General features: G+C 37.4%; 10 protein-coding genes and 1 pseudogene across 12 annotated transcripts; 5 read left to right on the forward strand and 6 right to left on the reverse strand.

Moving 5' to 3' along the window:
* Positions 1 to 1,804: 1,804 nt before the first annotated feature.
* Positions 1,805 to 11,181, forward strand: LOC121425123 (aqualysin-1-like). Of its 2 annotated transcripts, none has more exons than XM_041621109.1 (9): positions 1,805 to 1,901; positions 2,227 to 2,368; positions 3,279 to 3,422; positions 4,126 to 4,252; positions 4,730 to 4,839; positions 6,411 to 6,558; positions 8,178 to 8,365; positions 9,153 to 9,324; positions 10,183 to 11,181. In XM_041621109.1, the coding sequence occupies exons 1-9, from the start codon at positions 1,846 to 1,848 to the stop codon at positions 10,323 to 10,325; spliced, it is 1,230 nt and encodes a 409-aa protein (XP_041477043.1). In that variant the 5' UTR covers positions 1,805 to 1,845; the 3' UTR covers positions 10,326 to 11,181. The 2 variants fall into 2 exon arrangements, with proteins under 2 accessions (XP_041477043.1, XP_041477042.1); XM_041621108.1 differs by lacking the exon at positions 1,805 to 1,901 and adding an exon at positions 2,006 to 2,112.
* A 732-nt stretch (positions 11,182 to 11,913) lies between these two features.
* On the forward strand, positions 11,914 to 14,255 carry LOC121425402 (5-hydroxytryptamine receptor 1D-like). Its single transcript, XM_041621446.1, has 2 exons — positions 11,914 to 12,399; positions 13,223 to 14,255. The coding sequence occupies exons 1-2, from the start codon at positions 12,240 to 12,242 to the stop codon at positions 14,245 to 14,247; spliced, it is 1,185 nt and encodes a 394-aa protein (XP_041477380.1). The 5' UTR covers positions 11,914 to 12,239; the 3' UTR covers positions 14,248 to 14,255.
* A 4,229-nt stretch (positions 14,256 to 18,484) lies between these two features.
* LOC121425037 (5-hydroxytryptamine receptor 1F-like) lies at positions 18,485 to 22,886 on the forward strand. Its single transcript, XM_041620978.1, has 2 exons — positions 18,485 to 20,314; positions 21,016 to 22,886. The coding sequence occupies exons 1-2, from the start codon at positions 20,134 to 20,136 to the stop codon at positions 22,065 to 22,067; spliced, it is 1,233 nt and encodes a 410-aa protein (XP_041476912.1). The 5' UTR covers positions 18,485 to 20,133; the 3' UTR covers positions 22,068 to 22,886.
* LOC121425039 (aqualysin-1-like) lies at positions 22,363 to 30,359 on the reverse strand. Its single transcript, XM_041620981.1, has 9 exons — positions 30,096 to 30,359; positions 28,038 to 28,184; positions 27,636 to 27,779; positions 26,965 to 27,088; positions 26,490 to 26,599; positions 25,777 to 25,924; positions 24,797 to 24,981; positions 24,227 to 24,398; positions 22,363 to 23,689 (listed from the first exon to the last, which is right to left on the reverse strand). Exons 2-9 carry the CDS (start codon positions 28,161 to 28,163, stop codon positions 23,544 to 23,546), a joined length of 1,155 nt encoding a protein of 384 aa, XP_041476915.1. The 5' UTR covers positions 28,164 to 28,184; positions 30,096 to 30,359; the 3' UTR covers positions 22,363 to 23,543.
* Positions 30,360 to 31,442: 1,083 nt separating this feature from the next.
* LOC121425038 (aqualysin-1-like) lies at positions 31,443 to 37,847 on the reverse strand. Its single transcript, XM_041620979.1, has 8 exons — positions 37,216 to 37,847; positions 36,864 to 37,007; positions 36,047 to 36,170; positions 35,478 to 35,587; positions 34,737 to 34,884; positions 33,375 to 33,559; positions 32,708 to 32,879; positions 31,443 to 32,168 (listed from the first exon to the last, which is right to left on the reverse strand). The coding sequence occupies exons 1-8, from the start codon at positions 37,351 to 37,353 to the stop codon at positions 32,023 to 32,025; spliced, it is 1,167 nt and encodes a 388-aa protein (XP_041476913.1). The 5' UTR covers positions 37,354 to 37,847; the 3' UTR covers positions 31,443 to 32,022.
* A 1,862-nt stretch (positions 37,848 to 39,709) lies between these two features.
* Positions 39,710 to 49,053, reverse strand: LOC121425023. Its single transcript, XM_041620956.1, has 3 exons — positions 48,651 to 49,053; positions 41,178 to 43,624; positions 39,710 to 40,746 (listed from the first exon to the last, which is right to left on the reverse strand). The coding sequence occupies exons 1-3, from the start codon at positions 48,733 to 48,735 to the stop codon at positions 40,462 to 40,464; spliced, it is 2,817 nt and encodes a 938-aa protein (XP_041476890.1). The 5' UTR covers positions 48,736 to 49,053; the 3' UTR covers positions 39,710 to 40,461.
* A 4,829-nt stretch (positions 49,054 to 53,882) lies between these two features.
* Positions 53,883 to 64,102, reverse strand: LOC121425024. 2 transcript variants are annotated; one of them, XM_041620958.1, is made up of 4 exons: positions 63,743 to 64,102; positions 56,349 to 57,056; positions 54,607 to 54,698; positions 53,883 to 54,183 (listed from the first exon to the last, which is right to left on the reverse strand). In XM_041620958.1, exons 1-4 carry the CDS (start codon positions 63,822 to 63,824, stop codon positions 53,899 to 53,901), a joined length of 1,167 nt encoding a protein of 388 aa, XP_041476892.1. In that variant the 5' UTR covers positions 63,825 to 64,102; the 3' UTR covers positions 53,883 to 53,898. The 2 variants fall into 2 exon arrangements, with proteins under 2 accessions (XP_041476892.1, XP_041476891.1); XM_041620957.1 differs by having other exon boundaries at positions 54,607 to 57,056.
* A 3,280-nt stretch (positions 64,103 to 67,382) lies between these two features.
* On the forward strand, positions 67,383 to 71,582 carry LOC121425298 (annotated as a pseudogene).
* Positions 71,583 to 83,026: 11,444 nt separating this feature from the next.
* Positions 83,027 to 83,803, reverse strand: LOC121425299 (uncharacterized protein K02A2.6-like). Its single transcript, XM_041621324.1, has one exon. The coding sequence runs from the start codon at positions 83,801 to 83,803 to the stop codon at positions 83,027 to 83,029; it is 777 nt and encodes a 258-aa protein (XP_041477258.1).
* Positions 83,804 to 89,643: 5,840 nt separating this feature from the next.
* LOC121425301 (uncharacterized protein K02A2.6-like) lies at positions 89,644 to 90,411 on the reverse strand. Its single transcript, XM_041621325.1, has one exon. It carries the CDS (start codon positions 90,409 to 90,411, stop codon positions 89,644 to 89,646), a length of 768 nt encoding a protein of 255 aa, XP_041477259.1.
* Positions 90,412 to 98,216: 7,805 nt separating this feature from the next.
* LOC121425302 (periostin-like) lies at positions 98,217 to 107,498 on the forward strand. The gene is made up of 5 exons (XM_041621327.1): positions 98,217 to 98,372; positions 99,043 to 99,363; positions 100,549 to 100,744; positions 106,255 to 106,491; positions 107,186 to 107,498. Exons 1-5 carry the CDS (start codon positions 98,217 to 98,219, stop codon positions 107,305 to 107,307), a joined length of 1,032 nt encoding a protein of 343 aa, XP_041477261.1. The 3' UTR covers positions 107,308 to 107,498.
* The last annotated feature ends 16,479 nt before the right edge of the window (positions 107,499 to 123,977 follow it).

The raw sequence follows: 123,977 nt of genomic DNA on the forward strand, positions 1-123,977 counted from the left end.
AGGAAATGTGACAAGCTGAATATCAGAGGACGGTGAAGGATATTTCCTATGTTCGTTTGATAACATAATCACCACCAGTTTTTTTATTCTAGCAGTAGGAGGAAGTGCAACAGTGAGTGAGGAGTGAGGGTGAGTTTGAGGGTGCGTGTGTGTGTATGTATGTGTACATTAAAAAAAAGAGAGAAAGGGAGGGGGAGGGGCATTAATAGCGTACCTACGGGGGGGCAGACTGCCCCCCTCTCACGAGTAACAACCCATGCAAGGGACGTATCCCTGCCCCCTGACGAGTCACAACTGATCCCTAACGAGCCACAAGTGGTCCACTCCTATGAACTTGAAAACTTTTGTATTTTTCATTTTTTTGCTTGTAATTTTTTTTTCTGGTACGAAATCCTTTATTTGTGGTTGAAGACCTTTTTTTTCATTTTGCTTGTTAATTTTTTTTTTGGCGGACGAATCCCCCCTTGGAAAACTCTAAGTACGCCACTGAGGAGGGGGATGGAGCGGATGGTTTACACAAAGCTTAAAACACTTCCGTTGCCCTAGTATTAAAGAGAATGACAGTTGATAATGGAATGATTGATGGCGATAAAAGCAACTAATTTTAATCATTTCTTTCCTTGTGCTTGTGAAAATCGATTTCGTTAGTCTACGGTGGATATTTTATGACAATCATATCAACAAACATCGAATCAATTCATTTAAAGTTCAGCACATTAATCATGGTGATGTCCCACTCAATAATATTCGTCGTATGTAGTATGTAATCAACGGGCAAGCCCATCGCGACAAATAGCTGTTTTGATTAAATAGATAAGAGTGGACTAAGCTTACCGCTGAAAACTTCCACAAACTCGGATCCAAGGTAAGAAAGTTATGCCATTTTAGATTCCTCTTCAGTGCAAATGCAAATGAGTGAACGGTTGACATCATTAATGACGTTTCTTACTCATAATTATTTCATTTATATAATATTCTATGAAATAAATATTCCTCATTGCATTGTGGAACAAGTTTGATTCACCCATGAGTATGTACAATTGCCATCGTTACAGCCCATCGGGATTCAACAAGAGCTTATGTGTGGTCGAATCTGCCTCCCCCCAAAATATTATATTGTTTATTATTTGATTTAATGGCAAGAATTAGAACTCCTAAAATCACCCTTCCACTGATTGGTGTAAAGGTCTGTGAATCGATTATTAGAACAGAATACGTCCCCCTACGGCCGTACACAGGATGGGGGGGGGGCAGCTCCCCCATCCCCCGCAGAAATATTGAAAACTTTCATTTTTCTGAAAATATTCCCCAAATTCATCAAAAGTATGTACAAAATTTCCCTTTTACAAAATGCAAAAGTGTCCTCATGAGAAGCTCGGTCGCTTCCCTTTCTTGCTTTCGAGTTTTGTTGTTGTTATTATTTACGCGTCCTGCACCCCCAGCTAAAAATTCTGTGAACGGCCATGGTTCTCCCCCATAATTGAACTTATTGTTTTAATGAATACATCTGTAAACATAAGGAAAGAATATTAACAATATTAGTGTCAGTAATTCCATTTGAGCGGAATTGCATTTTGGTGCCAGTCGGAAAGGAGATATGTCTTTAAATTAGTCACTATTAAACAAAATATTTAGTAGTTGAATGATTTCCTTCAATCATAAGACTTACAGGAATCCGATGACTGTAAAACAAAAAGATTTTACACATATATTATGATCATTTTATTTTTCATTTACTGTTTGTTCTAGCAATTTAGGTTGATAAAAATTGTAATCTTCTCTGATAATTCGAGAGAGCGATGGACCAGATGTTGAACTTTGTTCTGCTCTCACAGTCCACATGACATGTATAAAGACGTTGATATATGTTATAATATCACAATACGGAGATCTTCTGAAAGGTAAGACTACCATCATCAGCTCACTCATTTTTTCTGTTTTGCTTTCTAATAGCTAGATATTATGTCGAATTCATAAGAAATTAAAACGTGAATAACTTAATCTGGTACAACTGTTTAACATGTTTAAGGGTATTCATCGAGTTCAAGGTTCTATTTTGTTTGGAAGTAGTAAAGTATTATTGAGACACCTTACTCCTGGGACATGCTGTTGGTATGAAACAAAGTTATGTTATTATGATGATTTTATTATTGATGCAGGAAAAAATCCACTTTTCATATTGGCTTATATCCCTTATAGATATGATTTTATTTTATTTTTAATCAGTCGATATTCCAGATATTCCATGATGCAATCATTCTGCGTTCTTACCGTCTTGCTGTCGGCGCTCATGCCATGTCTATCGGCCTGGGCACCACTCTACCGTACCACCGACAAAGCACCAAACAGCTACATTATCGTGCTAAAGGTGACGTTTCAAACATTCCCATAGCTCTACGTTTAACATAGGAATTTAATAATGCAATTTTAGTGATCAGATTAAAAATAGTTTTGGCTTAATACTGTTAATGTTGACGCGATAAGATAAGCAACCATCGAACAGAAATGGCACTGTATCTGCCTAAGGTGAACCTTAAATCGTTCGTCATCCATTGACTTTAAGCAATGTTGGTGTTGTTAATTGGTTGATAATATTATAGTCTCCGTTGCATCAACTTACTCTGAATGATGAACTTATTTGCACTGTGTAGCATTATGGTCCAATCAAGTTCAATAGATACCACAACATCAAGATAATGGCATATTTTCGGGAAGTTCGAATTTCGTACCACAACGAAAAAGATATATTTATTTAATTTTTCCAATAACAGAGAGATGTTTAGTTAAATAAACTATAATGCTATTTCAGTATTCTTTTTCTTTTCAACATCCCCTGATATTCATCACTCATTCATCATTTTTCTTTATTAATTTGTTTTTTTCTTGTCCCCCTCTCCTTCTCCTTTTGCTCCTCCTCCTTCATCATCATCATCATCATCATCATCATCACCACCACCACCACCACCATCATCATCATTATCATATAATTATTATTTCATTTCATTTCATTTCATTTATTGGTTTCTGCAATACTTTTTCATGAACATATTAACAAAGAAAATACAATAATAATATACATATAACTGACAAGCAAAACATACAAAAAAATAATAATAATGCATTTTCTATTAAAACATCGATTATTAGAAGGTTGCAGGGGTTGCCACTATAAGCTGAGCTTGACTGCGTGGCAACCCCCTATCCTTCTTCTACCTCCTTCTTCTTCTTCATCTTCTATTATTTATTCTTCCTCTTTTAATATTTAATCCACTTTGTAGGATGGAATTGACGTAGATGAAATAGCCTCCTCTTTTGTTACCACGGCAACTGCATCCGGCCAAACTTTTGATGTTACCCACAAATATAGATCCATCTTAAATGGATTCTCTGTGACTCTGCGTAACGAGGAACTCCTATCATTGGTAACTAAATTCAAATGTAGTCATTAGATTTATTTAAGCATTGGCTAGGTTCACCTATAGATTTTATTAGAATTTCTCCCGTTTTACCAAATGAACGGCGCATTATAACTTCAAGACAAAGATTGGAAAATGTGAAATGTAAATTTTCTATTAAAAATGTTGTATTTTGTATATGAATCATAGTTATGTAGCATTTTGTCTATGAATCATATGTAGTATTTCCCATATTATTATTTTTGTTGCAAGAATTCTTATCAATCCTCCAAGTAGTCCCTCAAAAAATGTAATCTTCGCTCAGTGATTGTATTGTGGCATTTATTATGTATTAATGTTATATGTCAGGTGTGTGGTTGAGTATGTACCAAAGGCACACTTCACTTTCTCAAAGTATAGAATTATCTTGCATCCACTGGTGCATGAAGGGGGGGGGGGGGTGGTGCGGGTTTGGGTCACTCGCCCACCAAAAAAGAGTTCCGCGTCTAAGCATAAAAAGGAGAAGTAAAGGAAGAGAGGTGACATAAAAGACTATTTCTGAATGTTATTTCAAAAGCTTTCATTTTCATTTAAAACAAGTAAAGACTTTTGCTGTCTTATGGCATTTTGGTTGTTTTTTGTTTTTGTTGTTTAGTTGTTCCATACGCCATGCTCTACCCATACAAATTTTACTTTAACTCAATGCTCAACTGCTGGTATTTTTCGTTAGATTCGCTCGCACGAATCTGTTCGATATGTGGAGGAAGATGGCATGGCGTACATTGACGAGGCAACTTGGGGCTTGGATCGAATCGATCAGCGGAATTTACCTTTGGACGATTCTTACATCCCTTTTGGTAAGAAAGTCGAGATAATTTTTATAAGGATATGATTTCATATTTGATAAATATTTAAAACTAGAATTTTCAGAGCAATTGCATAACATGAATAGGCTCGTATTGTTCGGAATAAAATTATTTATCTATTAAATGGCAGCAAGTGACATATTAACACAAATTGAGTTTTAATGAGCTTATATTTGATATCTTGTTCTTTGTAAATGTTCAGAAAAAAAAAAACCTGTTTTGATTTACGGTTGGTCATCGGATCATACTTATGCGTCTAAAAAAATGACAGAAACATAATTTGTGTGTTTTACAGGAAAATGTTCATTTTATTGGCTTCCTTTTATCAAAGTGTGGTAGTGTCGTAATGCCCATCCCCCACAGGTTGATGTTTAAGCATCATGAAAATTATATTTTTGCTATACTTTCTTTATTACAAAATAAATTCTTGTAGAAGTGTAAGATTGATGTTGTCTTTTGTCCCTATAGCAAATGGAGAAGGAGCTCATGTATACATTATAGATACCGGACTCATGACCAGTCACACCGAGTTTGAGGATAGGGGGACGTTTGCTTATGACGCAACAAATAGAGAGATCGTACGTACATGATTGATAAATGAATCTAATCAATTTTATTCGTCTTACTTTATCTCATTTTATCTTATTTTAACCTATAATGGAACATAGAATTTTAGAAATAAACATAAATCTCGTGTATCTTATCAATATACTACGTTCTGAGTAACAATATCTAACCACATTGAATATTTTCAGATAAAAATGATATGATACACGTACATGTGGATCGTAGTTATGAAATTTATTTCGGTTATCAAACTAGCAAACAAGCCTATCAGAAGGTTTTTACAAACTTTTGTGATTATGGCTAGATTAGGTGAAGCATCTGCTCTCTTCTCACGCTTTGAGATATCGGCAAACTGTACAAGAGGAATGCCACTTAAATCGTTCATTATTCGAAATCTGTCTAAGCTGATTAAGTTGAAACAAGTACATAACATGTATAATAATACTGTAACAAGTGTTTATGTAAGAATTTTTTTTTTCATTGTTCTTTATACTGACATGTGCATGCAACTATAAATGATACTCATTTCGTTTCATAGTAACACACCCTAATTTATATTGGTATCTCTTTACTCTGTGATAACTTGCTCTTTTATTGAAATTGCAAAAATTCTTTGTTGAAGTGAAAATAAACTAACAAAATTCAAGTTTATTTTCCTTTCAACATACAAATTTTCATTTCAATAACAAAAGAGCAAAGTATTACACAGTAACAAGATGCCAACACGAATTAATATCCGAGGCCCTATGCATATGTTGGTGTGCTGACTCAAGATCGACTAAAGCTATTTTCATTGACATATCATCGGTTAGCTTAGAGTCGGTTATGCTTCGGTCAAAACAACGAAACCGACACCAAACCGACCGATGGTATGTCATTGAAGATAACGCAATAGTTTCAATCCATGTGGAATCGGTTAGTTGAATTGACTGCAATATAAGTGACAGGAGAGAGCCTAAAAACTTAAAGGACAGTCCACCCCAACAAAAACTTGATTTGAATAAAAGGAGAAAAATTCAACAAGCATAACACTAAAAAATTCATCAAAATCGGATGTAAAATAAGAAAGTTTCGCTTATTTTCAACAAAAAAGTTATATGAACGAGCCAGTTACATCCGAATGAGAGAGTTGATGACATCACTCACTCACTTTTTCTTTTGTATTTTGTTATATGAAATATGATTTTTTTTTATTTTCTCGTCATTGTCATGTGAAATGAAGTTTCATTCCTCCCTGAACACGTGGAATTCCATTATTTTAACATTTTGTGCTTCAGGTAAGGAGGTCCTAATCGTCAAATTCGTAAAAATTGAAATATTGTCTTATTCAAACAATAAAAAACAAAAGAAATAGTGAATGAGTGACATCATCGACTCTCTCATTTGGAAGTAACTGGCTTGTTCATGTAACTATTTTGTTGAAAATAAGCGTAACTTTGAAATTTCATAACTTTCTTATTTTACATCCGATTTTTATGAAATTTTCAGCATTGTGCTTGTCCGATTTTTCTCTATTGATTCATATCAACATTTTTCTGAGGTGGACTTGACCTTTAATGGAATGAATGGTTGTGTGTTGCAGGGCACTGGGACGGACTGTAATGGCCATGGGACGCACTGCGCTGGGACAGCAGCAGGAAAAGACTACGGTGTGGCACCAAAGGCCATGGTTTATGGTGTCAGGGTTCTTGGATGCCAGGGATCTGGAGCTTGGTCTGGAATAATTGATGGTGAGCTTGTATACAAATGATACACAACATCGAGGGTACTATAAGGAATTACATAAACGTGATATATATTTGGATCAGTTCTAACTCTCCCTACGCATTACCGAGGGCGTTTTGACTGCCACGGTTTTAAAAGTACTAAGCCTGTGCAAGTATTCGACTTCCCGATCAAAATTATGTGTATTATACATGTTTTATAGATTTTTATATTTTTGTTTGATAAACCGCCTTCACCTAAAGGCATAACCGCTCAATAGTCATTTATAGTGACTGGTCACGTGATAGACTTCAGTAAATCATTTGATTAGGATCCACGTCACCTTTTTTTTTAAATTAAAATCCAAGTAGAGGTTTGTGGCTCACGCGTGATCCCGCATGATCCAATTGCCTGACGACACATGTGAAAGCCCGGGGTTCTGTTCCCTGATCATCCTTCCAATGCATTTATTATAATCCTACACTGCTCCCATGCTCTTTTCTTTGAAATGAAATGAACTTTGTGCAGGCATTGTTGATACCAACATATGCACGTGTTTGTTTGGTGGCTGTCCCTTTTAATGCACTCGAGCTTGACTTCGCCCGTAGGCAAATGTTGGAGAGCGCCATCTGAAAATAAAGACCGAATACATTAACTTGATTTGGATCAAAAGTGATTTTTGAAGGACACCGTGTACTGTGTTTAAACAAATTACAGAATACATATAATTTCATCAATCTTTATGCTTATCCATCTGAGCTTGGTGGTAAAGCCCTTGTCTGCATTGACTCGACTGAGTAATGACTCAAATGTATTCATAAAACATGATAATGTATGCATGACGCAGCAACGCCCATGGCTCATCGCATACGACATTGAACGTCTTTGTGTTCCTTTTTGGAGGCCCCCAGTATCAGTGCTTAGATCTGGAATTCATCTGCAATCATTGAGCCACAATGCGTCGAATTCACTTCTCAGACATATTACTTGTTGCTTTGTCAGGTAATTCTCAAGCATGTCTCCCAGTTCTGGGGCCCATTTCATACAGAGTTACAGCTTGTAACTGCCATTATGGCAACTACCATGGCAACAGGGCTCAGCAGCCTATAAAAATCAAGGTTACCATGGTAGTTGCCATAATTGCAGAGTTACAACAGTTGCAACTCTTTATGAAACGGGCCCCAGATGTGAGTGGGTTTTCTTTTCCTTACATTTGCAATGTCATTAATGTCACGTGTACAAATTGAGTCAACTAGATTATTATCCTTTGACTGGAGTAAGCCATCTTTAAAGCGGATCTTCTTAAAAAAGCAGGCCTGGAATCGCATATTCCCAGAAATACGCATAAAATATATGCCCCTTAAAAATTATAACAGGGGTATATATTGAGTAATTATACATAAAATCATATGAAAAGCTTCTCAGGTCTATGGGAGGATTTCCCTCCCTCGAACTTACCGTACGCCAGTACACCACCATTACCCCTCTCCAAGAGCATCATCGCAAAGATCACCACCACCATCATCATTACTACTACTTAAAGTCGTCATTCTTTTAAGGGATTTCTACTCGAAACACTGTTTGGCTTGTAACGCATCAATCTCTGGAATTATCCCCTTCTTTCTCCGCTTTTTGGTCTGCATAGGAATGGATTGGGTAGCGAGTAATGGCAACCGACCTGCTGTAGCATCGATGTCTCTCAGCGGTCCTGCGGATGGGACTGCTGTTGATGAAGCCGTAGCCAATATGGTGGCCGCAGGTGTTACTTTGACCGTCTCAGCTGGCAACAACAACTATGATGCATGTCAACGCATGCCAACTAGAGCACCGGAGGTAAAGTAATTCTTGATTTGCTATGACATTATAATAAAGCAAGAAAATGAATACACGATCTTGCCGATGGCTCCACAAATAAATATTTCAATATGGGCCTCGAATTCGGCAAAGTGAACATGTCCATCTTGTACTTGTTTGACCATATTCTTCTCATTGAAGAGGTCTGTCGCACAAACGACACCTTGTTATATTGGTCGGACCATGGTTGTAGTAAGTCCATGGTCTGACAGACTCGGTTTGATTTGTTGCAAATTTAAGAGAGGTCGTATAAAACTGGAAATGAAAGGAAGCATTTTACAATTTTGTTTTCGAAAAGCAAACACATTAACTGTCAAAATTTCCCCTATGCCTGTCTCACATAATTATGGCGCAACCATGCAGTTGTCTGCCTAATTTAGAGGCCTTTGTCTCTGAGGCATTCACTCAATTACGCTAATAAAATCACAATCCACACCGTGTCCAGGCGCCATCGAGCAACGATAGAACTACGTAATTTTGTAAGATCAACTTTCAGAGTCTTCTACAGGTACCGATGCCATTGAATTGGAGGTGATAGGAATCAAGGAAGCAAGATCTTGGTTTATTCTCGAAGATCCTTTAATATGAGTGGCAGGCAGCTAAATTGACAAGCATATCCAAATTATGGGCATGGTAAAAGAGTTAAGATGTATATGTTCTATACTGGTTTAATCTCCCGTTTTTGCCTTCCAGGATCACAATCATTGCCAGGAGATTAATCTCTAAATAAAATAATTCACATTTCCGTTTATATTGGTTCCTACAGGCGATCACAGTTGGGGCCACCGAGAAAGACGACGCGAGGGCGTCGTTTTCCAACTACGGCGGATGCGTCAATATCTTTGCCCCTGGACGATCCGTCGTTAGTGCGGGCATCGGTTCAGATACCGAGTACACCTCCAAGAGTGGAACCAGTATGTCAACGCCTCATGTAGCAGGTGAGCCGTTGATATATCCTTTAAGTATTTAACTTAATTTTTTTTTTGCATTATAGAGGCTCGAGGAGCGCATGACTTCATTGCCATGTACTTATATAAAATGAAATGAATGAGATCTCAGGTGTTGTTGTCAAAATAACGTGAGACTGTGTTACCGACGTGATGGCATGTTACATATCACCACTGGCTTTTGATAGCGCTATCCATCTCGAGCATGTCGAGTGGCGATGACGACTGAATGGGCCCGTTTGATCAGCCTTCTGTTAAGTATTTAATGGGAAGGACGCATTGTCGAATTGAAAGAACGTAAATATATGCTAGGTCCTATTGACATTCACAATTTATAATGAAATTTAATGTTGTAATCAATGACAGTATAATTAAGTGCATGAAAGCCTCTAATAAGTGATTCAATCGAAGATCAAGATCCCATGGAAATTTATTTTTACATAGTTTGCTGTAAGAATGAACCCAGTCTAGACTGTAAAATTTTCGTAATTGATGTTACATAATTCAAAGAGAATGGAATTACCTTTTGTTTTATTAAATTTCTAATAATCCCCCAAGACGTAAATGATGGCAAATAATATATTTTACAAAGATGTTTATGAAACACTTCCGTCCACTACCGCAAGATTATTATATCAACATTCAAGAAGTGGCACAGGATTTTTAAACCAGTTTACGGCCGACTTTCTATATCTGAATTGATCAATCAAAGTGAGATGCCAGGCGCAGAGTTGCCTATACCACTTGGGTTAAAACGACGGCCCTGACTTTGGCATGTTCGGAGCGAGGGTTACACCCCAAAAAATAGATAATTTCAAACGAAATGATGTGATTTATCTCAACCATCAGGTGCAGCTGCCTTGTATCTTGGCGAGAACCCATCCCTGACACCGCTCCAAATCCGCAGCGTACTATCCAATGGAGCAACTAAAGACTGTGTATCTGACCCGATGGGCTCACCCAATCTACTCCTCTACGTGCCAAACCAGTAAAAAAGTGAACGTTGCTATGCGCATACTACGAAAATTTTTAACCCTAAATGAAACAGTTGTACCAACCTATTGAAATTAATTTTGCACCCTAAGTGGCAAAAGGTGCAAAAATGCACGTTTTTTAAATCATTATTTGCATCAAGAAATGCTCGTTTCCAACCTGAAAGGTGCAAATTGAAACCTTTTAAGGTGCATAATACTTGACAAAAAAATTTCAAATTTGAACCTTAATTACATGGTTCATTTCTGCACCCTATAGGGTGCTTAATAAAGCTAATAGCACCCTTAAATGTGCACAAATGAGCATAATTGCACTCATTAACACCCCTTGGGGTTACTGCTTTTGTACCAACACCTCGGGTTCAAATTTGAGAACCCATATTTCTGAGTGTGTGTTTGGGGGGTGAGGAAGAGGTAACTGATGTCGGTGGAGAGGGGTAAAGGTCCATTGTTACAAGGAAAGTTCAATAAACAGATTTAACATGTTTTATTGAGTTTGATTCTTACTGAGGTTGGATATTAATTTGTTTGGATGATGAAACATTTAACTGGGCATAAGATTGATAGGTCCTTCAAGTTTTATTCTATAGATCAATGTAAAGTTCAAAATAGGGTTTGATGAGTACCTTTAGCAGAAAGAAAAAGATGTTGGGATTTCCGAAGAAAGGACTTGTGCTAAATAAATTGATTTTGAACATGAGAATGTCAAGTATTAGAAATGTTATTGCAAATTAAGCCTAGATGCATAATTATGTTATTAAAAAAAGATACAAGTGCAATGAATTTTTCCTGTGCAATACATGATGGAAAATTAACATATAAAGTAAAATCTTTATCAATAAATTCATATAAATCAATATACCGTGGTGTATAGAAAATATTGTGGTTATTGTTATTTTCATGAATGTAAATTGTTTGTACTGAAGCTGATATCCAGCTCTGATACACGTGTCTATGTCGAACGCAGTTAATTTGCAACTTGAGGTCACGAACCAAAATGAAAACGACAAAGAATGGGGGGGGGGGGGGGTGGAGGAGAGTTTGTTTAAAAAGAATGTCACATCGAGACGTGTTAGCCCGTGTATGCCGACGTACTTTTCATATGACAACCAAAATATGGCGAACAGTCTTCACCCCATTTTCTTGGCATCAATTTTCTATTTTTTTTAACAACACAAAAGACGGATTCTTTATTTGAATAAATACATTTCTTATGTTTATCAAAGACAATTCTTGATTTCAAGAAATGTAATAAAAGAAAGCGATGTTATAGCCTACGTAAATCGGCATGGCTGGTTGAAATCTTTGGGTATGTCAGCTCTTTAAAAAGGGGAGTAGGCATGCGGAATTCTGTGGAATGAAAAGAAAATGGAAAATGGCATTTTGATAGATAAAAGAAGATTTGCTTCATCACCCCCAGAGCTTGTCCTTCAACTAAAATCCATCAATAACGCTCGTGATCAATGCTGTAATGCCATAATACTGAATCCCACTCTTTACCTAGTTTGTAAACCACTCACTTGACACGCCATATTATAATCCTACCCTTATTTCTCACAAATTATTAGCTTGATTAGTGCGTCAAGATCAGGGTTTTCAGTTACTAAAAACTAGAATAACCTCTTATAAATCCCGGACGTATCACCGGGAAGGTGTTATAGCAATCTCCTTTCGATAAGGGGAGTGTCCTGTATTATGATCATGTGATTGGTATTACAGGTGTATGGACATCAGGGCCCCGTAACACAAAGGTTAGAGATTAATCGGTAATTTGGGAGAACATTTCTGATTGGTCAGTCTACCGAACAAAATGCTTAGAATTTCCATGGTGTGACGAGTAGCCGTGAAAAAGTGGCAGAAGCGACCCGAACCAAGCTGTTTTAATTTCCATGAACTGATAACCCACCGCGGGCCATGGGAGCCTATGCTATCAACTTCACTAGAAGTGACATCGACGACCTTGATCCCCAACATGCCAGAGATGGAACGGTCTTCGAAGACTATGGCTTCGATATCAAACAGAGAATAGGAATCTCAGTGGTTTACAGTCTAATTGCAATAACGGGAATGGCAGGTATGGAAAAACCTTAGTTTCCTCTTATTCACATATTATTCTATTCGGTTTTATTTCCGTCGTATATAGACCGACAGTACATGTATATCTAAATTAAAAAAAAATAGGGTGATCAAATAAGAATTACCGGTTTTGAGGAGGAAGAGAGGGAGAGAGAGAGAGAGGGTGCATGGGGGAGGGGGTTGGGAGAGGGGCAGACGGATAGAGAGGAAGATAGGGTGATAGAAGAAAAAGACAGAGGGATAGAGAGAGAGGGAGAGAGAGAGAGAGAGAGAGAGGGAGGGGGAGTGAGTATCTACCTATGTCCTCCGCAGAGGCATGACTTGAATGACGCAAAAGTGATACGTCTGACAGAAAAGTTGCGGGTATAACTATTAGTAGCTAATCAGATGCTAGTCAAGAATCCTTTAGACCAAAACTGTCCCCTTCACCAATCTCGAAAGGAGGTTATCAATGGTTTTCACTTATTAGGGCTATAGGTCTAGTAATTTGAAATTATTATTGGTAGCGGGTGTGGGTATATTGTCTTTCCACCATTGCCATCCATATATCGAGAGACCAAAGTACATAATTCCTATTTTAAACGTCTCACTTCCTTAGGAACAGATCAATTGGTGATTCGTCACGACAGAATTTTATCCGCAGTATAATACTTTGAACCATATATATAATTGGCTGTCTCTCGAAAAGAAACCTAGAGACAATGATCTCATATTTATATTAGCGTTTAACTGGGGTATTTATTCGTTCGTGTATCATAATGTAAGTAAATGCAATCAATTCTGTATACTACCATCCATCCTTCTCATATTTCAATCCACAGGAAATGCCTGTGTCTTCATGGCAGTTCTTCTTTCAAGGAAGCTCCACACGCTAACAAACATCCTCGTGGTAAATCTAAGTATCACAGATTTCCTGGCATGCTGCAGTATTCTTGTCCAAAGTGTAGTTCTTGTGACATCAGACAAGTTCCTCAAGGTAGTTCCTACTCAGCTTTGCGTCCTAGCCGGTGCAGTCAACTTCGTGAGTGTGTCCAACAGTCTCATGACGCTTACGCTGATAGCCTTTATGCGTTGGTATGTCATTACCCGCAGCATCAGAGGCCAAAGAGGACTCCATACTCCTGGAAAGGTAGCAACGTTAATAATAATCACTTGGATATTCTCGTTGGTCTCCATGATACTGCCACCGGCACTTGGGCTAGGAACTTTAGGGTACAGCGCCGCCTACCATCAATGCTTGACGATCGACGAAAACAAACTCGTGGCGTACCTTAGTATGTTGCAGAGCGGCGGATGCTTCACCTTTGTTGCCATTGCTCTTTCTTTTTACTTCGCCATATATCTGTTCGTTCGAAAGAATACCAGGGCGTTTTCGTTAAGGCTTAGCAAAACTGAAGAAATCCAGAACGTACAGGAATCAAGAACAAATATAGAGCTAGATGAAGTGAAAGATTGCCATGAACAAAGCCTGAAACAAAGCGAACAACGTTGTCAAATGGATGCCCTCTTTCGGGATCGGGAGTGGAGGATCACGAAGAACCTTCTTGTTGTATTCTGCATATTCTTAATTTGTTTCATTCCATTCGCCGTAACCCTTGCAATACCAGGAGGAAGCCTCTCCAATGTCTACACAACGGCGTTGTTGTATTTAAACGCTTGTATCAACCCTGTTGTGTACTGTCTGAAACATGACCAATTCAAGGAGGTACTGAGGCCCATGTTACGGTGCAGGTGGTCAAAGATTCCACAACCTACCAAGCTTCTAAGACTCTGTTTCCATCGGTCAGATCGCGTTTTGCAGTCTCCCAACACCACTTCCACTAGTGCACTGATTAAAAGAATGTGAAATAGAAATACTTTTATTATCTGCTCCCTGACTCCAAATCATAACAATCCCTGCACGACTCGTGCAGAAATGTATTTTTTTCAAATTTTTTACGAGTGCACTCATAAATAGAATGTAACATAGAAAAATATGCACTTTTTGTTGTTATCTGCAACAGATCTTCGAATCATCAGTAACGCTCCCTGCACGACTAAGCTATAATCCCTTTTCCGCTCCCATTTTTTTTTGGGGGGGTGGGGGTCAAGTAGGACTTGTAGTACTGCGAAAGTTTGTTTTTTTAGTAGATATTTATTTCCCAATAGTAATCGTACTAAACATTCTGAAACTAGATTCAACCTTGAATTAATCAAGCAGACCAAAGGGAGTATAACCGTCAGAATTTCCATCTTCAGTTTATTTTGTAAATAAAAGTTGAAAATAAGGAGTGACAGCCTGTGTCTCGTTAAAATCAAGTTGTGTCTAGGGCCTACTCGTGTGTCGTGTATTAAGTCTTGCAAATTTCGCGAGACGCCAAAGAGAGAAGTCATGAAATTCGCGACAAGTGTACGAAACGTCAGAGAGAGAGAAGGGGGGGGGGGTTATAAGGGCACTTACGGTTAATATAATGTTACTTAAGACGTTATTGTATATAAATAAAATAATATTGAACTTAATACCCATTTACTTTGAATTTTGAAATTTACCAACTAAAGTGATAGACGACTTTTTATTGTCAAGTAGCGGATGCAGGGGGGGTTATGATCCTTTGCTTTGTTTTCTATTTTTGCTTGTCAGATTTGCGTGATGGAAAACTTCAAAACATTGTCGAATCATTGTTCGATGTTTGTTGTTGATGGCCTCTTTTCTCTTTCTTTCTTTGCTTATTCGGATATTTGGGGAGGAAAACGCCTTATTTTCTTCCTAGGCCCCCTACATGAAACACAGCCCTTTAACTTGATCCTGGATTCACCGCTACGGGTTGATTTATTTACCATCAGAGCCAGGCTTTTAAATAATTAGTCTGCATTTATAACACTGACAGTAGAGCAAGGTCAACCCTTAATAATTGCCGGTAGAAATTTTAACGGATTGATGTAATGGTAAAAATGGGATGGAAAAATTTGATACACTGTAAAAAAAACACACAAAACCCCCAAAACAAAATACAGAGTTGATTTAATGCACCAGCCCGGTATCTATACATGTCCACACCAGAGAAGTATTAACACGATTAAACACACCAGTTTGGTTTTGGTCTAATACCAGAAAGGTGTTTATACAACACCAATTAGTATTAAAACAGCATTGGTTTGATTCCAAACTGGTGTTGTTTCAATACTTCTCTGGTGTGGACATAATTATATAGATTTTGGCTGGTGGTAAATCAACACCGGAGTTTTGGCAGTGTAAGATATATACGAGATTTTGCATAAGTCATAAACGAGGCAGTATCTTTATTTTCAACAATAACAAAAATAACAAAAGTTAACTATGACGTGAAGCCAAATATAATTATACGCACACGAACACACCCATATATATATATATGTAGACGTAAAGTAAATGACTCAAACAGTACACGTTGTGCGAAGGGCCCTCTTCCTTTATATATATATATATATATATAAGAAGTGTAGGAGGAGGAAATGAAGAAAAAATAATTACAATGACCTTGGAAACTTCTATTTCTATGGAGAGTTATGGAGAGTTAAAAAGAATTCCGTCAGCAGCAAATACCACACAACTCATCATCGTCCTCCTCATACTTCTACTACTGGCAGTAGAAGTAATATTACTATTAGTTCTACTACTACTACTACTACTACTACTACTACTACTACTACTACTACTACTACTACTACTCTACTACTACTACTACTACTACTACTACTACTACTAATACTACTACTACTACTACTACTACTACCATCACTACACTACTATAGTGGTTACCGTTTACCACTCTCAGAGGCCAGCGCACACCTTACTATTGGTCCACGATCCGATTTTGGAAAAATTGTATATTTTTTTTACTTCAGATAATGTGAATCTTTTTATTTGAGGTTCAAATTAGTTGCAAGATTACTAATATATATTTGTTTATTATTTCAAGCCTTTATTTTGGAGCAAAGGACAAATGAGTTTCAAATCGCAGCCAATCGTATGATTGCTATAACGTCATTATGACTAGATACTATATTCGCTTTTAATATGGATGATAGTCACATATTTGGTCATAGATATTCGTAAGAAGATTTAAAATACTTCAAAATAAGATATGTCACGGTTAAATATCGTAATAAAATTATATTAGATTTTAATCCACAATCGGGCCTCAATGCCACTATTCACACTAAAATAAAACCAAATCGTTTGTGTTTAAAAACAGCCGAGCTTTGGAGCATTTGAATATAAAAACAAATCGTTCTTAAATCTGATTAACGAATAAATCGATTTTAAATTTTAAAGACTAAATCAAAATCTTAAAGGTTTAACTTTAATAATGATATTAATGGTGGCTACTTATATAGCGCACAGGTCTAACTTTCGGTGCTCATGGCGTTTCACGAAGTTTAATGTACTCATAAACGATAATTGACATGAAGTTGAACAAGAAAAATAGAATAGAAATTTTGATTTTCCAGTATAAAACACACTATTAAACTGTTAAATATCAAATGTTCGTTGGATACTAAATACACCCAGTCTAGATTTGCATCTAATCCATTGAATTTAGAGTGTATAGTAGTACTGCAAGTACCGCCACCAACCTACTACTATTTTGCCACTAGTACATTTGATTACTTTGTTATTCGATTTGTATTCTGAACAAGCTGAATAGCGCATTAAAAAAATAACCGTCTAGAGTGCAAAGGATATATAATTAACGTGACTCATTGAGGTTGCTTGAGAAGTATGCCAACAAAAGTTAGATTCGAAAGTATCCGATTCGGTACTTACGTACACTTTTTAAAATCATTTTATTGCATTTAATGTAAGAAAAGAAAGGGAGGGAGAGAGAAAAAAAAAAGATGTGGAACTTGTTAGCGGTGTAAAGCATATTAGCCATTCGACATGACTGAAGTTTCTTTTTATATTATATCTGAAAAGGCTCAGAGGTGACCCTCGGAAAGAGCGGTGCGAATCGTCATCACTAGCTTTTGTTAAAGGCGGCATTCCCACCATTTTCAAGTCACAGGATGGTCAAGGTTTTGTGACAGAACATGTGCTTCCTATCTTTTATTTTCTTCTACACTCTTGGGCAACATACTGTCCACTCAGCAACTGGTTAAAAAAATTATCCAATTCTGGGTAGATTTCAACCAATGCTGTGTAGTTTTCACCCAAAGCACGTATTATTGAATTAAAACTACCCAGAGTTTGATAAAAAATTAACCAATTGTTGTGTGGACATAATGTTGACCAACATTTTAAAGAATGTACTGGTAATCGTAGAACCCTGTATCTGTATGATTTTCTATCATGTCAAATTGTTTAACGAAATAAAACAAAAATAATTTAGGCTGTACTTATGGAATGGTGTGAACCAAGATCACAGGGGCACATTAACGATATGTGATGATCGGCCTGTCTAGGCCTTCTATACGAATTGTTTTGAAAGCAGTCCTGACAAATCCATGTATTGATTTCTGATCCAAATATATGAAAAATCATTCATAAGCTTGATTATTCACCACTGAACTGTATAAACATTAAATCCCAAATAAAATGATAATGGTCAAGCGGTCTTAGATATTGATGTATATTGACCTGATTAATGATGTTATCAAGTCGAAAGACAACAGAATGGTTACAATTGGAATTTTCATTAATTTTAAAAAGGCTTTTGATGCGATAGATCATACTATTTTGTTCAAGAAATTAGAACACTATGTGTTAGAAGGTATGCCCCTTCAATGGTTTATGGATTACTTATCTGATAGATTTCAATCTGTAACTTATAATGGGGCACTCTCTGAGTACAATAAATTGCGGCGTACCTCAGGGGTCTGTTCTTGGACCAACTCTGTTTCTTTTGTATATTAATGATTTACCAAGGTCAAGTAACTATTTCACCTTTAGATTGTTTGCTGATGATTCCAATTTGTTTCATACATTTCAAGCTGGAAAATTTGAGATAGATCTGGAAGAAGTGACCCTTGAATTAAAGAAAGTTCTAAATTGGTGTAATGTCAATAAAGTTACTATGAATTTGTCAAAGACAAATTATATGCTAATTAGAGGGAAGAGACAGCAAATTAAGGTAAGAGGGAAAATTCATCTCATGGACACAGAGGTGCATGAAGTAGATGTTACAACATTTATTGGAGTAGACATTGATAAACATTTGACATGGAAAAATCATATTGCAAAAATTAAATTATGCATACGCAAGAAGGTTGGTATTCTCTATCGACTGAGACACTTCGTACCACGAAGTATTTTGATTCTGCTGTATAAGACATTCATACAGCCCCACATCACATATGGTATTGAAGTCTGGGGTGGAGCTAGAAAAATGATCTAGATTCTATATTATTAATTCAAATAATGGCAGTGCGTGCGATAACATTCAGTACATATATGACAAGATCAGCACCATTATTCAGGGTTCTTAAGATACTTGACATTTACCAACTGTATAGATTATCTATCTGTAGTTTCATGTACGATCTAATTAATACAAATTTGCCACATTCACTGCTACAATATTGTTCACTGATTCAACATAGATATAATACAAGGCAAAAGGAAGACGAGAATCTGTGTATACCAAAGGTTAGGACAAGCTTGGGAAAGGAGTGTTTATCTTATGTAGGCACAACTTCTTGGAATGAGCTACCAACCAAAATCAGAAAGAAACCATCAAGATCAAGTTTTCGTAAAGCTATTGTCGAACATCTGTTGGAATAATGAATTTTGATACCATCTATATGGTAGTTTTGTAAACATCTAGATATCTTTCATATGTAAATGTATGTAAATACTAATTTAGTTAAATTGTTAGGTAGTCATTGCTAGAATGTATTAGTAGACTCACGATTTTCATTCTTAATAACATGTTTCTATCTATCTAGACTAGAAGGGGCCAGACTTGACTAGCATTCATGCTATTTTCTGGTTCCTATTCTTGCTTTTTTATGTATCCATAAATTATTGTCTGTAAACTTGTAAATTGGTATTATCATTGCATTGGATAATAAATAAATTCATTCATTCATTCATTGATCGTGGAACCGTATCCCCCAAGCTGTTTTCACAGGGGTCATTTATCGCAGCAGTTCCCTAGAAAAGGATTAGAAATATTTGTATTTATTCCATAGTCGAAAACTAAAATCATGAAAACACTGTTATTTCGAACTATTTGCAAGTACTCCTTCCCACTCATTTTGCTATATAAAAATTTATTGTAACAAAAACTCGTGACGCACGCTATGAACCAATAACAATCTGGTACCACAAGGCCATTTGAAACAATATAGGGCTTTGAATTATGACATGGAAAACTGAACACCGCCGAAATGATTTTGAACTTTAGGTGGATAGAATGAAAGGGCGTATATGCCTGGCTAATTCATAACTTGGCCTGTTGTCGAATTAGCCACGAATTCACTTTATCGTTGGCGATACGTTGTAATTGATAACACGAGAGTCCACTCTTCACTTAATAATACATTATCCTAATGGCTTTGTGGAATTAGCGATCTCGGTAGCTCAACTTAAGGGCAATGTCGGATTTAAGCGACATTACTCAACAAATTTACTGGATCCATGACTAGGTGATGGGGGCAAATAGCTCGTCTTGGTTGTCTGATGTCGATCGGAAATGAGATCTTCTTCATCACACCAACACTAACATGACTGATGGACAATTCGCAGTTTTTCCTATTTGGAAACATGCTTTGAATGAATGCGGACATTTTGCAATTTACCGTCATGGTTGCTAACAGCACTGACCTGAATACCTGGTATACTGCCAGTCAGGAATGGACTCATGAAACAGGAAGTGAGGGGTACGCCTTTGATTTCAAACAGAGGATAGGCGTTTCTGTTATTTACTCTTTCATTGTTTTATTAGGTGTCACAGGTACGTATCGATATATGGTGTGTGTGTGTGAGTATGTGTGTGTATTATACACACACACACACATATATGTATATATATATATATATATATATATATATATATATACATATATATATATATATATATATATATATATATACATATATATATATACAAACACACATGAATTTGGAAAATGGAGTGTAGCTCTAGGGAACTCTGATGCTAAGCTAACCACTATTCTCTATCCTCATTTCTTCCACAACATATAAAAGAGTTGGCAAATTGACTTAACAATGTTGTTTTTTTGTGGACAGAAATCAATAAAAAATTATCTAATCTTTATTCGATAATAGGAAAGTTTATCATTCCTCGATGAAAATAAATGACCTCTCAAAAACTTAAATTTGATTACTTTAGTGGATGCGTGACGTGATATGCTTTTTTATTTGGATATCGGCCTTTTTATGCTTATCGCAGTTTACAAAAATAATCGTAATTTAGACATATTCGTTTTAAAGAATATTTGTTTGGTACGTTTGCATGATTCTATTTGTCTTTATATTCGAATGCAATATTTTTCAGCAGACTTGACGTATAAAGGATGTAGTTTAAAAAACATTGCCCTCAAGGCTGAATATATTTAAATGAAGAGTGTATTTGTTATTAAAAAATTAGTTTGGCATTCACGACGAGAACAATCTTCTTGACTTTTGAAACAGGGAATGCTTGCGTCATATTGGCTGTACTGTTCTCAAGAAAGCTCCACACCCCTACCAACATCCTTGTGGTAAATCTCAGTGTAACCGACTTCATTACCTGTTGGTCTCTTCTCATCCAAATTATCGTTCTCTTGAACTCAGACCATGTCCTCAGGTTGGTTCCGCGTCCTCTGTGCCTTCTGGCTAGCGGAGTCACCTTCGTAGGAACTGCCTGTAGTCTGATGACGCTGACACTGATTGCCTTCATGCGTTGGTACGTCATAACCCGCAGCATCAGAGGTCATACAGGACTCAACACTACTAGGAAGGTTGCAGCAATGATAGTTTTTGTGTGGACTACCTCGTTGATCGTATCATTGCTTCCACCCGGTCTGGGAATAGGAACCTTGGGTTATAGTATCACCTATAAGCAATGTTGTACCGTAGATGATAATCATCTCGTCAAATACTACAGCATGATGCAAGGCTGCGGGTCCTTCATCCTTGTGATGCTTGCAGTGTACTTTTACACTTCTATATTCTTATTCGTTCGCAAGAATGACAGGAAGTTTACTCAAAGGTTTAGTCATGGGAACATCTCATGTGATGTCAATGAATTAAACTCTGACTTAAAAGAAGAGTCTAAGACAGAGGGGGATACACATCTTCCCACTCGCAGTCTTTCCTATATAGGGGGAAACGGGCATCATCAACAAGATCAAAGCGAGGCAGAGCGTCGAATGGTGGAGCAATTTAGGAAGCGGGAGATAACGTTGACAAAGAACTTATTTGTGGTGTTCTTCATTTTCGTGGTGTGTTTAGTTCCTTTCTCCATAAGCCTTGCCATTCCTGGTGGAAGCATCGTCAATATCTACTTCGCTGTCGTGGTATATTGTAACTCCTGTGTCAATCCCTTGATATACTGCCTAAAACACGACCAGTTCAAAGAGGTTTTAAGGCCATTGTTGAGATGCAGGTGGTCAAAAATTCCGCAGCCCACGCAAATCATCAGGCACCTGTTTCATTCAGATCAACATTCAGAAATTAGCAACATTTATTCTTTATCACGATGAAAATAGTCGCAAACAATCATCCATCTTTCACGCACGTACATAAACATGACTTTCTTTACCAGGCTAATATTGATTTCTGACTTGAAATCCTAAAAGTTTCGATGAAAGGTTTGTCAAGTTGATCTTCAAGATTTTCTTTTTTGATGGGACAAAATTTTAATGTTACATTATATTGGACTTAAATGATCGTTAAAACAGGAATATATGTTTGGTATAAAATCCATTAGTAAAGAAAAAAACGTACTCAGCATATTGCACACGTGGAAGTAGATATAAAAACATTATAAATGTAGACTGTAGTTGATAAAAGAGTTTTTATTATCCCATCTCAAAAATACCATAGTTAACTCTAACAAATAGGAGGAAGAAAGAGATTTTATGTAAATCTGTTAGGTTTCAATTAAGAAATATATGTCGCATACGAAAGTACATAACAGTAGATGCATGTCATCATGCGGTACGTAGTCATGTACTATGTCGGATCGATTATAATGCACTCCTTACAGAAGTTCCCCCAAATGCACGTAAGGCGACTACAGAGTCTGCAAAACTGGGCAGCACGTATTTCACAAAGCTGACCGTAGACATGATACTATTCCATTAGTAAGGGCATTACACTGGCTACCAGTTAAACAAAGAATATTATTTAAGATTCTTTTGTATGTATATAAATCATTTCATGATCATGTACCAAAGTATATCAAGGGGGCACTTCAGGTTCATAATCCTAAACGACAAGGTTTGCGGTCAGGTGGAGATCATCTTCGACTAACCTATCAGACAACCCGGAGTAAGGCTGGTGAACTTAGTTTTACTGTTGCTGCGGCAAAAGAATGGAACAAGCTTCCCATGACATTAAGATCTGAAACTTCTCTTCATATTTAAGAAACAGTTGAAAACGTATTTGTATCCAGGATAGATGTAGCTTTTTAAGTATTGTAAATTGATCTACAGTGTAAACGCTATGATATAGTGTACTATGAATAGCGTTCCTAAATGCCTTATTATTATTAATGTGAAATTGTAGGCATAGTGTATTATCGCATATTCATAAAATTTAGTTGAAACTGCAGAAATTATTCAATAAAATATCTAATATGGCACATAAGGCAAAGTATAAAACAAAGTAGCACAAAAACTTTCTTTTATGGTTGATTTCTAGCTGTATCTGCGTCTTGTTTCAAATTCTACACAAACTATATATACTCATTACTTAGCTAATCATCTGAATGTAAAAAAAACATGTTGAATGTGACTATCATAAAGGAATGTTTATTTTCAAAGAAACTGCATGGAATAAGATGGAAGTCTCTAGTTTTATTATGCAATGCATATAAAATGTATATTAATTAGTTGATTTCTATTAATAGAATGATAATTATATATTCTTTTTAGCTTTGTGATATATAAAAAGGGTTTTCGTCTGTAAATGTTAACGTGGTGTGCTCATGCACAATTTATAAATTAGTATGAAAATCAGGATTCATTGGGGACATAGAGAAGAAGATTTTCCGAATCGTGCAATTCGGTGACTTTGTCTCTGCTAGCTGTTTCTAGGATGACGTCACGAACTTCATTTGGTGATAGGTCAGGATTCAAGCCAAGATGGACCGCAACAACACCTGCCAAAATGAGAAGTTCAACCCATATGAATTGGTGTTAGTACTAAAGTGATAGTGGAAAGTAAGACAAATCTGGCTCTTTCTGTAGCCTTTCCATGGAAGAGGGTAGTCGACAAATGCCAGTGACAGCCATCTCTGTCTTCTTTTTGACGTACGCAATTCTTGATATAAAAAATCTTTTATCGGTATAGGCAACAGACCTGATAGCTTTTCAAATTATAGGAAAGCATACAAATATAGGTAAAACCACTGAAATGAGGTAGAATTCAATTTTTCGTGAACATGTGAATAAAACAGAGTCTAATTCTACTTGGTAGCGGAGGTGATTTATTTCCCCCTAAAAAGTAAGGATGCTTGTAAGCAAGCTACCAGGGAACGGAATTAGGCTTGAGACCCACCCTGTCGGACCTTTTGTAGTGAGGACAAATGTCATACCAAATGACATCAGCGCACCAAGTGAGAATGAAACCCGGGCCAACGGATTGCTGAGCAAGGAAAGGGTGATTAATACAAAAGTTAAGATTTTAAATCACGAACCTGCTACATGAGGGCATGCCATGCTGGTTCCGCTCAGCGATCGATATCCGTCATCAGATCGGTAGTCTGCACTCAGAATGCGATGCCCGGGAGCAAAGATATCCACGCATGCGCCCCAGTTTGAAAAGTAGACCCTGGCATCGTCATCTTGGATCGCACCGACTGTGATTGCCTTTAGAATTGAAACAAAATATGATAATTACTTTTATGTCATTATAAGATTAATCAGGAAATCTAGCAATATAGATTTGTAATATTCCCCCTGAATGAGTCGTTAATAAGTACTATTCCTCTACAATCTACTCTTCCTTGAACGAACATATATGGAGTAAGATAAATGACCTATGTTTTTATCCTTTTAAGGACGCTTCCTTTTTTACACCCTCTTAGCACCATAGTTTATCATCTGCCTCGTATTATATTGCCAGAATGAATAATCGGCAAATCATTTAGGATGGTTCTCTTGATCTTGAGGAATCATATCAGTTGATTTTAGAGGTCTAGGCAACTTATAAAGAAAAATTTGTTCTTAGACATGGACGAAACATGGAGAGGGTCTTTTAACAATACCTCAGGTGCTCTGGCGGGAGAAGCGCGGCATGCATCGTAGTCGCTATTACCAGCCGCTACCACCACCGTTACACCTGCCCTGTGGAGGTTTCCCAATGACTCGTCTACAGAACGAAGTCCACCGCCTCCAAGAGACATGCTAGCAACGGCTGGACGAATACCATTGACGGCAACCCAGTCCATACCTAAAGGGACGATGTAAAAAAATGAGTCACTGACTTGGAAAATAGGGAAAGAGCGAGACATCGAGAGGAAGCAAACTGAACTTGACGAGATTGTATGAAAACTTGTAAAGAATAATCAATGACTATTTTAGACTCGACATACATGTCGATCCGTCATAGAGCTTTCGTTTTACACGACGGATGTTTCTACAAACCATATAATTGACGATAACCATATGCACATCTGAGAAATCGTCGGATCCTCCCGTTTTACAACTGTTTTCGGGATGAATTGGCGCGACGCGGCGTTTTGCTGAAAGCGACGACGATATAATAAAGAGATTTTGGTCACGTGATACTTTTTCAATGCGTCTATGCGAGTAAGTCTTCGTCCTAAAACTCTTCACATCCCCCCCCCCCCAGTGTATCATCCGAAACAGAATAGTCTTTGGAGCTGGAAAGACGTGCAATTGATTCAAAGTGACGCGAACATCTCCGTAGGCCTAACTTGAAGGACATGTAGTAATCAACTTGAAGAGGGGAAATATTGGACTTCTGGGTAATTATGCACTGTATTTGAAATACTGACCATCGATTATGGCAGACCACGAGCCGTATCCATAACATCCAAGAACCCGCACGGCGTATACTTTGGCGGCCTTGGCAACCCCGTATCGTTTGCCTGCGATTGTACCTGCACAATGAGTGCCATGTCCCTGGCAGTCACCTTCGTTCCCCTGCCGATCAAGAATATAAGTTGTCGGTATGAATAGAGAAAGCATCCTATATTTTTGGGGTAAATTACCCAATACTCACCGTCAATGACCGCTGACCATGACCCAGACCCATAACAACCTAGAACCCGTACGGCGTAGACTTTAGCAGCTTTGGCAACACCGTACCGCTTTCCTGCGATCGTGCCGGCACAGTGGGTCCCATGACCTTGACAGTCACCATCATTTCCCTGTCGTTTATGGAAGAGGGGATATTTTCGGTTATGACCTTTAGACAAACTCACCATCGATTACAGATGATGATGAACCGGACCCGTAACACCCAAGAACTCTGACGGCATACACCTTCGCACCCTTGGCCACACCGTATCTTTTACCCGCTATGGTCCCCGCACAGTGAGTCCCGTGACCTTGGCAATCTCCATCATTACCCTATTATAGAATAGTCATGATATCCATTGACGTAATTTATATCTACGTAATTTCAGCAACACGTTCGGACATACTGAATAACAATCCTGGAATTTTAAATAAAAAAAAAAACGATTGCCGATCTTTAGTATCGAAGGTGTGCAGCAGCATCTTGACCATAAATCATGGTATTATCCATGTAGTTTGAAAAGGTTGAAGATCTATGTGAATTATCCCCCCTCGTCGTTTTAGATAATAGTTCACCTCAAGGAAACGGACTTACTGTTTATTATATCAGTTTCTGAAATGTATTTTTTCTGGAACATATTTTTTTCTAGAATCTTTATCAACTCTTCAGATGTCTATGATATATAAGGTACTTACGATAGCATAGTTCATTGCGTCATAGACGAACTCAGCTCTGCCCTCAAAGTCCTCATGTGTTGTTCTGATGCCAGTGTCAAGGACGTATACATTCACACCGCTGCCATTACCTGCACGGTTATAATTATGGAGAAGTCAGTCAATTGAAATGAAGCTCTAAAAGATAACAGCCATTTTGTTCATGTTAATGAAGAAGACAATATGTAATTATTTCTTACAATTTATATTTTGTACTGATTATTTTCAGTCTTATGAAGAAATACACAAATTTTAAACTCATTTGTCAACCAAAGTACAACATAGCACATTAAGTAATTAAATGTCAAACTTGATTTTCTTAAATATTCAACAACAGCAATGACAACATCAACAGCTACCCATCACAGACTGGTAAAATAAGAAAACCTGCAGACATCAAGGTAATTTTGAATCATTTCAAAACGGCAATGAAAGATTGAATAGGTGTATCTATTACCGACTGGAGTATAACTATCATCGAGAGGAAGATCTCTTTGGTTGATCCTGTCAAGTCCCCAGATCTCTGTAGTGTGTGCTAGGCCATCTTCTTCCACGTACTTCACAGAGGGGTGGGCTCGCACCTGTGTTGGTTGGTGTGTGCGTGTATGTATGTGTGTGTGTGGGGGGTGTGTTAGTGGATTTGGTGAGCGTATATGTGTGTAAGTACGGTTTTGTACGTGGCAAGAAAGATACAGGTAAGTGTGTGTGTGTGGGGGGGGGGGGGGTGGGTGAATGCAAGGTTGGTCGAGTGTTTGGGGTGTGTGGAGGGAGAAACAGACAGCTTGTGTGAGAGATAAGAGCTTCGATGTAAGCAAAGTCGTAATTCTTTTTTTTTGCTTCATACCTCGCTTCCTCTCATTAATTGTTTGCATCTTGGCAAGAAAAGAGGTGTGTGGGTTGAATTCAATGCAAAAAATGATTTCAAAATCTCATGTGCCATTTTTACAGATAAAAATATATGAATATTACAATCTTCATTATCATAATTATTATTATTATTGAAATGCTACCCGTTGAGAGGGTTGAAAGTGCAACATGACTTGCTTCATTCCGCCAATATGCAAGCTTTCGGCCAAAATGATTAAGTTTAAGTTTTAATGATGAAAAACATAACAAAAAAACTCTTACCACTGCTAAGGCCTCCTTTGATAAAGATATTGCAAATCCATTGAGGACCCTGTTGTACTCTTTCAGAGGGTTGTTGAATGTTATACTTTTCAGCCGTGATTCGTCATGAAGAGATTGTAGAACGTTTGGAAGCACTGCATTCCTCTGCCAGATGAAAGACAATTTTACAAATTTATCAAATCAGATTTACACAATTTTAAATGATAATCGTGCTTTTATACATTTCATTTTTTCGGGAAAAAGTCACCCAGATACTGTAACATATTCTCAATAAGGTATATGATTGCTCTAATATCCAAACGACACAAAAAGAGACTATCCTAATCTAATAACCCTATCTAATAATCTAATATTATGCTTTTCGTCGACTTATCGGAAATACTATAATTCCCCAGTACTCACCTTCAGGACTACGATGTACTGCTCCTTAATGGCTTCTCGTGTTTTGAATAGAGGAGCTCGACGAGCCGCCACAATCGCACCAGATAGCAAGATGGAGAATGAGAGGATGGAGACAATGCACCGCATTTTTTAGGTTATCGGGTAAATCTATATAATAATAATAATATAGGGTATTTATATTGCGCACATATCCACCTTGTTAGGTGCTCAAGGCGCTCCTATATTACCCGGCTAAGCTATAGGCGTTCATAGCGCACACAGTTTTTTGAGGGATTACTTCCTACCGGTACCCATTTACCACACCTGGGTTGAGTGCAGCACATTGTGGATCAGTTTCTTACTGAAGGAAATTACGCCATGGCGGGATTCGAACCCACGACCCTCTGTTTCAAAGTCCGAAGACTAATCCACTGGGCCACAACGCTCCACGATTAATATTAATAGTATTAATGAATAAAATTTTATTAACGTTAGTAACTAAGAGCACTAAAAATTATAAAAATTCATGATTCAGGTAAATAGTCCTATTGTCATGATTGTAGCTCGCTCAAGACTCGTCGAGTAGACATGGATTCTTCCTTATAGATTATCGATCAGGTATCTGTGTACAGGTTGTTGGATGGTCTTCCCCAATTGCTTAATAATAACAAAAACCACCAACAACAATAATACTACCAATGAAAATAATGATAATAACGATGATGATGATAATTATAACATTGATGATGAAAATGATATTAATAATAATAAATAGATTTATACAGCGCTTTTTGCCCGAGAACATAAAACACTGCTTTTATTTGTTTTTGTCATGAGCTATTGAATTACAAAACTCGATAATTTTTTTTTATATATCATTTATTGATTTGTTATCCTGCTTTAAACATCAAAATAATATTCTATCGATAGAGTTATATCTATTATATTTTGGCCAATATTCGGATTCTTAACTATTTAAAATCTTTTGAATCGAAGAAATTCAGGTTGAATATAATATACAATAAATTTTTGAGGAAATATAACGGGTGGACTTGTCTGTTGATAAAATGATAATTGGTTTAAAAAACTTAATGATAGCAATCATTACCAATTCGTATGCTTATGTTTGTATATTTATACTGATTCCTCAATCCAGGGGGTAGGAGGTGACTACCATGACTGTCATGATTTCACAAAAATGAACGTGAGTGGGAGAGGAGAAGTAACCAGGAAGAAAATCAAAAGTGGCGTCTATTTCCAGTGACTATAATTTTTCAAAGTTGAGAAAAAAATTTAACCAATGTGATTTTCGCTATATTTTCATTGTGACTTTATATGAATAAAAAACTAAGGCGTGTAAGTCTCAATAATCTCTCTTGTATAATATTTCTGACTGAAGTTTTTTGTTTTTTTTTGTCATTGAGGAAAACGATACAGACTTTTGGATGAACTAAATCTAAATGGGGCGTTTGCCCTTCATCGTGCGAAGGTTCAAAGTCCGAATGCGATAGTTGTCATTTATTACTTAAACAAAATGATTAGGTCTAATTATCCTTCGGTTCTATTTGATCTCACCAAGCTTATAAAACAAGCTTTTGAACGGCAATACTGCACATTTCATAATATAATATTCATTTCTATTTAATAATAAGTAACAATGTAAGTTTTATGATTTGGCCACGAGTATAGCAATGCATGCAAATCTAGGTGAATCCTCTTTATTTTCTAGTACTCATTCAGTAAGTCCAAAGAAATAATTCTATTTATAGGTTCAAGAAAAATCCCCAGCTTTCTCACATTTATCTTAAAGCATTAACTCCTAGACTAAATAAACTTAATCAACATTGATCTTTAGGCAGGCACAGCAGGTGTTGATGAAAATAGATGGGAATAACTGTGAGGTTCTCTATTTAGTCTGCACATATAATAACTAAAATGTATGGGACAATTCAACACAATAATGGAACTCTTGTGGCGAAATAACAATTGCCTCCTGCACTGAATATTGCAATATCATGTTAAGCTATTGTCGCCTTTACTTTATACAGTGAACGGTTAGAGAAAAATCGTAATACTTACATTTTGTATATGAAACAAGACTGAGTCAGAAACACCGGGTCGTGGGTTCCGCTGCCTTTAAGAATAGCCGAACTCCTTCAACATGTTAAATAACTAGCTGATAACCATACTAACTTCGTGTCTCTCCCCCTATAAAGCGATTAGGCTAAGACTTATCAATAATTTACACCAGTGGTCGAAGATCAATAAGATTAATGGGCTAAAGTTATCGGTATTTGTTCGACCTGCAACGCACTGCCCAATTAATTATCTTCAAAACTAAAGTTTAATATGATATCTTAGTTGATGACCGTATTACTTGATTTGCATTTATATCATTATGTCGAGTGAGAACATGCCGCAAACGTTACGTTACCACGGTAACAATTTTATTTTCCAAACCCCTTGTTTGTTACCAATTTTTATGATCTCATCTTAACTTACATCATGTACATTGTTACTAAAATGGCATCCTGCTAGCCTATTTGGAGAGTCAACATTACAATCAGGCCTTGATATATACTCAGCCTTTTTCTCCATGACTTGTGAAAATATAAGATAAAGCATTGTCGCATGGAAGAGAGTTAACATTCTTGTTCCTGACTATAATGATAATAAGAAAAGAGTGACACTGCCAATTGGAGTCGCTAAATTTATATTCTTGCTTTTTCCCTTCAAATTTAGATAAAGATGAACCATTTATTTATATAATGAAGAGATGGTGGATGTTTTCAGATCATTACACACGTTATCTCACATCTGTCTATATTTCATGAAATGCAAACCGTTTGCTTCATGCGAGGAACATCGGGCCAAATAAAATATGATGTAGAGTGACAATCCTGTCCAATCAATAAATGAATCGCAAAATTGTATGAAATAGAAATAGAAGAAAGTAAAATAATCTTGGAGCATTCATCATTTTCATTTGATTTTTTTTATTGACGATGTTTGAAAATACATTGAACTGGGACCAATCTCAAATACGTATATGTTGCAACAGAGCCTTTACACGTTGATATGTTCAAAGTAGTTATCTGGATTAAAAATGAATGGAAACGGTTTTAATGTGAATAAATGTTTCTCATTGTCAATATGTTTGGTTTGTATCTATCATCTGGAATGAAGATGAGTAGAAACAACATTTAGTATCTTTATATTAATCAAAATAGATGGACATCTAGCCTACCTCCTTCTCCCATTTATTCCCCTCATTCCTTCGCCTTTCTTTTCACCCCCCACACGTGAACACACACACCCACTTACTCAATTAGTCACACTTTCTCTCCGAATCTTGTCTCTATATTTTCGCGATAGAGACAGCCAAAAATGGACATTTATTTTGAAGGCATGAACAATTTCTGTTAACGGTGATATCCTACTGTATGTTTATTGGTAAAATCCCATTCACATTTTGCATTTATGATTATTGATTTCCAAAATGTTAAGAATAATAATTTTACAAAGCGATTACTGATGTGGCCTTCTTGAATGTTTTTTGTTTCTGATTTCTTTCTAACCGTCCTTTCCAGGGCATTTCCAGCAACTTTATTCTGTCTTGTATGCTGCGATATCTGCACAGGTTCTTCTGGTGGCTTTTCGATTTTGTGAGATCACAGACAAGCAGCTCCCTCATAATGTCGTGTTTTAAAAAAATGTAATTTATAAAAGATATATATATGCGTGGTTTCATTTGCGTAGTAGGTATATCTTCCTACACATCATTTCATACCAGCTTCTATAATTGTTGGTATTCATAAAGTTCCATTAAAAACTTACTGTTTCAATGAATTTTATATTCCATGGGATTCCATGATATATTATGGAGCTGCTTGCATATGACATCAGAAATTAGAACAAATAAATAAAAACTCTCTCATTCTTTGATGGATTTTAATTAAACCTTCGCAAATATTTTTTTTCTCTATTTTCTGCTCTTATTGATACTTTAAGATTCACTAGGAACGTAGAGAAGGAGATTTTCCGAATCGTGTAACTTCGTGACTTTATCTCTGCTAGCTGATCCAAGGATGACGTCACGAAGGTTATCTGGGGTCAAGTTTGGGTTCAAACCAAGATGTATTGCAGCAACACCTGACAAAAGAAAAAAAGAATATCCATATTAAGACTTTATGAGTTAGAATAATTTAATATTTACAATGGTTTTGGCATTTTCCTCAACATCCTATGTTTAACATACATTGAACCCTTCAATTAAATCAAATTAGATTAATTCCATCAATTAAAGCGCTAAAGCTGTCCATAGAGAAAAGTGCAAATAAGATGAATTTCACCAAGTAATGCGATACGAACTGATATTTCTAGGGCGACTTTTAATTTGATTATAAAATCTTACAATGAAATAAATCACATTCTTTTTTTTTTTATTTTAGATGAAAAATAACAATATAATCGTTATACTATATATTCGTGTTAAGCATCCTGCCTTTTTTTGTCGGGGGAGGGGGGGGGCGAAACGGCCCTCTTCCATTTGCTACTGTACAAAATTGAGAGAGAGAGAGACAAAGAAAGATAGACAGTTGACTTTTAATCACAAGCACATGAAGCAGAGTCTCCTCCCAACTCCCGGTTACACCAAGGTTGCCATTATGTGAATGGAGATGAATACGAACCAGCTACATGAGGACATGCCATACTGGTTCCACTCATCAAACGATATCCGTCATCAGATCGATAGTCTGCACTCAGAATGCGATGCCCGGGAGCAAAGATATCCACGCATGCGCCCCAGTTTGAAAAGTAGACTCTGGCATCGTCATCCTGGATAGCACCAACGGTTATGGCCTAGGGAAGAACCAGAAAAATTAGTTATTGAAACATTCATTATCATGCAATTCTTGAGTTTAGTGAGGGTGTGCGTGAGTAAGGTTGTGTGCGCGGATCGTCAACATACACTCTTTTCACATGTAAGACATGGCTGTATTTAAAAAAAAGTACACACGTTGGTATCATTAATGCATGAAGCATTTTCATTTATTTGATGCAAAATAAAAGAGCAATGTAGATAAAATCGCCTTGGTCAAGGGAATCGAATTTCGGATTTTCATGGCACAAAATACTTCACAATTCTTTGCAGACAAACGATCATATCTTGAGAAGAATAATGTATATAGCAAAAGTTTGCTTTTAGTTTGCTCCTTTTAATGAGCTTATTAGCTGGTTACCTGAAGATTTCACTTGGCAAGCAAATAAGCAACGAACACGATGACGCGAATGGTGTAGCAAACAAACAAACAAACAAACAATGGAGAGTGATAAAGCGGAGAACAACATAAGTACCTCTGGAGCCCTCGCAGGAGAAAATGCGCACGAATCCATATCTTCATTCATAGCTGCTACCACTGCGGTGACGCCCTGTCTGTGAAGATTTCTTAACGACTCGTCCACCGATCTGGATCCTATACCACCAAGTGACATACTCACTATGGCAGGGCGTACACCATTGCTGGCGACCCAATCCATACCTAAGCATCGGAGGAGATAGGAATGGGTTAATGAAAGATCTTACAAAACAACTGGAATGTAATGATATGATGATGTTTCGTATACCAAATGTGGAATCACTTTAAACACGGTAAACTATTATTCAGCTTCAGGATTCTTGCCAAATATTTATCTGATACTTTGTCGGGACTGAATAAATATGAATCTTATATATAGATCCGGGGGGGGGGGGCACTTCCATTGACGAGTGGATACCGTGCGCGACCACGGGGTCTTGAAAAGCATCCTAAACACGTATTTTCCATATTCTGAAAATGCATCCCTTAAGAAGTATTGGCATGTGAAACCCTACCCTTAACAAGTATTGGAAGGTATTCCCAGAACTGAGCCCCTAAACAAGAACAGCGATGTATTTTCCATATTCTGAAAATGCACCCCTTAACAAGTATTGGAAACAAAACGATACTCTTAGCAAGTATTCCCGGACACCATTATTTTGGTTTAGTATGGCCCCACCTTTCACACTGGCGCAAATCGGACTCTAAACACGTAGTGTTGGGGCATCCTTTATAAAACATTTAGATTTTGTGTTATCATCCCCGCATATTTGACCCTAAACACATATATTTTCCGAACGAAATAGATACCTTTTTCAATATTTTTGACACCCTTATCACGTTACGTACGTAACGTGCCCTATCTTGAAAAAGACATCCTTTTTACGTGTTTCTTGGGGGTCGCTCGTGGTATCCACTCGTCAATGTAAGTGCCCCCAGGACAGATCAATTCTGCCAAAAGAACCAGATTTTTTTATTCAGTAAATAGAGCAACAACAAAAAATAAATAACAGAATCGTCGACCAAAATCGAAAAAAAGTGTAATAACAACTATGTGTATTTTATACAGAGTGGGTGGTCTTCGGAAGGATAAAGAAATTAATTTGCATTTATAATTGGGATAGTGAATTGAATAACATTGTTTTCAGGGGGTGATTGTGAGGTGTTTTAAAGTTCTAGTACATTTTTAAACGTGATAAAGAATTTAAGCATGATAGTTGCTTGCAAACGTGACTGACTAAAGATGGCAGTGACTAAACATAAGTAAGTACTCTCAAATTAAGACTTTGTTTTGACCTTTCATCTTGGATTCTACCTATAACATAAAAAGTGAGTCGAGTAGTGATTCTAAATGACTGACCATCGATTATAGCAGACCAGGAACCCCAATTATAGCAACCTAGGACTCGTACAGCATATACTCTAGCAGCTTTGGCAACTCCGTATCTTCTACCAGCTATTGTACCAGCACAGTGTGTCCCATGCCCTTGGCAGTCCCCATCATTACCCTGCCAAAATAAAATGTGGAGTTATCATTTTCTGTACTTCTGAGATGACACCTCCGACAAAAAATAGGTGAAGAAAAACGAAACAAAAATCGTTACTGTCTCAGTGATTTGCATTCAGCCGGTGACTGAGTGAAAAAAAAGGATTGACATTGAGAATCTTGTTGTTCGTTCCATTATGTTGGTATTTTGCTTTTGTATGACATCATTTTAGTTGGACTGTTCCATTTAGCCAGGTTGTACTCCCTTGGATCCAGCTGAAAAAAATGTCACCGGTCTCATCTTTACGATTGTCAATGCGAGATATCTACACACTCTAAGAATGAATATTGGGTCTGTAACCATTCTGGTTTAAAAAAAAATGACCCGGATTATTACGGCGAGGGAGTGGCACCAACAGACACTAGGCTATGACCAGCTGATAAGATATGCCATTTGCTCCAAATAAAGTAGCACACGGCCTGCGCTGGCGCCATTTAGTGAGACGTTTAACCGCATCACCAGGACAGTAAAAATCACTTTAGGCCATCGCCCTTATTACTTTAGTAATCAAGTAAAAAAAAACATATGACTTAAAAACAGGGAATATCACTTACGATAGCATAGTTCATTGCATCATAGACGAACTCAGCTCTGCCCTCAAAGTCCTCATGTGTTGTTCTGATTCCAGTATCAAGGACGTATACATTGACACCGCTGCCATTACCTGAAAAAGATTGGTTGATTCAATAATTTTAAGCTATGGGAAACATTTGCTTTTATCTGAGGTGTCAAAATATTATACTATGGTCAATCAGCACGACCAGCGTTTACCAAGACCCATGAGGCTCCATTATTTTGCCCATGAATAGAATTAACGTCAATTGTCTCCCTGCATAGATCATTCAGATGTACCCATAGGTGTAACAGACGAATATACTGCGGCCTCAACATTTAATAAAGTATAACTGACGCCTGAATTTAAATTACACATGCTGGATGCATTTGTGCAAGGTATTAAAATTTGGTTTAACAAGTGGTGGATTGCAGATGGTATGGCGACTTTTGTTGTCAAAATCGTTCGGAAAGTGAAAAGGAAGAAAGAATGTGTTTGGCTTTAAAAAGCAATGTTATTATTTCGTGTTAAATAGTTTTTCAAGGGTGGAAAACATGAAATCAATCGCACCGATAGGCGTGAAGCTGTCATCTAAAGGAAGGTCTCTTTGATTAATCCTATCAAGACCCCACGTCTCCGAGCCATAGGCGACGCCATCTTCCTCTACGTACTTCACAGATGGATGGCCCCGAACCTGAATAAAAAGGAAAGAAGAAGATGATGATGATGAAGAAGAAGAAGGAGGAGGAGAAGAAGAAGGAGGAGGAGGTGGTGGAGGAGTAGTAGTAGTGGTAGTAGTATAGAAGAAGAAGAAGAAGAAGAAGAAGTAGGAGGAGGAGGAGGAGAAGGAAGAAGAGTGTCAAGTTGGGAAATGGAACAAAAATATTTCAACTAATGTATCAATTTCCTTGTACCAAACACATAGACTAAAACGTGTATTTTTGTAACATAGAGCTTAACAGAGAGGGGGAGATGTAGAAGAGGGAGGGAGAGAGATAGTGAGAGAGAGAGAGGGGGGGGGGTAGGTAGGGGAGTAAGAGATGGAGAGAGTGGTGTATATTTCCATATAAGTTTCATGGATGAAAAAAAATGATAAACTGAAGTTGAAGATACTTCGGCGGTTCCGATTTAATAATAATAATGATAATAATTGGCATTTATATGGCGCTTTATCAATATAATATGGCGCTTTATCAATATAATATAGCGCTTTATCAATCTACGACTGCTCAAAGCGCTTCACAATTATTATGATTTAACACAGAGTGAACTAAATGATCAGTGCTATCTAATGTTTGTCAAAATTTATTCATTGAGTGATTCTTTCACTATTGATTCACTATCTAATTACTTTGAAAGAATGATAGTAAAAAAAGAGATAACTTACTACAGCTAATGCTTCTTTAGAAAGTGAGATGGCGAATCCGTTTAGAACCCTGTTGTATTCTTTAATTGGATTGTTCACAGTAATAACTTTCTGGTTGAATTCTTCATGAAGGGATTGAAGAACGGCTGGGAGTGGCGAGTTTTTCTGTTAAAGATAAAAAAAAACAACCAACAATCCAATGAAATACGATACTATTTCAAATAAACTGATTTACGTTACTTGTATTAAATAAACATTCATGATAACGAACTGCAATAATGACACCCACTTTAGAGAGACTTTAAGACGAAGCTCATAGTACATGTACTGTATATTCATAATCATGACCACTTTATGTTCCACGTTCATTTACCTGTAGGACCACGATATATTGCTCTTTGATGGCTTCTTGTGTTTTTAGTAAAGGAGCTTGACGAGCCGCCACAAGCGTACCAGACAGCAAGATGAAGACTGAAAGATTTGAGATGATACTCCGTTTCGATGACGTCATAATGAATGTTGTGCTATTCCCTTCTCCCTTTCCAACTTATTGTCGTAGACTTTTTTACGACGCGCGGGTTGCGAGATAGCAACAAGTCCAAATTATTTACCTCTTAGTAGATGAAAATGTTGTTAACCTCTCTTTACTTGTAACCATGACGGGTTGTTAGTTTTAAAATCTTATTCAACGCAATTATACTATTCCATAGGCGGATGCAGAACGTCGTAAAGGCGGTCAATAAGACTCACATTTTTGGAATCAGCACAAATTTCCCCCCAGATAAACTTGGCAAACCTTCCCCACCAAAAACTTTGAATAAAGCCCTCTATCTCCTATACTATACAAATTGTTTTTGGATCAATTATCACTCAAGGCGCAAGTCATGAAATACAATTACAATTGGCATTCATATTAACGTTGGAAAGGTTCATATGCATATAAAAAACACGTTTCAAGGTCCAAATCAAAGTTCAGTCATTGTTTATAAAACAGAACTCGGCATGCAATATACAGTGCGTATCAAAAAAAGTTTACACATTGAAAAAGCCCTGGGAATTAAAAAATATACAACATGTGGGTAATTTTTTCACATATATTCTTGGGTTTGGGTCTCATCTATCCAATGAAAGTAAAAGGTTTGACAGAATGTTACACTTGAGTGAGCACTGTCCATTTTTGTAAAGGTCACAGAAATCTGTTTGTGCAGAAATGCTCGTTTTCACGCTGAGTCAAGGGGAAAGGGCGAAATCAAACTTACCCTGAGAAACATTTATCATACATTTCCTTTGCACTTTTAGTCCATTGATATAAAAAGGATACATTCAAGCATTTTGTAACATTTTGCCACCCAAATTGAAATTTCAACATTTAGTAAGCACAACCTTATACCCTTTTTGTGCCAGCTGGATCTGAGGACATATCTGAATCTGAACAAAAGTATATATCAGACATCTCCAGCATTTTTTCACTAAGTTTTTGTCATTAAAACAGGGTTTACATTTCATTTTACATTTGATACTCGTTTCTCCACACTTTTCCCAAACTTGACAATGATTAACAAATGAAAATACAGCTTAAAGTGATTGGTTAACATTGGTTTGACTTTTAAAAAATCTGAGCTTGAAGGTCACACTTGTCACCTGTGTCTGTGATATGTTACAAAAATGAAGCCCAGAAAAAATTGCGTTAGGAAATTATTATTTAGTGCTCCAAAAATTGAAATATAAAGTGACCGGAAACACCATCTTAATTTCGTCCCATACACTGATGTGTACTATTTAGGTGTCTATAAGACGCCTATTAACAAAATCGGGATTTGCCTTGTAGTTTTAGCTTTTCATTCTCAATAATGGTTGTTTTCAGGGTTTATTAGTTCTAATACATGCACTTGCACACATGTTTCATCTTGGTTTGAGAATTTTTTAAATCGGCTGCTCACAAAGTTAAACAATACCTTTAAGCCTTTTCATGTAAATCACAGCTCAGTGTAAAGCAAATATCGTCAAGATGGCCTCGGTGTGTGAGGGAGTGGGGTGGGCGCAATACGCTCTAAGAAGTGTTTTGGGCAAGGAAACAATTTAAAAGAGGTAAGAGATATCTTCATACCAATGTTACTAGCAAAATTCCATGTGTTCTTCATGATTAAGGTCTACTTTTATTCGCATAACTATTTCAAATTTCGGCGCAAACCATTTTCACTAACTTTTCAAAAGTTAGTGATGCTCACTCAATGCAGAAATATTTTTCGACAGTTATATCGCCATTTGCTTAAATGGATCTATACCAATGTTAAAATGTGGACAAATCTTCAGGATATTACAAATGTATAACTCTACAGGATTTTTTTTCTAAGTGTAAACTTTTTTGATACGCACTGTAGATGGGAAATACGTAGACTTTTTTTCTTATTGAAATACAAAAGTAATTGACGGCTAGTTTACAAGTTATTTAAATTGCTTTTATACAAGAATCTTGATTGGAAAATAAATTTTGCTATTGTAAGATATCTAAGCGACTTTTAAATGGAATTTTAAGGAAAATTAATCAATTTTGGTTATAGGACAAGTCCACCCCAACAAAAAGTTGATTTGAAGAAAAGGAAAAAATCCAACAAGCATAGAACTGAAAATTTCATCAAAATCTGATGTAAAATAAGAATTACAGCTCTGACATTAAAGTTTTGATTAATTTCACAAACTGGTCGGTATGCAAATTAGCAGAGTGATGATGCACCACTCACTATTTGTTTAGTATTATAATTAGATTTTCTCGTCATTGTCATGTGAAACAAAATTTTATTCCTTCCAGAACATGTGGAATTACCATTATTTTAATATCCGATACACACACACATAGATGATAAATGATTTTCAAAACGCTTTTCAGACACAGATTATTTATGCTTATATTTTATTAATTATCCATATTATGGTAATAACATCAATTGCCCAAATTCAGAAAGAGAGGCAGACTGTGGAACTAAGATTTAGCAATTTATATCATTATCATGATTATCGACAGTAACATCGTGTCACAAAAGACTTTTGTGATTTTTATTTATTCTTCTCGTTTAGTATAACAAATCTCATCAACAATCTTTTTGGTTGTCATTCTTTCATTCACAAGTCATGTTAAATTCATGCAAATCGTCAGTTTACTTCAGAAAATTCTAATATTTTTTTGCACATAAACACATCTTACACAAAGAAACATATAGGTAATGTTCAAAAACAAGATGGAGAGATATAATATTATTTATGCACCACCATCAAAAACACATTTTGACTTTTTGGCTGCTACATTCATGTAAGATGTGTCTCTGCTAAGTGTATTATCCATACTCAAGCTACCAATATTTTGTTTCACTAGTGTCAACAGCCGTGGATCGTTAACATGGTTAATGCTGTGATATAGCTTTCCAAGCCCGGTCTCGAGGATAATTATAATGCTGTCTTGTCTTTTAAAATTGCCTCAGTCGTCTAGTGCTTTTCCTTGGCCACGGTAGGCCTTGGTCTTTGGTATGGGAGCTCGGACGAGACTTTCGTTCCTTTTAATGTTTCAAGACCAAGGGAAACCATTTTTGCTTACAAATCTTTTCAAAGTTCTCTGAGAGTGCATTCAGAGCATCGATTCGCTACCTGAGGTTTTCCCCTTTGAGTTTTTCAACGTCACCATTTCCGACGATGTCGATCTTGACTTGGAGGAAGTCATCGAGGAGAGCCTACCAAAGCAGGGACAAGATTCCTTCCAGAGTATCAGGACACGCTTGTTGCAGATGAAAGCAATAAAGATGTAGACTCCTTGGAGAGAGTTGAGGATGATGAAGATATACCAGAGAGCTGTGACACCGGCGAAGGCAGCTATAAAACCGATTACCCAGGTGAAGCCAAGCAAAGTTGACATCTGTGAAAAGTTCAGGGAGAGAAATAAGGAGAGACACATATTAAGATCAACACTAATTTGGACGGAGCCTACCTTTCGATAAGGTTGAAGTTGACTAAAATATCCGGGCTATTAATTTCAAAACAGATACGATTTTGCATGGTATATTCCCTTTATACTGTTCTGGTTCCGTGGTCATTCGAAGACAATGGTAGTGATATAGAAAATTAATCAGAACACTGCCATTTTAACTACGCATATGTTTATTTGCATGAAATGAGAGTGAAGGATAAAAACATGGCAATATTACTTGCACATATCCCCTATGAACCCTACCTATGCCAATGACATTCTTCAACTCAAACCCCCTTTATAGCAAATCCTTGCCAAATGTTTTCATGTAAAATAATCCCAGGTTTATCAAATTTCAGGTTATCTAAAAAAGCTCTCACCTTCACATAAATCAGAAGATCGGACGACAACTTGGATTCTTTGTTCTTGTGCTTGTTAACTGGACTAATTCTCATCTGATGTAGACCAACAACTACCATGACAAATAGAATAATATTGATGACAAGAAAACAAGCGACGGGGATTCCAAAGACATACAGATTGGCCAAACCATCACCGATCCAACAAGTCAGTGTACTGTAGGTGAGGGAGAAATGTTGAAAGGTTGTGCCAGTAAAGTAGATTCCAAGACAAGGTCCAACCACAAAGATTGGGCACACCCAAACAAAAACGAGGAACCTTGATAGCACCGAGGCGCCCTCATCAGTGCGACCAAACTTTGCTGCGATTCCGAAACGACGTTGCAAATCAAAGGCAAGAGCCGTCATATGTGAGAAGACCGAAACCCACGTGTAATGACCCACGATTGCAAAAGAGATGCAGACAGGAGAATTCAATGTCGCTAGTCCACCAAATAAGATGATAAGTTGGGCGACTATGAGAGTTACACAAAGACTTACGATCAGAAAGTTGGAGGTTGCATTCCGAAGAAGATTAAACTTGAGATATGAAAGGACAGTTAGGAAAAGGGCAATTACGGACAAAGTAATACCGATGGTACTTAAAATTGATTGAGCTGAAGAAAAATCCAGAAATCCAGAAGAATAAGTGTTCCTTTGCAATACGTAAGAGCAAACGAAAATCGTGTCATTTCCAACTTCAAGATAGTCATTCGATGTCAATGTTCTGTTGTGAGGCAAATACAGGTAAGATCCATTGCCTAAGTCATCAAAAAGTGTTACGTTCTGTGATACCAAAGTACATGTTTCAGGTGGTACCTTACACACTTGTAAATATTCTCGCTTTGAGTTCGTCTGCCATGATGTAATGTTATATTCAATGGAATAGATGGAATCGCGAAAGCTATATGTCATTTCTCCAACTAAAAACATCTGCCTTGTCCCGTTATCATGTGATTTTACGAAGTCATCATGTACAACGACTTTACGACAAATTTCTTTTAGGTTGCTGCATCCAATAGAAGTTATTAAAGTCATGTCACTACAAGTGACATTTTCGAAGAGGTTTTTATGGTTTTTGGAAAAAATGAAACCGTCAAAGTTTCGTTGAGAATCACCATTATTAACTCGTAGATATCCCCACATGTCCAAGTGTTGAGTGCATACCGATAGAGATCCATTAATGTGTGTTTCGGCTTGGAATCTACTGACCGAAATATTACCAGAAGACATGTAGCTGCTATCGAATAAAGATATTATGCTTTCGTGTAGGTGCACATAAGAGTTGCAGTGTGAATTATCCATAATTTCAAATGTGCACCCCACTTCAATAAGGACAGGAACTCCTTCCTCGAACAAGCAACTCAAGTTTGAAGGAAGCCTTTGGCAAGAGCTGTTTATGAGGCTATATCCCACTGGACACGAAAGATTTATACAAGCCTGATGATATTGGTCATAGATTTGATCATCTCCACAGGAAATACCGGGTTGTTGCTCGTGATGAGGTAGGGCAATAACAGATGAGAAATCGAACAGAACAGAAATCGGAAAGCTCGGATAAGGAAAGATAGGTGGAATTAATGCCGAGGTCCTAGTTAGCGGTGGACAATCCATGTTAACCAAATCTTGATATATTATTTGAAGCGTTTGATTTAATATTAAGGCATTATGGCAAAAGTAACAATGTGGGTTATTATAAAGGCTTACAACACCTTTGTAGGACTCACATGCCTCAGCTAATTGAACCATCGTATCATTGTCTTTGTCGACGTCGCATGATATGATATTTACATTATAACAACTTCTTCCAGCTGTTGATGAAAAGGGAGTCTCAAAGTTCCAGTCGCAATGTTCCATTATTCCAGTGATTTGATCGTTATTGAAATTACTTCGTGACGTATTTGAATACTCTGCAGTTGGACATATTGCGTCTATTCCCCATGGTGTAACACGGCTTACGTCATTCTTGAAGTTGCAAAGAGCACAATATATATTTTTAAATGTGATGCTGTTCATGTATACTACAGGTATGAATGTAAGTGAGTCTTCGCCCATCGCCTGACCTTCACATTTTGCTCTAGTCTCTTCATCATTCCATCGTTCATCACACTTGCTCACCATCAGATACTGATCTTCAAATTGTGGATTTCCCGCTGGTGTCACGCATGAGAACCGACTAGGATTAATGCCTTTGGTCGCCTCGGAGAAGTCATCATCAGCAAGATCTTTCTCACATTGATTAAAGAAGTTGATGCAACAGTCATTGAAGTAAAAGCAGTAAGGATCACAATGGCACTCTCCACCGAAGTTGTACGGGGTAGTAGAACAATCCGAGTCGCTGTAGCATGGTAACGAAAACTGGCATACAGGAATCGTCCATCCATTTACGGTGTAGTTAACATAACTTTCAGCATCCAGAAATGCAGAGCCTGCAATCATAGAAAAAAATATATAATGACATCTACTAAACGGGCATTCGTATGGTGGCCCTGAAGGGACATCGCATATATATATTCACGACGAAATTGGCGACGAAATTCACGATGTCGAGAATTTCGTCGCCAATTTCGTCGTGAAAATTCTAATTGCCGACGAAATTGGCGACGTCGTGAATTTCGTCGTGAATATTCGCGATTTGATCTATATGCGATGTCCCTTCAGGGCCACCATACATTCGCGGGTATCAAGTGGTTCTCGCTATATAAATCTAATATAATACTAAGTGGAATGGTAAATTTCAATGTATGCGCAAAGGCCAACGTCAATTCAGGTCCTAAGTTTTATTGCCTAGATTTCCGTAACTTTATCAGACCATGTTTACATGAGCTTCTACAAATGTTAAGTAAGTTTTTCAAGATGGCCGCTTTGGCGACTATCTTGGATTTGAACTGAAGATGACCCTATATAATAGTATTGCAAAATTAATAACATAAATGGAATTGACATACCAAGGTATTATTCTTGATTCTTGGACAAAGGGATCAAAAATTAATTTCTCAAGATGACGTCTGGCGGCCATGTTGATTTTGATTTGGAGATGACCTTATATTGCGAAAATGATAAAAGAAATTTATTCTTCACACCCCAAAACTCATAAAAAATTCGTGTTACTCATTATTCTAAGGCAAGGAGTTCGTAAAATAAGTTTTTAATGTGGCATCTGGCGGCCATTTCAGATTTAGCAAAATTTCCCAAAGTTGCTGTTTGGGCAACCAAGTTGAATTTGTTAAGGGACTACATAAGTACATGAATCAAGAAAACAAAAATCACAGAGAAGATCATTTCTAAGTTGATGTAATGAGCCTATGGGACTGTCAAGTCGACTTTATAGTCAAGAGCTGCATGTCTCTATGCATTTGAGCACTGAATATTACTGTCAGTGCCATTTCACCTTTAAAGGACAAGTCCACCCCAACAAAAACTTAATTTGAATAAAAAGAGAAAAATTTAACAAGCATAACACTGAAAATTTCATCAAAATTGGATGTAAAATAAGAAAGTTATGACATTTCAAAGTTTCGCTTCATTTCACAAAAACAGTTATATGAAGGAGCCAGCTATATCCAAATGAGAGAGTCGATGATGTCATTCACTCATTATTTCTTTTGTTTTTTATTGTTTGAAATATGAAATATTTTGATTTTCTCGTCATCGCCATGTGAAATGAAGTTTCATTCCTCCCTGAACACGTGGAATTCCATTATCTTAACATTTTGTGCTTCAGGCAAGGAGGTCCCAATCGTCAAAGTCGTAAAAATTGAAATATTGTATAATTCAAACAATAAAAAACAAAAGAAATAGTTAGTGACATCATCAACTCTCTCATTTCGATGTAACTGGCTTGTTCATATATCTATTTTGTTAAAAATAAGCGAAACTTTGAAATGTCATAACTTTCTTATTTTACATCCGATTTTGATGAAATCTTCAGCATTGTGCTTGTCTGATTTTTCTTTACTGATTCAAATAAACATTTTTCTGAGGTGGACTTGACCTTTAAATAAAAAAATCGTAATCTAGATATCAAGAAAATAAACCACCTTTTATACGTAAAAACCTGTTCAATACCCCCCCCCCCGACTCAGTGTGATTTCACGTAAGGTCTTCTGTCGAAACCCGTTAATCATAGTTATTCGCAAAGGGGTACCCCAGGCTAAAATTAATTAGATCTGAACAAATAGAGTAAAATGCAACAAGCAAAGCGCTGAAAATTTCATCAAAATTTGATCACAAATAACGAAGTTATTGAAGTTTGCGGAAATTTGGCGGTATGTTGTGAAAAGAGTTATTATGAACGTCGCATGAATATTCATTAGGTGGGTTGATGCAATCACATGTATCATGTGTCCAGTTTCCGTTTTCTTTTGGTCGTACGTCAAATCCTTTCCTTTATCTATCTTTATACACTAATGTGTGTGATACGTCTTTCTTATCATAAAAATAAGTTGCAGCAATGAATGTCTAAAGCATTAGATATGATGTACATACAACTTTTTTAATTCTTAGAGGACAAAGCTTGAATAAACATAATTTCATACAATGAAATACAAAAGAACAAGTGTAGATGTGGCATCATAAATTTGCTTGTCGAATATCAGTAAGGACGTGACTGTAATACCAAATATAATGCAAATACTTAAAGGTATTGTTTACATTTGTGAGCAGCCGATTTAAAAAATTCTCAAACCAAGATGAAACATGTGTACAAGTGCATGTATTAGAACTAATAAACCCTGAAAACAACCATTATTGAGAATGAAAAGCTAAAACTACAAGGCAAACCCCGATTTTGTAAATAGGTGTCTTATAGACGCCTAAATAGTACACATAAGTGTATGGGATGAAATTAAGATGGGGTTTCCGGTCACTTTATATTTCAATTTTTGAAGCACTAAATAATTATTTTCGAACGCAATTTTTTCTGGGCTTCATTTTTGTAACATATCACAGACACAGGTGACAAGTGTGACCTTCTAGCTCAGATTTTTTAAAAGTCAAACCAATGTTAACCAATCACTTTAATGCAAATACGCAAATACTCAGTTTGTCTCGTTCCAATTTTGATCAAATTTTCAGTGTTTTGTCCGTCCCATATTTTTTTCATCTGTTCAAATCAAATTGTTGTCAGCCTGTAGTACCCCTTTAAGCAAAATACTCAACTGACAAGCGGTTAGTATGCATAAAAATTGTCTTTTTTAAATAGCTTAAAGACCTTCCATTTGTTAATTTCACTTTTGCCTCCGGGTCGTTCATTGTCACATTAACACGTGCTTTAAGCGGACGATGTCCTCTTTTAGCATTATCTTATCAACTATATCCTTTATAGGTTATGTTCTTTCCATAACGATGATTTTTTTTTCGAGGGGGTGGGCAATGAATCCCCTATTATGAGTCTATGAGAACACGTAGCCGTAATATTTCGTTTACATGTTTTGTTTTTTTGTTTTCAGGAGATGAACATCCCCGTGACTTTGGAAGTGTAATAGTGCAACACAAGTGAAGAGGAATTTTTAGGGAAGAAAACCAAAAAGTATGTAAAAAAAAGGAACGAAAGATCTTGGTAATGGTACGTATGAGACAAAATTGTACCTCACGATTCCCTAATTCAAGGGAAAACATGTCACGAACACATAACTATAGTATATGGATAATGTACATGATATATGGCCATGAAGAGTGTTCTCCCAAAATAATCTGGTGCCATTTTATGTGATATGTGTTTATGCTTGGATAATCAGTAGTTGTCTTTACTGTGATGCAAAGTTCGATTTGTTTGCGCCAAAATCATGGCTGCAATGATGCCAAGGATATAATAACAATTTTTCTCTTTGCTGGGCATTTATGAGATGTGATTTGTTATTTTACCCACATAGTATGTTCTCCCTGTCGTTAAATTGAGAAAAATGGCGTCACGTTTAGGATACCCCCTTCTATCAGTATACTATGTGTTGCCCCTTCATCACTCGTCAGTTTTTTTTTTTGTTATGTAGGATATAGTTTCTTCATTACTTCATCGCAGTGTTATAAGGCATTAGAGCATCATATCTTTCGTTTACATCGATAGGAACCTCTCGTGGAAGATGCTGAATTTTCATTCAATATCATTGTTCCCTTCAGTCGCTTTGTGTAGGGGAGTTTAATGACTCCATGCACAAACAACGAGATTAGGAACCCGTCATACAAAGAGTTTCTATAAGCATTCCTATCTCTTAACGACACACCTATAAATCACAGTACGAGTTTGATTTTCTATCGCAACTCTTTGTGAGACAGAGCCCTGGTCATTCATCTGACTAGACTCCTTTGAAAGAAGTTGATAAAACGTACGCCCTCGACCGCATCTTTACACATCATTACGTGGGACTTTCTTAAAGGGATGATCCGGGCTGAAAGTATTTATAGCTTAATGAAAATTTCATTAAGATCGGATGACAAATAACAAAGTTATTGAATTTGAAAGTTTAGCAATATTTTGGGAAAATAGTCGTCATGAATATTCACTAGGTGGGCTGATGATGTTACCTCTTCACTTGTTATTTTGTATTTTATTATATGATATTAGGTTTATTCAGTTTTTTTCCTCCAAGAACTAGAAAAATTGGATTGATAACTGATTTAGTGCATTAGTTATTTATTGCTGCAACTTATATCATTACAAAGGAGACATTATTCACACAAATATGAAATAATGAAAAAACTATGATTCTATGTAATAAGATAACAAAACGGAAAGTGAAGATGTGTCATCATCAGTCCACCTAATGAATATTCATGACGACTGTTTTTACAAAATATTGCTAAACTTTAAACTTCAATAACTTTATTATTTGCTACCGATTTTGATAAAATTTTCGGCATGTTGCTCTGTGAATTCTACTCTATGGATTAAGATATAAATATTTTCAGCCCGGACCATCCCTTTAAATAGCTGATTCAAGTTGGCCAAGTACCATAGAATAGGCAAACGGTGACACATGTCGGAGCTCAGATGATGTCTGTCTCATGCCTTCTGTTGTTCATTTTTCTTTTGTTTATCCGATTTGATATATTATCCTACAAATGAGAATCAGTTTACTAGTTACTGAATGACCGAAAAATATGATTCGATGATCGAGTGAATTTTTTGTACTTTTTAGATTTTACGGGTATTGGGGAGATCAGTGATTCGGTCTCTTAAATGTATGATACTGTATACTGCCAAAAGTATACGTAAGAAAGCAATTAATACACTCACCACTTTCATTTTTATTCATCTATCTCAATTTACATTTTTCCATGCAGGGTCTCATGATAAGCACATATTCAATCGGTGCAAATAGGCAAGTAGAACAAAATGCCATTCTAAAAGTATTATTCAGTAAAACATTTTATTTCTTACGATATCAGCTAAAAAATTTACAAGGCGAGAACACGAATGTATCATAAATAAGAAAACGAAGTATAATATCAACTCACCGAAGGGAAAGATGTTACCGAAAAACAGACACAAACACACAGTCTGGATCCAGCAAGTCAAATTGTCTCTTTGATCTGCCATCATGAGTCTACGGTGATGAAGATACTATAAACCTGTTATATAAACCTTACAAATAGGCCCGATGCGCCCACTTATTCTTCCTTCTGCACGCCAATAGGTACGTGGGTAATGGAAAGAAAAACCGAGCCTTAAAATATGAGGCGTTGTTCGCTTCAATGTGGTATTCAATCAAGTTCAGCGGCGAAAATGCAGTCGATCAAGTAAATGATCGTGACTTAAAAAGTATCACTATAAGTCAAATTTGGGACCTCTTTCCGAGGTAATCATGCCGCTCCAAATAAGAGGCATTTAATATTCAATCCACAATAATTTGTCTTGTGAAATTTTGAACAATTATCCAGATACTCTGGCGTTTTTTTTATATACCTGCTCAGGACCATTCGGGGAAGGGGGGGGGGGGGGGGGTGGAGGGTAAGGCATTAACAACTTTTCGTTTTGAAGACGTGTTGTGAAATTAATATATTTTATCTTTACCGTATCCAACAGTGACGTAATTAGCCCCCAAAATGTTGCAAACGAGCGGGCAATTAAAATATTGACATTTTTGTGTTACAAAATTCCAATTTTGTGAAAGATTTAGAAAATATCAAATTTCACGTTCTTTCCTTTCTTCTTTTTTTCCCTTGTCATTTTTTTTGGGGGGGATGTTCATCCCACGCACCCCCCCCCCCCCCCTGTATTCCAATGGTGTTCAACATTGCGAGCTAGCCACCAAACGCGATATAGGGGCATACAAAGTGATGAACTATCATTTTAAAAAGCTTATCACAGTGAATGGGAAAATAAGGTGTCAGAAAAGGGGGTCATGCTATGGGACCCCCCCCCTTCTTCACTGATTGTATATCATGTATATGGTGGAGTGTTAGAAATATTATCAATTATCAAACTGAAATGAACACCCAAAGAGTCAAATGAATATAGTACAGGTATAGTAAAGTTTTATTTAGCATTGACGTTAAAAAAGATAATAGGGAGTTTTCGCACTGCGACGTCGAACCAGTTCAAGAGCACAGTAAATGTATTAAAAATGTCAACCCCTTGATACTGAAGAACTTGGAGGTTTTTATCGAAAATTGCTTAACCAGAAGAGAAGTTTCGGAGCTGACGAACAGTCGTAAATATATGGTTTGCCCGGAGTCCAGTGCCGGTCGCACAGAAGCGTTGTTAGCCTAACAGAGTTCTGAACAATAAGCACAGTGTCATCCTTGTGAAATCAAAACATTTATTTCAATGTGTAAGTAGTATATTGTTGTAACAATAGGCATCGCTGTCACGTTACCGGTTGTAATATAGTCTCTGTTAGCGCATATTGCAAACAACCTTTATCTGCGCGGTCAGTTAGCTCCGAGCTCCAGGGGAGCGTTTCATCAATATTTTCATCAGACAAGTTGTCAGATCTGACATCTTTCCATGATTTTGATTGGCTGAGAGGCACAGTTCCTATGGTAACTGTCGGATAAAATGGGACTTGTCGGATAAAACGTCTGACAAGTCCTTTCATGAAACGCCCCCCAGGAGGAAACTACTGTTTTGATTCACCAATTTTCCCCAAAGACTTCTTGTTTGGTCTTTGACATGTAGAGCATTTGACAATACATATGTTTTATTTCTTGAAATCGTTCTGCGAAAACTCCTTAAATGCTATTATCATGATTGAGTTTTTATTTCAGTATCACATTCAGTAGATTCATTATATTAACTCCTATGGCTACAAGAGAGAGAAAAATTAGGCTTATCTTTCGGTGAACCTTTGTCTGCAGTCTACACAGTCCTTTCACAGATCCAAAACAAATTTCCCGAAACTGAAGCCCAATTAAATTTCTCAAAATTCATAAATATTTCCTGGAATTTTAACGTTTATTAGCAAAAATCGGGCAAAAAATACAGCGAGCCTAAATTTGGTCCAAGTGACCAAAATCAAGGAATTTAACAATTGTTCACGCCCTCTTTAATAATAGGAACGAAATTAACGAGACTCAAGCGCGAAGCGCGAGTGGAAAATTTCGAGCTACTTAACAATTCTTTGAATATAACATGAATATTAAGTTGCAACGTCTAATTGTTGTTTAATTGGAGCGTTGTGGACAAGTGGATTAGTCTCCGGACTTTGAAACAGAGGGTTCTGGGTTCGAATCACATCCATGGCGTGATTTCCTCCGGCAAGAAGTTGTGCTGCACTCGACCCAGGTGAGGTGAGTGGGTACCCGGTAGCTACTGCTGGGGTTATAATATGATACCAAGTATCAAAGCGCAGTTGGGTATATGCACACTGTAACTGCGCTGTGTAATGGACATAGTATTATTATTATTAATTGTAATTTTCGGATTACCAGGAATTACCTGGAATTTTCTTCAAAGTTGAAACACGGGGTCTACATTAAATTAAAAATAAAAAAAAAACATGTAGCCCTATACAGGACCTACATTGTAAAATCAAACGGAGAATATTCGGTAATTATGAGGTTGACATATTTTATGTTACTATTATATTCAGAACCGAGGAAAATGGAAATATATACAATACCAGATTTCATTCAAAGATTATCTATACAGACTATTATTTAGAGACTATTTTAAACAAATATCATTCAAATATTTCTTAAATGAAAGCACAATGTAAAATATTCATTGTTCGACCATGCAGAGACCAAAAGGGTGGGGAAAGGAAGTTCAAATAATGTTTAATTTAATGTAGCTTTGATTTGTGTGTTTACAACTTTTGAGACCCTTTCAAGACACAAAAATCGATAAGTTATATATGTATATACAGTGCGTATATAAAAAAGTTTACACTTAAAAAAAAACCTGTAGAATTATACATTAATTTTGTAATATTCTGAAGAGTTTTCCACATTTTAACATTGGTACAGATCCATTTAAGAAAATGACGATATAAAAGTCGAAAAATATTTCCGCTTGAGTGAGCACCTCTTACTTTTGAAAAGTTAGTGAAAAATGATTTGCGCAGCTGGACCTTTGAAATCGATGTGCGAATAAGAATAGACCTTAATCATGAAGAACACATGGAATTTAGGTAGTAAAATTGGTTTGAAGATATCTTTTACCTCTTTTAACTTGTTTCCTTGCCCAAAACACTTCGAAGAGCGCATTGCGCCCCACCCTACTCCCCCACACACCGAGGCCATCGTGACGATATTTGCTTTACACTGAGCTGTGATTTACATCAAATGGCTTATAGGCTTGATTTTTATTTTGTTAATCATTCGCAAGCTTGGAAAGTGTGTGGAGAAACAAGTATTGAATGAAAAATGAAAAATGTAAACCAACTTTCAACGATAAAACCTTAGTGAAAAAATGCTGGAGATGTCTGATATAAACTTTTGTTCAGATTCAGTTATGTCCTCAGATCCAGCTGGCACAAAAAGGTAATGGTTGTGCTTACTAAGTGTTGAAATTTCAATTTGGGTGGCAAAATTGTTACAAAATATTTGAATGTATCTGTTTTATTTCAATTGACTAAAAGTGCAAGGGAAATGTATGAGATATAATTCGCAGGGTAAGTTTGATTTCGCAGTTTCCCCTTGACATAGCGTAAAAACGAGCATTTCTGCGCAAACAGATTTCTATTAGCTTTACAAAAATGGACAGTGCCCACTCAAGTGTGACAATCTATCAAAACTTTTACTTTCATTGGATAGATGAGACCCAAACCCAAGATTATATGTGAAAAAATTACCAAGATGTTGTATGTTTTTCAATTCCCAGGGCTTTTTCAAAGTGTTAACTTTTTTTGATACGCACTGTATAGATTATGTAAAATACTTGAAAGTGATTTATATAGTTGCCCGAATCCAGAAAAAAGGACAAAATTAATACACATAGAGTGATAGCAATTTATATCATATATCGACTTTTACATTGTGCTACCAAGGTTATTAAAGATTTAATATGCTCCTCCATCACCTCCAATAAAAAATCTAGATTTTCTCCCGTTAAACACATTTAATCAAAAAATCTAATTAAAAAGGAATCTGATTATAAAGTTGCCATTCGCTCAATCACTTGCAAAATTCAGACAAAAACATCAAGTTCCTCGTAAAATATCTGATTGTATGCACAAACACGTAATATGTGGCGATCGGGGACTCAGTTATCATTTGTCATCAAAGTGGGAACGTGTGTCTGCGGTCCTATACACTCAGAAATTTAACTTTGATCTTACAGGGGACACTTCCTTCCCCCTACACACAACTTGAATGGATTGACCGAACAGTAACATAATTGCGCTCATTATATGAAATGGTTTGAAATGAGTGATGGATGGTATCTGGCCTGTGGACGTCCTCCAATGAAGGACGTCACGGTTGATGGGTAAGATGTCAGTAAACGTCCCCAGAAGAAGGTCATTACAAACTCGAACACCCACACTCTCCCTCGCATGCTATAATACGCATAATGTCCAGAGAAAACTTAGACGAAAAAAAGTGTCTTAATACCACCACCACCAAATATTTATAACGTATCTCAATACAGTCCTCAGCGCTATAAAAATACTTTAATTAAAAAGGTCTGCAAAACCTTAATTTGATTAATTATCATTATAACTGAAGATGACATGCAACGACAAAGTCACATTAAAGGCATAGCCTCGAAACCATTGTATGCCATAATTAATACATATAGCACTGACCGGACTGAAGTTGACTTCGGCTGCGTAACTGTTCCCAAAGAAAAGAGAGCAATTCAGTTTTAGTTCACGCGAGATGGCGCTCTGTAATTATCGATAGGAAAGCCATCAATACAGAGATTACGGCCAACCCAGATTCAATCACGGGAACCAACATGGCGCATAATGCTTTGTTAGGCAGGCCCAAATCAAAGGAGATTGTGCCACTTAGTAACCCATTGAACCGATTAGTTCTGTAATTATTGATTTTTTGGCTCACTAGTATCACTGATCATGAAAGTTTACTCCTCGTCATTCTCCGCCTCGAGGGTAATTTTGCAACCTCGTCATTGCCGATTGCACCAAACTACGATTCCTTTTCCCTGGTATCGGGCGTCTTGGCCGTGGTCTTAGCCTCGGGCAAAGGAGCTCGCGCGAGGCTATGACTCTTGCTCGATGAATTTTTCGTTCTATTTTGAAAACCCTGAATCGGGCTACAATTCTTGGACTTTTTTTTTCAAAGTTCTCTGAGTGTGCATTTAGAGCATCGATTCGCTACCCGAGACTTTCCCCTTTGATTTTTTCATTGTCACCATTTCCGACGATGTCGATCTTGACTTGGAGGACGTCATCGAGGAGAGCCTACCAAAGCAGGGACAAGATTCCTTCCAGAGTATCAGGACACGCTGGTTGCAGACAAATGCAATGAAGATGTAGACTCCTTGGAGAGAGTTGAGGATGATGAAGATATACCAGAGAGCTGTGACACCGGCGAAGGCAGCTATAAAACCGAATACCCAGGTGAAGCCAAGTAGAGTCGACATCTGTGATAAATTTAGGGAGATGCATAATAAAAGGACACATAAGATGACCACTCATCTTTACGAAAATTAATTCTGACAAAGATAGAATCAGCGGAAATATTTATTTGTTGGTGTGGTATTAGCCCCTGTAAATGCTCTGATCGGTCATTCGAGGCAACGGTGGTAAGAACGCTAAATATTTTAATTTATATATTTCCATCAAACAATATTAAAGAGGTAAAGGGGTAAAGCATGGCAATTACAATCACTCACATATACCCCGTTTCTTAACATTATGACACTTGTACCATACCTAACCCATGGGATTCCTCAAGCTCAATCCTTTTTGTAGCACATAGTGTTTAAGATTGATCCCTAAACATGCTAAATGTTCGTCGTCATACCCAATGTTTATGCAATTTTAGAACATTAAAAAGTACTCACCTTTATATATATCAGAAGGTCGGACGACAGTTTGGAGTCTTTGCTCTTGTGCTTGTTAACCGGACTCATTCTCATCTGATGAAGACCAACAACTACCATGACAAACAAAATAATATTGATGATGAGAAAACAAGCGACAGGGATTCCAAAGACATACAGATTGGCCAAACCATCACCGATCCAACAAGTAAGTGTATTGTAGGTGAGGGAGAAATGTTGAAAAGTTTTGCCAGTAAAGTATACTCCAAGACAAGGACCGAGAACAAGGACTGGGCACGCCCAAACAAATAAAAGGAACCTTGAAAGTACCGAAGCGCCCTCATCGGTGTGGCCAAACTTTGCTGCGATGCCGAAACGACGTTGCAAATCGAAAGCAAGAGCTGTTGTATGTGAGAAAACTGCAATCCACATGTAGTGACCCATGATTGCAAAAGAGATGCAGATAGACGAATTCAAGGCCGCTAGCCCACCAAATAAGATGAATAATTGGGCGACTATAAGGGTAACACAAAGACTCATAATCAAAATGTTCGAGGTTGCTTTCCGTAGAAGATTAAACTTGAGATAAGAAAGGAAAGTCAAGAAAAGTGCAATTACGGACAACGTAAGACCGATGGTACTTAGAATTGATTGAGCAGAAGAAAAATTTAGAAAACCAGAAGAATTGTTATTGTTTAATACGTAAGAGCAAACGAAAATCGTGTCATTTCCAACTTCAATATAGTCATTCGATGTCAATGTTCTGTTAAGAGGCAAATACAGGTAAGATCCATTGCCTAAGTCAACAAAAAGCGAGACGTTCTGTGATACCAATGTACATGTTTCAGATGGTACCTTACACACTTGTAAATATTCTCGCTTTGAGTTCGTCTGCGCTGATGTAATGTTATATTCAATGGAATAGAGAGAATCCTTAAAGTAATAAGCAATTTCACCGATTAAAAACTTCTGCCTTGTCCCGTCATCATGTGATTTTACGAAGTCATCATGTAGAGCGACGTTAGGACAAGTTTCTTTAAGGTTGCTGCATCCAATGGAAATTGTTAAAGTCATGTCACTACAAGTGGCATTTCCCAAGTGGTTCTGAATGTTTTTGGACAAAATTACACTATCTAAATTTTCTTGAGAAACATCAACATTCATTTGTAGATATCCCCATATTTCCAGGCGTTGAGAACATACCGTTAAAGACCTATTCCTTATTGCTTCAGCTTGGAAATTACTAACCGAAAGATTGCTAGAAGTCATGTAGTTTTTATCGAATAAAGATATTATGGTATTGGGTAAATGCACATCAGGATTGCAGTTCGAGTTATTTTCGATAGCGTACATGCACTCCATTTCAATAAAGACAGGGACTCCTTCCTCGAACAAGCAACTCAAGTTTGAAGGAAGTCTTTGACAAGAGCTGTTCATGAGGCTATATCCCACTGGACACGAAAGGTTTAAACAAACGTTTTGATATTGGTCATAGATTTGATTATCTCCACAGGAAAGATCGAGTTGTTGTTCATGGCTAGGGAGATTGTTAACAGATGAAAAATCGAAAAGGACAGAAATCGGATAATTCGGATAAGGGTAAATTGGTTCAACAATGGATTTATCAGTTGTGCTGGGTGGACATTTCATGTAAATCATGTTTAAATAAATTGTATCGAGATTTTGATTTAATACCAAAGCGTTGTAACACAAGTGACAGTGTGGGTTATTATAAACGCTGACGACACCTTTATAGGACTCACAAGCCTCAGCTAGTTGAACCATCGTATCGTTGTTTTGGTCGACGTCGCATGACGTGCTTCGTGCATTATCACATCTTCTTGCAGCTGTTGATGAAAACGGATTCACAAAGTTCCAATAGCAATTCTTTATAATTCCACTAATTTGATCGTTATTGAAATTACTTCGTGATGTGTTTGCGAATTCTGCAGACAGGCATGTTGCGTCTATTCCCCATGGTGTAACACGGCTTATGTCATTTTTGAAGTTGCAAAGAACACAATATATATTTTTAAATGTGATGCTGTTCATGTATACTACAGGTATGAATGTAAGTGAGTCTTCGTCCATCGCCTGACTTTCACATTTTGCTTTAGTCATGTCTGTTTTTTCATCATTCCATCGTTCATCACACTTGCTCACCATCAGATACTGATCATCAAATTGTGGATTTCCCGCTGGTTTCACGCATGAGAACTGACTAGGATAAATGCCTTTGGTCGCCTCAGAGAAGTCATCATCAGCAAGATCTTCCTCACATTCATTGAAGAAGTCGATACAACAGTCACTGAAGTAAAAGCAGACAGGATCACAGTAACATTGGCCAGCTGAGTTGTACGGGGTAGTGGAACAGTTTTCACTGTTACATGGTAACGAACGTGTACATACCGGGATCGTCCATCCATTTACGGTGTAATTTTCATACCATTCAACATCTCCAAACCCAAGTCCTGCAATCAAAGGAAAACCAAATTATGCCACGATTATAATTATGCAATTACGAGAGAAATAAATAATGCGTTATTTTCATAACGCAGAATGCAAAAATGTATGCAATGCGTGTTCAAAGTATATGAAGAATGGCCCTTTTCAATCGTTATAGTCCAGGATAGAAGAGACATAACCTTGTTTTTTTTATATATACGATATTTTTTGATGGACCATTCGAATGCTAATGATCATGGTCATCCTGTAAGCATACATTCAACAATGTCAACTGGTGGTTATCATCCGAATTGAATGCTTATAGGGATGCATCATGAGATGCCTATTGAGATGGATCATTTTGGACACTCACTTTCAAGATGAAGCTTTCCAACCAAGCATGTGCAAGAGCAATATGAATGTTGCAGTCTGGGCAGTCATTTAGACAAGTGCCTCAATATTTCCAAGTTTCACCAACAACAAACTTGGAACTATCGAGTTTCGAGTTTCACCAACAACAATTTCAAATTTGAACCAGCGGCATTTGGCTGCTGATGAAGTTAGAGACCGCCCTAGGAGTGGTCGACCTATAGGGGCATAGGGCCACCACACCATGTCATACTGGAAGAGGAATATTGTCTGGTCATGTTGACATACAATATTTACCTTTAATCAAAATATCTATATGGAATATTTTAACTTTTATAAGTTTCCAAGAACTTTTTTTGCCGAGTGTATAATATGCATTCAATTCTTAGCTTTATTGACACACACACACACGTATATATATATACATATGTATATATTTAATATATATGTAAAGCTTGACATGTACAACAGCTTTTTGGCTTTATTTAAATATTGTAAAGAAATGGATGAAGAGAACAATGGTAGGCGTAGCTTAAATCAAGGTTCCCCAGAGCTATCTACCCTTTGGAAAAATTGGTGATGCCGAAAAAATGTCTCTGCCGGGAATCGAACCCGGGCCCCCAGCTTTGAACGCCGGTGCCTTAACCACTAGACCACAGAGACGGGTTAGTGGCTCGGCGACCCTGATCCAATTGACCGTCAGATAGACAGATTTTCGACACCATGCCAATTTTAATTTCCTTTGTCGGGTGAAGTTGGGTTTTGAACAATGACAAGCCGCCATGCCTCAGCTGGATCAAAGCTATTGCTTTGATACAAAGCTAGTGCTTTGATAGGTACACGTATTGGAGAAAGTATACAAATGTGTGTGAAGTTATACATGTACAACAGCTTTGGCAACTCTTTTATTTCAAATATTGTGTAAAGAAATGGATGAAGAGAACAATGGTAGGCGTAGCTTAAATCAAGGTTCCCCAGAGCTATCTACCCTTTGGAAAAATTGGTGATGCCGAAAAAATGTCTCTGCCGGGAATCGACCCCGGGCCCCCAGCTTTGAACGCCGGTGCCTTAACCACTAGACCACAGAGACGGGTTAGTGGCTCGGCGACCCTGATCCAATTGACCGTCAGATAGACAGATTTTCGACACCATGCCAATCTTAATTTCCTTTGTCGGGTGAAGTTGGGTTTTGAACAATGACAAGCCGCCATGCCTCAGCTGGATCAAAGCTTACCAAATAACGATTGATCGAATTATCACAGATCGTTGATAACCTAAATAGACTTTCTTTCTATCTTTTTCTAAATTAAATTTTGCTCGTACATTATTAACAACAATATGAAACTAATGTACATACTATGCATGTCGAACATTCTTACGATCAATTAAACATGTTATCAAATAAACACTGTATATAACAAGGTAATAAATCTCAACTTGCTTACTCTCAATGATATGCAGCACATGAAACATGAAACATGAAAATTTTGTTTCCTTTAAATTTTACTGACATTGACTGCCTTTAAATGATTGTAAAGGTTTGCAACAAAATTCAAACTTAGCTCCAAAAAAGTAAATTAGATGAAGTAGAGGAAGAGCACAGCAACCTGATGAAACAAACTCTTGAGGTCTTGATCGCACAAAGAGAAGGAACTGCCTCATCACGGACTTCGACAAAAAGGTCGAAGAAATCTCATGCTGTACGCGTGGTATCAGAGAAGCAAAAAGATTGTCAAGATTGGGTGAATGGCATCCACGAAGTTGAACCAGAAGCCCACCCGAATGTAAATGACCTTCGAGGTGACGCAGTAAACGTCTTAATAGAACAGATGCGGATGACAAGGCTCCCATTTCCCGAACCAGTGACATTTGCAGGAGATCCTATGTCCTTTCCTGCGTGGAAGCACGCGTTTGATGTTTTGATCCAACAAAGTGGTATACAGCCTATGGATCGGTTTTTCTACTTACAGAAATACTTAAGAAGTCAACCTCTAGAACTTGTTCGAGGATATGCTCTAGTTGGAAATTATAGGCATATGGGGAAGCCATGACAGCCCTCACCAGTAGATATGGTGACCCCTTCATCATAGCAAATGCCTTTCGCGAAAAATTGGACCAATGGCCAAAGATATCTTCGAAGGATGCCATCGGTATGAGGAATCTGTCAGATTTCCTCCATCAATATGTCAGTGCCATGGACAAGATTGGTAACCTTCACCACCTAAACGACGAAAGGGAGAATCAAAAGATCTTGTATAAATTGCCAGACTGGCTCGTTGCACGATGGTCACGCAAGGTTATCGATTGGAGAGATGTGAATGGACAGTTTCCTCCTTTTCAGATATTTGCAAAATTCATCGAAGCAGAAGCTAAGGTAGCATGCTACCCAGTTACCTCTCTCCATGGCAAAATCGATGGAAGATCTAACAAGACGATGTCTATATCAGATGTCAGAACCCTCTCAACCAATGTGACACATCCAAACTCAGGCAGCAAGGAAAGGGAGAAGAGAGTTAAGCCACAGTCATGTTCATGCTGCAAGAAAGACCACTCCCTACAAGAATGTACCGAGTTTGCGTCAAAGAACATGGCGGATCGTAAAAGCCACATAAGAGAGAGAGGTCTATGTTACGGCTGCCTAAAGTATGGTCACATGTCTAAGCTACATGAAAACAGAAAGAGACCAGAACCAAAGAAGGAACAAGAGGTAGATCCAAGACCCAATGAAACTCAGTCGTCATGGTCTCATGCTTCATTTAGCCAACACTCTAACGCTGGATTGACCATTACAAAGAGTACAATGATAGTTCTGGCTTTCACACTCGACCACATCGGATGAACGAATGATGTATGCATTACTTGACACTCAATCCGACACCACGTTTCTGCTAGAGAAAACCAAGAATGAGATGAATTTGCATGGAACTCCTGTAAGTCTCCTTCTTTCAACGATGTCGGCTGTGGATGAAAGACTACCAAGCGAACGCATTGAAGGTCTTTCAATCAGGTCATTTGATGGAGAACAGAAGAAAGCTTTACAATCAACCTATACCAGACAGTTCATACCAGCAAATCCTAATCACATACCCACTCCAGAGATGGCGACCAGCATCCCTCACCTTTCCAAGATTTCACATAACCTACTGCCCTTACAAGATTGTGAAATTGGTTTGTTGATTGGGTACGACTGTGCTGGAGCCCTCATACCAAGAGATGTCCTGATCGTAATTGGCCCAATGGTCCATATGGCCTAAAGACAGACTTACTTAGGATGGAGCATTGTGGGTACTGTGAAAGAAAGTGAACACAACTATGAGGATGATCCAGTTGGTGTAAGTCATCGATTGACAGCCTGTGAGATTCCTGCTGAGCTAAAAACAGGAAACAAGTATGTGTTGTTTGCTCATAACACATCATTCAAGGAAGAGATCACCCCTGCAAGAGTGACAAGATTGATGGAAGCTGATTTCCTTGACACCAAGGCTGAAGGAGTGGCATATTCACAAAATGACGTCAAGTTCATGAACATTATGAGAGATAAGATTCACAAATTAGACGATGGGCATTATGAATTGCCTTTGCCATTCAAGGATGAGAAGCCAAAGTTGCCAAATAACAGAGTTCTTGCGAAGAGACGACTTGATCATCTTGGAAGAAAGTTCAAGCAAAATGACGAGTATCTCAAGAAGTACACCAAGGTAATGGAAACTCTTCTAGAGAAAGGTTATGCGGAACCAGCACCAGACCACAACACAGATGGTAAAGTGTGGTATATCCCACGCCATGGGGTAGTTCAACCAAATAAACTGAGGGTCGTATTTGACTGCAGTGCGAAATGAAGAGGAGAGTCGTTGAATTCGCACCTACTCACAGGACCAGACTTAACAAATAAATTAGTCGGAGTACTCTGCCGCTTCAGACTGGATCACATCGCATTCATGTGTGACATTCAAGAAATGTTCCACCAGTTCAGAGTCAACATGGAAGACAGAGATTATCTCAGATTTTTTTGGTGGAAGGATGGTAACTACGATGAAGTACCAAATGAATTCAGGATGAAAGTACATCTATTTGGGGCAGCCTCCTCACCGGGATGTGCCAACTTTGGTCTCCGACAAACTGCTTCAGACCATGCTGCTGAGTTCGGTGAAGATGTAAGAGACTTCATTCATCAAGAATTTTACGTGGACGATGGCTTGAAGTCCTTGCCTACAGTACACCAAGCTGTAGATCTCATATCCAGAACCAAGAAACTATGTGAGAAGGGTGGTCTCCATCTCCATAAGCTTGTATCTAACTCACGAGAGGTACTGCAGACGTTTCCCGAAAGAGATAGAGCAAAAAATGTAAGAGAGATTAATCTGCTCCAGGATGATCTACCACTAGATCACATTCATCTGTGATGGCTAAATTTACAAAGTGGCTGAATTCCAGAAATTATTGAAATGTATAATAAAGTATCAATGGGCACATGTTTCGTTCACTATGAAACCTTTGTTTACATATGAATATAAGATACATGTATGAACATTGTTTGTGTTTTTTCATACAATTTACAAAGATTTATGCTTATCAATATGAAATTTTTAATTGAGATAAGCAAGAGGATAGTGAATTTATTCGCACTTGAATTCAGACGAAAACTCATCCGAGATGTTAAGATGTATTGTTTATTCAAAGCAGAAAAGATGTTACACCAAACATTAATTGGATTGTGCTAGTTGCATTTGGTTTAATTATTGGTGAAAGACCTCAACTAATTTACCCTTTTGGAGCATACGGAGCATATGGATCATTTGAGATAATCAAAGAATGATTGGAACCCCAAAGAAATGACCAATTGTCCTTTATAGAGATTCTTTGTTTCATCAGGTTGCTGTGCCCTTCCTCTACTTCATCTAATTTACTGACACTGTCGTCATTAAAGGTATTGTTTACATTTGTGAGCAGCCGATTTAAAAAATTCTCAAACCAAGATGAAACATGTGTACAAGTGCATGTATTAGAACTAATAAACCCTGAAAACAACCATTATTGAGAATGAAAAGCTAAAACTACAAGGCAAACCCCGATTTTGTAAATAGGTGTCTTATAGACGCCTAAATAGTACACATAAGTGTATGGGATGAAATTAAGATGGGGTTTCCGGTCACTTTATATTTCAATTTTTGAAGCACTAAATAATTATTTTCGAACGCAATTTTTTCTGGGCTTCATTTTTGTAACATATCACAGACACAGGTGACAAGTGTGACCTTCTAGCTCAGATTTTTTAAAAGTCAAACCAATGTTAACCAATCACTTTAATCTTGGCAGTGGCACGAAGTGCCATCAACTCATCTTGTGTCAGTATCAACTTGTCTACATTAGTTTGTAGACAATCTCCGCTACATAATTAAGTTTAAACCAATCCAAATAATCGTCAAAAAAGATCAATCACTGAAACATTCATATTAACAAAAGCAAGTCTTGCTGAAATATATAGTAAAAATATGAGCACAGTACCCAAACATATTGGGGGACAAAATATGTCTTGCACGTCTCCACTCCATGACCAATGTGATATCCATGTCTCATAATTTGGGCCTCATATCTTGTGATTGTTGTGGAATTAGGGGGGGGGGGGGTTGTTTGCCTGATATAAAACTATACAATTTTTGTTCTTAAATGCATTAATCTTATTACAGTGAAACGAAATATATCAACATTGAAATTATATTTTGGATTCAGGCCCTTCTTTTTTTTAATGAAACAAACATTTCAAATATCTTTTTTTATTCAAAACCTCCTTAAACTCTTCGGCGTAAATGTAGCAAGTATCAGGGCTATTTAACAGTTCAAAATGGTAAAAGATGGATTAAACGAAAAAATTGCAAGTAAACTATTCAAAAATATGTTGTTCAACACAGACAGGACTGCCAAGGGCCTTTGTATTGACACTTATCATGTTAATTATAGGGCGTTTTTTTAAGTAAATCCGACAGCAGAGAGGGTAAATATTTACTCATGGTATAACCTAACATGATGAAGGTCAGATGACTCGCCACGTCTCCACAATAATCATGCCCAAAATAAATAAAACGTACCTCGACGGTGTTTCAGTCAAATATTAGCCATTTTCAATGTATTTCTGCTGACATATGAGGATAGAAAATCAGACATCTAAGCAAATCTATAATATTTGAGACTTTTTGGCCTCTTGTAAATTTTGGCAAATACTATACAAACTGCTAATACAGATCAGAATAAAAAGAAAGTCAAAGAAATGACTGATCAGGAGAGATGTATGTTCTTTTTAGGATAACATGAATAAGATAATAAGCAGCAAAATAGATCAACTCACCGTTGGGCATGAAATTAAAGAAAAATAAACACAAAAGCACAATCCGAAGCGATGAAGCCATATGTTCATTTCGATCTGCCATCCTTGGTCTGCTTTTCAGGGCGGTCACATTATACACATTGAGGTATTACTGTAATGTAGCTAGAACACAAAGTTTAGAAATGCATTGAAGAGACCCGGTAATATTTCCTTCTGTAGGCCAATGAATGCGTGAGCGATTGCAAAAAATTATAATTGTACGTTTTCTTTACATCTCTATATTTTTTCCAACAAAGGCGTTTTGACAAATACAATAGTTGTCATGGCCTCGATCTTTTCGCTATGGTATTCAACTTCCAAAATGAAATTCAGATATGTACACGGTAGTGACGTCACTTGTTTTGTCACTTCGAAACTGCAGGCGAAATATAACACATGATAGAGTGGTTTCAAGTGCAATTACTCGGCCATGGTAGGAAGTGAGGGCATTGAAAGAGGTCAGGGGAGACAGAGAAAAAAAGAAGAGAGGATGAAATTCCTGATACTACAGAATACTACTATAAGAATATAGTTACTCAATTTTCCTGGTATATAGCGACCGTGCAATGTGGGATACTGTATGATCTTTTGGTATATCCGGTTATATCAGGTAGCATGTGTATATACCCAGGGGTATAAACTTTTATAAGCTTCCTGGTTATATCCTGGGCGGATGAACTTTAAAATTGTGTCAATACTAGCCAGTTTCCAACTTTCGACAGCTATACTGCGTTATAATGATACAATCGACCCATCCCCACCCCTCAAAAAAGTGGCTGTATCTCATATCTTTGTAGGCTGTATGATTTTTATCTTTCCGAAGAATATACGAAAATGTCTTATTTTTCAAGGAGGGCATTTTATTTCAGCATCATCAAAATCAATGAAGAAGCTCTCAATTATGAAAGAATTATGAAAGAGAAAATGCAGCAGGTTAAAGTTTCAAGAGAGTTTGATTTACATTGGAAAAAAGAGAGATTTAAATACTTCATATTGCATAGTCATGTTCCCTCGCTTGCATACCAACCAGGATGTGCATTCAACTTCAAAGTGTACCTTTTTTTTCATCTGAGTTTGATAATTTGTTTTAGCATTGAGCTTGTTTGATTTTGCTCCGTCTTTTAATACTAGCAACTTTTGTTAAGTTGGACATGCCCTTCAAGAGTGTACGTGGTTTTGTGTGCGCGTTTGGTTTATGCATGTTTGCCAGTGGCGTAACTACGGGGGGGGCATGGGGGGCACGTGCCCCCCCCCAATCGGCTGGCAAAAAAAAAACGGGGGAAAAGAGAAAAAGAGGGAGAAAGTGAGATAAACGCAGTGGGAAGGATGGAATTATTGTTCATTATGTTATATTACATTATAATTATGATATGTTATATTACATGAAAATAAGAAAATATCATAACTTTATAAAACATAATTTGCTCAGGGCCTTTGTCTTCATTGTTCCTGATGCTCGCATTGTCTGTTTAACGAGATATATAATCCTGCTGTACTAAAACCTCCCGTTTTCAATTCAATATAAACCAAATATATTTCCTCGCACTTCGAATTATTATTGTTTTATGAAGTGACATATAATTTTAAGGTCTTAATGTAAAACATTTCCCGTCCGCGCTAACGTTCGCATTAGTGGATTAATGAGATATGTCTGCTCTTCATGAATTCCTAAAATCAGTCCTTAAAATGCCCCTTTTTCTGATCTGAAAAGTGAATATAAAAAATGTCAGCTTGCGCTCGCATCGTTTGATTAGGAAAAACGCATGGTGTACATGAATTCCTACAAACAAGCCTTAGAATGCCCCTCTTCAGGTGTGAATTTCCTAATTTTTCATGTTGGCTAGTTAGATGCGTATGATAATCATGACTACAAAAAGTATGTCTCTATGTGTAATTCTAACTAAATCAGCATGCACTTGACACTCGCATTAGATGACTATGATGAGTGTACTCATAATGGATTCTTTTTAAAAATAGTCCTTAAAATATCCATGTTTGGGGTCAATTTATACAAAAATTTCAGCTCGCGCTTCGCGCTCGCTTCTATTGGTTAGTGAAGTATGTATGGTCTTCGTGAATTCCTACAAACAAGCCTTAAAAATGTCCCTCTTCAGGTCTGAATTTCCTAAATTTTCAGCTCGCGCTTCGCGCTCGCAATATTTGATTAGTTAGATGCGCATGTTAATCATGATTACAATTACTACAAGGGCTTTATGTGTTTGGATGCATATAATTCTAAAAAATCCGCAAGCGCTTGGCACTCGCATTAGATTACTATGGTTAGATATGTATACTCCTAATAGATTCCTAAAATATAGTCCTTAAAATGTCCGTTTGGGGTCAATATATACAACAATTTCAGCTCGCGCTTTGCGCTCGCATTTAGCGATACAGGTCATATCATGATTTCAAAATTTGCTTATAATGTCCCTTTTTAGTTCTGAATATCAAAAATTTTCAGCTCGCGCTTCGCGCTCGCTTTATGTGATCAGTGACGTACATATTCGTTTAATGACATCGTCCTTAAAATGTCTCTGTTAGATCAGCAAACGTAGCAACTTCGCGCGCTCACTAGGTGACCCAAATTTTTTGCTGGTGCCCCCCCCCCCATGCCGTGACTCACGGTACGCCATTGATGTTTGCAGAAGTTTTCAATTCAATTCAAATAAACATTTTCTTCCATTTCATTACATTTTCGAAACATTAATTCATACAAAAAATCAATATCATGAAGTAAGTGGGGTAAGTGCGCTTGTGTGTCCTGTGCAATGTCTCGATTTCCGAATGAAAACGGGTTAGAACTTTACCAAAGAGAAAGATATTTCAAGGCCTTTTTAACTTTCATCTTATTTTTTGTAAAGAATAAAAACTGGCAACTAATCCATGATCATTGATCAAAAAACATCAGTCCAGTCCAAGTTGGTAGCAGACCACACGACCGAGCCAAATATTTCAGTGAGGGAGAATTCGGGGAATAGGACCAAGCTGTAGTCAATCATCATATAAAATGTCTACTTGTGATCAGAAAAGGGTTACTGTGAGGAGGTCCGGAGCTGGAAAAGAGATTGAGCTTCCAGAAGACGATCTAATAAAAACAATAGCACAAGCTGACGATTGTAAACACAAAGTCATACAATGAAAAAAATTAAGTATAACACATCAAAATATGAAATCTATTCTCATGAATACAGTAAAACCGGGACAATACACTCATTTCGTGCTGTTACAAACAAAAATGAAAAGGGACCCCTGGAACGAGCGCGCGTTTATAAGAAACGAAATATCTTGGCGGTAATGATTGATTGTGTGGTTGTAGGATCGTTCCGTGGGAAATGTTTTCATAGTTGTTTTCATATTGCACATTCGCTCTGAATACCTTTGGTTAGATCTGTATTATTTTTTTTTTACTCCAGTGCCTCCTTTCTTTTCGAGACAATGAACGGGGCACATAAAGTAAAAATTCCCTCCTTTGTCAAAGGTGAGGAGTAGATTACAAAAGGACTGTTCACTACTTCCTCATTTGAGAATATATTTGAGAGTATGTTCTGTGACAAGACAAGTCCATGATCATATCGATCTATCAATTCAAGAACATTCAAATGATTTAATTCTTCGGTTCAAGATGGCAGTAAAGGTTTGTCTACGGTTCTTGCTCATATTGGTGTTTCTTACACCTAGCGGTGAGTTCCAGGTCATCATTATAGATTTCAAAGCCTTCTTAAAGTACCCATTAAGAATTGAGACAGACTTTAATCTTTAAGCATGCAGTATTAATGTAAGCATTTTCGATAAAGTAATGTGATTGTACGCTTATGATTATTAGGTTTTTTAAATAATTAATTTTGTATTTGTATCCATTACAGAAGAAAGATTTGTAAACGTCACAATAGAAGGCTTGACCATCCCTGTTTGCGAGTCCAACTCTCTCTGTAACCCACAGAGTGGATGCACTTCAGTTAACCCTCCCTCGGATGTTACATGCCATTGTGATCCGCCTTGTTTCTTCTTCAACGACTGTTGCCCCGATTTCCTAACAACGTGCACCAATTCATCTCCTCTTAGCCAGTTTGCCAATGCAACCGAGACCATCGATTCTGATCAGCTGTCCTGTATGATCCCTCCTCACTCATATTCTTCGGGCAACGATACAGCGTTTCTGATGATCGACAAGTGTGCATCAGACTGGAACAACGCCTTGGTACAGGAATACTGCGAAGGATTTGCAACTGAGTCTGACTTCTTCACCCTAGCTCCTGTATCTTTCGTGTCATCCATTAGTTTCAAGAATCCATACTGTGCTAAATGTAACAGGATAAATCTCCATGATGTCATTCCTTGGTCTTTCTTTGTGGAATGTAGCACTCAAGTCCCGGAGATACCCCCAAATGCGACCTTTCAAGAGCGTGTTACAATATTGATGAAGAATTGTACTGATTGGTTCTTCGCGCCTCCAACATCTCGTCTACCAGACATGCCAGATGTGAGAGTATGTTCCGTCACAGAGTTTGGTACTTGTCGGAAAACAGATGACGGAGAAGCCTCATTTGCTATCCAACGTGCTTGTCGTTCCTATCTAGCAACGTTCATTTCTCTCCAAGATGGCCGTATATACAGAAATCCTCACTGTTTTCTATGTGATAACACGTCTGACCAGTACAATATATCCATACTTCATTCATCAGTGGGGGAAGTAATACCTTGTACAGATCATCAGCAAAAAGTCTACATCAGGGAGCCATTGACTACGCAGTTGCAAGAGACTGTTGGCAGCCTTACCGAGAGGCCTTCTACCACGTCTACTTTAAGCATCACTCTATGGCCAGGTATAAACGAACCGGTGTTTTCACTACAGCCCTTACCCCCTATATCAGTTTTGATTGATTTTACGTCACTCCATGACACGCCTTCCTTAGAAGAAATAGTGCCAGTAGCTTGCAACCACACACAGGTCTTTGACCCATCTCTGCAAATGTGTATCGAACTCTCCTGCCCTAAAGGCTACAAACTTTTAGATAGGTCATGTGTTGTCGATTCAACAAAAGGTGACATGAGATGTTTGAATGAGAGTCGAATACCTTCTACTGCCATAGTGAGTTGCGAGCATGAAGTCATAGGAAAATCGTTCTGTGGCCCTTCGTGGCCCATCGCAAATGAATCAGTGTCGTGGTTCACCCTACATAGCAACCATTCCCAAAATATTGTAGTTCGAGAGGTAAGCGCGACGTGGAGGAATGTGAGCTCTTCTCGTATGGAAATCTGCTTACAAGTTGTCACCCTCACTTTTTATTTGCCCATGCTGGGATTTGTGCCGTTCAGACAACCATCTAAGATGGTCCAGTGGGTTGTCCCAGGGACTGGGAATTCGGGAGACCTGACATGCCGTTTATCAGAAGTCAATGTGCAAGTAGGGTGTGTTAGAAGAGGAGATCAGATATGTAGTAACAACTCTATCCGGTTAAATGAATTTCAGATTATGGGTGATTATTCAAGGACATTTTTTTGGGTGAGCGAGACTAATACCTCCTACGCGATTGAAGATTCTCTCTTGACTCAAAGATTTCGATGGTATTCTGATAATTCCAGCAATGTAGATGTAGAGCTTTTCGTTTGTATGCGTGAGAACGCGTCACAATGTGCGATGATAACGTTAGAGGTCGATGACTTTGTCATCTTAAAAAATGGTTCAGTTTTGTATAAACCACTCGGTATGGTTTTTGATCAAGATGATTACAAATTGGTGAACAATGACTCCATTCAAGTCTGTTCCTTCCTAGACAGTACTGGAAACACCACCCGTGAATATTACCTAATAACATTTTCAAAAGGGCAGTCGATAACAAGTTTCATTGGTTGTCTACTGTCGATTGCTTGTCTTGTGTTTACCCTTGTCACCTACGTCAAGTTTGCAAGCCTTCGAAAATCTATTTGTAGTCAGTTAGTAATGAGTACATGCGTTTCCTTGACATTGGCACAGTTAATGTTGCTCTTCAGTGGCATGGCGAAATCGAACCCAATCTCGTGCACATGCTTTGCCGTATTCGGACACTACCTGTGGCTTGTCGTCTTTACACATTCGATGGCCCTTGCATTTGACCTTTATCGCAGGTTTGGACTAACTCAAAAGGTCAAGAAAACATCCGAAGGTCAGAGACTACTGGTGGTGTTTCTTGTCTTTGCGTGGGGATCACCATTACTCATAGTCATACCCTGCGTGATAGTCCACCTCTGTAAGTTGCCCCATGTTGCACTGACTTACGGTACAATCAAATCCTGCTGGGTTGGTAATGGCTTCATGAACCTCTATGTGTTTGGTGTACCCATGGCCCTTAGTCTGATCCTTAATGGAATTCTCTTTGCTCTCGTTGTTGTTGGTCTTCGTAAGAGGACAAACCAAACCACGAAGAGAAAGTCATCGAAGCTGACGACTGAAGGTGTTGTCTATCTGAAGGTATGATTGCTTCACGTGTTGCTAATCTTACTTTAATTCCACGTTGACTTAGCGACGTCATGTTCGATACAAATGATAGAAATTAACATGAAAATCGCTAAATATTTAAGATTAATGAAAAAATCGCTTAAAGTCTAAAATTCTTATCGGTATGGCAAAAACATTTACTATTGATTAGAGCTGTAATAACCGGACATTTGGACTTAGAGACATTGTAAACAAAAACTCACTTCTATAGAAAACGCACAATCCCAGATCAACCAACGACTGCAAGAAATACAATCTACAGATTCAAACTGTAGCATTATCATTAACCGAAGTCAAAGTAGTGTTCTGAGTAATAGCCATAAATCATGATAATGTGAATGGATGCCCCAACACCAGGGACGTTCTTATAAAGAACGGGTGCTGGACAATTAGGTATATGACCACACCTTTCTTTTTATGCTCTTCTACTTCTGATTCTTCCCCCTCTCTTTACCACTCTTTGTCTCTGCTTGAAAAATCAAAGGAAATAGCAACCTCATAATCCACTATTCCATGTTACTGCCCTAACTCTATGTAAACATTTGCTTGTTTTCCCATCTTACCGCAGATGTCAACACTTCTTGGATTCACATGGATATTTGGTTTCATTGCTGCCTTTGCCAACGTCACAGCTCTCTTGTATATCTTCATCATCCTCAACTCTGTCTAAGGAGTCTACATCTTTATCGCTTTCATCTGTAACAAGCGTGTCTTTAAGGTGTGGCAAGACTCATGCTCGTGCAACCCTTGTGCCTCATTCACCTGCCCATGTCAGTTTTTGCGATCCCTTTCGGCAGAGCAATCGTCATCCATCAAAACTTCCGAATCAACACGGACCTTGTCTTCTGTGTTGTCCACGAAGAAGGGAACTCCGGGTACGTCCATCTCTGTATGAAACCTCATCTAGCTATTCTGTACGTGATGTGAATCCAGACCTGATTGAGTCAGATTCCTCGGCCTATGAAACACCGATGCCGGTCTTCGAGTCCCCGCTTCCCTCCACTTCGGCACGAAAAGACATACATACCGATTCCAATGTCCAGTCAACTCATGGATGAGCTGACAGCGAAGTTTGGAAGAAAGATGTAGGTCAAACAGGTTTGGGAATTGGGATCCATAAAAATAATGTGGCCGGACATTTAAGAAAGACTGAGTAATGTTGTGGTGGGGATTTTGCGTGCTTCGACGCAATTTCATTGTATCATTGGGCTACACATTTATAAATTGAGACAACGTACAAGCAGGATGAAACTCTAATCGTAATGGCAATTAACATGTAGAGAAAAGAATGTCAGACGACGCTTTATTGTTATTTCATTACACAGAATTACGTACCAGACGGCGCTTTTATTGGTATATCGTTATATACCCAGACCCGAATGACAGCATCATTACACAGACACGAATGTCAGACGACCCTCTATTGCTATATAACTATAATATATATAGCTATACTAGGTTTACACCAAAACCGATTTCTTCCGAATAAATTCTGGCCAATTTTGCCCGAATGTGGCCTGGTTCGGATGGTTTCGGTCGATTCGGTTCTCAACATCTCTGATTCAGGAAGCTCCCCGAATAGAGACAAATTGGTCCAAAGGAAGTCCCGATTCAGCGCTGAAACGCCAAGAATTTACACGAATCAATTTTGGCCATCTAAAATAAAGCCGAATGCCACCCGAATAATGGCAAGAATTGAACTAAAGGTGCCTAGAATCAAGGCGAATGTGGCTCAATTGCTCCGATTATAGCCGAATGGCGACCCGAATCGGAACGAATATGGCCAAATGTGCCAAGCTCGGACCGAATTTGCCCGGTATACCAACCGAATACCATCTGAACTTCCAAAATGTGACCCGAATGAAATTTCGTTGTGGAGGGTATTCGGTCGGTTTTGAACGTATGAAAACGAGCCGAATTCCTCCTCACCGACAGAAATGTCAGACGGCGGATTAGTGCTACATCATTGCATCTGTCATGTCTATGGACACGGATGATTACACAGACACGAATGACAGACTGCGCATTATAGCTATATCATTACACAGACACGAATGACAGACGTGAAAAAAAACATATTCTTAAAGAAACTATTTGTGTATATTTTCATTTATATTATCATAATGTGTTCTACGTAGAGTAAGGGGTCTCAGTTACCCTCTCCTATCAAGTTTGCTGGGATGTATTACATTCATGCTTGGTATTCCCCCTGGATTCTTCACTCACTTACAGGGGCTTGGGAACGAGTTGTTAAGAGCGGGTGCTGGTTCCCCCCCCCCAAAAAAAAAAAGGGGGAAGATGATTTGGTCACATATTTTCTAACAATTTAGCATACTCTGACCTGATTCCCATGGGGTGCTGACTTTGGTGTATTACATACTCAGCACCCCGAGAAAAATATGATGGTTCCTAGCATCCCCTCCGCAACCACCCCCCCCCCCCGCTGATCATTTTATTATGGAATGAATTGTGTATTTTGTTTTAATTTATGAATTAATAAAACATGGTGGTGGGGAATTAAAAAGAAAAGGTTGATCAATTACTTTTACCTGTGATTTTATATGTGTTGTTTAATGCGTTGAATCGTGTTTTTGTCGTTCGCTTGTGATTCTATAATAGTAGCGTATAATATGTTTGGTTTATTTGTTATGTACGGTATAAAATTCAAAATAGTATATGCAGTACATGTACAAAATCAAGAATTACAATGATGACTGTTACATAAATGCTTAAAACGACACGGATGGATTGCTATATTCAGAGCCGTTGATATACAGTACAATGAACGCAAAGGGTGTATAAACTACGTTTAGTTATTTTGCTTGTGATTTTCTTAAATGCATTTAATTCCCCATATCTAAGGGGCGGATCTAGCTTTTTTTCCCAAGGAAGGGGTTCTACCGAGAAATTTGACGTGCAAAAAAAAGAGGGGGGGGGGCTTACCCCAAAATGACGATCATTCTGGTCCTGAAAATTTTGACACGAAGAGGAAAATGTGTCACTACCAAATGAATGAAGGGAGGGGGGGTTACTATAATGTGGAGGTATTTTTGGGAGGTTGGCGTCAAATGTCATTACTTTTTTTGGGGCAGCCCGGGGGGGGGGGGCTAGGACCATGATCTTGAGGCGGCTCCAAGCAGAGTCTGACGTGAAGGCGGCTCCAAAGCCGGCGTCGGAGTCGGCCTCAAACCCAAGGTACACTCTAAAATTTCGAATGTAAAATCAACATGTGAAAGGTTGGAGGAGTGACAACCTTTTCCAAATGTTACATCCAACCTTGTATAAAGCTGAATCCAACATTTTAAGTGTTGGGTAGAACCATTTAAAGTGGTAAATGCAACATTTAGAAAATGTTGTCACTCCTTCAACCTTTCAAATGTTTAACATTTCTTTTTTTATAGAGTATGTGTTCCAGGGGCCTAAGTAAAGATATATGAAGGACGATTTCCGATAAGATGAATGGGTAAATCCATTTACTTATTAAAATTGCTTTGTTATCATGCTTTTCTACAACTCGATAGCCAAAATGCATGATAAGAAATAATAAAACCCCCTTCATATCTCACTTCGTAAACATTTTGCAAAGACCATCATGAGGCATTGTTTACTTAATACATAGATCGATCAGAAATAGGGCAGTGATCACTATAGATCATAACCCTAGAATTTACTTTGATCCCTGAAGATAAAGACCTTGGCTCAACCATGAGACAAAGATGCAGGATCCCTTCAAAAGAATAATTTAATAAGAATATTGGTTTGCAATCAACGCGATAGCTACGGGCGTCGCTGGGACATTTTAATTAGAGTGTGTAAGATTAAGACTTAGATTTCGAATAAACACTTATCGAAGTTTGCCCTTAATAGGCTTACCCGCGTGCATTATGCAAGAAATTACTTTTCAAACAATATCTCAATGTATTGTTATCACTGTAATACAGCGTTTCGTGCCACTTGCTTGATGTCTTTTTTGCGAGAGAGAGCAAGGCGAACGAGTAAAAAGTAATTATCATTGTGGTTCAAACTCGAGAAAAACAATCGACAAAAATATAATAATAAATAATAATAGGCATTTATATAGCGCCATCTATTTCTAGAAATATTATATTCCGAGGCGCACAAGAAAGAAAGAATGAGAGAGTTTGGATGAGTGTCAAGTGCCAATTGATCCAATACAAAGGACTCTGGTGGAGACTTTGGTATGAACGTATATACAGGTTTATTATACAGGCCAGCTAGGCAGGTCAATCAACAGGCATTGTATCCATGTTGCGGGAGGTGTATGGAGTGCTTAGATATCCATACTGATATCGTAACATCCCCCTTCTTCTGATAAGATTGAGAATTTCAAATTTCAATGATATTGTTTTCAAACAAAACTTTTGGTAGTCTGCAAATTTGGGTAATTTGGCTTGGTTATGATTTATCAGATAATAATATAGAAATTGTTTGGTTTGTGAGAATAATATCAATTTGTGATCAACTGTATGCATCTTCAATTTTACATAACTTCAATCTTGTGCAAAACTGAAAATAATTTGGATAACCGGATTGATCCTGAAATCAATATTTCCAAACAATAAGTTTTGGTTATAGTGTCTTTTTGATAATTTCGTGAACACTATCTTGACATAACGCATGCGCAGCGGAATGGAGTAGGAGCGCCATTTTTGAGTTCTAGTCATGAAATTTTCATAATATGACTTTTATCGCCAGGAACCATTATTTGAGGTAAAGATCGGTTTATTATATCAATATAACATTCGGTGTATCATCTGACGTATTTTGGAGGATTTTCTCCTCATGAAGAAAGGATACGATCTGAGAAGTAAATCCAGACCCGGATCGAAACCTTTATTTTGTATCCTTATTATTACAGTGCCACTGATATTTCGTGTTTAAAAGGTTCCTTCATATACAAATCATGGCTGAGACACTCAGAAATAAGAGTGTTCATTACATTTCGATTATGGATATTCATCAGATTCTGGTTGTAGGATTTGAATTCTCCAATCATCAACTCCATCATCATTGTCATCATTGTCATCATTTTCATCATCATCATCATCATCATAATCACCATCATCATCATAATCACCAACAGCAAATTCTATTTCACATTCATCCATTTTTAGTTTTTTTAAACTTCATCCTCTCTTCATCTCATCACCATCTCGCTGTCACGACACAGAAAATTTACACACAAATCACATGTCATACCAATAATCTTAAGTTTTTGGTAATATTAAATATTCCTCCTGAGTAATGACATGGACATTTTTTCTATTTTCAATACAAACAATATATCATCTGATAATAACTATTACTCAACTGAAGATTTTACTTCTAGATTTAGAGACATGGAACATAAATTCAGTTTGCTTCATATTAATGCTCGAAGTTTGAACAAAAATTTTGAGTCATTGGAATCATTACTTTTCACTTTAAACAATTTCAAATTTTCCATTATTGGTGTCACGGAAACATGGCTTCACAATACTTCATTTATATCGGTTTTATACCCATGATGTGTATAATTTTGTACAAAATAAGCTTAATTACAAGGGCAATTTCTTCTTCACATATTTCCTTTTCTGCCAACTTTATTTTCTTTCTCCAACTTTTTTGTGGGCATGACTCTCCCGTTTATATCAAACGACGTGCAATTGACGTTCAGTATGTATTCATTTTGTTTGTACTCATTCAATTTGCAACAACAATTTGCACAGGTTTTGTTATCTTTCCCATAGCCAAAACTACAATACACAAAGCATATAACCTAATGTACTTTAATGACATTTGTCAAATTAGGTATCAGTCTGGATTGAAATTCCTACATGATAAAGCGACGAATTTTTACTTCGATGACGAGTGAACCTATACATGAATCTAGTGACCTAGTACATAATCGAATATATTGTTACATGTGTAAGCAAATGTGTCGGAGCCATGACTGGAACGAATATTTTTCTTGTTGTAAACACTGTCTTGAACACTTATTTCCTTTCAACCAGTTGAATGATAACGAGCTCGATGACGTAATATCGGCTGATGAACGCCTAGAAGACAATTTTGATAGAATTTCTCATTTACATTTTGATCCTTTTTTAGCACATGAAAGCATTGTCCCAAATGACGATGTTGACCCGGACTTCCAGTTCTATACTGAGAGTTCAAATGACTCTCGGTACTATTGTTATGAAGAATTTAATGCAAACTTTGAAAATATTGGTGTCCCGAGAGGCGGTAAATTTTCAAGCATTCACTTTAATGCTAGAAGTCTTTTGAATTCTTTTGATGACATTTCAAGCTGTCTTAACTCTTTGAAATTTACATTTGATATAATTGCCATATCCGAAACCTGGCTAAGATTCGAAAGTCCTCTTGTTTATATGCCTAACTACTCGTTCGTTTGCAATAATAGGAAATATTCCAGAGGTGGTGGAGTTGGAATGTATATTCATGATTCTTTTAATTTCTTAGTACGCACTGACCTTAATTTAAGCGAAGCAACGTGCGATTCTTTATTCATCGAACTGGAACAGTGCTCAGGGAAAAATATAATTGTAGGAACCTTGTATAGAGCCCCATCGTTGGACGTTAATTCATTTATTGAGGAGTTTGATAGCCTTTTGATCCGTCTTTCCAGGGAAAATAAAAGGGTATTTTTGACGGGCGACTTAAACATAGATATTTTAAAACACAACTCAAATTCTCAATCTAAGAACTTTGTGAACTGTCTTTTCAGTAATTTTTTTCTCCCTATAATTCACAGGCCCACAAGAATTACTAAGACAAGTGCCACCCTTTTAGATAATTTTCTGACAAATCAATTTGACTTAGATACTAAAGCTGGAGTGATATACTCTGACGTGTCAGATCACTTGCCAATATTTCATGTAACTTACATGAATGTTAGTAAAACTAAATCCGCAAGTCATAACGTACTCCGTAGATCTTTTACAACACAAAATATTGCGAAATTTAAAAATCAAATCGAAAATTCAAATTGGGACGAAATTTTTAATATGCAGGATGCTAATCAATCATATGACATATTCATAACTAAATTTACTACATTGTATAATAACAATTTTCCATTAAAAAAAACACCCAGTAAGAAAATTAAACTGAAATGTTGGATGACCGATGGTTTGCTTCAATCTATTCGACATAAAAACAATCTATATAAAAAATATATCCATAAACCAACAGTTAGAAATGAAAGTCAATACAAGGATTCTCTTAAACAAGTGAACTATTTGAAACGGCAGGCTAAAAAACATTATTATAAATCCAAATTTGAAGAATACAAAAATAATATAAACCGTACATGGCAAATGATCAAGTCAATATTAAATAAAAGAAGAAAATCAACCTCCAACACTATAGTTTGTGATGAAGGTCGGTCGACAGACCCGTTCCAAATAGCAAATACTTTTAATAATTTTTTCGTTGAAATAGGTCCAAAGTTAGCCAATATCACTCCTCAAAATGATACAGATTTCAGAACTTATCTATCTGAACCAAATTCAAAATCTTTGTTTTTAAATCCAGTAAGCCAACGTGAAATATGTAACATTGTCATGCGTTTCGACAACAATAAAACTCCGGGTCTTGATGAATGCTCACCTAAGATTGTTAAACTTGTAATCGAACTAATAAGCGAACCTTTATGTCATATATTCAATTTATCGTTAACCTCTGGGGTATTTCCTGACAAAATGAAAGTTGCTCGAGTTTCTCCAATATTTAAAACTGGTGACAAAGAGCAAATTGGTAATTATAGGCCCATATCAGTGCTTTCTGTTTTTTCTAAAATATTGGAAAAGATCATTTATAAAAGGGCGTATAGTTTTCTTGAAAATAACAAATGTCTTTTTGAATCTCAATACGGATTTCGTAGTGACCACTCAACAGAACTAGCTCTTCTTGAATTAACAAATACAGTAATTGACTCCTTTGAGCACGACTCATTTGCAATAGGGATATTTATTGACTTGTCAAAAGCGTTTGACACTATTAATCATAAAATACTTTTATCAAAACTAGATAACTATGGTATTCGTGGAACTGCCCTCGACCTTTTTTCTAGTTACCTCTCAAATCGTAAACAATGCACCATTTATAACTCCATTCAGTCTGAACTTAGGACAATTGAATGTGGAGTACCACAAGGGTCATTACTTGGCCCACTTTTGTTTATTTTATTTATTAATGACATTTATCGTTCGTCAAATCTCCTTTCCTTTATTATGTATGCCGACGATACCAATATTGTTTATTCTGATAAAAATCTTTATCACTTATGTGAAACTGTAAATACTGAACTAACAAATGTTTGTAAATGGTTTTGTGCGAACAAGCTTACCATTAACTATAAGAAATGCAACTACATTATATTCCGTAACTCCACAAAGCGTATTGATCTTAATCATGTAGTGGTGAAGCTTAACAATCAAATAATTCCCATAAGTTGAAAATACTAGGTTTCTTGGCGTTATCATTGATAGTAATTTAACATGGATACATCACATTAATGAAATTGAGAACAAATTTGCAAAAAATATTGGAATAATATATCGTCTAAGTTTTTTACTTGCCCAAAACTGTATTACGAACATTGTATTGCTCTTTAATCCTGCCATATTTTTATTACTGTAATTTAGTATGGGCTAACACATATCAAACCCATCTTAAAAAATTACGTTCCCTTCAAAATAAAATTGTACGTATTATTTCTCCAGACGTCAGTATACCACCAGCAAATACCACGAATTTGTTTCATTCCCTAAAATTGTTGAAACTAGAAGACATCAACAAACTTCAACAATGTCATTTTCTCTACAGATGTTTAAATTCTCAAATTCCACAAAAATTTCGTGATTCATTTACACATGTTTCCAAAATACATCATTTTGATACCCGTTCAAATAATCAAATATTCATTCCCAAACATAGAAAAATAATCTTCCAACACAACATTCGTTATACTGGCCCCAAAATATGGAATGAAATTCCGGATTACATAAAAAAATCTTTGTCGACAATCAGCTTTAAATATAAAATGAAAAAATTGCTTCTGTCGTTATACATATAAATATTTCTCCCTTCTTACGTTTCCTTTGACTTCTAACATGAACCATGGACAAATTGTTGTTGCGGCATTTATACTTGGCCCCCACTGATATTTTGTTGAGCATTCTATTTTATTTCGTAATTCATGCCCGCCTCCCCGCTCACGTCTCCCTCTCTTGTTCACTTTCCTTTTCTTTGTTTTCTTTTTTTTCTTTTCTCTGCCCTTTTTCTTGGTATTGTGTATTGTATTGTATTTTTGTCTACAGGCGTATCCCGCCACAAGCCTCAGCTTTTAGGGTATACGCCTTCTTCCTTAAACCTAATATGTACATATTTATATATATATATATTGTTTATATAACAAATTGATTTATGTATGAATTTATGTTATGAAAAATGTACTGAAATGGAAGAAAATATATGTTTTATTTGAATTGAATTAAATCTAACATATTCAGTTTGCAAAACTATAATCTCATTAGGCGTGACCGGGAAGAACAAAGAGGAGGAGGTGTAGCATTTTACATCAGTGAACATTTACAATTCAAAGTAAGGAAAGAAATATCATTAAAACAGAGTGAAACTTTATTCATAGAAATCACGAAGCCAAAAAGCAAAAATATAATTATTGGATTGATTTATAGACCCCCTCATGATAAAGTAAATTTATTTTGTGAAGACCTTGAAACATGCCTTCATACTATTAGAAAAGAAGAGAAACAAATATATTTAATGGGAGATTTTAATATCAACCTGTTATCCCAAAATAATGAACACGATTTATTCCTACACACAATGCATTCATTTGGCTATTATCCCCATATAGATAAACCGACCAGAATTGACAACCATTCATCAACACTTATCGACATTTTTTCAAATATATTAAACAGAGATATTACCAGCGGATTGTTAATATCTGATATATCTGATCATTTGCCGGTTTTTTCATTTTGCGATAATGATATTCCAAAAGAAAATATACTCAAATCGACAATGTATAGAAATGAATCTCAAAATAACATTGAATCGTTTAAAAGTGATCTTGCAATTGAAGAATGGTTGGATGTATTTCATGAGTCTAATCCAAACATTGCTTACACAAATTTTAACAATAAATTGCAGACATTTTACGAGAAAAATTTTCCCCTGATATCACAGGTCAAAAGAAAGAAGGCAAAAATGCCTTGGATTTCTAAAGCAATTTTAAGATCCATACGTACCCGAAATAAACTTTACAAGGCATTTTTAAAGAACCCTTCTATTCAAAACAAAAATAAATACAAAACTTATAGAAATAGACTAACCAATACAATTCGAGCTTCTCGCAAATTATATTATTCCGAGAAGCTTTACAAAGTTAAATCAAACATGAAAGCAACATGGGAGATTATAAATGATTTGATTGGCAAGAAACCCAAAACATTACCCAAAGATAATTTCACAGCTCATAATCTTGCAATAAATTCAGAAGATGTAGCTGATACCTTTAATTCTTTTTTTGTTAACTTAGGACCATCCTTGGCAAACAAACTTGACAGAACTGATGAAAATTTTGGAAAATTTCTTCCCACACCCATTAACTCTTCTTTATTCTTTAACCCAACAAATGTTCAGGAATTAATTGAAATAACAAAAAATCTAAAATCAAGCAAATCACAGGGAATTGATAGAATTAGCACTTCCCTTCTTAAGCAGATCATACACTATATTGCCTCTCCTTTGTGTCATATTTTCAATCTCTCAATTAGCACTGGAATATGTCCTGATTCCCTAAAAATTGCAAAGGTAAATCCTGTTTTTAAAAAAGACAATCCGCATGAAATAACAAATTACAGGCCTATTTCTATTCTTCCCAGCATTTCGAAAATATTAGAGAAGATTATTTACAATAGACTTTATAAGTTTCTAGATACTTTTCATTTTCTAAATTCTAACCAATATGGATTCAGGAAAGGACATTCGACTGATCAGGCGTTAATTCAAATATATGATAAAATTACAAATGCAATGGCAAATAAAGAACATATAATAGGCGTATTCATGGACTTAAGCAAAGCCTTTGACACTCTTGACCACCAGATATTACTTAAAAAACTTGAAAATTATGGAATTCGCGGAATTACACTATCTTGGTTTAAGAGTTATTTGTCCAATAGAAAACAATATGTAATTCACAATAATATTTCTTCTGATTTTCAGTTAATACAATGCGGAGTTCCACAAGGATCAATCCTAGGCCCCTTGTTCTTTTTAATATATATTAATGATTTGACTTCTGTAACACCTTTATTATCATATGTATTATTTGCAGATGACACCAACATTTTTTGTTCACATAATAGCTTAGAAACTTTAGTAGATATAATTAACCGTGAGTTACCAAAACTATCTTTGTGGTTTAAGTGTAATAAGCTTTCACTCAAAATAGACAAAACAAACTTTATATATTTCAAGCATACACACTTACATGGTAACGAATTTCCTTATAATATAAACATAGACAATATTCCTCTCAAAAGGAAAAGAGAAACAAAGTTTTTAGGTGTCACAATAGATGAAAATTTAAATTGGAATGAACATGTACGTTGTATAACTACTAGTATTTCTAGAAACGTTGGTATACTTTACAAAATGAAGAATATAATTCCACATACAACTCTTGTCACACTATACAATTCATTAATATTGCCTTATATATCGTATTGCAACATAGTTTGGGCAACATGTGCAAAAACTAAAATTAATACAATATACTTATTACAGAAAAAAGCAATTCGAATCTGTACTGATTCCCAATATTTATCACACACAAATCCATTATTCCATAAACTAAAGACTCTAACAGTATTTGACATAAATACTCTTCAAAGCTTACTACTTATGTTTAAGTACGTAAATAACATGCTCCCACCTTCATTCCACAATTTTTATACTCTGAATACATCTATTCATTCATACCCTACCCGTAACTCTTCAAATTTCCATTTAATTAACCCCAAATTGCTTATTGCGCAGAGATCCATAAGACACCATGGTCCAGATTTGTGGAACTCTCTACCAGAGCCTTGTAAACAGTGTTCGTCTCTTCACTCATTTAAGGCTAACGTTAAATCTATGTTATTATCAAAATACTTGAAGTAAAATTTCTGTGTCGTATCCCTTTTATCGTGAATTTATTCCTCCTTCGTTTTAGTCATTACCAATATCTTCATCTTGACCATCATCATCTCCATGGCCTTCATCATCATCATCATCATCAACATCATCATCTTATCACCATCACCCTCAGCTATTTGAAAGAATATGCCCATTCTGCTTTATCAATGTTATAAATGTATTAATTCAATTAGTATAAGTTTGGGATTGTCATTTTTTTTCAAGCAATCTGCTTATGATGACAATCCTTCTCCTGCAAACTGTGAACATCATATAGTTAATCATTTTTGTCTGGAATTATCTTTTTAGTAATCTTTATTTACAATTTATGCCAAAAATGCTAACATATTATGTTTATTATGTTATGAAAAATGTATTATACAAATGTTATGGATGCAGAAGAAAACAATAAATCAAATCAAATCAAATACCAAAAATAATGTACAATCTTTATACATGCATATAATAAACTTAAAACTACACTAATGTCTTCAGTGTTGTCTTCTTTCTTCTCTTTTTCTTCTTTGTTTGAGAGTTTAAAGTGTTCATAATGTTCAATCTTCAAACATGAATCTCTCTGGTTTGCGAATAGTGCGTCCAGACCTCGTGGTTTGTGAGTGTGTCTGTTGAGATTGATTAGAGTTGGACATTGGTGTTCGTTGGACGTTGTCTTCCTCTGGTTGAGTTTCTGTGGAATGGTCTTCTTTGAACCTCACACGCTTTGGAGTTGGGTTGGTGGATGGAACTTCCCTCAAGCATGTCAAGTGAGATCTATTTCTCCTCAAGATTCCTCCATTCGGCGTTGAAACTTCGTAGGATCGAGGTTCTTCACAGATTTTGGATACTTTGGCTGGTATCCAAGTGTTGTCTCTTGGATGCAGAACTCTCACTGGCTGTCCTACATGCAGTGGTGGCAGATCAGAACTTGCATGTCGATCATGCACTTCCTTCATCTTGTCTTGCCTATTCAAGAGAAACTCGGTAGCAGCAGAATCTCTCGAAAGATAGTGACTTGGCAATGTGGTTCGGATGGGTCTTCCAAACAACATCTCTGCTGGTGATCTCAAGTTGTTGTCAACTGGTGTTGCTCTCAGGTGCATCATGGCTAGTTGACTGTCTTGGCTAGTTTGAGAACACTTTGTCAACAGATTCTTGATTGTACGAACCATTCTCTCAGCTAATCCGTTGGATCTTGGATAGTGCGGTGAAGAAATGATGTGCTTGATATTCCACTTCTTGCACATGTCTTGGAATGGTTTCCCGACAAATTGTGGACCGTTGTCGGACACAATCTCTTCTGGTGGACCGAACAGACTGAAGATTCCCGTCATCTGTCTTGCTATAGCTGCACTGGATGTGTCGGTTAGCTTAGCAATGATCGGATACTTGGAATAGTAATCAGTAACAAGTAGATACTCTTGTCTATTGAGCATGAACAAGTCACTTCCCAGTCTGGTCCATGCCATGGTGCTGGTGGTACATCATGGGGATGCAGTGGCTCTTTCTGCTGTCTTGCTTGGTGTTTCTGGCATGTTTCACACTGCTTTATCAGCTGATCAATGTCCTTGTTGATGTTTGGCCAGAACACTGTCTCACGAGCAAGTCGTCTCGTGCTTTCGATTCCCATGTGTCCTAGATGAAGCTGTCTAAGGATGTCATTCCTTAGTGTCTTCGGTATGATGACTTGACTTCCCTTGAAGAGTACTCCGTGTGATACTCCGATTTCATCTCTGTAAGACCAAAATTGACGAAGGGATGTCGGCAATTCTTGGATGGTCTCAGGCCATCCCTGAGTGACTATTTGCCATGGTGATCTGAGAACAGGATCATTAGCCGTTTCTCTCTGAAGCTCTGTTCTCTTGTGTTGTCCGAAGTATATCAAGTCAATCTGGTGCGAATCTTCGGCTTCAGTGCAGATGGATTCCACTCTGACATCTAGCGGAACATCGCGTGCTTCCTTGGGATTAGGAAGTCGGCTCAAGGTATCGGAAAGAATCATGTCTTTTCCTGGTCGATACTTGACTTGAAATCGGTATCCTTGGACTTTGATAAGCAATCTCTGTAGACGTGGTGGTGCACTTCTAAGAGGTTTCTTCCATATCATCTCCAATGGTCTGTGATCTGTTATGACGGTGAATTCCTTCCCGAACAGATATGTATGGAAGCGGTTGATACCAAACACTAGGGCTAAGGTTTCCCTCTCTATGTTGGAATAGTTGGATTGTGCAGTGGAAAGACTTTTGGATGCAAATGCAACTGGTTTGCCTTGCTGGAGCAGGCATGCTCCTAGCCCTTTCATCGATGCATCTACCTCAAGAGTTGTCTCTTTCTTTGGGTCATAGAATTGTAGACATGCACCTGATGATACTGCACTTTTCAGGCTGTTCAAGGAATGTTCATGATCATCGTCCCAGATGAATGGTACTTCCTTGTGTAGAAGTTCTCGAAGTGGCGCTGACTTCTCTGAGAAGTTAGGAATGTATGCTGCTAGGTATGTGAATAATCCTAGGCATCTCTGAACATCTTCTTTGTCCTTGGGTGATGGCATTGATGTGATAGCTTCTACCTTGCTCGGATCTGGGTAGATACCTGATCTAGTGTACTTGGAACCGAAGAAGTTGATGGCTTCCTTCTTGATAGTACATTTGGAGCTGTTGAACACTAAGCCTTCTTGCTTTGCCGTCTCCATGAGTAAGTAGAGATTCCTATCGTGTTCCTCCTCCGTTCTTCCTACGATCGCTATGTCATCTGCGATGCATATGCAGCCTGGCACATTTTGGACAATCCTATCCATATGCTGCTGGAAGATATCCTGACTAGTACATAACCCAAATGGTAGTCTTTGGAAGCAGTACCTTCCAAATGGTGTACGGAATGTGGTGAGATCCTGGCACTCCTCTGCTAGGTGAACCGACCAGTAACCAGCCTTCGCGTCTAACTTAGAGAAGTACTGAGCTCCTGCGAAGACAGGTTGGACCTCTTCCAAGGTTGGTACCTTGTGCGGGCATCTCTTCAAGGCATCATTTAACCTCCTGGGGTCAAGACAAATCCTGATGGATCCATCTTTCTTCACAACAGTGGTCATGGAGCTGCACCAATCGGTGTGGTACTCAATTTTTCTGATGACTCCTTGCTGCTCCATTTTGTCCAGTTCCGCCTTGATTTTGTCTTTCAAGTGTACGCTGCACTTGCGGGGTGCATCTATGGTAGGTTTAGCATCATCCTTGACATGAAGCATTGCCTTCCCTCGGAAACTACCAATAGCGTCAAACTGATTTGGATATGCTTGTTTGAGATCCCTTACACTTGTGATAGGTGTTTGTTTAAGTTTAGTTGTAGGTGTTTTGTTGTCCATTGAGTGAATTGTGATAATTCCAAGGTCAGTGCAACCTAACAACCCTAGGATCGCTGGACCCTTGACATCTGCTACATAGAATGTATGTGTTGACCATTTTGTACTCTTGTATCTACACTTTATGTCCAGTGTACCCTTACATGGAATCTGTGTCTCTCCGTAAGCTATAAGTTTTATTGTTGTTTGTTTCACTACTGATTCCCACTTTGGACCGTAAATTGCTTTGGCGGTACGTACTGTGATAGTGTTAGCACTTGCCCCCGAGTCCACTTTTAGGTAAAGCTTATGTTGACCTACTCTCTGTGGGCATATTATGTCAATGTTAGCAAATGCTACAGTACCTTCTGGATTTACAACTGTGTGTGGTCCATTAGTGTGTATGGTGTCAAATTGTGCTACGTTGAATGGACTATCTGTAGATTGATAATGATCATGATCTGTGGTAGTATCATGTGTTATGTCCATTTCGCTTATTGGTTTACTCTTTCGACTTTTCGCCTTTGATCGTGATTTGTTTTTTCTTGGTTTCCGATCATCAGATACCGTGTCTGATCTTTGGTCATCTGGTTCGGATGGTTTCGGTCCATTCGGTTCTCATACATCTCTGATTCAGGAAGCTCCCCGAATAGAGACAAATTGGTCCAAAGGAAGTCCCGATTCAGCGCTGAAACGCCAAGAATTTACACGAATCAATTTTGGCCATCTAAAATAAAGCCGAATGCCACCCGAATAATGGCAAGAATTGAACTAAAGGTGCCTAGAATCAAGGCGAATGTGGCTCAATTGCTCCGATTACAGCCGAATGGCGACCCGAATCGGAACGAATATGGCCAAATGTGCCAAGCTCGGACCGAATTTGCCCGGTATACCAACCGAATACCATCTGAACTTCCCAAATGTGACCCGAATGAAATTTCGTTGTGGAGGGTATTCGGCCGGTTTTGAACGTATGAAAACGAGCCGAATTCCTCCTCACCGACAGAAATGTCAGACGGCGGATTAGTGCTACATCATTGCATCTGTCATGTCTATGGACACGGATAATTACACAGACACGAATGTCAGACTGCGCATTATAGCTATATCATTACACAGACACGATGACAGACGTGAAAAAAAAAACATATTCTTGAAGAAACTATTTGTGTATATTTTCATTTATATTATCATAATGTGTTCTACGTAGAGTAAGGGGTCTCAGTTACCCTCTCCTATCAAGTTTGCTGGGATGTATTACATTCATGCTTGGTATTCCCCCTGGATTCTTCACTCACTTACAGGGGCTTGGGAACGAGTTGTTAAGAGCGGGTGCTGGTTCCCCCCCCCCCCAAAAAAAAAAGGGGAAGATGATTTGGTCACATATTTTCTAACAATTTAGCATACTCTGACCTGATTCCCATGGGGTGCTGACTTTGGTGTATTACATACTCAGCACCCCGAGAAAAATATGATGGTTCCTAGCATCCCCTCCGCAACCACCCCCCCCCCCCCGCTGATCATTTTATTATGGAATGAATTGTGTATTTTGTTTTAATTTATGAATTAATAAAACATGGTGGTGGGGAATTAAAAAGAAAAGGTTGATCAATTACTTTTACCTGTGATTTTATATGTGTTGTTTAATGCGTTGATTCGTGTTTTTGTCGTTCGCTTGTGATTCTATAATAGTAGCGTATAATATGTTTGGTTTATTTGTTATGTACGGTATAAAATTCAAAATAGTATATGCAGTACATGTACAAAATCAAGAATTACAATGATGACTGTTACATAAATGCTTAAAACGACACGGATGGATTGCTATATTCAGAGCCGTTGATATACAGTACAATGAACGCAAAGGGTGTATAAACTACGTTTAGTTATTTTGCTTGTGATTTTCTTAAATGCATTTAATTCCCCATATCTAAGGGGCGGATCTAGCTTTTTTCCCAAGGAAGGGGTTCTACCGAGAAATTTGACGTGCAAAAAAAAGAGGGGGGGGGGGGGCTTACCCCAAAATGACGATCATTCTGGTCCTGAAAATTTTGACACGAAGAGGAAAATGTGTCACTACCAAATGAATGAAGGGAGGGGGGGGGGTTACTATAATGTGGAGGTATTTTTGGGAGGTTGGCGTCAAATGTCATTACTTTTTTTGGGGCAGCCCGGGGGGGGGGGGGGGCTAGGACCATGATCTTGAGGCGGCTCCAAGCAGAGTCTGACGTGAAGGCGGCTCCAAAGCCGGCGTCGGAGTCGGCCTCAAACCCAAGGTACACTCTAAAATTTCGAATGTAAAATCAACATGTGAAAGGTTGGAGGAGTGACAACCTTTTCCAAATGTTACATCCAACCTTGTATAAAGCTGAATCCAACATTTTAAGTGTTGGGTAGAACCATTTAAAGTGGTAAATGCAACATTTAGAAAATGTTGTCACTCCTTCAACCTTTCAAATGTTTAACATTTCTTTTTTTATAGAGTATGTGTTCCAGGGGCCTAAGTAAAGATATATGAAGGACGATTTCCGATAAGATGAATGGGTAAATCCATTTACTTATTGGAATTGCTTTGTTATCATGCTTTTCTACAACTCGATAGCCAAAATGCATGATAAGAAATAATAAAACCCCCTTCATATCTCACTTCGTAAACATTTTGCAAAGACCATCATGAGGCATTGTTTACTTAATACATAGATCGATCAGAAATAGGGCAGTGATCACTATAGATCATAACCCTAGAATTTACTTTGATCCCTGAAGATAAAGACCTTGGCTCAACCATGAGACAAAGATGCAGGATCCCTTCAAAAGAATAATTTAATAAGAATATTGGTTTGCAATCAACGCGATAGCTACGGGCGTCGCTGGGACATTTTAATTAGAGTGTGTAAGATTAAGACTTAGATTTCGAATAAACACTTATCGAAGTTTGCCCTTAATAGGCTTACCCGCGTGCATTATGCAAGAAATTTCTTTTCAAACAATATCTCAATGTATTGTTATCACTGTAATACAGCGTTTCGTGCCACTTGCTTGATGTCTTTTTTGCGAGAGAGAGCAAGGCGAACGAGTAAAAAGTAATTATCATTGTGGTTCAAACTCGAGAAAAACAATCGACAAAAAATATAATAATAAATAATAATAGGCATTTATATAGCGCCATCTATTTCTAGAAATATTATATTCCGAGGCGCACAAGAAAGAAAGAATGAGAGAGTTTGGATGAGTGTCAAGTGCCAATTGATCCAATACAAAGGACTCTGGTGGAGACTTTGGTATGAACGTATATACAGGTTTATTATACAGGCCAGCTAGGCAGGTCAATCAACAGGCATGGTATCCATGTTGCGGGAGGTGTATGGAGTGCTTAGATATCCATACTGATATCGTAACATCCCCCTTCTTCTGATAAGATTGAGAATTTCAAATTTCAATGATATTGTTTTCAAACAAAACTTTTGGTAGTCTGCAAATTTGGGTAATTTGGCTTGGTTATGATTTATCAGATAATAATATAGAAATTGTTTGGTTTGTGAGAATAATATCAATTTGTGATCAACTGTATGCATCTTCAATTTTACATAACTTCAATCTTGTGCAAAACTGAAAATAATTTGGATAACCGGATTGATCCTGAAATCAATATTTCCAAACAATAAGTTTTGGTTATAGTGTCTTTTTGATAATTTCGTGAACACTATCTTGACATACCAAAAATAATGTACAATCTTTATACATGCATATAATAAACTTAAAACTACACTAATGTCTTCAGTGTTGTCTTCTTTCTTCTCTTTTTCTTCTTTGTTTGAGAGTTTAAAGTGTTCATAATGTTCAATCTTCAAACATGAATCTCTCTGGTTTGCGAATAGTGCGTCCAGACCTCGTGGTTTGTGAGTGTGTCTGTTGAGATTGATTAGAGTTGGACATTGGTGTTCGTTGGACGTTGTCTTCCTCTGGTTGAGTTTCTGTGGAATGGTCTTCTTTGAACCTCACACGCTTTGGAGTTGGGTTGGTGGATGGAACTTCCCTCAAGTGAGATCTATTTCTCCTCAAGATTCCTCCATTCGGCGTTGAAACTTCGTAGGATCGAGGTTCTTCACAGATTTTGGATACTTTGGCTGGTATCCAAGTGTTGTCTCTTGGATGCAGAACTCTCACTGGCTGTCCTACATGCAGTGGTGGCAGATCAGAACTTGCATGTCGATCATGCACTTCCTTCATCTTGTCTTGCCTATTCAAGAGAAACTCGGTAGCAGCAGAATCTCTCGAAAGATAGTGACTTGGCAATGTGGTTCGGATGGGTCTTCCAAACAACATCTCTGGTGGTGATGTCAAGTTATTGTCAACTGGTGTTGCTCTCAGGTGCATCATGGCTAGTTGACTGTCTTGGCTAGTTTGAGAACACTTTGTCAACAGATTCTTGATTGTACGAACCATTCTCTCAGCTAATCCGTTGGATCTTGGATAGTGCGGTGAAGAAGTGATGTGCTTGATATTCCACTTCTTGCACATGTCTTGGAATGGTTTCCCGACAAATTGTGGACCGTTGTCGGACACAATCTCTTCTGGTGGACCGAACAGACTGAAGATTCCCGTCATCTGTCTTGCTATAGCTGCACTGGATGTGTCGGTTAGCTTAGCAATGATCGGATACTTGGAATAGTAATCAGTAACAAGTAGATACTCTTGTCTATTGAGCATGAACAAGTCACTTCCCAGTCTGGTCCATGCCATGGTGCTGGTGGTACATCATGGGGATGCAGTGGCTCTTTCTGCTGTCTTGCTTGGTGTTTCTGGCATGTTTCACACTGCTTTATCAGCTGATCAATGTCCTTGTTGATGTTTGGCCAGAACACTGTCTCACGAGCAAGTCGTCTCGTGCTTTCGATTCCCATGTGTCCTAGATGAAGCTGTCTAAGGATGTCATTCCTTAGTGTCTTCGGTATGATGACTTGACTTCCCTTGAAGAGTACTCCGTGTGATACTCCGATTTCATCTCTGTAAGACCAAAATTGACGAAGGGATGTCGGCAATTCTTGGATGGTCTCAGGCCATCCCTGAGTGACTATTTGCCATGGTGATCTGAGAACAGGATCATTAGCCGTTTCTCTCTGAAGCTCTGTTCTCTTGTGTTGTCCGAAGTATATCAAGTCAATCTGGTGCGAATCTTCGGCTTCAGTGCAGATGGATTCCACTCTGACATCTAGCGGAACATCGCGTGCTTCCTTGGAATTAGGAAGTCGGCTCAAGGTATCGGAAAGAATCATGTCTTTTCCTGGTCGATACTTGACTTGAAATCGGTATCCTTGGACTTTGATAAGCAATCTCTGTAGACGTGGTGGTGCACTTCTAAGAGGTTTCTTCCATATCATCTCCAATGGTCTGTGATCTGTTATGACGGTGAATTCCTTCCCGAACAGATATGTATGGAAGCGGTTGATACCAAACACTAGGGCTAAGGTTTCCCTCTCTATGTTGGAATAGTTGGACTGTGCAGTGGAAAGACTTTTTGATGCAAATGCAACTGGTTTGCCTTGCTGGATCAGGCATGCTCCTAGCCCTTTCATCGATGCATCTACCTCAAGAGTTGTCTCTTTCTTTGGTTCATAGAAATGTAGACATGCACCTGATGATACTGCACTTTTCAGGCTGTTCAAGGAATGTTCATAATCATCGTCCCAGATGAATGGTACTTCCTTGTGAAGAAGTTCTCGAAGTGGCGCTGACTTCTCTGAGAAGTTAGGAATGTATGCTGCTAGGTATGTGAATAATCCTAGGCATCTCTGAACATCTTCTTTGTCCTTGGGTGATGGCATTGATGTGATAGCTTCTACCTTGCTCGGATCTGGGTAGATACCTGATCTAGTGTACTTGGAACCGAAGAAGTTGATGGCTTCCTTCTTGATAGTACATTTGGAGCTGTTGAACACTAAGCCTTCTTGCTTTGCCGTCTCCATGAGTAAGCATAGATTGCTATCGTGTTCCTCCTCCGTTCTTCCTACGATCGCTATGTCATCTGCGATGCATATGCAGCCTGGCACATTTTGGACAATCCTATCCATATGCTGCTGGAAGATATCCTGACTAGTACATAACCCAAATGGTAGTCTTTGGAAGCAGTACCTTCCAAATGGTGTACGGAATGTGGTGAGATCCTGGCACTCCTCTGCTAGGTGAACCGACCAGTAACCAGCCTTCGCGTCTAACTTAGAGAAGTACTGAGCTCCTGCGAAGACAGGTTGGACCTCTTCCAAGGTTGGTACCTTGTGCGGGCATCTCTTCAAGGCATCATTTAACCTCCTGGGGTCAAGACAAATCCTGATGGATCCATCTTTCTTCACGACAGTGGTCATGGAGCTGCACCAATCGGTGTGGTACTCAATTTTTCTGATGACTCCTTGCTGCTCCATTTTGTCCAGTTCCGCCTTGATTTTGTCTTTCAAGTGTACGCTGCACTTGCGGGGTGCATCTATGGTAGGTTTAGCATCATCCTTGACATGAAGCATTGCCTTCCCTCGGAAACTACCAATAGCGTCAAACTGATTTGGATATGCTTGTTTGAGATCCCTTACACTTGTGATAGGTGTTTGTTTAGGTTTAGTTGTAGGTGTTTTGTTGTCCATTGAGTGAATTGTGATAATTCCAAGGTCAGTGCAACCTAACAACCCTAGGATCGCTGGACCCTTGACATCTGCTACATAGAATGTATGTGTTGACCATTTTGTACTCTTGTATCTACACTTTATGTCCAGTGTACCCTTACATGGAATCTGTGTCTCTCCGTAAGCTATAAGTTTTATTGTTGTTTGTTTCACTACTGATTCCCACTTTGGACCGTAAATTGCTTTGGCGGTACGTACTGTGATAGTGTTAGCACTTGCCCCCGAGTCCACTTTTAGGTAAAGCTTATGTTGACCTACTCTCTGTGGGCATATTATGTCAATGTTAGCAAATGCTACAGTACCTTCTGGATTTACAACTGTGTGTGGTCCATTAGTGTGTATGGTGTCAAATTGTGCTACGTTGAATGGACTATCTGTAGATTGATAATGATCATGATCTGTGGTAGTATCATGTGTTATGTCCATTTCGCTTATTGGTTTACTCTTTCGACTTTTCGCCTTTGATCGTGATTTGTTTTTTCTTGGTTTCCGATCATCAGATACCGTGTCTGATCTTTGGTCATCTGATCTACAATTCTGTTTACGACTACGATCATTTTTCGATTTACGACAGAATTTGGCCCAATGGCCCTTGGTGCCACAGGCATGGCACTCATCGTCATACGCAGGGCACTGACGAGGTTTGTGGAAACGTCCGCAGTTACCACATGCTTTTCGTCCCTGGCTACGCTTGAACGAATCGATATTCTGTTTAGGGTCTAGTGTCTCAAGACATTGTCGGCTCGCAGCAACTGCCTCGTATTTACGACATTCTACCAAAATTTGTTCGACCTTGTAACCTTTCAGTTGATCTAGCAATGACTTTTGGAATTCGAGACTTGGAGTTGACGCAATCACTAGCTCCATGATTCGCTCATTTAACTCAGCTTCCTCGAAATCGCAATTTTTGGCTTTGTCCCTACACCTGGTTACGAATTCATCGATCGTTTCATCTGGTTTCTGTCTGTACCGCATTAGCTCTAAGCGGTGTATGCGAAAATTGATATTGACCTTTAACTGTGCCTCTAATAGTCTCCATAGCTCTTGCGGTTTTTCTTTATCGGTCTCTGATAGCCCCGATGCATTGATTCGACCCAAGCCTTCATTGCCTACAGCAATCTTGATTTTTAAAGCCATTCTTCTGTGATCAGTTATGTCTTGGTCTGCTAGAATCAGCTCCATTTTTTGTCTGAAAAGCTGGAACTCTTCGGGTAGGTCTGTTGCCTCCCAGTTCATTTCTGGATATTTTCCACTACTCATTGTGTATGTTCGCTGTACGTATTAGGTATTTAAATGAATGAGTGTAGATATTAATGTCTGATTATATCCACGTGTGAACGCTCCTTACAGTCACAGGTCGACTGGTGATGATACCTGTAACGCACTCACAGCCCTGTGTGAATGTCATTAGGTGTTTCATGCAGTGAAAATGCTGGTACTCCCACTCACTTCTCACACTCCAGATTTACAATTAATATTAGGAAAATATTAATTCATTGTTCACACTCCAGTCCAGAAAATTAAGTAATTTAGGTTTTATCAACTTTTAGTGTATGTTGATCTTATGATGCAGACCTCTGTGCCAGTGATTGAACACAGTTATAACTTACTTAGGCTATATTTAATTGTTTACAGTTACCGTTAGCATCTCGCTCCTTCTCACAACACTGTGTGATTTGCTGTGACAGTGCATTGGGTATGCACAGTACAGTACGGTACAGTAGCGATGCGATAGCCGGGGCTAGCGGGCGAGCGGCTCGCGGGCGCCCGTTGGGTTAGTAGGTTATGAAGCATGCGAATTTCGGTAAAAAGACATGCAGTTTACTTCCCAACAATACAGTATCTGGTTACTTGATCCCCTGTCATTTCAAAGGCGATCACTGTTTTCAGCTGCCACCATGATCCAATACAAAGGACTCTGGTGGAGACTTTGGTATGAACGTATATACAGGTTTATTATACAGGCCAGCTAGGCAGGTCAATCAACAGGCATGGTATCCATGTTGCGGGAGGTGTATGGAGTGCTTAGATATCCATACTGATATCGTAACACCAATAACTAATACTGTTAGAAAGTAAAGATAAGACTTCAGTTTAGATTTGAAGGTCTCCAGTGATGGTATAATTCTTAAATTCAACGGGAAACTATTCCAGAGAGAAGGTGCTGAGGAAGAGAAAGCTTACGCACCATACGCTAGACGTGTTGCTGTGGTGTGATGATCTTAGGCTAGTCTGCAGGCACAGACCCTCATTGGAACTTTGATCAACAAGTGTGCCTCCACGCAAAGACTAGCACATAGAAAACTTGCTGTTCCAATACAGGAGAGAGAGCCTTCAGTACACAAGGCATGAGTAGGCTGCACATTCAGACCGTTATTTCGAGTGAAGGGTTTGCCCAGCAGACTAATCTTAGGCTGCGAGCTGGTGTATCTGGTCATGGACCTATAGGTCCATGATCTGGTTTATAAGCCATGTCAAGGTCTTGTAGATATTTTCGTGCCATACCATTTAACACTTTCCAAGTGAGAAGAAGTATTTTAAATTCTTCCGGACTGGCAACCAATGAAAATTTATGAGAATTTGGGAAATGTAGGGATATTTTGACGTACCAGATACCCGGGGGGGGGGGGGGTACTCGACCAAAAAATGATGGGGGTGTCCCGCAGGCGAGACAAAAAACGGGGGCCTCGGAGCGGGCTTACTGTAAAAAGGAGGGTCCTCGGAACGGGCTTCGGAACTACAAATGTTTGTAAAAACGGGGGTCCTTGGATCGGATCGCCAGCATATGAGCGCGTATATGCATCCCTACGGAACGGAACGGTCATGCAGCTAGCGCGGCCTCGATCCGCCGGCTGAGCTCTGCGGCCGCTTTTCACCAAAATTGCGGCTCATTGTAGCAGATCAATGCGATCGGAACGGCGTAACGAAAAATATGCAAAGCTTTGGAGCGGATTTCTTTCTTCTTTTTTTTCTTAATAAGAACAAAATGCTATGCCTTGGAGCGGCTTTCTTTGTTCTTTTTCTCAATAAGACAAAAATGCTATGCCTTGGAACGGAAATTTGAGTGTAAAAATGGGGGTCCCCTCCGAGGCACATACCAACTAGGCCTATGCATTATATACTGAGTGCCCCCCCCCCCCCCCCGGGACCAGATAAACCCTGACAGCTGCATTCTGAGCATACTGAAGTTTATTGACATTCGTGACATTGCGTGAGGTTATAAAAAAAGAAGAGCATTTCCAACATCTAATCGAGATAGTTCAAATGAATGTATAAGCATAGCACCAGAATTATGGTCAAGGACGATCATAAAGCTGTTAACATTTATATTATAGTATACTGATTGACATATTCTTTACATTTGCATCCATGGACATATTTTGGTCAAATACACCAAGATTTCGAACTGATGGCATAGCTTTAATCAAGGAGTCCCCAACCTGTATAGTGCGGTCCTATAATCAAATGACTCTGTGACTTGAATTAACAATCAACAAGCATCGATGACCGCGTATCATAATTGTATTTTTAAACGAAGCCTGGCTGACAACTTACTAGCAGGGTCAGTTGGATCATTGACCCTACATGGTTGGATAAAACGAAACATACAATGTTATTGTGTATCATCCACATATATGTTTACGTCGTGTTTATGCCCCGGGGGGGGGGGGGCACTTACATTGACGAGTGGATACCATGCGCGACCAAAAAACACGTAAAAAGGATGTCTTTTTCACGATAGGGCACGTTGCGTACGTAACGTGATAAGGGTTTCACACGCCAATTTAAGGGGTGCATTTTCAGAATATGGAAATTACGTGTTTAGGGTGCTTTTCGAGACCCCATGGTCGCGCATGGTATCCACTCGTAAATGGAAGTGCCCCCTTCCCCGGGGTTTATGCGTATTTTTTGCCAGAGGACTAGAGTAGCTATGGCAAAAAACAACGGACCAAAGACTGAACCTTGGAGCACGCCGAAATGAAGTTTAACAGGAGATGACATATATTCACCAATCTTGACAACCTGCGATCTTTCATGAAGACAAGATGAAAACCAATTAAGTACAACTCCCCTTATGCCACAACATTTCAACAGTATCAATGCTGACGAAAGATCAAGCACAAGGAGGAAACAGCCTTCTTGTCATCAACAGCACGAAGAATATAATTTGATACACGAACCAAAGCAGCTTCTACCACATTTCCTATATCATGTATATGCAGATTGAAAAGGTTCAAACAATATCATTGTTAAAATAATGGTCAGTTAGACGTTCTTTTTTAATCAATAAACAGCATAACAATATTTTGTCACACTCTCCCCTATCTATAAAAATGTGACTCAAAATTGACTCAGTAATGTTGTCAATAGCCATATGCTGTTGGAAAAAGTGCAGACTTTTTCGAACGAGCGATGCGAGAAAGGATAACATTTTACTTTGGTATGTAGTGGAATTTTCTATCAAATACGACAAAGACCGAGATAATGAGAAGTATTTATACATTAAGGTATCTTATACTCACCTCATCTTTTAGCGTTAGAAACCATCTTGTATAGTTAAAATATTATTACGCCTTATTCACCTTACTTTCTATATCAATTTTTTTTTTAAACAATATAGTATTCTTATTTTAAAGAAAGAAAGAGCCGCGAACGAGGAAAATGAAATGATACTACCCGTTCATTGGCCAGTGTACTCTTAAGATAAATGATGGTATCCATGAAAATATTGAACTTTTTATCTCAACACACAAAATCCGAATCATTTCGAAATTTTCGGCTGCTAACTGCAGCCTTCCGCCTTCCTCAGCGACGATCTAAGTGACCCGATTTGACCTGGAAGCGATCGATAATCGAGTCGTTGCAGTTACACATCCGGCCTGCCCCCCCCCCACCCGAGCCATAACGATTTTTTTTAATGTGAACATGCCGTTCTTACACAATTGTACCCCCCCCCCTATAAAAGTCCTGGATCCACCCCTGGGTCGAAGACACTCAGAAGCTTGTATCGCCCTCCGTCCCTATTGAGAAAAAGTTTGAACGCCCGGAGGTAAATCGCTTCTTTCACACCTCTCTCAAAGTACATGTACCGCGGCTCCCTGTCACTAGTAACTTGTTGATGTTAAGGGGACATCACCCAAAGATGGATCAATCGTTAAATGAACCGACCAATCAAGATCATTGTTACACGCGCATTTGGCTCAAATACTGACCAGTAACCAATCAGGGGCCTGTTGCATAAAACATTTGCCATAAAGAAAAACTCTGGCAAACCAATTTATGCCATTGAAAATTACAAATTACAGAAGAAGTGAAGCTAGGGCGTCGATGTTCAAGGAATCGACCAACACTGATAGATGAACTTTCATGATCTCTGGTAGAATCTCTTTATTCACTCGCATCCATCAACTTTTATATAATTGTTATCACAAGGATGAACATAATCAGGATAATCTATATTTATAGATCATTACGAACATTTTGGCTTGGAGGTTAGATAACCTAAGATTTTATAATCTTGAATGACAAACATTTAATGTCCTTGGTGGCCACCACAGACGGTAAATATTTGATTTGTCCGGTTATCGGGTATTGTGGCGAGTGCCTGCATCAGCAAATTTCAAATAATGATAAAAGGGGCTAGCAAAGGTCTATAAATTCGTGTTTTTTTAATATCTCGGGCATTCTCATCAGACGAGTTCAGAGTTTCATGTTGGGTTGAAAGTTTCTTAGTCGTTCAAGATGAAGATGCTGATGCTTTTTGCCGCTCTGTGCGGATTGGCGATGGCCACCCCTTTCGACCAGGCTGCGTACGCGCTGCAAGAAACTGCACCTATGGGACTTGTGGACGAGTTGACAGCACTGGGATACACCAAACTTGTTGGATTGATTGAGATGGCTGGGCTTAAGGATACCCTCAATACTGGAGGTATTTTCTCTTTATTATTTACATAACATAATGTCAAATTGATAGAGTTAAGTGTACCTGTTACACTGTTAGAAAATTTATCCTTAAACTAAAAGAAGTTCCTGCAGCAGAGTCTCGAGAACACCTGTAATCTTACCAGATTGCGTAATCTTACAGGAAATTGGTATTTGGTGTGTGTAATCTTACAAATTTCCTTAAATAAAACACTCTTTTCCCCTTTTTCTAACAGACCTGTTCTGTTAAATTGCAGAAAAATTCCTGTTTCATGAATTTAAAGAATGATTCTGGTATTGCTTTCTGCAAAATCTTCTTTTATTTTTCTGTAAAATCAGGTTTTTTTTAACAGTGTAGCCTAAATTTTAAACTTTTTCGTGCCATGATGGCGACCAGTGGCGTTCCGAGCAAAAAAACAAAACAACACGAGGGATGTAGATATGGCGTATTGCGTAAAATTCGTAAAAAGTTGAATTTGTTTATATTCCTAAAGGGAGGATTTAATTGAACTAGACCATGTAGGCTGAACTTTTAGTAGTTCTACCACTATTGTGAACTCTGATCGCTGAGATTTTATCGGTTGGAATGTTCATATCAAATTATATTACAATTTTTTTGAAATTCGGATCGCAATGAATCGCATAGTGTGTGCTCGACTTTACTGAGAGTGCATCACGTATACCACATGAACTATTTTACAGCATTGACTCGGCGTTGACGCATCAAACTGACGCATCAAACCTTTTTTTGTCTCGCACAGGCCCCTTCACTATCTTCGCCCCTAACGACGACGCCATTGCTGTATTAACACCTGACATGATGAACAACATGACACTGCTCGTCAACATCCTAAAGGCCCACGTGATCGAGGGCAAAGTGATGACGACAATGATCAGGGATAATCTGATGGCTGGAAGCCTTTTGAAGGGAGTCCAGATACGTATCAATATGAACGTTGGATGGCAGGTAGGTATACCAAAAGTGGAATGATGACATTGTCTTAGCCAGTTGTGGCGCCGCGAAAGTACGACCACCAAAGCTATGGGTTAAAAAAAATCAAATCAGTAATAAATAAAAATTAATAAAGAATGGAAAATAGGTTAAAACAATTTAAAAATACACGAAAAAAAAAGCTTCAAGTAGACAGTTTTGTAAATCTATAAATAACCCGATAGACAAAAATGATGACAAGTATAGTTTGTCTTGCTCCTTGTATGACCTTGCACCACGTTTCATTAAGTTGGTTGTAGAGATAGTTCTAAAAAAAAAATTTGCGCACGAGATTAGTAAGCGAATAGCTATTTTTAGTGGATATATACTGTAAAAATTGCGGTGTTAAAACTGACACCAATTGGTGTTAATAGAGGACCACACCCTGAGGTGTTATAAAGTTACACCCTAGAGATTAAACATAACACTAAAGAGTGTAAATGTAACAACAAAAGGTGTTGTAATAACACCTATAGGTGTAAAACTAACACCACCAATTTAACACCGGTGTAAAATAACTGGTGTGGTCATCTATGTACACCGGTTAACACCACAGTTTTTGTTGTGTATGTGTTAAAATAAATATTAAGTGATTAGCGTATAAAATCAATGATCGTCATATCTCTCAGTTCATGGTGGTTACGTTGTTTCCTATAAAATTCTGTGTGGGTGTATTTGATTTCTAGATCCATGATTTTTAATATGGCGTGGCTAAAGTGAATATAGAGAAGAGATGAACGTATTCCGAAGTCGGGTTTAATTTTGACTCTGGTTTAAAATTGTAGTTTAACTATGGATAGTTAAAAGTGGCATAGATCTCTGACAGTGTAATGTTAATTTATCAGCTCATATTTCTCTCAAATCATTCTTAACTGTTTCGGAAGGAATAAACAAGATAGCCTTTTCCGTGACCATTCACGAGTTCAGGAAAGAACTCAGTAAACATAAGAAACCTACAATGTAAGGAAAGTTTTGTCTTTTTTAAGTTTCCATAATAGCACAGAGTTTAGACAGAATAGATGAGAATATCATTTGCTCTTCGAAAACGACAATTTTCTTTGTCATCATTGTATAACGATGAAAAGTTGCAGAAACAATAAATGAAAATATAAACGAAAATGAGTATTTTTTTCAAGAATCTATTAATGTTTGTTTCAACAGCGCACTTATATTGCTGCTAATGGAGCACAGATAATTATGTTTGACAAGGAGGCGAAAAATGGCGTCATACATGGTATGAACAGAGTCATCTACCCAATCCCAATGGGAAGCCTAGTGGATGCAATGAAGATGATACCTGGCCTAAGTGCTACCATGAAGTTGATCGAGTTTGCTGGCATAGAATCCGCCCTCACAGGTGAGTATGATCAAATGTATTATAGGTGTAATGCAGGGGCGGTGCTATAGGGGGGACAGGCCTGCCGTGGATTTTTTTTCTTTTTCAAAAGAGTAGAAGAAAGGAAAGCATATTCAAGAGAGGCTGCGTCTTTTAACACTGTTGTTGGACCCTGCTACACTATCAATTAAAATAAAATTACGCCTTCTCTAGATAGTCTCGCTCCCCCCATCGATGATGGGGGGGGGGTGGATGAATGTATATGTGGCAGAGGATTATCTACACTCCTGCATGGGGCCCGTTTCTCAACAGCGTCATAAATAATAGCAATAATAATAGGCATTTATGTAGCGCCATCTAGAAATATTCTATTCCGAGGCGCGTTGTTATTATTATTACCCCGGGTTTAGGCATTAATCCTGCCGGGTACCCATTCACCTTATCTGGGTTGAGTGCAGCACAATGTGGATAGATTTCTCGCTGAAGGAAATTACGCCATTCGAACCCACGACCCTCTGTTTCAAAGTCAGAAGACTTATCCACTGGGCCACATTAACGCTCCACAATCTAGCTTCAAAATCGAAATCTAACTTCTTGACTTAATCAGAGATAGGTAGCTCCTTGTCCGCTAACTATTTTCGAAGCCCTCTTTGCCAAGATCGGGGAAAACAACCTGACTAAATATTATGACACCTCATAACCTGTCATTACTTCTTTCTTGATGACGTAGTGGCATCACGTGGATACAGTTTGACATGCAAAAGGGCCTCGACAATTACAATCTTACGCAATCAATCATAGAAGTTGAAATTGCATTACAAAACGAGTGGGATTGATCATTCAACAATAATTTTAATACACAGAAACTTTAAACACCGTTGATTAAATGCCACAAAACCATTTATTTTGAAATAGTAAAAAATTGAATTGATGAATATTCTGCCACGTCAGGCCATCCATAGTTTAGCCTAACTGGACTCATATCCGTTGTTTCCAGACCCTTATCAACATTTTGACAAATTGTATCTCTAATTTAGGCATATAATTTGTCAAATGGTATGATTCGGTATCTAAATATATAAAACATTTTATGTTACACTATATCTTGATGTTTGGATCATAAAAAAGCGTATAATTATCATTTTACAAAGGGAACCTTTACATGGTTTACTTCCGCAAACTATTAAAATGTGATATCCAGGGGGTACCCATCTCAACGTCACATGTGATTTTTGAGTCGTGAATATTTCATTTTCTCATTCAATCTTCACGGTTTGATTATGTATGATGTATATTTGCCTCTGCCATTATTTTTATTAGATTTATTTCCCAATTCATCCCAATATTAGCAGTTTTATTATAATTTTGCCTTTGAAAATAATGCTATTTTGTGACAAAGGCTATACGTCGCGTCTGCCCTTTCTGCCAATAGTATCAATATAAGGGATTCTAGTTTGGAAGCCTTTCGTAAAACGTGTTTAGTATGATTGCAACTATAACTCCTTAGTTGGTGGATAAAGTTATAACTGACTTGTCCGGGTGTTGAGAAACGGGCCCCTGGGGAAATTTCGTTATAGGAATTGTCGGACATTTTCTCCGACTAATCCTATTCAAGGGCCGCGGAACGGTTTCAAAGGGGGGGGGGGGGCAGTGGCGTACCGTGGGTCACGGCATTGGGGGGGCCACAGCAAAAATTTCGGGTCACTTAGGGAGCGCGCGAAGCGCGCTCAGTTGACAGGTATACTGACCTAATAGAGATATTTTAAGGACATGCAGTGCCATCAAACGAATATGTATCTCACTGATTAAATAATGCGAGCGCGAAGCGCGAGCTGAAAATTTTTGATATTGAGGGCTAAAAATTGACATTATAAGGAAATTGTTTTGTAATCATGATACTTAACTGTCTCGTTAAACAAACAATGCGAGCGCGAAGCGCGAGCTAAAATTTTTGTATATACTGACACTAAACAAGGAAATTTTAAGGATTATATTTTAGAATCCATTAAGAGTATAAATATCTCACCATAGTCATCTAATGCTAGTGCCATCCTTTGCTGATTTTGTTAGAATTACACCTAAACACAGTCATGAAGCACCTTTTGTAGTCATGTAATCATGATTATCATACGTATCTTACTGATCAAATACTGCAAGCGCAAAAGCGCGAGCTGAACATTTAGGAAATATAGACCTAAAGAGGGGCATTCTAAGGGTTGTTTGTAGGAATTCTCTAAGACCCTACGTATTTGACTAACCAAATGATGCGAGCTCGAAGCGCGAGCTGAAATTTTTGTATATATTGACCTCAAAACATGGATATTTTAAGGACTATAGTTACGAATCCATTAAGTCAGAGTATACATATCTCACCATAGTCATCTAATGCGAGTGCCAAGCGCTTGCTGATTTTGTTAGAATTACCTCTAAACACATGGAGCACTTTTTGAAGTCAATGTAATCATGATTATCATACGCATCTCACTAATGAAATACTGTGAGCGCAAAGCGCGAACTGAAAATCTAGGAAATTCAGACATGAAGAGGGGCATTCCAAGGCTTGTTTGTAGGAATTCACTAAGACCCCATGTATTTCACTAACCAAATGATGCGAGCGCGAAGCGCGAGCTAAAGTTTTTTGATATTCAGATCAGAAAAATTGACATTTTAAGGACTGATTTTAGGATTTCATGAAGAGCAGAAATCTCACCAATCCACTAATGCGAACGTTAGCACGGACAGGAAATGTTTTATATTAAGACCTTAAAATTGGTCAATAACTTTCAGTAGTCATGAAAAAGAAGAATATATCACTACTTAAAACAATAATTACTCTAATTGCGAGGAAATATATTATTTTGTTGTATATTAATTTGAAAACGGGAGGCTTTAGTACAGCAGTTTTATATGTCTCGTTAAAAAGTCTATGCGAGCACCAGGAACAATGAAGACACAATTAAGCAAATAATGTTTCATAAAGTTGTGAAAATGCTTCTTATGTTATATAACATAATATAACACTATGATAAACAACAATTTCTTCTTTTCCCCACTACGTTTCTCTTCCTTTTTCCCTCTTTTTCTCCTTTTCCCCGTTTTTTTTTTTGGCCATCCGATTGGGGGGGGCACGTGCCCCCCCATGCCCCCCCCCCGTAGTTACGCCACTGGGGGGGGGGGCTGACCATGCAAAAAAAATTGCACAATCATAATTAATTTTTACGTTTTTGTACACGTTTTTTTGAAAAAGCAGCCCTCAGCCTCAGTCTCCCCTGCTTCCGCGGCCCCTGCAATTTCATCCGATAGTTACCATAGAAACAGTGCTTGTCAGTCGATCCAAATCAACATATATGGAAAACTAGCGGACAGAAGGTCCTCGCTGCACGCGCGCACCCTTACACGCAGAATTCCCTTGCATCATACCCCTTTTTTCACAAACAAATGTGTATCAAGGACAAGCGTTGATTCATATAGAATTTCCGCCCCCCTGAAATGAATGTTAATAACTTCTTCTATCAGATGATCATAATTTTTTTTACATTCAATTGGTGTGAAATATGGCACTTTATTACATTGAAATCACTAAAAACCATCCATAGTCAGGAATATGTATTGGGATAATGGGTTAGGGGGAAATTTTTATAGTAGGGCCTACCCGGGTGGATTACATCCGTCGTCAAATCGTTGGGTGATAGTATCAAGAATTTCCGCCCAGATTATAATAAAGGGCACATTGTAAGGCAAATACTCATGAAAGAACCATGGAGATTGGTTAATTAGGAAATAGTGCACTTTTATCATCAAATCAGAGAAGATTTTCTTTGTGATACTGATGTCCGAAGAGCAAACCTACACTCGACGTGCATTCAACACATAGGGCTGGACAGAGCTTTTGTGTACGTCGGTGTGTTGTTCGAGTCACAGCGGTTTTCTAGCTCTTTCCTTTGCAGTGCTGAACATTTTATTAGGAATATATAAATATATAACTTGTCAGTCCGAACTATGGATATAAATATATCAGATACCATTATTTTTGCCAACAAAAATCAATTTTATTCTCTGAAAGTTGGATGTCTCTGAATGTTGTGACGGGTCCATTATGTATACGAGGGGTGCATCCTAGCTTATCACTGCAACTGGTAAGTCTAAAATTTAAGTTTGCTTATTCATTTCACTTTAAATGATGTTAGATGTAAGGATAAATTATGAAATCGACATAAGATATTGCGAATCAACGCTGAAACATTATTTGTGAAGACATTTTATCCCTCTGTAATGCTATTTCCCCCATGAAGCCGCAATGGAACATTCTGCACCACTAGTCATACGATGATCGCGAGGTCTGCAAACGTCGTCTGCTATGTTTTTACACGTCCGGTACACTGTATGCAAGTTTTCGATATGGAAAGTTGACTAACTGTCAATAATAATAACAGCATTTATGTGGCGCCGATTATTATAGTCGCCTATTCAATGGAGCACTTATTACCCCGACTGGAGCTCCAGCTGCTAAAGTCGCTCGGTGCATTCATGGAGATCCTGCCGGTTATCACCTCACCTAGGTTGAGTGCCGCACAATGTGGGTAAACTTCTTACTGAACTTAACACGCCATGGCTGGAATTCGAACCGACATCCCTCCGAGCAGTGTGGAAGACGAGAGTCGAAACTACTAGTCCACAAAGTACCCCATACACTCATATCAATACACTGCGAGCATGAGCACCCCCCTCCCTCCCTCCCTCTAAAATACATGAATAATTGTCGGACATGTTGAAGCGGATCGAGGGTTAAAGGGGAATCCAGCCTTGGCCATAGAATGTTGTGTTGGGAAGGAGAAAAATGAATTAAACAGAATGGTGAAAGTTTGAAAGAAATCGGACAAGCAATAAGAAAAATATAGCTGCTTTAAAATTGAGATCACTAATACCATGTAGATTTCAAATTGGCAACTGGGTAAGTAAATTATGACAAAGGGCAAGGACAACTTTCCCATAGGCCATGTACTTTATTATCAGGGATTTGTGGTTTTCTCCTAATTACCCATTTCCCTGGGGCAGTAATCTAAATATAACCCAGGTAGTATATTGTTTTAATGTCCTCATGAAAGAAAAATGAAATTTTAAATAAAACTTTTGGGAAAAATGACATTATAGCCATAATATGTTTTGGAGTACATGGAAAAGTAGTCCTTGCCTTACATCACTATGACATCACATAAGCGGCCAATTTGAAGTCTCCATGGGTATAGTGATTACCAATATTTACAACTTTAAAAAATTCATAACTTTCTTGTTATTTGTCCAATGTTGTTCAAACTTTCACCTATCAACTTGTCTGATTTTTCTTTTTCTTATAAAAACAAGGTTTCATTTGGGTTGGATTCCCTTTAATTGTTATGGATCATTCTGTTTCAAATCTGTTTGCTGGATACGTTTTACCAATGAGGCAGAGAATTCAGAGGAGGGGGCAAGAAGGTCAAAAACTCATTGTTCATCATACTTATAATATACGTATGTGCATATTTCTTTTCCAGGTGAAGGCCCATTCACCATCTTCGCCCCTTGTAACAATGCCTGGATGAAGATTCCTTATGCAAACGTCACGGCTTTGATGGCAAACAAGACCGCACTTACAGAGCTCCTGACCTATCACGTGGCTCCAGGCGCCTGGTACTCTACGGTCATGAGGCCCGGAACTGTTATCCCCACCCTTGAAGGGAAGAATGTGCTGTTTAACCCAATGACACCGGAGCATTTAAGGGATGTTAAACGTAAGTACAAATGAGTTTTAATTTTGTGGGTTTATATACCCATATCGCCCCCCCCCCATTCCTGTCAAGCAACCTAGCCAAATATGACCTATAGCCCATCTTACATTATTTTTATGCCACTGTTATAGAGGAGCATTACGTGACTAAAATATGATAAAATGTGATATTGTTATTGATTTACATATTTGACTTTACAAGGTATTTTGGTTTAAGTTCCTAGGTGTATAATTGCAATCATCTCGGTGTAATCATTGCCAATTAATAATCTTAATTGGGATGAACATGTTTACATATTATTTTTAGAACAGATCTTATACCAAAACTATACTTTTTTAAAGAACAAGACATTATATACCTCGAGATATATACAATAGATGTTTAATAAAACAATATAACAAAGTAAATTAGATTATTGTGACGTTGTGTGGAGAGACATGAAGAAAAAAATCTGAAAAGAAGCTGCCATTTCTACAACAGAGAGCACTCCGAATTATAAGTTTTGACATTTAATGCCAGATATTCTTCTAATTCTCTTATATTCAACAAGGGATTTACAGCACGAGAATTACCCAAAAACATCAAAACTAACAATTGTTCATTGTAAATCATGGCGAAAATCAACACTGTGCATCATATCTCTCCTTTCCAACGCTAAAACAAAAAAAGAAAAATCCATTTTTCTTTTTGTTCACAGCAATGCCAGTCTACCTGTACGTGAACGATGCGGAAGTTATCTTAGCCGACCAGTCGGTTGCCAACGGGGTCATCTGGGTATTGAACGATGTCATCACAAAACCTTCGTATCTACCCAAATAGACCTTATCTGAAACCACCATCAAGAAATTACTAAAGTCTCATCTATTCCTTACTGATTAATAAATGGAAACTGATTTCCAGCACCCATTTTGTTATTCATTTATATTTTACACCATCTTATCTGAACTTAGAAGCTTTGACGGAGGAAAATCATGTTCATGTCTAGTTATTAAAAACTCTCCGTGAGAAAGAAAGGTTGAAAAGAGTGAACTGTCTTTATTTCGGGGAAGATCATTGCATGGGATTCAAATCTTTGCTCTAATTTCCGAGTTGGACTGCGTGTAAACTTGTCGAAATCCCATAAGAATAAAATAATGTTATTATCTATAACAAGCTATACATGACGATTTCGAAAAAATCCCCGCCCCCCCCCCCCTCGACCAAGTGGGCCAATGCACGATTGGCGGGGGTTTACAAATTGCAATAAAAGGGTATATACACTTTTCTACAGGTTGTGAATGGTATATGCAGGCCTATATTTCACTAATCACTAAAATATATGATGCAATGGCGTGGAAAACATGACGAAATATGTTTGCTTTAGTGTTTTTGAGATCGAAGTATGATACTTGCATGGGCGTACAGATGAAAAAAAAAGAAAAAAAATATAAGAGAAAAGGAAAGGGATAAGGGTGAAATATGATATTGGTTTTTTCGAATATTAGATCAAAATCTATTAAAAAATAGGTCGAAATTTTGGCTTGATCGCTTCGCTCGCTCGCAAATTCTTATTGATTTTACGCGATACGCCATATTTTTTGGTTCATTACGCCACTGATTATACTTGCCTATAATAGGGTCCATTTTGAAAGTCAATGCATGAGCATGGCGAAGGCTTCAGCAGAAGTCCGCCAAAGTTCGATAAGCTCTGTTGCCGCCCAATGCTCCACTATAGGAACAGGAGTATAAGCTGAGCATGGTGTTCAACGTGGATAGTGCACTGCCCCCACCCCTTCCCTGCCCTCGGAGTTTTTGCTCTCGATTCCTTTAAGAACCCAAATTAGGGTTATAAGTTATGCAATTTTGACTGGCAATTCATAGGGAAGATAGAGGGAAGACTTAGAGAGATAGATAAAGAGAGGGGGGGGTCCAGGTCAAAAAGCGGAGAATAGGGAGAGAGAAGGGTTAAAAGTAAAAAAAAGAGAGAGGTAGAGAGTTCCTTGCTGTGCAACTCTGTACACCCACAATTCATGTAATTCAACCAAGAAATATTATACCCCATCAAAACATATACCCCCGTTTTATGGCACAAACGATCAATGCCGTAAACAAACAAAGTTAAAGGGGAATCCAGCCTTGGCCATAAAATGTTGTGTTGGAAGGAGAAAAATAAATTAAACAGAATGGTGAAAGTTTGAAGGAAATCGGACAAGTTACTGCTTTAAAATTAAGATCACTAATACTATGTAGATTTCAAATTGGCAACTGGGTAAGTAAATTATGACAAGGGGCAAGGACAACTTTCCCATAGGCCATGTATTTAGTTATCAGGGATTTATGGATTTTCCTAAGTACCCATTTCCCTGGGGCATTAATCTAAATATCACCTAGGTAGTTGTTTTATGTCCTCATGAAAGAAAAAATATAATTTTAGAAATAAAACTTTTGGGAAAATGACATTTAGCCAAGTACTGGAGTCCATGGGAGAGTAGTCCTTGCCTTGCATCACTATGACACCTCTTATATGGCCAATTTGAAGTCTCCATGGGTATAGTGATTACCTATATTTGCAACTTAAAAAAATCGTAACTTTCTTGTTGCTTGTCCAATGTCGATCAAACTTTCACCTATCAACTTGTCTGAGTTTTCTTTTTCTTTTGAAAATAAGTTTTTATTTGAGTTGGATTCCCCTTTAATTTTGCAACCCCAACTAAGGTGTCAGATTACGCCTCAAAGGGTGTTGTCGAAGTTACATTATTGGTGCAAACTTGAACCTTTATTTCTTACTGTTGACTTGACAGCGTCTCGTTGCAGAAAAATGTTTTTTTTGTACTCAAAATATATCTTTGGTTAAATAAAACAAAAATTGGAGCCCCCCTCCCATGGGGTGTGGCAATATGACTACGTGCAGCTCTTATACCCAGAAGCGTAATGAGCCAAACATTTTGAGGGGGCCGAAAATGGCGTGTGTGTGAAAGTTTCTTTTAAAAAATTGCAAGGTAGTAAAGCAAGTGAGCAAAAAATTATAACCTTTTTAAATTTAATTCTTAAGCCCCTCATTTTCATAGCAACTTCAATTCTTCAGGGTTCCGTTTCAGATTTAGGGTCGCACACCCTTACTCTGTCAAAATCCGAGTGCCGCCCCCCCCCCAGCGAGCCCCCTGGTAAAATCTTGGTTACTACTACTACTACTACTACTACTACTACTACTACTACTCCTACTACTACTCCTACTACTACTCCTACTACTACTACAACTACTACTACTACTACTACTACTACTAAAACTACTACTACTACTACTCTTACTGCTACTACTACTTCTACTACTGCTACTCCTACTACTACTACTACTACTACTACTCCTCCTACTACTACTCCTACTACTACTACTACTACTAAAACTACTACTACTACTACTCTTACTGCTACTACTACTACTACTACTACTAAAACTACTACTACTACTACTCTTACTGCTACTACTACTATACTGCTACTCCTACTACTACTACTACTACTACTACTACTACTCCTACTCCTACTACTACTCCTACTATACTACTACTAAAACTACTACTACTACTACTACTACTACTACTACTACTACTACTACTCCTACTCCTACTCCTACTCCTACTACTACTACTACTAAAACTACTACTACTACTACTTCTACTACTACTCCTACTCCGCCCTCTGTGTTCACGCCTCTTACGCGCACACGGTCCTTGTTAATATACCGTGTGCGCGTAAGAGGCGTGAACACAGAGGGCGGCAAACATAAATCGCAGAAGGATAGAGGTTGAAGAGTGAGGAATTAGAACTAGGGCGCTGATCTCATTTTTATGAGAAATGTTGTTGTTGATCCCTTTGTTGATACACGTATTTATTTATTTATTTAAATATTTTACCAGGGTGCTCATACAACATAAAGTTGGTCTCCCATGGGGCCCTAAAAGGCTATCATTATTGTTCTTCTTGTTTGTTGGTTTTGGACTCTTGGTTATGGTGGGAGTTGGGCAACTTGGGCTGTACATAGTGCCGTTTTTTGTGTTTTTTTTTGGTGTTTTTTTTGTGTATCCCTAATTCTCCCCTAGTATAATCTAACGCCTGTAGGTTTAAGCAAAGGAAAAGGAAAAGGGAAGAAATGAAAGGCGGAAAATAAAGAATCGCTATCAATAATTTTTTAAATATTTATTATAATCTTTTTAAAACTTTAATACAAAATGTTACGAGGGTAATGAAGCCATGTACTCATATTATAGTCATAATCAGTACGAAATAGTAGTAGTAGTAGCAGTAGTAGAAGTAGGAGTAGTAGTAGTTTTAGTAGTAGTATAGTAGGAGTAGTAGTAGGAGTAGGAGTAGTAGTAGTAGTAGTAGTAGTAGGAGTAGTAGTAGTAGTTTTAGTAGTAGTATAGTAGGAGTAGAAGTAGGAGTAGTAGTAGTAGTAGTAGTAGTAGTAGTAGTAGTAGTAGTAGTTTTAGTAGTAGTAGTAGTAGTAGTAGGAGTAGTAGTAGGAGTAGGAGTAGTAGTAGTAGTAGTTTTAGTAGTAGTATAGTAGGAGTAGTAGTAGGAGTATAGTAGGAGTAGTAGTAGGAGTAGGAGTAGTAGTAGCAGTAGTAGTAGTAGTAGTAGTAGTAGTAGTAGTAGTAGTAGTAGTAGTAGTAGTAGTAGGAGTAGCAGTAGTAGAAGTAGTAGTAGCAGTAAGAGTAGTAGCAGTAAGAGTAGTAGTAGTAGTAGTAGTTTTAGTAGTAGGAGTAGTAGGAGGAGTAGGAGTAGTAGTAGTAGTAGTAGTAGTAGTAGTAGTAGTAGTAGTAGTAGTAGTAGTAGTATAGGAGTAGGAGTAGTAGTAGTAGTGGTAGTAGTAGTAGTAATAGTAGCTTATTTTCAAAAATTTTCAAACTTTAATACTAAATGTTACCAGGGGAGTGAAACCACTCATCCAAGGTCCTTCGTTTCAAAAATACTTTTTTTCTACAAGCTTAGGCGGCGATTTGCGGTTTAGGTGCAATTAGCGGTTTAGGGCCTTAACAAACGTGTGTTAAGGCCCTAAACCGCAATTTGCACCTAAACCGCAAATCGCCGCCTAAGCTTGTAGAAAAAAGGTATTTTTGAAACGAAGGACCTTGGATGAGTGGTTTCACTACTACTACTACTACTACTACTACTCCTACTCCTATACTACTACTACTACTACTACTACTACTACTACTACTACTACTACTACTACTACTACTACTAAAAAACTACTACTACTACTACCACTACTGCTACTGCTACTACTACTTCTACTACTGCTACTCCTACTACTACTACTACTACTACTACTACTACTACTACTACTACTACTACTACTACTACTCCTACTCCTACTACTACTCCTACTACTACTACTACCACTACTAAAACTACTACTACTACTACTATTTCGTACTGATTATGACTATAATAATATGAGTACATGGCTTCATTACCCTCGTAACATTTTGTATTAAAGTTTTAAAAAGATTATAATAAATATTTAAAAAATTATTTATAGCGATTCTTTCTTTATTTTCCGCCTTTCATTTCTTCCCTTTTCCTTTGCTTAAACCTACAGGCGTTAGATTATACTAGGGGAGAATTAGGGATACACAAAGGAGTAGTAGTAGGAGTAGTAGTAGTAGTAGTAGTAGGAGTAGCAGTAGTAGAAGTAGTAGTAGCAGTAAGAGTAGTAGTAGTAGTTTTAGAAGTAGTAGTAGTAGTAGTAGTAGTAGTAGGAGTAGTAGTAGGAGTAGGAGGAGTAGTAGTAGGAGTAGTAGTAGTAGTAGTAGTAGTAGTAGTAGTAGTAGTAGTAGGAGTAGCAGTAGTAGAAGTAGTACTAGCAGTAAGAGTAGTAGTATATAGTAGCAGTAAGAGTAGTAGTAGTTTTAGTAGTAGTAGTAGTAGTAGTAGTAGTAGGAGGAGTAGGAGGAGTAGGAGGAGTAGTAGTAGTAGTAGTAGTAGTAGTAGTAGTAGTAGTAGTAGTAGTAGTATAGGAGTAGGAGTAGTAGTAGTAGTAGTGGTAGTAGTAGTAGTAATAGTAGCTTATTTTCAAAAATTTTCAAACTTTAATACTAAATGTTACCAGGGGAGTGAAACCACTCATCCAAGGTCCTTCGTTTCAAAAATACTTTTTTCTACAAGCTTAGGCGGCGATTTGCGGTTTAGGTGCAATTTGCGGTTTAGGGCCTTAACAAACGTGCCCAATCTTGAAAAAGAGATCCTTTTTAAGCGTTTCTTTGGTCGCGCCTGGTAACCACGTACTCGTCGGATAGAAGTGCCCAAGGGGGGATTTTTGTCTTAAGGAGAGCAGAAAAGGAAATTCTACTTCTGAATAAGTTTACTCCTATACATAATAGTTGGAGTAAATCTATAATTTCGTTAGAATTTTGGTTTTGAATAAGTATTTTCTTCCTCTTAATATGTTTACAAGTCAATTCATTATAAATAAAAATTTTCACATTATGAAACAAAGAAATATACCAATATCAACTATATTACAAAACATGTCCAGAGTTATTACAAATTAAATATACTACCCAATTTATCTTACTTAACAACGTGAAAACAGATATGTATGTCAATGAACAAATAAAATAGACTTTGTTAAAGATCTTTTTTTTAAAACATAATCTCTTTTGCACATAATTGTACAAAAAAGGAAATTTAAAAAGAAATGATAAAACATTATTTTGCCTAAAACGTCCCTATACACACTCTTACCCTAGTCCCCCTCATCACTGATGCCCACATTTCAAAACTCACCACTACCCACAACGGCGCCTTCCCCCAGTCACAATAATCACACATACATACACCTTCTCTTTGATTGAACAGATAAACAAAAACAAACAGAAACAAAAATGAAGCAACCAAGCCATCCAAGATAAGTATGCATTGATTTGTTTCCATCATTTTTTTAAGTGTACCCGGCCAGCTTCTCATTTATAACGCTATTTGATATTCCTTATCTTTATAATAGTTACATTATGACTTTGTGTCACTTTCTGTATATACGGTTTGCAATATTCCCCGTTTTCTTTAACTAAAAATAATATACTATACGATATCCCCATGAAAATTGTTTTCCAACTGTCTTCATACTTTACCATGCTGGGCGGAAATCCCAGGGGGACAGGGGGACGCGTCCCCCCTACTTAAAATAGTAGGGGGCATAATACCCCTACTATTATTTGTCTTTTATGATGGAAAACATCATTCAAAATCGAAATAAAACATGTATTTTGGACGAGATGACCTTACTCTTTGGTAGATAACTTATTGTTAATTTTTTTATTTGTTATCTTATTTATTTATTTGTATTCATTTATTTATTTATTCTTATTTATTTATTCATTTTTTTGGGGGGTGTCAAATATCTTTTGGTCGAAATCACCTTACATTTGGCGTGATAACGTTTTTTCTTTTGCTTGTCAAATCCCGGTACCCCCTACCTTTGAGGAGAGATTTCCGCTACTGTATATTACTCATCTCTTCCCATAATCGCTTAACTTCAGGACAATAAATAAAATGTCGGCAAGACTCAACTTCTTTGTTACAAAAAGGAATTATCTGTCCCAAAACCAAATTTAAAAGTTCCCTTTTCGGGAATGATATTGTTTGTATTGAATTCTCTGTGCTTATTATTGCATAGCATTCCACATTTCTTTCAGTCTCAGAAATACTTCTTTCAGTTCCCCCATTCCCAGATCATATTAGGATTGCCCTTATGTGACAACAAAATTATCATTTTGAAATTTTTCAATAAAGTGATCATACTCTTCTAGATTTTGAATCACATATTTTCTGAACAAGCCTCTTCATCTCATCACCATCTTGCTGTCACGACACAGAAAATTTACACACAAATCACATGTCATACCAATAATCTTAAGTTTTTGGTAATATTAAATATTCCTCCTGAGTAATGACATGGACATTTTTTCTATTTTCAATACAAACAATATATCATCTGATAATAACTATTACTCAACTGAAGATTTTACTTCTAGATTTAGAGACATGGAACATAAATTCAGTTTGCTTCATATTAATGCTCGAAGTTTGAACAAAAATTTTGAGTCATTGGAATCATTACTTTTCACTTTAAACAATTTCAAATTTTCCATTATTGGTGTCACGGAAACATGGCTTCACAATACTTCACCTAACATATTCAGTTTGCAAAACTATAATCTCATTAGGCGTGACCGGGAAGAACAAAGAGGAGGAGGTGTAGCATTTTACATCAGTGAACATTTACAATTCAAAGTAAGGAAAGAAATATCATTAAAACAGAGTGAAACTTTATTCATAGAAATCACGAAGCCAAAAAGCAAAAATATAATTATTGGATTGATTTATAGACCCCCTCATGATAAAGTAAATTTATTTTGTGAAGACCTTGAAACATGCCTTCATACTATTAGAAAAGAAGAGAAACAAATATATTTGATGGGAGATTTTAACATCAACCTGTTATCCCAAAATAATGAACACGATTTATTCCTACACACAATGCATTCATTTGGCTATTATCCCCATATAGATAAACCGACCAGAATTGATAACCATTCATCAACACTTATCGACAACATTTTTTCAAATATATTAAACAGAGATATTACCAGCGGATTGTTAATATCTGATATATCGGATCATTTGCCGGTTTTTTCATTTTGCGATAATGATATTCCAAAAGAAAATATACTCAAATCGACAATGTATAGAAATGAATCTCAAAATAACATTGAATCGTTTAAAAGGGATCTTGCAATTGAAGAATGGTTGGATGTATTTCATGAGTCTAATCCAAACATTGCTTACACAAATTTTAACAATAAATTGCAGACATTTTACGAGAAAAATTTTCCCCTGATATCACAGGTCAAAAGAAAGAAGGCAAAAATGCCATGGATTTCTAAAGCAATTTTAAGATCCATACGTACCCGAAATAAACTTTACAAGGCATTTTTAAAGAACCCTTCTATTCAAAACAAAAATAAATACAAAACTTATAGAAATAGACTAACCAATACAATTCGAGCTTCTCGCAAATTATATTATTCCGAGAAGCTTTACAAAGTCAAATCAAACATGAAAGCAACATGGGAGATTATAAATGATTTGATTGGCAAGAAACCCAAAACATCACCCAAAGATAATTTCACAGCTCATAATCTTGCAATAAATTCAGAAGATTTAGCTGATACTTTTAATTCTTTTTTTGTTAACTTAGGACCCTCCTTGGCAAACAAATTTGACAGAGCTGATGAAAATTTTGGAAAATTTCTTCCCACACCCATTAACTCTTCTTTATTCTTTAACCCAACAAATGTTCAGGAATTAATTGAAATAACAAAAAATCTAAAATCAAGCAAATCACAGGGAATTGATAGAATTAGTACTGCCCTTCTTAAGCAGATCATACACTATCTTACATCTCCTTTGTGTCATATTTTCAATCTCTCAATTAGCACTGGAATATGTCCTGATTCCCTAAAAATTGCAAAGGTAAATCCTGTTTTTAAAAAAGACAACCCGCATGAAATAACAAATTACAGGCCTATTTCTATTCTTCCCAGCATTTCCAAAATATTAGAGAAGATTATTTACAATAGACTTTATAAGTTTCTAGATACTTTTCATTTTCTAAATTCTAACCAATATGGATTCAGGAAAGGACATTCGACTGATCTGGCGTTAATTCAAATATATGATAAAATTACAAATGCAATGGCAAATAAAGAACATATAATAGGCGTATTCATGGACTTAAGCAAAGCCTTTGACACTCTTGACCACCAGATATTACTTAAAAAACTTGAAAATTATGGAATTCGCGGAATTACACTATCTTGGTTTAAGAGTTATTTGTCCAATAGAAAACAATATGTAATTCACAATCATATTTCTTCTGATTTTCAGTTAATACAATGCGGAGTTCCACAAGGATCAATCCTAGGCCCCTTGCTCTTTTTAATATATATTAATGATTTGACTTCTGTAACACCTTTATTATCATATGTATTATTTGCAGATGACACCAACATTTTTTGTTCACATAATAGCTTAGAAACTTTAGTAGATATAATTAACCGTGAGTAACCAAAACTATCTTTGTGGTTTAAGTGTAATTAGCTTTCACTCAATATAGACAAAACAAACTTTATATATTTCAAGCATACACACTTACATGGTAACGAATTTCCTTATAATATAAACATAGACAATATTCCTCTCAAAAGGAAAAGAGAAACAAAGTTTTTAGGTGTCACAATAGATGAAAATTTAAATTGGAATGAACATGTACGTTGTATAACTACTATTATTTCTAGAAACGTTGGTATACTTTACAAAATGAAGAATATAATTCCACATACAACTCTTGTCATACTATACAATTCATTAATATTGCCTTATATATCGTATTGCAACATAGTTTGGGCAACATGTGCAAAAACTAAAATTAATACAATATACTTATTACAGAAAAAAGCAATTCGAATCTGTACTGATTCCCAATATTTATCACACACAAATACATTATTCCATAAACTAAAGACCAGGGTGACCAGACGTCCCGTATTTCCCGGGATTGTCCCGTATTTTGCTCCTGTGTCCCGGCGTCCCGACAAACCCTTCCCGGGACACCTATTTGTCCCGTATTTCAGAATATTGAACAAAATGTAGTTAATCATAAAGTGACGAACTTTCACTAAATAACCAACAGCTAACGAAGCAGGGACAACAATTAAATCGCTATTTACTGTAAACTTTTGCAAGTTCTGCGGTGATTTCTTGCTGACCCAATACATTGCAAACGAACTGGCCTCCTGCCTGTGTGTGGCAGGCTAGGCATGTAGGATCGAAGCAAATTCTCAATCATGTCAATGGTGAAAACAATCTCACATGATAAACAGTTTTTCCACCAAAATAGTCACAAAATCGGCGGGGAATTTTTATAATTATGCTATGGATTCTCAGATTAATGATTTGGAGATGTAATCGGAGGAACAAGTTATTGACTTTTTATAGATCTAGTTGTTTCAGCTTTCGTTTTGAGTCTTGGTGTGCACGATGCCGCGATGTTTCATCTAATTTTTAAGTTTAACAATATGTTTCACTTTGAACTTTTATTCATTTCTAAAACATTTTATTTTTTAAATTTTAAAAATACATTAAAAAAACACCAAATGAAATTATGATTTTTATTAGATAATTGGATTTTTTTGTTTACTTGAAGTCTGAACTTTCCCTTTTTCTTTCCTTTATACAGACCCTATCCTTTCTGCTTGCCCTTTTTTTGTTCCATATATCTTTATTTCCAATACTTTATCCGTATTATTTATTTTGTAATTATCTGTGTTATTGTTTGAATATTTTTTGTGTCTTTATTACCTTCTGAATACATCGCACTTCGGCCTTAGCCGCGATGATGTCTTGATTTTTATTAATAAACCATTTATCTATTTCCTATCTTTCTTTCCTAGACATTTTCTTTTCTCTCTTTCTCTCTCTGTTCATTTTTCTTTCTATCCTTCTTTCTCTTACTTTCCTTCTTTATCAAATATCTTTTTTTTAATTTCCTTTATTCTTTCTTTCCTTATAATTACCTTGGTTTCCTTCACTCTTCGTCTCCTGTTTCTTTTCGTTCTTTCTCTCCTTCCATTATTTTCTCTTTTTTTCGTTCTCTCATCCCTTCATTCTTCCCTTCCACTCTTTCTTCCTTTCTTTATTTTTCCCCTTCTTATTATTTTCCCTTATTCTTTCTTTCTTTCTTTTGTTTCTATCTTTCCCTTCCTTCCTTCCTTCCTTTCAGTTTTCTTTTTTCTTTCTTTCAGAGAATGAAGGAAACATGTTTATTTCCTTCATGATTTCTTTTCTCCTTTTTCTTACCTTTTCCTCCTTTATTTTGTCTTTCAGACATTTATTCATCTCCCCTTCCTTCCTTTCTTTTCTTTCTCTCTTTTCTTTCTTTCTTTCTTTCTTTCTTTCTATATTCATTTCAAAGAATGACGGAAAACTTTTTTTATCTCTTTTATTATTTCTTTCATCCTTCTTTTATTCTAACTTTCAATTATTTTTTCTGTTTTCCTTTATTTCGTTTGCTTCTCAATCATCTCTTTTCTTTCTCTCCTTCATTCTTTCGTTCACCTTTCCTTCCAATTCTTTATATTTTTTCCACAAGTCTAACACTTTGTGTGGGCTTCTTTGTTGATCTTCGTTCGTCAATTGTCCCGTATTTCATTTTGTGAGATCTGGTCACCCTGCTAAAGACTCTAACAGTATTTGACATAAATACTCTTCAAAGCTTACTACTTATGTTTAAGTACGTAAATAACATGCTCCCACCTTCATTCCACAATTTTTATACTCTGAATACATCTATTCATTCATACCCTACCCGTAACTCTTCAAATTTCCATTTAATTAACCCCAAATTGCTTATTGCGCAGAGATCCATAAGACACCATGGTCCAGATTTGTGGAACTCTCTACCAGAGCCTGTTAAACAATGTTCGTCTCTTCACTCATTTAAGGCAAACGTTAAATCTATGTTATTATCAGAATACTTGAAGTAAAATTTCTGTGTCGTATCCTTTTTATCGTGAATTTATTCCTCCTTCGTTTTAGTCATTACCAATATCTTCATCTTGACCATCATCATCTCCATGGCCTTCATCATCATCATCAACATCATCATCATATCACCATCACCCTCAGCTATTTGAAAGAATATGCCCATTCTGCTTTATCAATGTTATAAATGTATTAATTCAATTAGTATAAGTTTGGGATTGTCTTTTTTTTCAAGCAATCTGCTTATGATGACAATCCTTCTCCTGCAAATTGTGAACATCATATAGTTAATCATTTTTGTCTGAATTATCTTTTTAGTAATCTTTATTTACAATTTATGCCAAAAATGCTAACATATTATGTTTATTATGTTATGAAAAATGTATTATACAAATGTTATGGATGCAAAAGAAAACATTAAATCAAATCAAATCAAATACCGTCAATTCGATTTCAAAGTTGTCTGTATCTTCACCTTATTGTATACAGCAGCTCTTCTCAAACGGTGGGCCGCGAAGCTCTTTCAGGAGGGCCGCGAGAAGCCCAAGAAAAGAAAAACAAATAGGGGGAAAATTATTATATATTTATCATGTTCTATTTAATGTCCGAAAATGGTAGGTTTGATCGGTCTCCGTGGGTCAAACAAAGTTAAAGGCACGCCTGCAGGTATCATGTTGTGATATACGTATTGTCATGTACATTGTATGATGATTTCGATCTAGTAACTTTGATGTGAACCTCAGGCCTCATGTGCATGCATATTGTTTATGTAGTTAATATTATCGCCCATTCATCGGGCATTTGCAAATGCATTTATTTCTCAAACTGATCTTGCTTCGAACCTATGTTCAAATTTTAAGAAACATACTTTCATTAAAATTGACCGAAATGATGGTGAGGGATGAAACAAATGTACTGTTGAAAAGTCTCAGAAGGAAACTGTGAGAAATTATGACCCTGGCCTGAATACAATAAATTTGGATTTATCATAATTGCGCAGTGATGGAAAACCAAAAGCAATGTGTGTCAAATGTGCTGAAGTTATTGTAAAGTAAGGTGCTTAAACTGTCAGAGCTTCAGAGATACCTGAACACAAAACATCTGAAGATTGCAGGATAGCCAAAAGAGCGTTTCGAGAGGAAAAAGTCTGGATGTTATTCACAGCAGAACACTTGCGTACAGATGGGGGGGGGGGGCTCTTGCCGGGCCAGATATGAGCAAGAAAAAATAAAAAGAAAAGGAAAGAAACGAAAAGAAAAGGGATAAGGGTGAAATATAATTTTTTATATTGTGTCAAAATCTATCATAAACTTGGATTTTTGTAATAAAAATGTCGAAATTTTTGCTTGCTCACCATGCTGGCTCGCAACATTTTATTTATTGTACGGCGATATGCCATATCAAACCCTCTTAATTTTTTTTATTGCTCATTACGCCACTGCAGCAGAAGATCATAAAGTTACGCACTAATTATGTTCTTTATAATTATCGAAACAATCTTTGAGTCGAGACAAGTATAGTCATATATTTTTTCTTAAAGTTTGGTGGGTGGGCCTCGAAAAAAAATCTGAGAGTCAAAGTGGTCCTCGAGTTAGAAAAGGTTGAGAAGCACTGTAATCCATGCGCGGCCCAACGCCCTCTAGGTTCGCATCAACGAACGTAGAGGGCAGCAACACACAAGCGTGTTGCTCTAAGGAAGGTCAACTCGATACGCGCATGCAACTGAGCTGCGCGCATATTTTATTGTTCATGACAACGAAATCAAATGCCGATCAAATACAACAACAAATAAGTAGTGATCAAGAAACAAATATGACAGAATATGACTACAACGATATCAAAGATAACATTAAAAATATGTTGAAGGATATACATAAATATGAAAACATACTTTGATATTTAAAACTTTACAAATGCAAGTTTCAGGAAACTAAAATCATTACCAAATCGGTGATTGTTGTTATCAGCGATTTCACCAGACGGCTGAATTAGGTGATTTGCGCCGAGACGATTTTGTGACCACTCGCAAAGCATTTCGGGATTGAATAAGTCCCCCTTATTTTCTCTGGGCTCTTCGCTGAACCCATCATCATTCTATGCATAAGCTACATTATGCTCCGTCGTCTGCTTAGATTTTAACCCCCTAGTCTAGCGCTGGTACTTGTTCTGCTAGGCGTCGATCAGCATTTATCTGCAGTCCATAGGCCGTGACTCATTTTTTTAATTATTTATTAGAGCAGCCGGGCAGCAATGCCAATGGGTATTAAAAAATAATTCACGTATCTATCAGTAGTATGTTATTTCTTTTCACCATTTTCCCCAAAACTTATAAATTTAGAAATACATTCCAATCAGTCATAAATGAAGTCTACATCTAACCTAGATCTTGATCATGTTGATCGATAAACCAAAAGCTTCAGTGTCTGTATTTTGGTTGCTCTGCTGAACTGCGCTGGCTCCCTCACCGATGGAGATTATAGTAAAATGTCAGAAATTGTTGAATAAATCCCCAGAAACGACGGTTATTCCTGTCTAGTTGATCGATAGACCCAAGTCTAAAGATCTAACTTTATTTGTCTAACTAGACAAATGCTCTGACCAGTCTCGATCTGTTTGTTGAAGATGTTGTTCCACACTGGATATCTAAGTAGATCTAGAATATATATAGATCTAGCACGACTTGTTGGTATGAGATAGTCTATGCAACCATTATGAAAAATACGAGACATTTGGCTTCCTCCTGCTCGTACGCACGGGCGTCCGTCGATATAACACATTATATTTTTATGAAAATATGCACCCTTTTTCTTAAAAGTTGATGGAGAGGGGGAAAAATTAATCGTCTCAAGTCGGGGTATTCAGTAATGAGTACAGGAGAAACTATATTTCAATGATTTTCATGATTCATTCCATTTGATTAACTCATCTATTCGTGTTTTGGGGCTAATCTTTCCCTTACGCATTGCTTTTTGGCAGAAGTTCTATGGAAAATGCACCTTTTTTCACACAAACTTTGAGACACTCTGTATTCATTCCCCCATTGCTCGAGAATGAACGGGCAGTTAACGACGGGGTGAAAGATTTATTGAAGAATGGAGTGTATATTTCATGAAAATGAAAGCCATTACCCCATTGGATGTTAGATCAATACGTGTTTTTTAGATGAAGTTAGTTGTCGAATAGGCTCTCCTGGCATTTGAGGTCTCTATCGGTGACGTCACTCAGGATCGTCATGCCTGAACCATCGGCCGGGCAGGGGTCGCAATGGTAGTATGATTTATGCATAATGCACTCGATATATACAATAATCTTGTCCTCCCGTTTAAATGAATGTGAAACTCATATAATTTTCATCAGAGCATTCAACAGGAGTACTGTAGTACACATTTCTTTGTTATAAGTGAATTAAAGTCCCTCCAGTGAGTTTGATCACCCCTATTTAGAAAATGTATCACCCCTAAGTTGTAACACAGTCAGCTGTTTGCACTCAGGGTCACTCCGTGACCTGTGTGTGCGTTCAAGAGTTGTACACGATTTTCTGTCTCATTTAGGCAGAAATCTTTCATAATGATAAAAAATACTAAAATAACAATAAACTAAAAACAGATGAATTCCACATTGTCTTTATAGTATAGGACGCCTAAATCTAGACCATTTGAGGGTTGGTCCATGCAAGCTAAGTTTGGTTCAATTAAGGCCAGCCTGCATGGGCTAGCCGCTAGGAGGTTATGTTTTTTTTAGTCCGTTAAATGCCTACAGGGTAAAGTCTAGATCTAGAACTAGAAGATTTAATGGTTGAAAAGTTACCGTTAGGCATGAAATCTTTAAAATTCAGTTAGAAAATGCATAAAAATAAAATCACGACGAGCTCAGTCACTTTGCTCTTTCACTTTCGAAATTTCTCCAAAAAAGTACGTGTTCTGCCAGCCAATTAGCCCAGGCCATGCAGGCCCAGGAAAATGTACCAATTCTTGCAATATGGCAAACAAATTATGTAAAAGTCTTTGATTGCACAGAATCAATGGTCAAATTAAGATATGGATGCTGTCAATCAAATCTACTTTCTGCCCAAAATCATAAATTAAGATGGTGTAAAATCTATCTAGCTCCCATTTCTTCTAGTCTAGGCCTAGATCTAAGTATAACTAAGGTCTAACGCAAAACGATGATGGCACTCTGCAAACGATGTAACATTGCAATCAATTTCCCAGAATTGGCTGATTTTTCTTAGAAATTATTGAAGAAAACCAGGGAAAATGTGAATAGGTGGCCGTTTATTCAAGCTTTAATTTGGCTTTGGAAGTTTGGTTGCTCAATGATTATCGACCTTCGACGCGACACCAGCGCCTGGGCCTGGCTGTGCAGCTCAGCTGCAGCGCAGCGCGCAGCCAATGCAATGCATCCGATGCATGAGTTTTTTTTCGCCGTCCATAGTCTCGGACTCGAAGTTGAAATTTAGACCCGGATTTCGGGGATTCGGCGCCTTGTATGAAGATTTATAGACTTAAAAGTAAAATGCAATTTAAAATTTGAAATCTGACCTTGAACAATCATCGTTGATAAACATCAGCCCTGAAGCAATTGCACTTCAAATCAGACCAGGCAAATTAGACGTCATTGTGTATGTTGCTAAAAGATCTAAGACGAGTCGACTGAAGCCCCAGCGCATCATCAACGTTACTAGTAGCTACGCGACCGGCCCAGACTCGGCGCACCCAGGCCAGAAAATTGACCTCGATTATTACGGTAGTTGTCTATGCATTTATTAGTGGTGCAGCGAAATTCAGCAGAGGAAAATAAGAGATAAGAGGTATCCTCGTCATAGACTTAATATTCCAAAATGAGAAAAAATGTCAAAATCATGATTATTTAAGCTAAATAATTTCTTTAAAAATAAAGAT

The sequence above is a fragment of the Lytechinus variegatus genome, chromosome 12 (genome assembly GCF_018143015.1).
Source record: "Lytechinus variegatus isolate NC3 chromosome 12, Lvar_3.0, whole genome shotgun sequence".
In the NCBI taxonomy this organism is placed as follows: Eukaryota; Metazoa; Echinodermata; class Echinoidea; order Temnopleuroida; family Toxopneustidae; genus Lytechinus; species Lytechinus variegatus.

Coding starts and splice junctions, on each gene's coding strand:
- LOC121425123 (XM_041621108.1), top strand. CDS start 2,021: ATGTTTAAGGGTATTCATCGAGTTCAAGGTTCTATTTTGTTTGGAAGT. Junction 8,366..9,152: donor TGCCAACTAGAGCACCGGAG/GTAAAGTAATTC, acceptor TGGTTCCTACAG/GCGATCACAGTTGGGGCCAC. Junction 9,325..10,182: donor GTCAACGCCTCATGTAGCAG/GTGAGCCGTTGA, acceptor CTCAACCATCAG/GTGCAGCTGCCTTGTATCTT.
- LOC121425402 (XM_041621446.1), top strand. CDS start 12,240: ATGGGAGCCTATGCTATCAACTTCACTAGAAGTGACATCGACGACCTT. Junction 12,400..13,222: donor TGCAATAACGGGAATGGCAG/GTATGGAAAAAC, acceptor TTCAATCCACAG/GAAATGCCTGTGTCTTCATG.
- LOC121425037 (XM_041620978.1), top strand. CDS start 20,134: ATGAATGCGGACATTTTGCAATTTACCGTCATGGTTGCTAACAGCACT. Junction 20,315..21,015: donor TGTTTTATTAGGTGTCACAG/GTACGTATCGAT, acceptor CTTTTGAAACAG/GGAATGCTTGCGTCATATTG.
- LOC121425039 (XM_041620981.1), bottom strand. CDS start 28,163: ATGCGGTGCATTGTCTCCATCCTCTCATTCTCCATCTTGCTATCTGGT. Junction 26,600..26,964: donor TGATAGTTATACTCCAGTCG/GTAATAGATACA, acceptor ATAACCGTGCAG/GTAATGGCAGCGGTGTGAAT. Junction 25,925..26,489: donor ACGCAATGAACTATGCTATC/GTAAGTACCTTA, acceptor CATAAACGACAG/GGAAATGATGGTGACTGTCA.
- LOC121425038 (XM_041620979.1), bottom strand. CDS start 37,353: ATGACGTCATCGAAACGGAGTATCATCTCAAATCTTTCAGTCTTCATC. Junction 36,171..36,863: donor CTAAAGAAGCATTAGCTGTA/GTAAGTTATCTC, acceptor CTTTTTATTCAG/GTTCGGGGCCATCCATCTGT. Junction 32,880..33,374: donor CTCCTGCGAGGGCTCCAGAG/GTACTTATGTTG, acceptor GTTCTTCCCTAG/GCCATAACCGTTGGTGCTAT.
- LOC121425023 (XM_041620956.1), bottom strand. CDS start 48,735: ATGATGGCAGATCAAAGAGACAATTTGACTTGCTGGATCCAGACTGTG. Junction 43,625..48,650: donor CGGTAACATCTTTCCCTTCG/GTGAGTTGATAT, acceptor CTATGATTGCAG/GCTCTGCATTTCTGGATGCT. Junction 40,747..41,177: donor ATCTTCTGATTTATGTGAAG/GTGAGAGCTTTT, acceptor AACTTTTCACAG/ATGTCAACTTTGCTTGGCTT.
- LOC121425024 (XM_041620957.1), bottom strand. CDS start 63,824: ATGGCAGATCGAAATGAACATATGGCTTCATCGCTTCGGATTGTGCTT. Junction 57,057..63,742: donor CTTTAATTTCATGCCCAACG/GTGAGTTGATCT, acceptor CTTTGATTGCAG/GACTTGGGTTTGGAGATGTT. Junction 54,184..54,606: donor ACCTTCTGATATATATAAAG/GTGAGTACTTTT, acceptor AATTTATCACAG/ATGTCGACTCTACTTGGCTT.
- LOC121425299 (XM_041621324.1), bottom strand. CDS start 83,803: ATGACGGGAATCTTCAGTCTGTTCGGTCCACCAGAAGAGATTGTGTCC.
- LOC121425301 (XM_041621325.1), bottom strand. CDS start 90,411: ATGACGGGAATCTTCAGTCTGTTCGGTCCACCAGAAGAGATTGTGTCC.
- LOC121425302 (XM_041621327.1), top strand. CDS start 98,217: ATGAAGATGCTGATGCTTTTTGCCGCTCTGTGCGGATTGGCGATGGCC. Junction 99,364..100,548: donor ATATGAACGTTGGATGGCAG/GTAGGTATACCA, acceptor TTGTTTCAACAG/CGCACTTATATTGCTGCTAA. Junction 106,492..107,185: donor GCATTTAAGGGATGTTAAAC/GTAAGTACAAAT, acceptor TTTTGTTCACAG/CAATGCCAGTCTACCTGTAC.